Source organism: Symsagittifera roscoffensis, chromosome 6 (assembly GCF_963678635.1).
Source record: "Symsagittifera roscoffensis chromosome 6, txSymRosc1.1, whole genome shotgun sequence".
In the NCBI taxonomy this organism is placed as follows: Eukaryota; Metazoa; Xenacoelomorpha; order Acoela; family Convolutidae; genus Symsagittifera; species Symsagittifera roscoffensis.
In genome coordinates, this window is record NC_087067.1 from 34,519,792 (window position 1) to 34,663,970 (window position 144,179).

The window sequence follows — 144,179 nt, forward strand, 5'->3', positions numbered from 1 at the left end:
ATCTTAACTTTGTTCGTTTGTTGTTTGTTTGTAATTCTATGAAAACATCACCTAAAATGTGATAAAGTTTTCACTTAAGATTAGTGGTCTAACGATTTAACTCATGCTGGTCTAATCAAATTGCCAATGAATAATCTAATAAAATCATAGTGTTGATTTACAAAGAAAACTTGTGTTAAACGGCATGATTGTTCTTTGTTCATCTAGTCGCGTTGGGTTATATGCACTGTTCATGTCTGCTGTTGTATAGTTTTGTCCATTTTTTGTTAGGTTTACTTGTATTGGTTTTATTGGCCAATTGCTTTTTGATTCGTCAATTAGTGAGCATACATCTAATAATACCTTATGAGATTCTCCTTTTGCGAAAATAATGACTGGGTTTATGAATGTGTTTCAATTGAGTTGTGGTTCTTTATTGACTGGCGAAACAAATTCGTATTGCTCCAGGATATCTAAAAGTATGTTTAACTTTTCGTGTAAATGTATTGGAACTTTGCTTGCACGTTTTTTTTTTGAAAAAATAAGTATTTCCAAGTGGATGAAGTAAAGGTTCTTGGGCTGAAGTGGATGATGTAAAGTAGGATGTAGCTTACCGATATCAAATTTCGATGATTCATTTACCATGGGGTGCTTTAATATTAAACCTGTTAGCTGTTCAAATTTATATTGATTTCATATAGAAAACTGAAAGTTAAACTTTATTAAAACTAACATGGTCGTTCCATTGGATTGCTGGTATCATTTTTGATTTAAAATGTAAATAGGTTTTGCGAAACTGTTACCATTTGTATAGTTTGGTTTAATAAACGGACGCTTTTCAGCTATTGGTCGATGTGTTTGATCACCTTTTTGAATAATTCGGGACGACAGGTGGTTTAACTGTTGATTTTGTTTTTGTTGATGGTAACTGAGTGTTGTTTTTGTTATGTTATGTTGTTATCGTTAGATGTATAGATGAAATACTCTGTTGTGTTGTTTTAGTTATTGCTTCAACAAAATCTTCGTTTGAAAATTATGATGCTGTTTGAACGTTTTGTTGTGTCAGGTTTATAGTTCCGTTAACATTTTCTTCTGTATTTTTGAATGTTGAGTTTAGACTGGTATTGAATAGCATATCATTAAACATTGTGTTGTAAATTAAAGGTGGGGTATTGGTTTTAACTAGGGTATTTTTTGAATAGTCTTTGTCTACTGAGAATGTTGCAGATGCTGCCCTTGAGAAATTATTTGGTATGATGAAATACAAAAAGTAGTACCATTCTGGGTACCATGCATAATCTGTTTTGTCTGCTTGCATTGTTATTTTGTCACTTTGCGGTCGAAACTTTTTTCTTGCTTGTGCAATTAGATCTAGATTATGTTGAAAAGAATGTGTATTGAACCATGCTAGGGTTCTTTGTAGGTCGAAATTAAGTTTTTGTGATATTTGAATGTCAGTGAGTGTTTCACGAATTGAGTCTAAAAATCGTGAAAAAAGATTAACTTCTCGTCTTACTATTTTCATTTTTTTTCGTTAAAATTTCTGTAAAATCTAATTCTATATCACCTGCTCGTATTCGGTGTGACAATTAGTTGGATGAATTGGTAGTTAAACTTCGACCGCGAACATGCCATATTACTGATACCTGGTAGATAGTTATCTAGTACTTACCTTTTTTTTTACTTCTGGAAATTCTTGGTTACATGGAGTGCTTCCTTTTCGGAACAAAAATGTAGTTGTCCTATTGATAGTGTCATTGTTAAAATTTTTGTCGTATTGAATCAATTTTTGTGCGGTATTACGGTTATTAGGTAATTTTCATTAGGTCTTATCAGTTGATTCCAATTGTACAATCTCACTGGTTTTCGAAGGTAAGAAGTTTTTTATTCTTTGTTTGCATTTTAAGGATGATGCTGTTGTGGCTTCTGATCCGAAAACATTTCTTTGATAGTCAACTTGTTTTTTTTTCGTCTATTAGAGCTCGGAGATTATTAAATTTTTATGTTCCTTGTTGAGTCAGATTCCGAAACAGCGTTTCGTGTTCTTGAAATAATCATTTTTTGATTTGCTTTGGTTTGATTTCATTTTTTTTTGCTTTTTTGACTTAATATATTCTATTTTGTCTATGTGGTGTAATTTTGAGATCGTATTCTCCGTCTTTAGTTAAGCAATTGTGAAGAATTTTTGTTTGTTTTCCCAAATTATCTCTTGACATAAGTGTTGGAATTATTGATGCAAAATATGGGTGTCAGTTTTTTTCCTAAACTAATGGTTCTTTTACTTATTGTGAGGTTATCCTAATCCTGAGGGTAGATTTTTGTGAAGTGACGCGTTAGAAAGAGAGTATAATAATTAGTTCGACAGAATTTTAACTGCTCTAGAGTGTAATGTTATTTGCATCTAAGTAAGACTTATTCTTGATAGACTTGATAATCAAATTTTGATATAATACAAAATTACAGTTATTGAAAAAAAAAATTCAGAAATTTTGAAATGAAAAGAAAACTTTAAGATCCAAGGATAGCCATGATTATCTGATTTGAGTTTAAAAAAATTTGATTTCAGTTGAACGGGGATAGGCCTTGATAAAGTTTTAATTAAAAGATTCAATGACTTAAAAAAGGGTTAGAGTCAAATTTAATAGAGGCTAGTCATTTCAAAGTAGTTTTGTTTCATTTAGTTGAAGAAAAAAACTAACAAGGTAAGTCCTTGAGAAGCAAGGAATTTCTTATAATTTCATAAAACTAATCAGAATTTCTTAACTAAAAATTGTTTGTATGTAAAAAAAATTTCAAGTTTTTACAAAAAAAACTGCAGAAATGAAACTTTGAGGTATATGGATGGTTTGCAATCGACTGGGTAGATATGTAGTTTTTAACCATACTTCATAGTGAGATATGTAGCTTCGAAATAATTTTACTGCTATTTTCATTGCAATTCGTATCAATGAAGGAAAAAGTTTTGCATGAATAGTTTTGTAGAGGAAAAAAAGATAAAGACTGCTTTTTTGTTTCAGGATGTAGAGGCTCGGTCTGTCGTTCTGGTTGTAACCTGATGTCAACCTTATTATTCGTTTGATTTGATTAGACTTATTGAGATGTGAAAATGAGCTAATTTTATCATCAATTCAGTTTATCATTTTGTTTAGCGTTTTTTGATCTAATTGTCTATTCTATTTTGTTTTTGATAAATCTACATCAACAGAGGTCTGTTTGGGATTCTTTTGGTTGCACCAGTTGAGTTTGAGTCCGGGATGGCTTTCTCATTCAGCAATTTTGAATTAGGTATACCGTCTGTTCCTCTCGCTACTTTATTTTCGGTCAAATAGATTCGTGCTGCTTCTTAGTCTAATACCGATCCTAATTTTACTCTGATATTACCCAGTCTCCACAGTCTTCATGGTCTAGTTTATACTGACATTGTTGCGAAGTAAGAATCAATAAAGGGCAATTGCTTGCTAGGTTAAATTTATTCATCTCTGGCTGAAACTATAAACAGTTTCAACCTTACAATTTATTGTAAGTTTTAGTCATGGATCATGTGTTGGTTAGTTATTATTATTTGTCAGAGATAATTATTCAAAATATGATTGAATATAGGAAATACTTGTTTCGAAATGGTTCCAATTGATAGAGCATTTTTAATTCGTTTGGAAATCTTTATCTGCAATTCATTTTAAATTTGTTATTTTTGGGCCCTGAATTTGATCCTCCGCCCATAAATAAATGCTGGTTTTAAGTGCGCAGGTCTTTTAAACGCAATATTAATGCTTTGCGACTAACATAATTGGCACTATACATTCAAAAGTAAACAGTTCAAATCACCAAAAAGTCGAAAGTTTGAAAGTCACAGTATCAAACCGTTTTTCCTGACACTCGAAAAAATTTTTGGAATGTTTTTGCAACATCTCAAATCACGATTGATCATAGAGCTCGATTATAAATCACTTTACACTGTTGGTAGACTTTTTCTGGTAGCTGTTTTTGTGTGAAAACGGACTGTCTGCATAAAAGTGTAAAAAATAAAATGAATAATGTCATTGGCTGAAGTGATATAAGCTGGTAAGTGAATATGGTTGCGGCTGGCTGCCATGTAGCTTCCTGTGCTCGTCTTTTCCCATGGGCTGGGGGGTACGAAGCAGTGCTACTCGACTGTGTGTTGTGAGTTAGCCTCCCAGGGCTTCATTGTGGCTGCAGTGGAGCACAGAGACGGCTCTGCCTCCTTCACTTACTCCATCGACAGTCTCGCCAACAGGTACGTACCTTTGTCCTCTCTCGCCGCCCCCATCCAAAGTCATTTCAGCGTCATCGATGCCAGTATCCAAGTCTCGCTGCTATTTAACTCGTGTTTCTCAATTTGGCAATTTTCAAATCTGATTTACAAAACAAAATCGTCGTTTTTGATATTACTAATTTTTCATTGAAAAAAAAAATGATTGGTTGAAACTAATCAAAGTTAGACTAAAATGGATAATTCAATTGAGTTTCAGAAGCTCTTTTAATGTTTTTTTTTCTTCATTTTTGGGCCTGATATTAGAAAAAAAACACCTTAACTCCAAAGAAAAAAATTCAGAGTCGATATTAGTTATAATCAAAGCAACAGATTTTTCACCTAATTTGAAGCAAGACTTGAGCGGTTTGAGCGGTTTTTTTAGACGATTGCGCTCAAAATCTTGCTTCAAAATGAGCGCTGAACGGTTTTGAACGGTTTATCTGATGAAACCGCTCAAAAACCGCGCAAGATTTGAACGGTTTTTGAGCCTTTTTTTAAGACAAACCGTTCAAAAACCGCTCGAACCGCTCATTTTGAAGCAATATTTTGAGCGCAATCGTCTAAAAGACCGCTCAAACCGCTCAAATCTTGCTTCAAATTAGGTGAAAAATCTCGACTGGGGAGACTTATGGAACCTGATCTAAACTACATTTTATGATTGGATAAATTAGATATTTTACCACTGTAAAGTATTTAATATTAACCAATCATGATCCATCTAACTAACAACCCACTTATTTGTAAGTGCTGAAATTACTTGTAATTTCAGCACCAGAGAGATTTGAATTTAACTTAGAAATTAGTTGTCTCTCCAAGAGAACTTCAGCAGCCGCAACAAACCAGTATACCCTAGATCTATTGAGCCTAGCAGAGACTAGTTAAACACCCTGAGACTAGAAAGTATAAGAGTAAGATTAGGATCGGTATTAGACTAAGAAGTTGCACGAATCTATCCGGCCGAAAATAAGATAGCGTGACGAGCAGACGGTGTACCCTATCCGAAATTACTCTATGAGTTAACCACATCAGACATAACTCACTTAGCTGGAGTTTTTTGTTGCTTTGAACATAACTAAAATCGACTCTGAAATTTTTTCTTGGGAGTGCCCCAGAAATGTTTTCAAGTTTGTGAAAACAGCGATTAAAAACATTCAGAATTCAGGATCTTTAAGGTGTGAAAGATCAGTAGTTCGGTTCTGTGAGTCTGACGTAGACAATGGCTTCACTTTTGTCTTCAATGTAAACCTCAATGACCGAGATCATAACCCTCATTCTACAACACCAACTGATTCGATTGATGATGACAACCACGTGTCGGTCACGTTCAGAGAGGTTAGAATTAAACCTTCGAGAGTAACTACCCGAGTCGAGATTTTTCACCTAATTTGAAGCAAGATTTGAGCGGTTTGAGCGGTTTTTTTAGACAATTACGCTCAAAATCTTGCTTCAAAATGAGCGGTTTGAGCGGTTTTTGAACGGTTTATCTAAAAAAACCGCTCAAAAACCGCGCAAGATTTGAACGGTTTTGAGCGGTTTATCTAAAAAAACCGCTCAAAAACTGCGCAAGATTTAATAATAAAAAGTCGACCACAGAGGGATTCGAACCCGCAATCTTCTGATTCAAAGTCAGACGCCTTATCATTTAGTCTATGCGTACTTGCTGGAAGCTTAATATTCGCTGTATTTGTTCTACTGAATATGTTCAATGTTTTAGACATGCACAAAAAATATACTGTCAGGATTTTTATTGTCAGTCTCTACAAAATAACAAAAATAATCGATCATAAGATCGCACACCAACTCCCCCACCTCTTACTAGAGTTGATGTCCCCCCTCACCTCTTACTAGAGTTGATGTCCCTTACTAGAGTTAGATGTCCCCTAACTAGAGAGAGAGGGGGCACGTCGTGGTTGGGGGTTTCGTGGGGGGGATGGTTAAACGTGAGGGGGTTAAGTCGTGGGTTGGGGGGTACGTTGGGGGGGGGGGGGGGGGGGTTTACGTTGGTGGGGGAGTTTGTTGGATGTTGGATACGTTGAGGGGGTACGTTGGGGAGAGGGAGTACGTTGGGGGGAGGGAGTACGTTGGGGGGTGGAGGGGCTCTCCAAAAAAACCGCCCAAACCGCTAAAACCGCTTAAATCTTGCTGGAAAACCGCTCAAACCGCTCAAATCTTGAGCGGTTTTTGAGCGGAATCTCGACCCGGGTAGTTAAACCATTCTGACAAATTTGGGCATCTTATTTCAGCAATTTGCTACACGTAGTGATAAAAATCATAATTACACATGCGAAGCGTAGTGTGTTACTACGATACTACGATGGATATTTTTTAAACGCTAAGTTGCAGATGAAAGAGCTGATTTGGTGGCACTTTTGGTATAGTTCATTTTAATCATATTAAAGTTTTTTTAAGCATAAATAATTTAATGGCCTAAATTGCTGCTTTATGTTTGGCTAGTGGTAGGTCCTAATTGAAAAAAAAACATGTATCATGAAAATGTATGGGAATAGTTTCTTTTTCCTTTTTTTCGCAACGCCTTGGAACAATTTGGCAGAAATTTCAATTTGTCTACAAGTATAAAATCGATTCTCAAAAAAAACGTACCTTTGGAAAAAGCGGCTATTCCCTAAGCTCGGAAGAAAAAAGTAATTGCCTCAAAATTGGAACCAGATATAAACTACATTTTATTATTGGTCATAAATTAGATATTTTATCACTATAAAATATTTAATATTAACCAATCATGATCCATCTAACTAACAACCCACTTATTTGTAAGTGCTGAAATTACTTGTAATTTCAGCACCAGAGAGATTTGAATTTAACTTAGAAATTAGTTACCTCTCCAAGAGAACTTTAGCAATCGCGATAAGCCAGTATACTCTAGATCTATTGAGCCTAGCAGAGACTAGTTAAACACCCTGAGACTAGTAGATATAAGAGTAAGATTAGGATCGGTATTAGACTAAGAAGTTGCACGAATCTATCCAGCCGAAAATAGGATAGCGTGACGAGCAGACGGTGTACCCTATCCGAAATTACTCTTTGAGCTACACCTCAAACATAACTCATCTGGTGCGACCATAAGTCTCGAACAAGACCTTAGAAAACAAATTAATTTATATCTAACAGACAAATTAGAAATAGACAAAAACATTTTCAAAATGTTATATGACAATAACTTAGTTGAAATGTCTCTACGACTCAATAGATCAGAGCCGCTTTTCCGTTTAATACGAGAACTATCCGGTATTGGAAGAAGATTTCGGACAGGAGACGATCTATGACTACGAAGAAATTTACCTTTAAGTTTCATGGTCGTACGGCAAAAGCCAACACAAACCTTTATATTTAAAATTTTACTAACAATGAATTTAGATTTTCATCTGCAAACATAAAAACCTTGAAGAAAAATCTTCAATGATTAATTCAGGCGCTAAACCAAATTTACTATTGTACAATAACGACTTATAAAAACACCTCATATCGTTTCCTCCAAAACTGCTGTAAAATTCAAAAAGATATCTGAAAAATAAATTTATTGAAAATAAAAAATAAAAATTAGTTAACATGATCATAAATTTTTAGTATATATAATTCATCCTGGCATCCCCAGCTTCACCACCTAAACATAACAGCAATCATTAAACCACTAATATCATAGAACACTCAACCTTTTTATCAAAATAAACTTCAAATTATTTTAAAAAGGCTTATCCTAAATTTTATCCTCAATTAACTTAACTTTATTTCAACTTAAAATTATATCATCAAGGCTTTCCTTGGATCTCAATTACATCTCTAAATTAATAAATTTTGTATTAAAATTTTTTATTCTGATCATCAAGGCTTATCCTTGGATCAAATAAAACAATTTTGGTCTCCCCCACCCACTTAACAAGTGTCTAACGACCTCAAACGTCGATTCACTATCCAAAACTTTCAAAAGACCCAGGACTAATAGAAATTTTTCAATCACACTAATCATTCTAATTAGGATAAACAGTTAAGAACTTCGGTTATTCATCCACCAAAAAAATAAGGACTAACAGTCTAGGATATAAAAATCACTAAAAAGAATCTTGCACCCTTCATCCTAAACCTTATGTCACTGAACAATTTAGGAAATAAACAAACAATCGTACTACACAATTGTGAAATAAATAACGAAGCATACGATCTTGTAATTACACCGCACAAACAAACAATCGGATATATTCGCAAAACGTCAAACATTAAAAAGAAAAATTTTAAGTAAACAAAGACAAATTACACGAAAAAGATTTTCAAAGCGTAGAAACGCAGTCTCCGAATCAGAAGTCAGCAATTTAGCTGCACTTTGCAAACTCAAAGACATTGTAAATAAAAAATTACCCAGTTCACGATCAATTATACTTTTCCGATTCAGAAGCTACATCACTTTCATCAAAACAAGGGAAAAGAAGAATAAAAAAGACATACTAAAATAAACCAGTACGTTTATACAGTTGGAACCAACCAATCAGACACAATGAACATTACGCACTAACAGTCATAAAACGAAAAAATGAGGCAAAACCCAAGTGACGAAAGTCCAGACGAAGACTCTGTTTTCCCATTTATCATCAATTCACTCACTGAAGACAGAGGACAAATACAATTTTGCCATAATCTAATCGCAAATATATTTGAACAAGGAATTAGCCCATGTAAAGCCAAATTCCCAGAAATAAAAATCAAAAGACAAAATATCGACCATTATATAAAAGGAATATGTACCTTAACACAACAATATGGAATTTACATCATAAACTCAGTACAGCAAGTAAATTTCATGGCAAATATGTTATCCAAACAGAGGATGTCGATATAGAATTTTCAAAAGCATTCGCAGAATACATTAAAAACATACAACATCAAAATTCACAGAGAGCAAATTCAATATTCACTAACGATGTTTTTGCAAAAATATATAATTATTTATCTATACTAGAAAATACAGAAACTGAAAGCCCATCACCGGTTGACACATCAAGACAGACGAATGTAAGAAATGAAATTGCCGCATTCTCAGCATTTTAAACACAATCCGTGAAAATTTTTCAAACAATGAAATTTCGCCAAATAATAAACACGGTTTACAAAAAATCTTGGCATGGTTCATAATTGATTATTTTACACATAATATAGATTTAATTGCAAAAGCAAGAGAAAATTTTAGACCTCAAAGTACAAATGATGACACTGTCATTGCCGATCAATCAGATTACATTTGGGACCCTGATTGGTTTCATCCATTATTCCCGAACATTCCAATAGCCATCTCAAGTCAAGCAATCAGTACAATCGCAAAACAAAGATTATGTAAAAGTAAGTCCACTTACAACAGATGCAACACCTTTAAACTACAACTCATTTTTACCCGATAGAAAACAAAATAATGGTTTAAAGTCAACTCTTGTACAACAAGAAAATTAATATGGAACTAGGAATCTTACACAACAGGATATTCAAACACCATCACATTTTATAAATGAAGAAATAGTTGAAACAATTGTAAAATCTACACAGCAAAGTATTTCACCAATACATCCAAAACTTACAACGCCATAAAAAAACTTCAATTTTACCACAAGTTATATTGCAATCTACGGTTAAACACTCGGTTGCTCCAAAATATTCACATATGGATTACCAAACATTTAGACCAATGACGAAACCACCACAAAAACAAAGTAATTTTGCAGAACACAAATATAACTACGTAAATAGATCACAAATATCTAAACCTCCTCGTACAAACCCGCAAAATCATTCATTTTCGCAACGACAAAATTTCCAACAACAAACATCAAATTTCGTAAATTTTAATGATAACCCACGAAATCCAACAGACCCAAGGGAAAATTACCCATTTTATCAACAGAATAAAAACAGTAAACAGCCATACCAAAATCAACAAAAAGCACTTTACTATACACCAATTCATCTATCATCAGATGATGATGATCCTTATCAACCAGATAATTTTGCACCATATACACAAGAATATTGTGCAAAACCACTTCGACCAAATCAAGCATCCCAAAATACAATTTTTTATCCTCAAAACTTAGCTAATACACAAAATCAACAACCGTTGCAAACGCAAAATCCAACCGATACATCATCATATCAACCAATAGAAAGGCAAAACCCAGTAAACACTTATTATTGTCAACCAACACAAATGTAAAATGAAATACCACTACCATATTATTTACAACAACATGAAATAACAAAAAATCAACTGACAAATTTTTCACAAATGCCAAATGCCGTAGAATCACTACAGATGAATTTGAATCCATACCTCATGGGTGGATCATCGATAACATTGATGGCATTCACAGGCACAGACCCTGAATATTCTGTAGAAGACAATTTAAATGCAGTCACAGCAAATTTATTTTTAAATATAGAACCTGAACCAATCAATACACCACACCATCAAAGTTGGATACATAGACGCACAGCGTTAATCCAAAAAACAGTTGATGGCGCAGCTCAGAAATGGTTTTCAGTTTTACCAAATGACATAAAAACAGATTGGAAAAGATTTACACAAGAATTTTCAAAAATGTTTGATTCTGAAAGAAACAAACAACACCAAAGAGTTTTATCTATTGAAATTTGCAGACTACCAAACGAAACAATTAAACAATTGGCAGTTAGAGTCGAAACACTAGTTCGAAAAACATATTCACTTAACACTCATGATTATAAAAACACGAAAATGACAGAAATTTTAATGATGACCTTAACATCTCAATTAGGAAAAATAGCTATTAAAAAGAGAGCATCACATCTCTCATCAATTCGAGAACCAGATTTAGATTTTAGAAAACTAGTCGATAAATTAGAACAAGCAGAAATCACAATGAAACTTGAAGAAACAGAAAATCTCAAACTACAATGTAATAATATTTAAACCACTACAATACAAATCAATAATACACACAACTCAGATATAGATTTATCCGAAAAAATCACTGAAATTTTGATTATATACGAGAAAGATCCAAAATTTAAAGGTAAACTACAATACGTTTATAGAATCGAAACAAATACTACACACATAAAGAAAGTACAAAATTCAGATGTAGATCTAACTGAAAAAATTACTGAAATTTTAAACTTAAATGAGAAAAATCCCAATTTCAAAGGTAAACCATCTTTCAAAAAATGGTGTATTTACTGCTAAATATACGGACACAGCATTTCCGAATGTAGACAAAAACAACAATATAACCAGAACAAACCTCAAAAGCACAAAGAACTAAATAAATCATTCTATCAATACAAAAAAAGGATCAAAATTTACCAAACAAAAATATACATAGTAATAATAGCTGTGGTAAACCACTCCCAAATAATTCAAATTATTCAAGAAATCAATCACCTTATAACTCTAAATATAGAGGTAGATCACCAGAACAAAGAAATTCACAAAATTTCTCACAAAGTAGATATAGTCGATCAAATAGTCAAAATAATCAGTATAGAAACAACTATTCACGTTCAAATTCAAACCGAAGAGAATACTTATCTAATACCAATTCCCATTCAAATTCTAGGAATAGGCACTACTCAAACGATAGATCACGAAATTCATCATACAATAGAAATAGAAACTATTCAGATAATAAATAGGAATAGAAGTTATTCAAACAATAGAAATCAACGTTACCAAAACAATAGATCAAGAAACCATTCATACAACAGATCTGACTATCAATGAAACAATAACAATTACTATAATAGATCACGAAACAACTCACAAAACAGAAACCCCAATTATAACAAACAAAGAAATTATTCTCAATCTCCTTATAAAAACAATTATCGCTACCACGATTCCCAACATCAATAAAGAAGTAACACACCGAAACATCAGCGACAAATTATTCCGGTACAAGCAGCTGAACAAACAACTTCAGATCCCCTGGTATTGACAGTACAGAAAGTACCGAATTACAATTAAACCACATTAATTGTGAATCAACAGACAGCGAAAGTGATACAATTAATATTATCTCAATTAATATGATCACAGTCGAAAACGACTACGAACCCATTGTATACCTTTCATCACACATTTACGAAAATCAATCGGAACTTCTTCAAGACTACTATACTAGACCCATAAGTAACAATGTACCAGTTGAACAGAATGTAAATGAAATTAACACAGTAGTCACTAACGAAAAACAACGCTCGATTACAAACCATATTTACCAAAATATACAAAATGAACAGCCAAGAGAAAAAATTTGGACAATTCCATTTCTCTTACAAAGCCCAAAAAGTAAAGAATTTCAACCACCAGATCTCGAAATAGATTTTTTAATTGACTCAGGAGCAGAATCAAATGTTATTAACATCCCTACTTGGAATGAAATCAAAGTGTTACACCCAATCTCAACACCTATAAAAACAACCAGCAAATTAGCAACGGCACAAGGCTCAACATTAGTAAATTTTAGAAAAATCCAACTTTTCCTTGTTCCCACTAGAACAAAGGAACAAAACAAATTACTAAGCAAACCATTTAAACAAACAATCCACATAACAGACATAAAGCACAATACCATTGGCGTACCATTTATAACTAAGTATATTCCCACAATAAACATTTTAAATATCAAACTCCATATAAAAGATAAGTACACAAGAATAAAAAATACATCCTTAACATTCTTTCAAAGATTAAACAAACAACCACCATTTTTCTCCAAATTTTACCCCATATACAACCAAGAACGAAAATACCTGAAACCACTATCAGGGAATGTATATAAATTTTCAATCAAATAATTCCACCAGTACGTTAGAGACCAAAACAAACAACATCTCTTTATGTCAGAACTAGAATTTAAACCCATCCATAAATTTTTTCGAATCACAATTCCATCCATAAAATATATGAAACATTCAAACTCAGATATTATTTCATTACACGTGTATAACAATTCACCATACCAGATAACAATACCCTTAGGACTCTTAGGATACTGTGAAACAAATGCCACAATATTACCCACAAATGAAGTAGCATATCGAGTCAATAATATATTACAATTATTAGATACATGCCAATCCACAATTCTTGATGAAGTATTATCGATAAACAATATAATAAGCAACAAAAAAAGAAACACTAAGTATTTCACAAAAACACCATATTTTAAACCAACGTTTAAAATATCATATTATACGGAAGAACAACAAAAGTTTCTAACAATGTTCAGTTTTCAACATTCCCAAATAATACAAAAAGAATTCAATAAATTAGCCGAACTGTTATTAAAAATTCCAACAGTTTATGCAACATCAAAATTCGATGTTGGAAAAACTAGTTCACCACTACATTTACCTTTGAAACCTGACGCAGTTTTCAAAAAACAAAGAGCAAGTAAAGTACCGATACATTTACAAGATAAAGTAAACAGACTACTTGACATTTCAGAACAATATGAAATTATATCACCAGTAAACAAAGAAGAACAAACAAAACGCAACACCGTTATTAACCCAGTTATCATCTTAGCTAGAGGAGAATCACTAAAAAACCTTCTAGATGCTGGATACCTCAATTCACTAATTGACGAACCTAAATGTAATTGGCCCATTGAACCTATTCAGGTAATTCTAACAAAAATAAATGTTTCACAGCCGCAGGTATGAGTAGTGCATACAATCAAATGCCACTTGATGAACAGTCACGACGATTAACACATTTCGTTAATGGAAATCAACAATACAATTTCAATAGGTTATTCTGTGGTTTTTCCATAGGACCAGCAGCATTTTCAGCTTTTATGAGTAAAATTTTTAGACCACTTATACTCAAAAAACATGCAATCACATACTTAGATGATGTTTTCATGCAGTTCCAAACGAAAGACGAAATGTTTATAATTTTAAAACAATATCATCAAATACTAAAAACGAAAACATGAAAGCAGCCCCAGACAAATCACATTTTTTCCCTACACGCGTAAAATTTCTTGGCCACATTATCGAAAGTAACACTACAACTCCATTGAAATCACGAATACACGCAATTCAGAAACTTCAACCACCCACAATTAAAAAGAAAATCCAAGAATTCCTTGGAATGTTAAATTTCTTAAGTAAATATGTATACAAATTGCAATTATACTTAAGACTTTTCTATAACATTCTTAGACATCAAAATAACTTCGAATGGACTACCGAACATCAAACAAGATTCGAAGAAAATGAAAAATTGTTAACAGAACAAATATAAAATACAATCCCAGATCCAAATCAACCATTTTACGCAATGTGCGAAGCCTCAATTTTTGGCATCGGCGCAGCATTACTACAATCACACAGTGGAACAAATAAAATGAACCTTATATCAGTAAACTCTCGTTTTTTTACACAAGCTGAACTGTGACTCTCTACTCCTATAAGAGAATACACAGCTATAATATACACACTTACAGAATATGATTTTCTGATACTTGGACCAAAACAACTAACAGTCCTATTTACAGATCACAAACCAATCATATTTCTTTTCACACAGAAACCAAATCCAAACCATAGAGTTTACAGATTTCAATTAATTTTAATGAAAATCCCAAACTTACATATAGTTTGGACAGCAGTTAAAAATCTTGCACTACTAGATACATTAAGTAGAAATACACCACCTGAACTATTTACACGAAAAACTACAGTTGAAATACCACAGAATAATAAAATCTATCTCGCAAAAAAAGAAACATCACCAAGATTAGAATGCAAATATGCAGTAAAAACTGATATAGATCAGTCACAAAAAATAACTTACAACATTCCCATTTTATTTAGATTGTCAAAATAATCACTATGAAGTAGATCTATTAGGAACATCCATATTCAAACCAATTCCTTATTCACATTGGATAAAAAAATACCCAGTAAAAGACAATCAATCAACAACCCCACAAAAAAGACACCTTTCCATTGATAGAGAAAGAAAATTTAACAGACAAAATAAAAATATCAGGACCACCAATAAATGATTTAAAATACACAATAAATCAAGTTTTTGATCTTCATGACCCACTCGACACAATCACCTTATCAAAATTAGAAGTCGAAAATACTTTTCTACCACCAACAGAAAAAATTACACTACAGTTTTTACAAAAATATCAAAACTTTGATCCCGTAACTCGACAACTCAAATCATGGCACAAGTATAAAACTAAGCCAACAAAAGCTGATGCAACAATATTAGGAAATAAAACACTCCTCCGATACTTTAGAAAATATAAGAATACAACTATTAATGAAACTACAGACCTTTTAGAATATCAGACACCTGATTTTAAAGTACCCTGTCTCCCCCTCAGCATGATGCTGATAGCATTTGATATATCCCACACACAACATACAAAAGGACACACAGGATCAGAAAAGACATATTCAAATTTTACACAAAACTTTTCCTACCCGAATGCACCAATTTGGATTAAAGTATTATGCAACGATTGCATAGTATGTCAATTAAATCAATTTTATCCAGTTCAAAAACAAAAAGCGCCAAAACAAGAATTTAAAGGACAAAGTCTATATTTCAATCATAGAATTTCATTTGACACAAAAGGACCAATTTCACCATCCTCCGAAGGAAATTCTAATATTATGGTAATTGTTGAAGCAATTACGCACTACGTAGCACTCAACCCAGTACCACATTGTAATATTTATTACGCATATACAACACTTTACGAACATTGGATAGCGAAATTCGGACTACCCGAAATACTAGCTACAGATAATTGAACAGAATTCATCAATAACGAAATCATCACATTATGCCACCTGTAAAATATTAAACATAAACCACGTACATCTCATGCACCTTGCACAAATGGATTAGTCGAAGGTATGAACCGTTCACTACAAGAATATCTTCGATGCATCATTAATGGAAATGATACACGATACACTGTATGGTCAATAGATGTTAAATTATTCCCATTATCATAAAATTCACAAATCAAAACAACTCTAGGAATGTCACCATATGAAATGGTTTTCAATCAAAAGCCACGAAAACCAATTATGTTTACAGCAAAAGCCCATAAAAATCAACAAGGATATTGCCAACCAAGCAAAGATACCATTTGCTATAATCTACCCTTACATACACATGATGAAGACCACTTTCAGCATCCACAAATTTTAAAGTTAGCTTCCGGTACACATACCGAATGGATTTCAAATTGAGATGAAAAACACAATGAAATCTACCAAAAGTAACAAAGAAAATGTTACAAAGGGAAAATATAAATAACGAAATTAATTCACGCTTCATGCCAGCCACAGACTTAAAAATTGGCACGTTTGTCTTATTATCTAATTTTAATACACAAAAAGGAATCTCCAAAAGGTTATAACCACTTCGAAAAAGACCCTACCAAATAGTTGATAAACCTACTGAAGTAACATACAAACTTACTGATTCAAATAAAAAAGAAATCGTTCGACACCGCAACAACTTATTACCTTATTACCCAAAGGAATACGCACTCCGCGATCTAACTCAATTACAAGTTTACATATCGTTCGAAATAACCCACAAACGGAACAAAATCAAAACGTTAATATCCAAAACAATCAAAAAACAGTCCAACAACAAAAGGCAAACCCTCAAATATCAAACAAACCACAACCAAAAACATCTTATAAAGAACGAAAAAATAGAAAAATGAAAGAAAAAATCCTACCACAGGATCACAAACAACCGAACGTAGTGTATTATCACGACTTAGAAGTCATCCACGAAAAAATTATAGGACATTCATCCCACAATCTAAAATATTGAAGAAATAATTTCAAAATTAACTTCAATTTTCATTAACGTCAATATTCGTTTTAATCACCTTCAATTTTCACATTTCCTTATTAACATGCTGAAAATAAACTCAATACATTCTAGTTCAAATTCAGCCAATAAAAATCATTCAAATTTGTTACCATATTATTTCTAACACAAACTCATTAGCCGACAGATATCAGTCTCCAGGCATATCTATAAGTATAACTTTAAGACCTCCAGGTCAAAATAAGCAACTCACTAAAACTTGACAACTAAAATAAATACCAGTTCAATATTACAACCCTCCCCTATCATACTATACAAAAATCAATAATATTTTCCCAATCCAGACCTCAAAAACTCTCTAACCAAAACTGGCAAATTAGCATAAAGTAAAAAAAAGATCCATGATCATTTGGCCTAAAGTACATATATTCCAAAGATACCCCCATTTATCCAACAAATGAAAACAATACTAAGAAGACCTCCTGAACACGAAAAAATAGCCCTCAACAATTTTTGACAAAACTCAACCCACTTGTCAAACAATCAACAAATATTCCGACAACACTTGAACTTCGCCTCAAAACTTTTTAAAAAATTTGACGAACGAATCATTTTTAAAATGCTTCTTTCCATAACAGTTGATCACATTAAACAAAATCTTCTAAACCTCTCCACAAAATTTTTCAATCTTTTTAAATTTTTGATATTCTTCTTCATTCAAATTTTCGAATCTCCAATAATCATTTTTATAATTTTTTGCAATCTTTTTTAATTTTCTACTCCCTTTTTGAAATATACCTCCAACTCTCCCAAATCCTTGACCACATCTACACATCATAAGAATACATAAAAACTTTTTGAATGATACGAACTATCTTCAGTCGAACAGATATTTTTCTTTTATTCATAATTTTCCTCACATTTTTGATCTCCCTCATCATGACAATGTGCAAACGTATAAAAAAGGCGATAGTCGCCTTTGCCCTAGAAACCATTCTCTTGATATTTTTTATTGAAGAATATTATGAAAAAAAAACATCAATTTTCCCAATAAGAATTAAAAACTCAGATACCTTTTCAAAATTACTAATCATTCACCACCAAACCGGCACCACCAACTACATCCCAAGACAGTCCAATAACACCTACAACTACCAACAATCCCCAACCATCAACACGCATTTCTTTTCAAAACAACCCATACACTTTTGAAGAAAGACACGCACAATTATCTGAACCATTAGAACCAGTCAATCGTCAAGCATCTTTAAGCGAACCAACATATAGTTTACATCCCACCTTGCAACAAGATCCCAATCGAGTCAGACACATTAGCCAAAATCAAAATATGTCTGAAATACATTGACAAATTATACATCCGCGACGAAATATAAATTTTCAAACCCCCAGATATCATTTTAATATACCCCAATCACCAACACCAACTACCTCAGAACTTTCAAGCAGTACATTACCAGAAACTCCCACACTTTTTTCATAACATAGCACCTCAAATATTCCCTCAGACTATCTAGGTTCAACCCCAACATCCCAACAAATCCGAGAAAACCCTTTTAACCCCCAGACACAACCGAACGACCACCATATTGGACAACACACTCATATACTCAAGGCGAACCGAATATAGTAAATGAACCAATAGATATTTCTTCTGATACAACGCTATCATCATTGCCAGAAACACTTTCACTCCCATCAACACCATCTTTAAGTCAAATATCACCAACACTCTTCCCTTTTAATTTCTCCACCAACCTTGACGCTAGATACCAAGAACAATCATCGACAAACACTCCCTTACGATTGGATTGGAATACCGTCGTAGCACCTCCCCCACTATTTGGACAATATAGTACTAAGTAGATTACAAAATAGACAAGATATTCACAAAGATATTCTAGAACACAACATTCAAATACTTCAACAAAATAGTCTCCAATTAAAATACGAAACCACAGTCAGACTAATAATATTGTTCAACACCCTTTTCCCCTAAGCCCACCAAATTTAACAGCTCAATCACTACCTCCCCCATTTATAACAACTGAAGTTATATATAATTACGATAGATATACCAAAAACACAATTGGATAAATTACCTTTTATAACCCATACTCAGGATTATCATACACATGTATATTTTAAAAGTATTCACATTTCAACACCTACTTCTTCTAATTTTTCCAAACAAAATACAAAGCCATAACCTCGCACAGGACCTCAGGATTTGTTAGTAACACACTATGATTGTGAAGAAAACGAACAAAAAACGCTACACAAATATGATATAAATCAAGTCACACAATGTGAATTCGAACCACAAGCTATTGAAACAACAAATATAGTAGCCACACTAAACTCAAAAGCCCGATCAATAACCTTAACAGGATACAAATTTACAGCAACTATTTCCGAAAATAAAGTACATTGCTCACAAGTCTCAAACGGAAATGAAAACCGACTAGACCACGAATCTTTCTATCAGAGTAATATAAAAAGATTGCTACATCTTAGCCCTCAAGACTGTAAGAACGAACTTAGACGGTTAAACTTAACAAAAAACATAGAAACAAATAGAAAACTTGTCAATTTTCAAGTTTTCACAGAATTAGCACATCAGGCAGACCGACATACGATCTACATGATAAACACTGGATACCGCATATAGGTATAAAAGATCCCTCAAATTGCAAAGCAGACACGAAAAGTAAAGGATATCAAGAAATAATGTCTTTTGACTGGAAAATACAACTTGAAAAAGTTCAAATTACACGAGATTTAAAAGACGACACATCTTTTTACCAAGGCATTCGACTCCCTTGCAAAAATGACTAAGGATATTGCGATCCTACAACAAGAACGCAAGCAACTATTGTATGGTTTCCTGAAGAAACCTGCACAGTTTTTCAAGTAGCAAGGATACACGCTAGAATGATTAAATTTCATGAAACTTTTTTTATTGAATCAATCCCATTTGAAGAAGTGAACCCCAATCAAATTAGAAACAATAACAACAAAATTAGGAATCTCCACAATATAGAAAGTAAGCTAACACGATTTGAAAAATACCCAGAAACAGAACTAGCAAGTAAATATAAAAAACTAATTTACAAAACACAGTACTCAGAAATCCTTGTCGAATACGAACATGGTTTCGACATGAATACAGGAGATCTAATTGTAGACCCCATGGCCACATCTCATTCACTTACCGACGGAAACCCTTATGTTTCAGAAAACATGGGACGAATAGGTGGAAAACTAAAACCACAAGACGCAGATAGTACACGGTTACAAGAACTATCACTTATGAACCGCGCATATTTTGGCGCAATTCATTATGATATACCTTTAGATATGAAACTCGATTACACAATCAGCAAAATTTTTCAAGAAATGTCACTCTCAGAATTAGAAACACTACATCAATTTTGTGAACTTGAAAGAACAGAAATCCTACAGTCACTATCACTAGCAGTACTCAAAATATCATACGCAGGATATTTTTTATCCGGCAATAGATCAAATTTCATTGATTATAATGGAAACATTTTATGGTTTTACACTTCTACCAAAAAAGTATCACCTTTATTCGTTTTTGAAGATAAAAGATGTTACGAAAGAATCCCCATATTCTACGAAAATAAAGTATATTTTGTTGATACACTCTCAGGACGAAAATATTTTTGGGACACATCAGTACCATGTGGATCAGAAAACAGCCACAACGTTGTACAATTAAATCCCGACGAAGATAAATACTATCTACTAACACCATACCCAGCAGCAATGCCACAATTAAAAAAGTTTTCACCTGAAAGCATTCGAGCTATAGCCCGCAATCCAAATATTGATTTACAATCGATAGTTATCTATTCTAAATCAGATATACAACAACACATACGTACACATGAATTGCAGGAGATACTTACGAAAATGGAAACAATACAACGACAATCAATAGATCAAAACTTACGAAAACCTGCAGAAGCAGCAGGATTTTCGGACATTTACCCACAAGATTACAGCGGATATTTTAAAGACATAAAAGATTAAATTTACCTAAATGGTGAAAAATATGGACCACAGGATATATCACCTATCAATATTTTTAGTTTTGTCAATCTCAAGAACGAAGTTTTAGTCTTTCTAGGATGGCCATATTACATCTTAGAAAGATTGACTATCTTATACGCCATGTGTAACTTTATTGGATTTCTTTTCTCATTACTAAAAGGAACCTATAACACATGCGCAATACATAAACAAGTAAACCGACATGCCAGCGTAGCACGCATATTATTTGCAGGATTTTTTGGAGTCTTTTCATCATCAATAAATAAAATCCTCTTAGATGCACAAATTAAGGAATATAATACAAAACTATCAACAAATTCCATCACATACGACGATTCAAACAATAATACAAATGCTTTACCTACAGCACCCCATTTGCCAAATCTACATCATATTCATTCATTATCATTAGTCTCACGAAATTTTCGGAGCTTAGCAATCACAAACCCTCCAAACTTAAGACCCAGCCACATACAAAGCCCCATTCAACATATAGTGACACAACATTCTCCAATTGACAATTCATACGAACAGATTATTGAACAGCCCCATACAACCACTTTTCAGTCTCAAAATAATCATTTTTTAGCCCACGATGAGCAGACAAATTGGATCACTCCATCGATCAGACTCCCACCCTGCCAACATCCAAAATCCACCACCTTTTATCCCACTTTTTGCTTTTCTGCCACCTGATTCACCAAAACTAATACATCATCAGGCATGAATTCTGATACTAACTCAAACATCACAGTTTTTCAGACAATATCACAATTTATACAACAATATCACAATTCAATAACTATGATATAGAAACTCCCGATGAGTTCGCAGATTCCGAACCATCCCCTTCTACTCATACCCAAACCAGCTCAACAACCTTCTCAAAACCTCCCTTCCCACCTATCCAACCCCAAAGTCAACAGACATCTCCCTACACTCCTTCTCAAGTAACCCCAACCTACTCCTCATTCAATAATGAACGCTCCACCAACAACTCCCCAGATAATATTCAAATTTCCGAAGAACTAGATAAATTTATAACACTCCAAAAACAATTGCTATCTCCCCACACTCTCACTAATCACCAACTATCATCAACAATAACATCATCAAATCCACCAACACCTACACCGATTTCAGATTATACTCCATCATTAGCTCATTCTTCAACACCAACAGAAACATGCACTAGTACTAATCGTGATTATAGAACTTTTAAACGGAAACTCCCAAATCACCCGTTCCCATCCAAAATCCGAACTGCCCGAGAATACGTTAACCATCCAGACCAGACCAATACTCCGAATTATCTTCAAATAACACTACCTTTCTCTTTCCCCAATACACCTTAAACCAATCCGACCCTAACCCTGAACCACATCATAAATACCCACACTTCATTGGACAGCTTATTATAATTTCACTAACCCCCTTACGCAACCACTGCTTAATACCACAGTAGATATTGAAAAAAATAGGAACGAATTATTTAGTGTAACCACATCACCACTATTCAGATAATTTAGATACGTCGGATATAAAAAATTACTAAAAACATTCACTGCACCCCGCGCTAAAGACTACTCAATTGAATATTATGATCATAACATCATCAGATCTAATCAAGATCAGTTTCCTGACGACGATCAATTCGCAAATCCACAAAAAACAGAAAAATTTTTCATAAAAACACCATACTTATTCAAACTTAACATACTCGATAAAAAGCATGATCACATTATTTCAGAAGCACTATCAGTCATTCAAGCATAGGAATCATTTCACGAAAAATTTTACAATTTTTCACAAACCTTTCACTTCCTCACACCAAAAGAACGTGATTTGCACTGCTCACACGACATCTTGTGAGAACTAAGCAAACACACACCTACACTTATTATCGCTTCATTCAAAGTCATTTTCATAGTCACACACCATCACGACAACCTCACCACAGATTTCAATTCAAAAATTCAAAATACATCTCACCAACACTCTTCCCTCTTAATTTCTTCACCAACCTTGACGCTAGATACCAAGAACAATCATCGACAAGCACTCCCTTACGATTGGATTGGAATACCTTCGTAGCACCTCCCCCACTATTTGGACAACATCAAGAAAGTAGCCGACTCCACAATTGGGCACTAAGTAGATTACAAAATAGACAAGATATTCACAAAGATATTCAAGAACACAACATTCAAATACTTCAACAAAATAGTCTCCAATTAAAATACGAAACCACAGTCAGACTGAATAATATTGTTCAACACCCTTTTCCCCTAAGCCCACCAAATATAACAGCTCAATCACTACCTCCCCCATTTATAACAACTGAAGTTATATATAATTACGACAGATATACCAAAAACACAATTGGATAAATTACCTTTTATAACCCATACTCAGGATTATCATACACATGTATATTTTAAAAGTATTCACATTTCAACACCTACTTCTTCTAATTTTTCCAAACAAAATACAAAGCCATAACCTCGCACAGGACCTCAGGATTTGTTAGTAACACACTATGATTGTGAAGAAAACGAACAAAAAACGCTACACAAATATGATATAAATCAAGTCACACAATGTGAATTCGAACCACAAGCTATTGAAACAACAAATATAGTAGCCACACTAAACTCAAAAGCCCGATCAACAACCTTAACAGGATACAAATTTACAGCAACATTTTCCGAAAATAAAGTACATTGCTCACAAGTCTCAAACGGAAATGAAAACCGACTAGACCACGAATCTTTCTATCAGAGTAATATAAAAAGATTGCTACATCTTAGCCCTCAAGACTGTAAGAACGAACTTAGACGGTTGAACTTAACAAACGTAGAAACAAATAGAAAACTTGTCTTTTTTCAAGTTTTCACAGACTTAGCACATCAAGCAGACCGACATACGATCTACACTGGATACCGCATATAGGTATAAAAGATCCCTCAAATTGCAAAGCAGACACAAAAAGTAAAGGATATCAAGAAATAATGTCTTTTGACTGGAAAATACAACTTGAAAAAGTTCAAATTACACGAGATTTAAAAGACGACACAATTTTTTACCAAGGCATTCGACTCCCTTGCAAAAATGACTAAGGATATTGCGATCCTACAACAAGAACGCAAGCAACTAATGTATGGTTTCCTGAAGAAACCTGCACAGTTTTTCAAGTAGCAAGGATACACGCTAGAATGATTAAATTTCATCAAAATTTTTTATTGAATCAATCCCATTTGAAGAAGTGAACCCCAGTCGAATTAGAAATAATAACAAAAATTAGGAATCTCCACAATATAGAAAGTAAGCTAACACGATTTGAAAAATACCCAGAAACAGAACTAGCATGTAAATATAAAAAACTAATTTACAAAACACAGTACTCAGAAATCCTTGTCGAATACGAACATGGTTTCGACATGAATACAGGACATCTAATTGTAGACCCCATGGCCACATCTCATTCACTTACCGACGGAAACCCTTATGTTTAAGTAAAATTTCAGAAAACATGGGACGAATAGGTGGAAAACTAAAACCACAAGACGCAGATAGTACACGGTTACAAGACTTATCACTTATGAACCGCGCATATTTTGGCGCAATTCATTATGATATACATTTAGATATGAAACTCGATTACACAATCAGCAAAATTTTTCAAGAAATGTCACTCTCAGAATTAGAAACACTACATCAGTTTTGTGAACTTGATAGAACAGAAATCCTACAGTCACTATCACTAGCAGTACTCAAAATACCATCATTGATTATAAAGGAAACATTTTATGGTTTTACACTTCTACCAAAAAAGTATCACCTTTATTCGTTTTTGAAGATAAAAGATGTTACGAAAGAATCCCCATATTCTACGAAAATAAAGTATTTTTTGTTGATACACTCTCAAGACGAAAATATTTTTGGGACACATCAGTACCATGTGGATCAGAAAACAGCCACAACGTTGTACAATTAAATCCCGACGAAGATAAATACTATCTACTAACACCATACCCAACAGCAATGCCACAATTAAAAAAGTTTTCACCTGAAAGCATTCGAGCTATAGCCCGCAATCCAAATATTGATTTACAATCGATAGTTATCTATTCTAAATCAGATATACAACACCACATACGTACACATGAATTGCAGGAGATACTTACGAAAATGGACACAATACAACGACAATCAATAGATCAAAACTTACGAAAACCTTTCACTTCCTCACACCAAAAGAACGTGATTTGCACTGCTCACACGACATCATGTCGAGAACTAAGCAAACACACACCTACACTTATTATCGCTTCATTCAAAGTCATTTTCATAGTCACACACCATCACGACAACCTCACCACAGATTTCAATTCAAAAATTCAAAATACATCTCACCGTTTTTCCTAAATTTCACGTATTGCATTAAAATACTAACTTTCAAGGCATCCTCCGGAATTATGACCCAATAACTCAAAAGTATATATTTTGTCCCCTCACGAAGAACTTCAACGGCGAAGAATCCCGACCCCTGATCATTCCGCATGAATATTTTCAACCTATAGATGTACCCATTTTAGAACTCATCCATAACACTAAATACAATCTAATCCAAAACACACCTCACGAGTTTGCAACTAAAAACAATCAAAGCACTTCAACTGCTCTGGCCACTGCTACAAACTAAAAACATCATACGCATACTAGCAAAATTACTAACCACATCAGATGCTATTCACGATGTTTTCCCTCATGGCTTCTTTCCTGACGACTAAGGTAAGTAAGAATTTAATAATTTCCCAACTAATTAATTCAAAATGAAACTAACCGTTTTACTCAGTAATTTGCATTTTCTTTAGTCTTCACACCACGATCACCTACAAAACAAGAAAAAACAATAAAAATACAAACTCTTTTTTTTTCATATTAAATTCTATTAAACCAACAGCAAAAAACAGCACTAAACAGCACATGCAGTAAAAGTCAATTCAAAGTAGTAATTTCATCTTAAATTGTTTTCTTAAATGAAGTAAATTTAAGTACGATGAAAATCTATTTATAATTTTTATTCCCAAAAGCAGTAAAATTTAGTCTTAAAAGCAGTAAATTCATACAAATGAAATGCAGTACTGACCTTTTATATATCTTCTGTTCAAACGCACAAGAATTCTATCCACAATCGCACAGCTCGTACACGGAGAATTGTTTAAAATAATGAATTCAAGTTTTAAGTTTTCACTAAAACAACTCAAACCAACAATAACAAGTTTCCACTTTTCCTTTAACCCGGTTGGAATAGAATTATATAATAACCAAACTAACTAACGCAGCTAACTAAACACCATAAACCATAAACTAACAGCATGACTAAGAAAAGAAAACCCACGGTACCCAAACCGGGTTAACCCAGCTTAAAACTGGATATTTTATTCTTTTGAAGACTATTACCAAGTCTAAGAAAGAAATAATAAATCACCAAAAAGTCGCAAGACAAACCCAAACCAAAAACATTTTGATTTTTGAGAAAAGGACACAACCAACGAAACAAAAGAAAAACCAGAAAAAATATAACATAAAAAGTTAACACAAAACAGGACCCCGTAAAAAAACAGTACAAAATCATACTCCCACACCTGGCCTAACCCACCAGAGAAGACGCCCTGAGCATGCTCTATAGCCGGCCTAACCCACCGTGCTATATCCACGCTTTGTGACCACATCCTATTTTTGACAGGAAGTACTCAAGTGTGAGTAACTCTTAAAAATAACTGAACTAAAACTTAAACGCTTTCGCGAAAACAATTAACCAAACTCATAAATAAAAAAATTAAGTTAACCAAAAAATTTATAAAATGTAAATCATAACATGCAGTAAATAGATTACACGCAACCACAAAGACGAGCATCCAAAGACTAGATGACCCCATCACACTCAACTTACAGAATGGCTAAACACAACCGATATGCCGCCCACAAACACGACTCAAAAAGGATTTAGAGTACGACTTGACTTCTCAGAAAATGACTTCATTGAATCAGACCAATGACCACCTCGATGTTCAAGTATACGTACAAATCTGAGCTACCAGGCATTCCCTCCAAACTCGAGTTTCGCGCCATTCCCAAACCAGATCGAAACATAGTTCTCCACAACCCATCAAGAACAGATGATCATAGCAAACCGTCTTGAAATCAGATTTATTTTGTTGGCGGTCATAGTCTTTGTCAAACGATAACTAACAACTTCAAATCGACGACTCCAACTTCTTGGAGCTTTCTTCTCCAAGAACAGAACAAGAAATGATGCTTGCTAAATGTCAACGGTCATCATCCATCCTCCCTTACAGACAGAAGATACAAGATTAAAAAACTCTGTAAGCCCCGGATGGGTGGAACCAGATATGAACTATATTTATCATTGGTTATAAATTGGATATTTTATCTCTATTAAATATTTAATAATAACCTTTCACGATCCATCCAACTAACAACCCACTTATTTGTAAGTGCTGAAAAAACTTATAATTTCAGCACCAGAGAGATTTGATTTTAACTTAGTTGCTTTGATTTTAACTTTGATTTTAACGAAATTAATTGCCTCTCCAAGAGACCTTTAGCAATCGCAATAAGCCAGTATACTCTAGATCTATTGAGCCTAGCAGAGACTAGTTAAACACCCTGAGACTAGTAGATATAAGAGTAAGATTAGGATCGGTGTATTAGACTAAGAAGTTGCACGAATCTATCCGGCCGAAAATAAGATAGCGTGACGAGCAGACGGTGTACCCTATCCGAAATTACTCTATGAGTTACACCTCAAACACAATTCAAAATGTCCAGTTTTTGACATTTTGCTTGGTTTTGTGAAACTTCTGACTTTTATCAAAATTTACCCTGCCAAATTGGATATTAAGGGTTTAACCAAAAAAAACGAGGCAGTCAACTGAGTTTAACCTGTGCAAACGGCTATGCTCTGCGTTTTTGAAAAAAGTATGACGTTAACAGAAGTCCAATTTCTGGAATTTAGTTTTAGGAAATTTATTTTTTTCATCAAAAACTAATCTGCTGATTCTCAGGTTAATATATCCTTAAAACTTTACTTTTACCCTGTAAAACTTGATAAGGAATTCGGAAAAGTGTTTTTAAAACTTTAAGTGGTTTCTTAAGAGTTGTGTTACTATTCAGGAAAAAAAATTTGCTAAACCTGATAGTAAGGTTTCAACCTAAAAGATAAAGGTGGGAAAAACTTCAATGTAAATTTCAGGGTCGGGAAAGTAGAGTCTCTTTCTATGCTTTGTTTGAGAAAACTTTTAGATTGAGAAGTAGTCAAATTCTCGACAGATTTTGGGAAATTTTTTCATTTTTTTTCGGAAAATGCCCAGCTAAATCTGCGATACAAAAGCTCAACCGAAAGATTAAGTAGTAGTTTACTTTTTAAAAATAGTATCCGGTCATCACTCTATGTATTAACACAGGGAATAGATTTCCCATGTACTAAGGTTATAGGTTTCAGAGTTTGAGAAAGTAAGATGGTAATTTTCGCGAAAAAAGTTTGAGCGCCGAATTTTCTGGAGCTCGAGTTTGCCGATACATGCGTTTTCTTGAGATTTGTAAGGGTAGACTTGCATTAGAATAATAGATTTGCCTTGTATTAAGGTTAAAGTTTTCATAGTTCTAGATAGTAAGATTGTAAGCTTCGAGAAAAATTTTGGCCCTCCAATTTTTCCAATATTTAAGATTCTAAACGTTTCCTTAATTAAAAGACATTAAATTATTAGCCGAAACGCAGCATTTCAAAAAGATTCATAAAAAAATGGGTAATTACAGAAAAATTGCATTAATTTACAGCATGGTATACAACTTTAATACATAATCTTCTACAATTTTAGAGGTTTAGAATGTATTTCATCACATACCACTTCCCGTTTAGGGTAAAAATATCTCAGTCCTTACGATTGTTCAAATGTTGAGACAGCATGGTTGATCGTTTAAAGTCCTCTATTCGTTGCCTCATCCTGTAATTATTCAGACTTTGGCCTAGGACCATCTCCACAGTCTTCTAATGACTGTTTGTTCAATCCTATCGTAACAGCAATAAGTTTTTCTACATAGGCACAGCATTTCGGTGCATCTGAACTCCTCCTTGAACAATCCTGGTTCTCTCTTGTCATGTTTCTTACGTTTAGAGCAGCAAGTACATTGGAAAAAATTGTTTTTCGCATCTGCTCTAAAATTGTCTCGATAGTCCGTGTTTCACTTTTAATTCCATTCTGCTCGCGTGCCGGGAAGGATACATTCATCTAAATTTTCTTCTAAAAAAATCCAAATAGAGAGAATCTGTATCCATTTCAAATTATTCAAATTTGTTGACATCGCAACTTTTATCGAAAAAATTAAAATACAGCTCCAACTTTCGCAACATGGCATACTGCTGTATAAAGAAACCTACTATAATTGGTTCACTATGTTCTATAGTAGAATTAACAAGCTACAAATTATACAAATCATTTGCTACGATACTCAATCTCTGGAAGACCCGGTTATTTATAGCTTTTTGGCTTTTTTCATCTCCAAGATATGTTTTTATTGTTTGCTTTGATCTGTCCGTAGGAACTAATGCCTAGCAGTTTCTTGGTTTCGGCTACCACACCAGATAGTATATTTTCATAATCGGCTCGCCTCTATCAAAAATAATCTGAACGAAACTGTTGAATACTTTGCGCGGTGTATATTGTACAAATAAACGAATGTTTGTAAACTGTAGGCAAGATCCCAATAAAAGGTGAAAAGTGATGTGATAAGTGCTCCGTTGATCAAATTGAAGCTTCATATCAACACTCGTTGCCGTTGCCGTTGCCGTTGCCGTTGCCGTTGCCGTTGCCGTTGCCGTTGCCGTTGCCATTACAAATCGTTTTCTTCCGCAAATGTTCTTCATATATTCCGGAATATCGTTTCTGGTATCATCAATACTTTTGAAAATAAGTGGGAAACTGGAAAATCTCGCTTTTAGTTCATCTGGAAAATTCAGATCGCACTGCACGTAGTTTCATTGTTTCATTTCTAAAGTTTTGCAGCAGTGATTTGGCAGAAAGAGGTATTTTGAAAATAAAGTGAGTTCTAACGTGATTTTTTACGTCTATGTGGTTTTTAAACTGATCCCACCGACCAAACTCCCATATGTCTTCTATAAAGTATCTTTTTACTCGAATGTTATCTTTTCGATGCTCATCCATTTATCTTTTCTTGGTTCCTCGTTTGCTATCGTTTTCAGTTAGACTTGGTCTAGTTTCTTGACAAGGGCAAAAATAAAAATAACAACCTATTGCCCTTGAATTTTTGTGTTTCTTGATTAAGGTCGCATCTCATACACAAGCCTGTGGGCATATCCTGACACATAGAAAAATGATAGAGTTTACATCCATTAATACCAATGGTTGATTCACACAATTTTTCTGATTTTCGAAAAAACGTCTTGTTTGCTACTTTTTTCCTTATAAAGACAATTGAGGGACCACCGTTCATATCTTCCCGTATTTTTTCAAGCAAATCACTATCACTCGAAAAGAGTGCGTAAAACTTAAAGTCGGTGTACTTGTGTAGACAGCGTTTGCTAGATTCAGTAGTGTGCAGCCGAGCTTTACCATACCTATCCCTTTTTCATGATGAAATTCACTGATTTTTTGCATGGCTTCAAGAGTAGGAACATCATCCTTGTTGTTAAACTAACGTAGAAAACTGCGAATTGTTGTCATTTTTTCCTATTCCCAGATAGATTCAAGGAAGTTGTAGTTTTCCAATCCCGTTGGTGGTTTGGTTCTAATGCCGAATTTTTTCAAGGCTTGCTCTTCATTTATCTCAGTGATAAGAAATTTTTGATATTCATCAAACTCTTTATCGAGAGGGTTGCTATTCTTCAGTAGGCTGTAGAAGTCATCATTCGAGGGTAGTTGCTGTTTGTCAAATTTGTTGCGAGTATAAAACCATTCGTATGGAAAGTATCCTTTGAACTCACTGGCTTTGTAAGCTTTTAGAAAAAAGTCTAGGTAGTAGCTCCACCCAAAAACTTCATAATGTCACGGAGCTGAACATCTCTAAATTTGAAGGACGCAAAATCGTTTGCTTTTTTGATAACTGAAGGTTCAAATTTTTTTTCGTTGACAGAGTAGGGAAGGAGGTATAGTTCAGTGAGGTTTATACCATACCGAACACTGTTGAATCCTGAATTTTTTCTCTGGATGTGCATCAAATCAATCAATTGATTTTTTTGAATCCTGACAAATTGAGTGGATGCGTCTGTTTCATCCTCATCCTCGATACATTCGTCTTCGTACTCTCTTGCTGCACTCTTATTGAACTGCCTCGTTCGATAAGGATGCTGAAAATCGTGTGTAGCCGCTTTTTGATGTTATTTTAACTTTCCACAAACTTTGATTGCAATTCGGCTTTATTTTTTTCCGCCAACAATTCCAAGTTCAAGTTAAAGCGATGAAATTGACAGTGCTATGGGTTCATGCTTACCAATCCAATTTATTTTTTCTGTCGTTTTTAGTTCTTCGGATGGCACGCAAATTGATTCAAAAACAAAATAGCGACTTTTTTGAAAAAGATTTATTCTTTCATCAGATTTTAATCTTTTTTTAACATCTTTTGACCCTTTAAAAAAACTTTGAATTTTGACGTTTTTCATGCTTTGCTATTGAAATGCAGCTTATTTTCTGTTTCTTTTAATATACAAAATTATGCAATAAAAAATATTAAAATTCAAAGGTCATATTCATACAAGTTGTGTTGATTTTTTTCAGCAAATTTTTTAATTTTTTCTTCACGCTCAGATGGATTTTTCGCAGTTTGAAGATGCCGTTGATGATTCTATCAAGGGTCCTCGATAAAATCTTATCAGTCTGTGATTCATGGTTTTGGTTGTCAACTCATTGATTTAAATTTTTTTTGTACTTCAAATAGTTCCTTGAAAGGTAGCTCCTATGGTTTTTTTTTTCCTTTATTGGAGCAGAGTTGAGCTCAAATCCTGAATTAGAGAGTTGTCCCTCTATCAGTTGGTATTTAATACCAACCACATATTAATTTTTTTGCTAAGTGAACGTTTATTTTGATGTCCGGAGCGGCTAAGTTACCTTTCTCGTTAGCTTTTTCCGAAGTAAACTATAGATTAGGATGCAATCTATTCGCAATTTTTAACATTTTTTTGCGGATCTCTTTTCGCAGTTCTCATGGTATCATCCACAGATCTCTCAAATATTGTTAGTTTAAATTCCTCATGGGGTGGTCTTTTTTTTAGTGCTCACATCATGACGGGGACAGCAAAAAATATTAGTTTCACTCCTAAATTCTTAAAACTCCTTAAAACTATTACAAAATGTTTCGAACCTTTTTTTTATTCAACATTTTTTCGTTTTTATACTTAGTGTTTTCCTACATTCTGGACAGATGCCATAATATTTTCAGTGGGCTTGCAAATTTTGGGAATTTCTTTCCTCAAAACTGGGTTTGACTATTTATGCGAACATTTTCCAGAATAATGACTGCAAGAGAGGCTACCACAGGCAAAACTTTCTTCTGTGTGTACACTATTACATAGCAATTCAAGTGAACTTGGCCCACAGCTAGGTTTAGAATTTTCTTCGTGGTGTTTCGTACAATGTCCAGAGGATTCTCTTGCTCATTGAGTTTTCTGAGACCTAAAACGATAATTTTTTAAATGGAGTACAAACTCGCAACGCCTTTGAGTTTATGTTCTCATCGGAGTCCAATCCAAAATTCTCGAAACTCTTTGTGTCAGCAAAAAACTTAGCCAATGGTTTGTTCAAATTGTCAAATAAACTTCAATGTAGAGAGAGGACGGGGGCAGTGCTGCGTTTTTCTTGTGAACTGTTGCTAAACAGTACAAACGAACTGTTTGACTACAAACTGACCTTATTGTATAGTAAAGATATTCACTTATGTCTTAGCTCTTTTTCAGACTCAACGGCTCTTTGTTAGTTTCTTGCTCATTTTTAACACCACAGAATCATCATAGTGATTTTTTACTTTGAATTGATGTGTTTTTAGCAATTCTAGTAGTTTGGTCTCGTATTGGTTGTTTTTCAGGATAAAAAACCGAACTCTCTTATCGAATAATACTGCATAAAAAGTGTTGTTTTTTGTATGAAATATTGCCTTTTCTATTCCTATCAAAAAGTGTTTGGTTCATGTGCTTTGCATAGAGTTATTCTGCCATTTTGATCTCAGACAACAGCTCTCCACTTACAGTCTGATTTTCCAGCTGGGACAAAAAATATCCACATCTGCCGAAAAATGAATTCCAATAATTTATCTCGAAACGGGGCTGGGATCTCAGTGGTAAAATTTATTGCATCCATTTTGGCAAATCAAAACCCTCTAAGGCTATCACTGATCTATCGCATTCTTTCCCAACGGTCAAAATTGTCGTTCTGAGAGTTTGTTGATTTTTCGGGGGTTCTATTCCTCAACTTGAGTTCTTTCTGTTCACCAGTAGTTAAAACTGCAAAGGTAACGACCAAAATTTTTCATCTACTAAACCTTTACTACCATTTTTAATTTCCATAACCTGTCGCTTATGATTTTTTCTGTAATTATAGACTTTTCCCTTTCAATTTTTGTAAACTAGACTGAAAAAAACTGCATGGTCGGAAGTTACCCTTTTTTTACTTTACGCACGCAGAATCACGAAAATTTTTGTTTTATATTGTTTCCTACTCATTTTCTCAAAAACTTAAATCCAGGAAAGTAAGTATTTAAATTATGATATCATTTCAGATAGGCCAGCAAGTTTAGGCTAGTTTCCGTGCAAGTTACTTCTCAAGCTGCCATAGTAAAAAGAGCTTGGGAAGAATTGTTGAGTTCAATACTTTGCAGGCTCCAAGGTACGAACCTCGCGAAGCACAGAGCAAAAAATCAACGAAACAACGCATTTATTTTGATGAAGTACCATTCACTTGCTTTCTCTCCTCTCGTTTCGCTAATACCTTCCCTCTCCTTCCGTTTTGTTAGTACCTTGTCTGTGTTGGTCTCTTTTTTGACGCTCGTGGATTTAGATCAGTCCTGATAGATGGAACTGGTAACTCAACAACCAGCCTGAGAGTAGTATGCATATAGTGCGTTAGGATCGGGGGGGGGGGGGGTTTGTCATACATGGATGACCATTAGGTATAAATCATAATGGTCACCATGTATTAAATGATCAGCAATGGTCACCATGTAATAATCCTAATTGTCACCATGCATAATTTATACCTAATGGTCACTATGTAATAATCCTAATTGTCAGCATGTATAATTTACAGCTTATAGTCCTAATGTAAAACTTCGGTATATAATTGAGTATTCCCACTGAACGTAGTGGAAACGGGAATGGAATTAAGTTTTGGTCGGTGCATGTTTTCCCTTCTAAAGTTTTGGGTATATTGGCTTGTTTACATGTAAAATGACGTTATATACCTATTATATGCGACCAACTTATATGGTATATAGGAAAGCACAAGATTTTGGCAGCGTAGCTTAACTGTTGGCTGCGGTGAACGATTTCCTTCAAAAATGCATGTTTTATTGCTGAATCTCGAAGAAAGCAAAATTCGTCAGTGCGGCGGCCGCCACCTCTATTTAGGCAAAAATTAATAATCAATTTGACCGAAATAAGAATGAAAAATTTCGTTCAGCCAAATGAAGGTAAAAACAAAGAAAAATTACGAATCACTGAAAACTTTAAAATAATAAAATTGGCTTGAAAATTTCGACATTTCCATTTTTCGTGTCTACAGGAGAGTTAGAAAAACGTCTAAAATCTATGACAAAAGCTTTGGTTTTATAGAAAGGTTGAAAGAGCTAATAAGTTGAAGTGGGTAAAGATCTTGAAAAAAGAGAACACTGATGAAAGCCAAAAGTGCCCATTAATTTTGCTGCAGCCATTTCTAAGACTTGCATATACCACTTTTTATAATAAAAAGGAAACAATTTTCGGGGCTTCTAGAAAACGTTTAGTATTTCCTATTAATTTTTTTGTGCTAACAGAAATTTTGAAAATGTTCATCAAAGCGGACCTAGAAACTGAGGGAAGACTGTTATTTGTGTGCCAATATATACGACAGAACAGAGTGACCATCGAATAAAGCAGGTGAAAACTTATTTGCGACTTTTTAGGAAAGCAGTTATTCAAATTAGAGCAATTCAATGGGGAAAGACTGAACACAAACTAAGACAAGTTATGGATAACAACTCAAAACTTGATATGAATTCGGAGTTATAATTTGAGCATCAAAAATTTTTGATTTTTCCATTAAAAGAATATGCAATTAAATAATTTTTAATTTGATACTACAACCCAGTCAACTGTTCTCAGTATCTTCTAATTAACCACAATTTGGCTTAAGCAAGAGCTTTCTATTCAAAAGTTTGAAGCGCTATCAGTTATTATCATTGATTAACCCTCTGCTCAACAAATTAAATTTTGAGTTTTTAAAAAAATATATGATCTTTTGAATGTTTCCATGATTACGCTATTGTCTCTCAAAATACGGTGGCTTTTTGACCAAAATATTCGATCATTCATCTGCAACTAATTGTGTTATCACGAGTTCAACCGTTTTTTCAATATATGTTTGAGGTGATCCAAGCTTTCACATTCACGTTCTCATCACTAGCAGTATCAAAACAGTTCGCATCATGATATTTCTTCTCATTTTTGCATCGATATTTGTCTTCTCTATTAACAAAACATGTCTTCGAAAAACGGTTAGTTGTTTAAAGTTTTAAGATAAAAAATCAAGCCTTATCATCAAACACTCTTCCTGAATCTTCGGATTCCGTCAGGATGGTAGCTATTTCACGCTAAACAACGCTTTCACACCAATTTGGCTACAGTAGTTTCCGAAAACTTGTATGTGCCATTTTGTAGTTTCAACGCATTTCGATAAACGTCAATTATGTTGTGTTATCTTAAGCTAGAACGACTAACAAAGACATGTTTAATTTGACAATAAAAAGTTTGTTAGACAGTTTTACTTTAAGGAATTAAAATTTTGAGCCTCAATGCAGAAAGACTTGCTATTCATTTCAAAGAAAAAAGATGTAAGCATTTTGAGCTATTTCATAGAAAGCTCTATCGACTAAATAAATCTTAAATTTAAAAAAAGTGGTACTGACTGTTTATCTGATTACACAATTGCTTCACTTCTGTGGGTTTATAACTTTGATTCAAAATTATGATTTTTCAAATGAAAACCATTGACAATTTGTGGTTTTTAGAGATTGATCAATCATCCTTCAAATATACAGTACCTGTCACTTACTTTGCTCGCTTACCGTCTTCAGCTCTACCAGCCGCATGTCTGCACGATCAATGATTTTCCTCAATAAACCATAAATTTTTTCTAATAATTTTCTTATCGTAATTTTTACCTCTATGAGCAACAGTTCATCAAACACTTTGGACTCCATGCTGTCTCCAGTTGGACTTGTTATTTGATGCTTCGATCGACAAAATTTTGTGAAAACTTGAAAACTGATCTTTCTTGTTACAATTTTGAAACATTTTTCATAATCATTGACTGCAGACAAATTGAAATTATCAATGCAACATATGCCACTTTTTCAAAGAGAAATGTTCATAATGAAGATACCTGGAAGATCAAATATTTCGAGGAAAATTTTTTTTAAAAATTATCAAATTGTTTTGCAAATCAAGAAAATGAAAAAAACTGTCATTATAGTGTCTGGTTGATTATTCTAGAATATTCGAGAAATTTAGGAAGAAAGATAAGAAAGATTTGGATTGAGTTACATAAATACTTTTATATGAAATAAAATAAACGATTACAACTAAACTCAAACATATATACCCCACCAAACATATAAAGCTGCATACTTGTAAACATAAAAACATAAACACATTTTCATAAGTTGCAAACTGAAATTCATACTCACAAAAAACAGTCATGCGTATTTTATTACAAGCATACGTTTATTCATACAAATTTAAATAGTTACATAAAGTTAATCATGCAACTTTACATACAAAAACAATTACGTACACACTTACTGAATACAAACATACATACATGTATACATAAGTACAAACTTACATAAACACATACATACATGCATACATAGATAATAACATACATACAAACTTACATATATACATACAAATATAAAGTTACTTCCAAAATTACATACATATATGCAAAAATACTTCTATACATACAATCATTCAAAAATGAAGTCTTACATAAAGGTATGAATACAAACGTACATAGTCCTATACATAGGAAGAATGCAAATAAACTACCATACAAACATAAATTTTAGATACTTGCTTACATGCTTTTAAACCTGCAACCACTTATACGAAAATTTTGCTTTTACACATGCAAAGATTTTGACTTAATGTTTCTGCTGACCTTTACAATAGAACCACATTTCAACACACAAACCAGCTTAATTTCCCTTCACACTTTCAAGACCAATATATACACACATTCAGACAAAAAGAGTCAGGCATTAGAGACTGGCATTCATACGTCTTTACATATAATCATATAAACGAGCCTTTCATACTCATATACGAAAATGCATAAGTACTTACCTACAAACAGACATGGTTTGTACTAAACAAGCATGCTACGACTCATGTGTACACACTTTCCTTTTAAACAGACATAAAACTTCAATCATAAGTTTGTACAGTTTGCAAACAAGCAAAATTTAAAATAATTTTAAACTGAAAATTATACATTGATACAAAATAATTGCTGGTCTTCATTCACTCAATCAAGCGGACATGCATTCAATAATTCTTAATTACATAAAAACATACAAATATACATTTGAAAACATACAATTTTCTAAATACTCAAATCAATACACACAAATAGTATGTGCATACATGATTAATTACATTTATACATGCAAAAAGTTGTACACTTTTACATAGATGCATACAGTTTACATAAATAGACACACACGCAAATTTTGCCTACATACATGCAAAGTTTTCACTTATTAGTTCTGCTGACCTTTAAAATACAAGCAAATGTAAACACACAAACCAAATTGCATTCAATTCACACTTTCAAGACAAATTTATACACACATTCAGACAAAATGAATCACGCATTATAGACTGGCATTCATATGTCTTTACATAAAATCATATAAACGTGCCTTTCATACTCATATACGAATATGTATAAGTAAAGGCCTACAAAAAGACATGGAATGTACTTTACAAGCATGCAACTACTCATGTGTACATACTTTCCGTTTAAACATACTTAAAACTTCAATCATAAGTTTGTACAATTTGCAAATCAGCTAACTTTAAAATACTTTTAAACTGAAATACATACAATGATACAAAATAATTGCTGGTCTTCATTCACTCAATCAAGCGGACATGCATTCGAGATTTCTTATTTACATAAAAACATACAAATATACATAACTTCTAAATACTCAAATGAATACACACAAATAGTATGTGCATACATGATTAATTACTTTTATACATGCAAAAAATTGTACACTTTTACATAGATACATACAGTTTACATAAATACACACATACGCAAAGCATATGTGCGTACAGATATACTATGCTTATAGTATCTTGTCTAACTTTCAAGAAAAACTAGAAACATTAATAAAATTCAAGTTGGGTTATAGTTTTTATTCTAGTTACAATTGTTTTGGTTTACACGCGTATAAGGAAAAAAATGTACTCATACTTACAAACACATCAACTTGCAGACATACACGCATACACAAAAAGTATTTTTTTTCTTGCATTTGCTTATAGATTACTAGAAATATTCACACAAAAATATATTCATTACGTTTTACGTATGAAAATATTCAAATACAGTCAAACCTACATACACACTTTGATTTTTACAATGCAAACGTCGCAAGCAGAGATTTGCAAAGAAATGCCAGCTTTCAGCCAAATCATCTACACCATTTAGCAATGTTGTTCATCTTTGAAAAAAAATTTTAAAAAAGGCGATAAACAATTTTTTAATTGGTCTGTTGATCTCTCAAACGAATTTTCCAACGGTATCAAACTTCAACTCAAAAATGACCTGTGAGTCATGAGAAGCGCTTTTAGTGGTCAGAAGAAAAACTAGAGGCTTACTAACTTGCATAACACGGGAAAATTCCAAAACAAATTGTTGAAAGTTTTTTGTTGGACGGTCCGAATAGAGTTTTTTGACATATCAAAAATTGATTTCAAATAATTATTCAGTTTTGTACAGAAATTTTAAGACAGTGGAAATTTTGGTTTGAAAAAAAATTTAGCCATTGTTCTAAGAATTGTAATCTTCTTTAAAAAACTTTGTTTTTTGATTCATTTGTTAATTCTGTAGTTTGATATATCTTCAGTTGACGATTAGGCTGCAGGTTGAACCGTACACAAAGTTACATTGACTAGAGTTGCACATTATGTTGTTTTCTCGCTAAACTATCAACACTTTTATTCTTTGAAAAAATATATTTGGTTCTGAAAAAGCTATTGAATACAGGTTCAACTGTTCTTTTTTTTCATCTTTTTCCCCCGTATTCATGCAATATCAATAGTTTGAGCTATAGTATCTTAGAAAATAATATTTTAACTATGATAAAATTAACGGCAAAGGATATAATTTAGAGAAAACAAAAGTTGTTCTAAGCTGATGTTCAACTCATTTTTTCAGTAATAAAGAAAATTTTCAGTAAATTTTTATATTTGTGCAAAGTAAACAACCCAATCTTCTTTTGCGATTTTGAATTTTCTAGAACGACTGTTTTTCAGACATGATTCTAAATGAAACACAAATTTTTCATAATTTTAAAGAATTAGGAACAAAAAAAAAACTTTTCTCTTTTTGTTTTATTTAATTTCAATTACAAAACAAACAGCTAAACATTAATAAAATCACTTTAATTATTTGAAAAAAAGCAGCTTAAAACGCAAAACAGACTGAAAACTTTTCAATTGACGCCACGTATAACAGAGATTGATGCGTTCCGAACCTTTATCTTGTTTTTTGCGAGCAACTGGCGTTTACATTTGGCTAATATTTAATGTCTGCCTACTGCACCAAGGGCTCACTGTTAGACTGATTTCTGCAACGAGAGTAACAAGGTGAAGCTGGTGGCTCCATTTCTAGGCCGACTTGAGCCTTTTGCTATTTGCGCTGAATCGATGATATAAACTCCGATAATCAAAAAGTTATCTTTTCTGATGGCCTTTTAAACCATATTTAACCATATTTTTAAAAGATATAAATGCAATAAGATAACCTAAATGGAAAATATGTGATTTAGAGTGATCCAATTATCATTTTTTGAATTTAATTGTTGTCTAATAAGGAAAGAAAATTTCCATGAGCAGTCTTGTCAAAAATAGTACGTTCTTGAGCGGAATCAGTCAAAACTTACACATACAGTTTTTTAAAGTTTTGCGGTAACGGAGAGCAAACTTTGAATTGAAATGGGTAAAATTATGAATCAAATGATAGAAGCAGGCGCCTGCAGAGGCGTTGTTATTGCGCTAAAACAGAACAAGTCTTATCATGAATTGGAAATGAAATAGCTGATAACTGCTCTGTTTTGTATAATCAAGACCACATCTTTTCTAAGTTTTGATAGTAATTTCATCGATTCTTCTTCAAATTGAACAGTTTCGGACAAGTAATAAAACACAGCATAGTTTTGGGCTCACATTCACATCTTGTATTCAGCGGCTAATCTAAACTGAACACATAAATTTCCTGATGTTTGATTGAGATTTATGATTGGGTATAGATGTCAGTCCACAACCAGAAAAATTTTCAAAAAGAAACCCTTTACATTTTAACCTGATTTAGTCTTACCAGAATTCGTTTATCTGCTGGGAAACTTATCCAATTTGGCTAGTGGAACCTGATCTAAACTATATTTTATGATTGGATAAATTAGATATTTTACCACTGTAAAGTATTTAATATTAACCAATCATGATCCATCTAACTAACAACCCACTTATTTGTAAGTGCTGAAATTACTTGTAATTTCAGCACCAGAGAGATTTGAATTTAACTTAGAAATTAGTTGTCTCTCCAAGAGAATTTCAGCAGCCGCAACAAACCAGTATACCCTAGATCTATTTAGCCTAGCAGAGACTAGTTAAACACCCTGAGACTAGAAAGTATAAGAGTAAGATTAGGATCGGTATTAGACTAAGAACTTGCACGAATCTATCCGGCCGAAAATAAGATAGCGTGACGAGCAGACGGTGTACCCTATCCTAAATTACTCTATGAGTTAACCACATCGGTTTTAACTCATCTGGTGCGACCATAAGTCTCGAATAAGACCTTAATAGCTTAGATTCAACCAAAAATAGATTAGAATTTAGACAAAACATTTTAAAAATTTTATACGATGATAATTTATTCGAAATGTCTCGACGACTCAATAGATCAGAGCCGATATTCCGAACGATAACAGAACTACCCGGAATCGTAAGAAGACCTCGAACAAGAGACGACATACGACAAAGTAGAAACTTACCATATAGTTATATGATTGTACGGCAAAAGCCAACACAAACTTTTATATTTAGAATCTTATTAGCCATGAATTTAGATTTTCATTGCAAACATAAAATTTTGAAGTCAATCTTCATAATCATTTCAGGCGCTAAACAAAATTATTAATATACAATAACAATTGATAAAAAGATCTCAGATCGTTTTCTTAAATTCTGCAGTCTTATATAAAACATGTTTGAAAAATATTTATTGAAAATCAAAACAAAAATTAGTAGCATGATTATAAATTGTTAGTACCCATAAAATCATCTGTTGTCCCAGCTTCATCACCTAAACATAACAGCAATCATAAGCTCACTAATACCATTAAAAAACTAAATCTTTTTCTTAAATAAATTTAAACCATTTTAAACTTAAATTCATTTAATTTTAAAAATCAGATCATCAAGGCTTATCCTTGGATCTTAATTAATTTCCTATTCCACTAAATTCAAAAACCTGATCATCAAGGCCTATCCTTGGATCAAAAAGAACAATTTTGTTCTCCCCCACCCACTTAGCAAGTGTCTAACGACCTCAAACGTCGATTCACTATCCAACCCTTCCAAAAAACCCAAGACTAATATAAATTTTTCAACAAAAATAACCATTCAAATTAGGATAAACAGTGAAGAACTTCGGTTATTCATCCTTCACTTGAACCCTCCTCTTACCAGACCCAGGATAAATCTTAGACTTATTAAATTTAAAAGAGAATCTAACGAACTACTCGCGTTCTAATTATACCTGAACCTTGTGGATCGATTTACTAATCTCCAACTCTTGAACACAATCACTACCCCTAAGTAAGATTAAGTAAGTTAACACCTTAGCTTATACTAGCCACGAGAAAGTAAAAAATCATTCTTCGGAATCGATATACTTTTCTCTCCAACCCTGAACAAATAGACCCAGGTTAAGCTAACCAAAAAACCGTGAGGACTAACAGTTTAAGAACGTAGACATCATCTAACAACTTTTTGCATCCTTCATCCTAAACCTTACGTCAATCAAAAATCTAGGAAATAAACAAACAATCGTTTTACACAACTGTGAAATAGATAACAAAAAATACGATCTTGTAATCACACCTCATACACAAACAGTTGGATATATTAGAACAAAACGACTAACAATAAAAAGAAAAATAATAAACAAACAAAGACAAATCACACGAAAAAGATTTTCAAAAAATAGAAACGCATTTTCAGAATCAGAAGCCAGCAATTTAGATGAACTCTATAAATTAAAAGAATCGATTGATAAAAATTGTCCCATTCACGATCAATTATATTTTTCCGACTCAGAAACAACTTCAAATTCATCAAAAAGAGGAAAAAGAAGACTAAAAAAGCAATATAAACACAAACCAGTACACTTGTATAATTGGAATCAACCAATTAGACACATTGATAGTTATATATTAACAGTCATTAAACGAAACAATGAGCCACAGCCATACTCAAAGTGACGATATTCCAGATGACGAAGAGGTTTACCCCTTCCTCATAGATGCACCCGATAATGGAGGGCAGCATGACTTTTGCAAGAATTTACTCCTAAATTTGTTTGAACCCGGAATCAGCCCATGCAAAGCAGAATTCTCAGATGTAAAAATCAAAAGACAAATTATTGAACATTATCTGAAAGATATATGTAATTTAACACAACAATACGGAATCTACACCATAGAATTCAGCAGACCAAATCCGAATCACCGCAAATATGTAATTCAAACAGACGATCTTGAATTAGAATTTTCAAAAGTGTTCTTAGAATATATTAAAAGCAAACAATATCATAACTCACAAAGAGCAAACTCCATATTTACTAACGAAGTTTTTGCAATAATATATAGCTATATTTCAATATTAGAAAAAACAGAATTTCAAAGTATCTCACCAACTGAGACATGAAAACATACAAAAGAACGGCATGAAATCATATTATTTTCAACTTTTCTACATATAATCAAAGAAAATTTCACTAAAGACGAGGTTTCACAACACACAAAACATGACTTACAAAAAATTTTGGCATGGTTTATAATAGATTATTTCACACAAAATATAGACTTAATTTCACAAGCAAGAAAAAATTTCAGACCTCAAAATCCAAACGATGATACTGCCATCACAGAACAGTCAGACTACGTTTGGGACCCTGAATGGTCTCATCGTGCATTTATAAATATCCCACAATCAATCTCAAGTCAAGCAATAAGTACAATATCTTATCAAAGAGATTGTGTGAGAGTAGTACCACTAACCATTGATCCAACACCATTAAACAACAAAACATTTTTACCTGATACTCGAAATAACAGTTTAAATTCGACCGTCATACACAATGAAAACCTTAATGGAACTAGGAATCTTACACAACAAGATATCCAAACACCATCACACTTCATAAATGAAGAAATCGTCCAAACAACAACAACTACACAACAAAGTATTTCACCGATACGCCCAAATTTAACATCACCAAAAAATACAAACTCTTCACTGGCACAAGTAACCTTACAATCAACCGTTAAACCTTCGGTTGCTCAAAAATATTCACATATGGATTATCAAACATATAGACCTATGACAGTACCGTCAAAAACACGAAGATTTTTCACAAGAAACAATTTTGCAGAACTCAATTATAATTACGCACATTCGTCAAAAACAAACTATCCCCCACGAAAAACTAATAATAATCATGTATGTTCTCTCTATTGGGATAACCCAATGACAACAACCAACTCAGTAAATTTTCGAACTAACTCACATCCTCCACAGGATCGTAGTGAAAATTACCCATACTTTCAACAAAATAAAAATAAAAAGCAAGCACCTCATCATACGGATTACTTATCATCTGATGATGATTATTTACAACCAGATATTTTTGCACCGTATACCCAAGAATATCGCGGACAAGGAGCGCAAAAACCTTATACATATAATAGAAATTTTTCTCCAAATCCAACAGATACACGAAATCAACAACCAATACGAATGCAAAATCCATCTAATATCTAATACACAATCTTTTCAAACAATTCAACCACAAAACCCAATGATTACACACTCGTATCAACCAACTCAAATGCAAAATGAAATACCACTCCCATATTACCTTCAACAACACGAAATAACAAAAAATCAATTTTCAAATTTTTCACAAATGCCAAATGCCGCAGAATCACTACAAATGACAATGAATCCATACCTTATACCACTAATGGTATTCACAGGAACAGACCCTGAATCCCCCACAGGAACAGATTATTTAAATGCAGTAACTGCAAATTTAATTTTAAATATAGGACCTGAACCAATTAAAACACCACTACATCAAAGTTGGATACATCGGCGCACAGCATTGATACAAACAACCTTGGATGGCGCAGCCCAAAAATGGTTTTCAGTATTACCTATAGAAATAAAATCAAATTGGAAAAGATTTACACAAGAATTTTCAAAAATGTTTGACTCCGAAAGAAATAAACAACACCAAAGAGTTTTATGTAATGAAATTCGAAGATTACCAAATGAAACCATCAAACAATTAGCAGTACGTATCGAAACACTAGTTCGAAAAGCATATTCATTAAATAGACATGACTATAGAAACACAAAAATGACAGAAATTTTAATGATGACCTTAACACCTCAATTAAGGAAAATAGCAATAAAAAAGAGAGCATCTCAACCTTCCTCAATTCGAGAGCCCGATTTAGATTTTCGAAAACTAGTAGACAAACTAGAGCAAGCGGAAATCACAATGAAACTTGAAGAAACAGAAAATCTAAAACTACAATATGTTAATTGAATCGGAACGAACACTACACATATCAATAACATACAGGAATCAGATACAGACCTAGTTGAAAAAATCACTGAAATACTAAATATTTATGAAAAACACCCAGATTTTAAAGGCAAACCATCTTTCAAAAAATGGTGTAATTATTGCCGACGATACGGATATAGTATTTCTGAATGTAGACAAAAACAACAAGATAACCAGAACAAACCTAGAAGTATAAAGAACCAAGTAAATCATTCTATCAATATATGAAGAAAGATCAAAAGCTACCAAACAAAAATGTATGCAGCAACAACAGTTCAGGAAAACCACTTCCGAACAATACTAATTACCCAAGGAATCAATCACCATATAACTCAAGTTATAGAGGAAGATCACCAGAACGAAGAAATACACAGAATTCTTCACAAAATCATTGTAATCGACCAAATAATCGAAATAAATACTCGAGATCAAATTCAAATACAACACAATTAGTTTCTAGATCCAATTCCCAATCAAACCCAAGAAATAAAAATTATTCCAATAATCAATCATATAACAGAAATAGAAACTATTCAAATAATCGAAACAGAAGTTATTGGAACAATCGAAATCAAAATTACCCGAACAATCACTCAAGAAATAACTCATATAACAGATCAAACTATCACAGATCAAACGACAATTATCAAAACAGATCACGAAATAATTCACAAAATTGAAATTCAAGTTATAATAATCGATATAGAAATTATTCTCAATCACCACATAGAAATAAAAACCAATATAGTAATTCTAAACATCGCTACAGAAGTAGTACACCCAAACATCAAAGACATATTAATCAAGTACAGTCAAATGAAGAAACAACATCAGACCCCCCAGGTATTGATGACACAGGAAATAACGAACTACAACTAAATCAAATAAACTGTGGATCATCAGACACAGAAAGTGATACAGAAAACACTATCTCCATAAATATGAGAGCAGTCGAAAACGACTACGAACCTATTATATATGAACAACCTTTTACATCACATATATATGGAAATCAATTGGAACTTCTTCACAATTATTATATTGAACCCATCAATACTACACAAACTGCACAAGAAGAAAACAAAATCAACACCGTAAATGAACCCAATGAAAATGACAAAACAAAATGCTTAAATACAAATCACATTTACCAAAATATACAAAAAGAACAACCCAAAGAAAAAATTTGGACAATACCGTTTCTTTTAGAAAGTCCAAAAAACAAAGAATTTCAACCACCAGACCTTGAAATTGATTTTTTAATTGATTCAGGAGCAGAATCAAACATAATTAACATTCCCACATGGAATGAAATCAAAACCTTACACCCAAAATTAACGCCTCTTGCAACCTCTAGTAAACTAGCAACAGCACAAGGATCAACATTAGTAAATTATGGAAAAGTCCAATTTTTCCTTCTCCCCACAAGAACAATGGAGCAAAATAAAATTTTAAACAAGCCATTTAAACAAATATTTCATTTCACAGATATTAAACACAATATCATTGGCATACCATTTATCTCGAAATATATACCAACAATCAACATCTTGAATAGTAAAATACTAATCAAATATAAGTATACAAAAACAAAAAATACAGCTCTAACATTTTTTCAAAGATTAAATAAACAACCACCATTTTTTTCAAAATTTTATCCAATTTATAATCAACAACGGAAACACCTGAAACCACTATCAGGAAATATATATAACTTTTCAATAAAACAAGTTCACCAATATGATAAAAATCAAAATAAACAACAAATTTTTATGTCAGATTTTGATTTCAAACCTATCCATAAGTTTTTCAAAATCACAATTTCATCTATAAAATATTTGAAAAATACGAATTCAGACATCATTTCGTTTCATGTATATAACAATACACCGTACCAGTAACATTACCCTTAGGACTTTTAGGATATTGCAAAACAAACGCTACAATATCACCCATACATGAAAAAGCATACCGCGTAAATAATATACTCCAATTATTAGATAATTGTCAATCCACAATTCTTAACGAAGAACTATCCATAATTAATATAATAAGTAATGAAAAAAGAAATACAGATTATTTCACAAAAGCCCCATATTTCAAACCTACATTCAACGTAACCAACTATACAGAAGATCAACAGAATTTTTTAACAATGTTTAACTTCCAACATTCACAAATAAAACAAGACGAATTTGATAAGTTAGCTAAACAGCTAATAAAATACTCATCAGTCTATGCAACATCAAAATTTGATGTTGGAAAAATTAGTTCATCACTACATCTCCCATTAAAACCTGACGCAGTTTTCAAAAAACAAAGAGCTAGTAAAGTACCAATTCATTTACACGACAAAGTAAATAGATTACTCGATATTTTAGAGCAATACAAAAATTATCTCACCGGTAAACAAAGAAGAACAACCAAAGGGTAACACATTTATTAACCCTGTTATCATCCTAGCAAAAGGAGAATCATTAAAAATAGTTTTAGACGCTAGATATCTCAATTCACTAATAGACGAATCAAAATGCAATTGGCCTATTGAACCAATACAAGTTATTTTAACAAAAATAAACGGAAAATACTTTACAACCGCAGATATGAATAGTGCATACAATCAAATGCCACTAGATGAACAATCACGACGTTTAACACAATTTGTTATTGGAAATAAACAATATGAATTCAACCGCCTATTCTATGGAATATCCATAGGACCAGCAGCATTTTCAGCTTTTATCAGCAAAATTTTTAGACAACTAATACTTAAGAAAAACGCAATCACCTATTTAGACGATGTTTTTATGCAATCACAGACAAAAGAAGAATTGTTTACAGTTTTAGAACACTATCATAAAATACTTCAGAATGAAAATCTGAAGGCCGCCCCCAATAAATCACACTTCTTTTTAACACGAGTTAAATTTTAAGGACATAATTTGGAAAGAAAGACAATCACTCCATTGAAATCACGCATTGATTTTATTCAAAAACTTCAACTACCAACAAACTAAAAGAAAATCCAAGAATTCCTTGGAATGTTAAATTTCTTAAGCAAATACGTTTATAAAATGCAATTATTTTTAAGACCATTCTATAATATCCTCAGACAACAAAATAATTTTGAATGGAATACTGAACATCAAACACGATTTGAAGAAATTAAAAAACTTTTAACTGAACAAATTTCAAACACAATTCCAGATCCAAATCAACCATTCTATGCAATGTGCGATGCTTCAAATTTTGGCATCGGCGCAGCATTATTACAATCACACAACGGTACAAATAAAATGAACCTTATATCAGCAAATTCTCGATTATTCACTCAAGCAGAGCTACGACTCTCAACTTTAATGAGAGAATGTACAGCTATACTTTATACACTTACAGAATATGAATTTCTGATACTTGGATCAAAACATCCAACAGTTCTATTCACAGATCATAAACCAATCATTTTTCTCTTTACACAGAAGTCAAATCCAAATCACCGAGTTTATAGATTTCAATTAATTCTAATGAAATTTCCAAACTTACATATAGTCTGGACAGCAGGAAAGAATCTTGCATTACCAGATACATTAAGTCGAAATACACCACCTGAATTACTTACACGAAAAACTACAGTTGAAATACCCAAAAATATAAAATTTTACTTGGCAGAAAACAAAACATCACCCCGCCTAGAATGCAAATATGCAGTAAAAAGTGACATTGAACAATCACAGATAAATAACCTACAACACTTCCCACTTTACTTAGATTGCCAAGATAACCACTACGAAGTTGATCTACTTGGAACATCAACTTTCAAACCAATTCCATACTCACAATGGATAAAAAATAACACCCAACAAAAACGAGTAAAACAACACTCGCTAAAAAAGACCTTTTTCCGTTAATTGAAAAAGAAAACTTAACTGATAAAATAAATTTATCAGGACCACAAACAAATGATTCAAAATACAAAATAAATCAAGTTTTTGACCTCCATGACCCACTTGACACAATTCCTTTATCTAAATTAGAAATTGAAAACATTTTTCTCCCTCCAACAGATAAAATTACAATAAATACCTTGAAACAATATCAAAATCTTGACCCAGTAATTAGAAAACTAAAATCATGGCACAAATACAAAACTAAGCCCGTAAAAGCAGATACCACAATTTTAGGAAATAAAACACTCCTCCGATATTTTCGAAAATTTAATAATACAACAATTAATGAAAACACAGACCTTCTAGAATATCAATTAAATGAATCTACAGTTCCCTGTCTCCCTTTAAGTATGATCCTCATAGCTTTTAACATTTCACATACACAAAACATTGAAGGACACTCTGGATCAGAGAAAACATATTCAAATTTCATACAAAATTTTTATTTCCCAAATGCACCAATTTGGATAAAAGTACTATGCAATGACTGTATAGTATGTCAGCTAAATAAACCTTATCCAAATCAAAAACAAATAGCACAAAAACAAGATTTTAAAGGACAAAGTTTATATTTCATCCATCGTATTTCATTCGATACAAAAGGACCAATCTCACCATCATCTGAAGGAAACTCCTACATTTTGGTAATTGTTGACGCATTTACACATTATGTAGCACTTAACCCAGTACCACATTGTAACGCTTATTACGCTTACACAACACTTTATGAACACTGGATAGCCAAGTTCGGATTGCCCGAAATTTTAGTTACAGACAACGGTACAGAATTCATAAATAATGAAATCATCACACCATGTCATTTATATAACATTAAGCACAAACCGCGTACATCTCATGCACCTTGGACAAACGGTTTAGTCGAAGGTATGAACCGTTCACTACAAGAATATCTTAGATGTATCATAAATGGAAATGATACAAGATACACCGAATGGTCAGCAGATGTAAAATTATTTCCCTTAGCATATAATTCACAAATCACGACAACTCTAAGAATGTCACCATATGAAATGGTTTTTAATCAAAAGCCACGTAAACCAATTATGTTTACAGCAAACTCTCATAAAAATGCACAAGGTCATTGTCAACCGAATAAAGACTCAATTTGTTATAACCTACCTTTACACACACATGATGAAGATCATTTTCATCACCCACAAATCCTTAATTTAGCCTCCGGTACACACACCGAATGGGTTTTAAATAGAGATAAAAAACACAACGAAATTTACCAAAAAGTAACAAAAAAATTGTTACAAAGATAAAACATTAACGAACAAATAAATTCACGCTTTACACAAGCCTCCGAATTAAAACTTGGAACATTTGTCTTAATACCAAATTTTAATACACAAAAAGGAATTTCTAAAAAATTACAACCCCTTCGTAAAGGACCATACCAAATAACTGCCAAACCCACTGACGTAACAGTCAAAATCACCGATTCAGACCAAAAAGAAATTGTTCAACATAGAAACAATCTCTTACCTTATTACCCAAAAGAATACGCACTACGTGAACTAACTCAATTATATTCTTTCACAGGTTTAAAAGTTATTCAAAATCACCCACATACGGAAAATGAAATAAATGAACAAAATGACATTCACCTTAAAAAACAAAATAAAAAATCAACTACAACCAAAAACAATACAAAAAAGCTAGATCAAAATATACCTCAAAAAGAAAGAAAAAATAGAAAAATGACAGAAAAAATTATACCCCAAGAACAAGTCGAGAAATCAGAACATAGAGAGTCATCACGACTTAGAAATCAACCACGCAAAAACTACAAAACATTCATTCCACAATCTAAAATATTAAAGAAAGTTGAATTTTAAAAACAGCTTTAATTTTAAAATTAATAGTCTTTGCACCTCTGAAACATTTTGAACTTTCATTTTTCAAAATAACATGCTGATAAACACGCAGCGATTCTAGTTCAAAATTAGCCAATAGGATTCATTCAATCCGTCACCTTCTATAACTCTAACACAAACCAATTAGACGAAAATATTAACCTCCAGGCATATCTATAACTATAACTTTACAACCTCCAGGTCAAAAATAAGCAAACCACTCAAACTTGACAACTAAAATAAATACCACCATAATATCATAACCCTCCCTTATCTAATAACGCAAAGATCAACAACATTTTCCCAACTCAGACCTCCAAAACCCACCAAACAAAAATGTTAAATTAGCCTAAAGTAAAAGAACGACCATATTAAATTAGCCTAAAGTACAAAAATCTCAAAAATACCCCAGATAACCTGACAAATAAAAATAAAGTAAAAGAAGACCTCCCGAACACCATAAAAAATGCCCCCAACAATTTTTCACAAAACTCAACCCACTTGTCAAAAAACCAATAAATAATTCGACCACACTTGAAAATTGCCCCAAACAACAAAAAATATTCGATCAAGAAGCCATTTCTTAAATGCCCTTCTCTCGATCAGTCAACATAATTTTCAACATTTTCATAAACTTTTTAACAAAATTTAAACTTTTATTCATATTTTTTTTTGTTACCTTTGAAGCTTTTGTAATAATCTTAATCATTTTTTGCAGTTTTTTTTTAATTTTCTATTCCATATTTGAAATATATCTCCAACTATCCCAAGCCATTGACCATAATCACAGGTACGAAAACCCAAAATTTATTTAAATGATACGAACCATTTTTAGTAGAACAGATATTTTTTTACTATTTGTAATTTTTATAATTTTTTTATCATCCCTCATATTGACAATATGCAAATGTATAAAGAAGGCAGTCATAACATTCGCCTTAGCAACAATCCTTTTAATTCTTTTTCTAGAAGAATACTACAATAAACATAAGTTTTTTCACTAAAAAGAAATCAATTAAAAAACCCTCAAAAATTGCTAACCAACAATCACACAGTCAGTCTTCACCGACAACATCCCAAGAAAACCCGACACCACCTACAACTACCCAAAATCCCCAAACATCTAGACGAATTTCTTTCCAAGATAACCCATATACTTTTGAAGAACGACACGCTCGCTTATCTGAACCACTAGAACCAGTTCAGCGACAGGCACCTCTAAGTGAACCAACATATAACTTGTACCCAACACTACCACAAGAATTAAGTAGAATACGAAATATTAGTCAAAACCAAAATACAGTTGAAATAAATAGACAAATTATACATCCACGACGAAATAGAAATTTTCAAACCCCCCGAGTTCATTTTGATATACCCGAATCCCCATCACCAAGTACTCCGGAAAACCAAATTAGCATTCTACCGGAAACCCCTACACTTCTTTCACAACGTAGCACCTCAAGTCTACCCTCAGATTACTTAGGTTCAACACCAACATCTGAACAAATACGTGAAAATCCCTTTAACCCCCCAAACCAAACATCACGACTACCATATTGGACAACACAATCATTCACAAAAGGTGAACCAAATTTAATAAATGACCCAATAGATATTTCTACAGATACAACAACATCATCATCACTACCAATAACATTATCACTACCATCAACACTATCAATAAGCCAGATTTCACCGACGCCTTTTTCTTTAAATTTCCCAAATAACCTCGACGCTAGATATCGAGAACAATCATCAACAAATATCCCTTTAAGATTAGACTGGAATACATTCACAGCACCCCCACCATTATTTGGACAACACCCAGAAAGTAACCGACTCCACAACTGGGCACTTAATAGATTACAATATAGACAAGATATCCACGAAGACATTCGTGACCATAACATCCAAATACTCCAACAAAATAGTCTACAATTAAAATTTGAAATCATGGTTAAACTAAACAACATTGCTCAACATCCTTACCCATTAAACCCACCAAATATAACAGCTCAATCGCTACCACCACCATTAATAACAACTGAAGTAATATATAAATACGACAGATACACCAAAAAGACAATTGGCCACATAACATTTTATAACCCGTACTCAGGATTATCATACACATGTATATTCTAAAAATATTGATTTTTCTCCAACTCCTTTTTCTAATAATCTCCGAACAGAACATAAATCCTTCTCCCCGCACAGGACCCCAAGACTTATTAGTAACACATTACGATTGTGAAGAAAATGAACAAAAAACACTACACAAATATGCAATAAATCAAGTATCACAATGCGAAACAGAACCACAAGCTATAGAAACTACAAATGTAATAGCGACACTCTATTCAAAAGCCCGAGCAACAACAGTCATAGGATATAAATTTACAGCAACATTTTCCGAAAAGAAAGTACATTGTTCACAAGTTTCAAACGGAAATAAAAACCGACTTGACCATGAATCATTCTACCAAAGTAATATATAACGACTTCTACATCTCAATCCCGATGATTGTAAAAACGAGCTACTCAGACTAAACATCACAAGAAATAAAAACAATGACAGAAAAATAGTATATTTTCAAGTCTTTGCCGATTCTGTACATCAAGCAGAACTTGAAAGATATCAAGGACACATTAAACTAGATGAAAAATACCCATAAAACGGCGCACACGGAAGATTAACTTATGACATACATGATGAGCACTGGATACCATACATTTTTATAAATAATCCATCAAACTGCAGAGCAGACACAAAAAATAAAGGATATCAAGAAATAATGTTTTTCGATTGGAAAATACAACCCGAAAAAATACAACTCACACGAGATTTATCTGACAACACAATGATCTATCAAGGAATTAGACTACCTTGTAAAAACGATCAAGGTTATTGTGACCCTACAACACGAACACAAGATTTCCCGAAGATACATGTACAACATTTCAAGTAGCAAAAATGCACGCTCGAATGATAAAATTTCACGAAAAATATTTTATACAATCAATTCCATAAGAACAAGTAAATCCATCACGAAAACAAAGTACTGATTTTCGAAACATCCATAATATAGAAAATAAATTAACACGTTTTCAAATATATCAAGAAACAGTACTCGCATGCAAATACAGAAATCCACTTCACAAAACACATTATTCTGAAATATTAGTTGAATACGAAAAAGGTTTCGACATGACCACTGGAAAAATAAAAATTGACCCTTATGCCACAGGTCATCCTCTAAACGAAGGAACATCATATATACCAGTTAACTTTCAAAAAAGTAATGGTCAACCTGGTGGATATCTAAAGCCACATGACACTGGAAGCACACGTTTACAAGAACTATCACTAATGAATAATTCCTATTTTTGTAATATCCACTACGATATCCACTTAGATATGAAATTAGACTACACAATTGGCCGAATTTTTCAGGAAATGTCACTCTCTGAATTAGAAATACTTCACCAACTATGCGAATTAGAACGAACATAAATCCTACAATCACTTGCACTAGCAGTATTAAAAATACCCTACGCAGGATTTTTACTATCAGGAAATAGATCAAATTTTTTAGACTACGAAGGAAACATTTTATGGTTTTGTACTTGTACCAAAAAAATATCACCACTATATGTTTTTGAAGATAAAAGATGCTATAAAAGAATCCCTATCTTTTATAAAAATAAAGTACATTTTGTTGACACACTTTCAAGACGAACATATTTCTGGGATACCGCAGTCCCATGTGGATCAGAAAATAGCCACAAGGTAGTACAATTGAACCCAGATGAAGATAAATATTATCTTCTTACCCCATACCCCACATTAATGCAATCACTCAAAAAATTTTCACCCGAAAGCATTAGAGCTATTGCTCGAAACCCAAATATCGATTTACAATCAATTGGAATATATTCAAAATCCGATATCCAACATCACATTAGAACACAACAATTCCAGGAATTATTAACACAAATGGACACTATACAACGACAATCAATTGACCAAAACTTACGCAAACTTGCCGAAACAGCAGGATTTTCAGATATCTATACACAAGATTATAGCGGATAATTTAAAGACATTAAAGACTATATAAATCTAAACGGTGAAAAATACAGACCACAAGATATTTCACCTATAAATATTTTCAGCTTTGTTACATTAAAAAATGAAATTCTCGATTTTCTAGGATGGCCCTATTACATCTTAGAAAAATTAACTATCTTATACGCAATGTTTAACTTTATAGGATTTCTTTTTTCACTTTTAAAAGGAATCTATAAAACATGCGCTATACACACACAAGTAAATAGACAAGCAAGTGTAGCACGCATACTATTTGCAGGATTTTTTGGAATTTTTTCATCATCAATAAACAAAATTCTTCTAGACGCACAAATAAAAGAATATAACACAAAAATAGCGACAAGACAGAACACGTACGACGAAGAACATAATAATATAGAAGTAACGCCTACAGCACCACAGTTGCCACCCCTACCACATAACCATCCATTATCCTTAGTCCCACGAAATTTCCGAAACTTAGCAATAACACATAATCCAAATTTTAGACCAAACAAATCGCAAAGTCCCATACAACATATAATGACACATCATTCACAAGATGAAAATACATATGAACAAATTATCGAACAACCCCATACCACCGCTTTTCAGTCTCAAAATAATAAATTTTTTAGCCCACGATGAGCCGACAACTTGGATCCCTACACCGCTCAAATTCCCATCCAACCAACCTCAACACTCCAATTACAATAATTCCACTTTTTGCTTTCCCGCCACCCAATTTCCCAACTAGTAATATAACATCAAGCATGAATTCAGACACTAATTCAGATATTTCAGTTTTATACTCGATTTCACAACTCAATAACCCTAATATAGAAACACCTGATGAATTTGCAGACTCCGAACCATCTCCATCCAATAATTTTCAAACCAACTCCTCAGTTTTTTCAGAACCCCATTTTCAACCAATCCCACCAAATAACCCACTCCCGTCCATTTCTACCCCCTCTTATGCTTCACAAGTAACCCCAACCTACTCTTCATTTCATTCAGACCGATCATCTAATTCTCCATATATTCCCCAAATCTCCCAAGAACTCGATAATTTTATCACCCTACAACAACAACTATTACACCCTAACACCCTCACTATAAATCAGATTTCTTCAACAATAGAATCCTCAAACCCACCTACCCCTACACCCTCTTCAGCTTATACTGCATCGTTAGCACAATCATCCACATCCACTGAATCATCAAATATCACTAATAGAGCTTATCGCACTTTTAAAAGAAAATTCCCATACCATCCATTCCCGACCAAACCAGGAACAGCCCGTGAATATATTAATCATCCAGATCACACCAACACGAAAGATTTCCTAGCAATCACCCTGCCTTCATTTCCACAGTATACTTTAAACACCCCTCACGACACTAACGACACACGTAGTTTTGTAGATGAACATGTTTTAATGCCTACACTTCATTGGACATCATATTATCATTTTACTAATCCCCTTTGCCTACCGTTATCTAATACTCATAACGATATAGAAAGGAATAAAGATATGCTATATCGACTCACCACACCACTAACACATAGACAATTTACTTATATAGGATATAAAAAATCACTAAAAACATTCACTGCACCCCGAGCTAACGAATTTACACTAGAATATTACGACCATAATATCATCCGAACTAATCAAGACCAACTTTTAGATGACGACCGCTTCGTTAACCCACAACTAACAGAAAAATTTTTTCATCAAAACACCATATGTATTCACACTCAATATAATTGATCGAAAATATGATCACATCATCTCTGAAGCACTAACTGACATGCAAGCTTACGAAAGTTTTAAAGAAAAATTTCAATTATTTTCACTAACCTTCCACTTCCTTGCACCACATGAACGCGATTTGCACTGCTCACACGACATTATGTTACGCACTAAACAAACCCACACATATACATATTATCGCTTCATACAAAATCATTTTGATCTACACACTCCATCAAGACAACCACACCACCGTTTTCAGTTTCTTAATTCAAAGTACACTTCGCCATTTTTTCTAAATTTCACATATTGCATCAAAGATACTAACCTCCACGGCATCCTCCGCAATTATGACCCAATAACTCAAATGTATATATTTTGTCCCATCACGAAAACCTTTAATGCTGAAGAATCCAGACCCTTCCTTATCCCACAAGAATTTATCCAACCTATAGAAATCCCTATATTAGAGATCATCCATAATACTAAATACAATCACAAAATATATAATCTCATTCAAAACACACCTTATGAGTTTGCAGTTGGCACCGAAGAATTAAAAACTATTAAAGCACTTCAATTGCTTTGGCCACTGCTTCAAACTAAAAACATCATTCGCATACTAGCAAAATTACTAACAAATTCAGATATGATGCACGACATCTTCCCCCACGGTTTTTCCCCAACGACTAACAGCTAAGTATAATTTATACATATTCTTCACTAATAAATTTAAATTAATACTAACCATTCTTTACTCATGTCTCATTTAGATTTTTAGTCTTCATCCCACGATCATCTGCAAAAAACAGAAAAGAAAAATAAAAAATAAAAACTTGTTAAAATTCTTCTAAACTCTATTAATATTTTGCACTAGATAACTATAATAAAATTCATACGAATGTAGTAAATTAAATTATAAATTGTTTCCCCAAAAGCAGTAAATTTCATAATGATGAAAATTTGTAACTTAACTTTCGCCCAAAACTAGCAGTAAAATTAAAATTCTATGTAGTAAATTGATAAAATAAAAATGCAGTACTAACCTTTTGATATTTTCATTCACTCGCACAGGAATTCTATCCAAACTCGTACAGCTCGCCCACGAAGAATTGTTTAAATATTGAATTTCAGTTTCAAGTTTTCACACTCAACAACTCTAACACTCTAACACAAGATAACAAGTTTCAAATTTCCCTTTAACCCGGTTCGAAAGGAATTATATACTAAACCAAACTAACCAACGCAGCTTACTAAACACCACAAATCATAAAATAAAAGCATGACTAAGAAAAGAAAACCAACGGTACCCAAACCGGATTAACCCAGTTTAAAACTGGATAATTTATTCTTTTGAAGACTATTATAAAGTCTAAGAAAGAAATAATAAAACACAAAAAAGTCGAAAGACAAAACCATTACAAAAACAATTTGATTTTCGAAAAAAGGACACAACCAACGGAACATAAGAAAGACCACCATAAACCCAACATAAAACGTTATCACATAACAGGACCTCCCACAGAAACCGCACGAAATCATACTCCCACTCCTGGCCTAACCCACCAGAGAGGACGTCCTGAGCATGCTCTATAGCCGGCCTAACCCACCTCGCTACATCCAAGCTTTGTGACCACACTTCTATTTTTAATAAGAGGTATTCAAGGGTGAGTAACTCTTCAAAATAACCGAATTAAAACAAAAAGCTCTTGTGAAAACGACTAACCAAAATCATAATTAAAACACTGAACTAATAAGAATTTTATAAAATGTAAATCATACTTTGCAGTATATAGATCAGCATACAACAACAAAGACGAACATCCAAAGACAAAATGACCCCACTACACTCGAAAAAGAATGGCCAACCACAACCAATATGCCGTCCACAATCAGAACTCAAAGGATTTAGAGTACGACTTGACTTCGCAGAAAAGGACTTCATTGAATTAGACCAATGACAACCTCGATGTTCAAGTATACGTACAGATCCGAGTTACAAGGCATCCCCTCCACGCACAATCTCCACGCCATTCCCAGACGAGGTCGAGCACAAAACAAGTTCTCTACACAATACAGAAAAACCCGTCATAGCAAACCATTCTGAAATCGGTATGGCTTAACTATCATCCCAACAATAAAAACACTGATTTACCGAATGAGGCTAGGTCAAGATTGGAACAGAAAAATTTATGGATTATCGAGCAAACTTAAAAAATATTAATTTGACAGATAGATAATTGAGCACAATTTTTTGAAAGTCTATGTGGCAAAATTTCACGAACATTGATTGCATTTAAGTTAACAACTGCAGCTTATGTGTGCATTTTGGGCAAAACGTGCAATCATTTGATTTATCAAAGATAAAAAAAACTGAAAAAAAAATTAAAACCTGCTAATGAAGGGCATGTATATAAATTCTAGCCTTGCTTAACAGATTAAATTTTAAGCAAAATTGATATTGACAACAACAGTAAGACCAACGTGTTGCCAGATTATCAACATAGAGTAGGACTAAGTTACAGGTTAAGAAATTAATGATAAGTTTCGTAAAACTATATCACACACTGTATATCTTTGTAGCCATAGAAATAAGTTTTTATGTTGTACCTGGTAATTTTTAGTTTTAGGTGAACTATTCAGAAATCAAGAGCAGTAAAAAAATTTGAAATGAATTGTTTTTCTATTTAAATTGGCACTTCTAATGGCATACTTTTGATCGCATAAAAAACTTTATACATATGAATCATTATAAACAAATGTATATAACCAAAAACATAAAAAGTAGACAATAATCGTGCTTACATTTACAAACAAAAATTGATTAAAATGCCTATCTACACGGACTAATTTTACGTATCCAAATCTGATTGATAATCTGTACCCACTTAGCATCTGGTCAACAATCTAGAATAATGAAGAGAAGTAAAAAGAAGAATTTGGATTGATTTTGACATCGAATTTTATTTCCAATTACAATTATTGATCCTAAATTGATTCGAAAACGTTTTGGAACAACATGCTTTCTGATATAACATTTCCAATACAAGCAAACCGTAAAGCATGTAAATATCGAACATGAAAAGCACACAATTTACATATAAGTATATTACTTTGTAGTATCTGGTTGAACATAGTACAGATACAGCACCTAGTTAAATGTTCTACGAAATCTCTACTAATCTGGAACTAAAGCTACATTGAGTTTGATTTGTGGCTTAACTCTTAGCTATTCTTACACTTCTGAACATATATAAATAAAAATTAACAATTACACATACCGATTAACACGCGTAAAAAAAAAGAAACACTGACTTATGTACATAAATTCTAGTTTATTCGAAGCATTCGCTTATCAGACAGTGATAGATCATACACAGCGTAGCCAAATTGGATAAGTTTCCCAGCAGATAAACGAATTTTGTAAGACTAAATCAGGTTAAAAAGTAAAGGGTTTCTTTTTGAAAATTTTTCTGGTTGTGGACTGACATCTATACCTAATCATAAATCTCAATCAAACATAAGGAAATTTATGTGTTCAGCTTAGATTAGCCGCTGAATACAAGATATGAATGTGAGCCCAAAACTATGCTGTGTTTTATTACTTGTCCGAAACTGTTCAATTTGAAGAAGAGTCGATGAAATTACTATCAAAACTTAGAAAAGATGTGGTCTTGATTATACAAAACAAAGCTTTTATCAGCTATTTCATTTCCAATTCATGATAAGACTTGTTCTGTTTTAGCGCAATAACAACGCCTCTGCAGACGCCTGCTTCCATCATTTGATTCATAATTTTACCCGTTTCAATTCAAAGTTTGCTCTCCGTTACCGCAAAACTTTAAATAACTATATGTGTAAGTTTTGACTGATTCCGCTCAAGAACGTACTATTTTTGACAAGACTGCTCATGGAAATTTTCTTTCCTTATCAGACAACAATTAAATTCAAAAAATGATAATTGGATCACTCTAAATCACATATTTTCCATTTAGGTATCTTATTGCATTTATATCTTTTAAAAATATGGTTAAATATGGTTTAAAAGGCCATCAGAAAAGATAATTTTTTGATTATCGGAGTTTATATCATCGATTCAGCGCAAATAGCAAAAGTTATGCTAATCAAGGATCTAGATTTACTCATCTCCTTATGAGCGCATTCATCTTTTGTAGAGACAATTTGGATCTTCCCAGGAAGTCAATAGGCTCAAGTCGGCCTGGAAATGGAGCCACCAGCTTCACCTTGTTACTCTCGTTGCAGAAATCAGTCTAACAGTGAGCCCCTGGTGCAGTAGGCAGACAACCAATATTAGCCAAATGTAAACGCCAGTTGCTCGCAAAAAACAAGATAAAGGATCGGAACGCATCAATCTCTGTTATCCGTGGCGTCAATTGAAAAATTTTCAGTCTGTTTTGTGTTTTAAGCAGCTTTTTTTCAAATAGTTAGGTTGATTTAATTAATGTTTAGCTGTTTGTTTTGTAATCCAAATTAAATAAAACAAAAAGAAAAAAAGTTTTTTTTGGTTCCTTATTCTTTAAAATTATAAAAAATTTGTGTTTCATTTAAAATCATGTCTAAAAAACAGTCGTTCTAGAAAATTCAAAATCGCAAAAGAAGGTTGGGTTGTTTATTTTGTACAAATTTAAAAATTTACTGAAAATTTTCTTTACTACTGAAAAAATCAGTTGAACATCAGCTTAGAACAACTTTTGTTTTCTCTAAATCATACGCTTTGCCGTTAATTTTATCATAGTTAAACGATTATTTTCTAAGATACTATAGCTCAAACTATTGATATTTCATGAACACGGGGGAAAAAGATGAAAAAAAAGAACAGTTGAACCTGTATTGAATAGCTTTTCAGAACCAAATATATTTTTTCAAAGAAAAAAAGTGTTGATAGTTTAGCGAGAAAACAACATAATGTGCAACTCTAGTCAATGTAACTTGGTGTACGGTTAAACCTGCAGCCTAATCGTCAACTGAAAATATAGCAAACTACAGAACTAACAAATGAATCAAAAAACAAAGTTTTTTTAAAAAAATTACAATTCTTAGAACAATGGCTGAATTTTTTTTCGAACCAAAATTTCCTTTGTCTTAAAATTTTTGTAAAAAAACTGAATAATTACTTGAAATCAATTTTCGATTTCGGACCGTCCAACAAAAAACTTTCAACAATTTGTTTTGGAAATTTCCCGTGTTATGCAAGTTAGTAAGCCTCTAGTTTTTCTTCTGACCACTAAAAGCGCTTCTCATGACTCACAGGTCAGTTTTGAGTTGAAGTTTGATACCGTTGGAAAATTCGTTTGAGAGATCAACAAACATTTTAAAAAATTGTTTAACGCCTTTTTTTATTTTTTCAAAGATGAACAACATTGCTAAATGGTGTAGATGAGTTGGCTGAAAGCTGGCATTTCTTTGCAAATCTCTGCTTGCGACGTTTGCATTGTAAAAATCAAAGTGTGTATGTAGGTTTGACTGTATTTGAATATATTCATACGTAAAACGTAATGAATATATTTTTGTGTGAATATTTTTAGTAATCTATAAGCAAATGCAAGAGAAAAATACTTTTTGTGTATGTGTATGTATGCAAGTTGATGTGTTTGTAAGTATGAGTACATTTTTTTTTCCTTATACGCGTGTAAACCAAAACAATTGTAACTAGAATAATAACTATAACCCAACTTGAATTTTACTAATGTTTCTAGTTTTTCTTGAAAGTTAGACAAGATACTATAAGCATTGTATATCTGTACGCACATATGCTTTGCGTATGTGTGAAATTATGTAAACTGTGTGTGTCTATGTAAAAGTGTACAATTTTTTGCATGTATAAAAGTAATTAATCATGTATGCACATACTATTTGTGTGTATTCACTTGAGTATTTAGAAGTTATGTATATTTGTATGTTTTTATGTAAATAATAAATCTCGAATGCATTTCCGCTTGATTGAGTGAATGAAGACCAGCAATTATTTTGTATCAATGTATGTATTTCAGTTTAAAAGTATTTTAAAGTTAGCTGGTTTGCAAATTGTACAAACTTATGATCGAAGTTTTAAGTCTGTTTAAACGGAAAGTATGTACACATGAGTAGTTGCATGCTTGTAAAGTACATTCCATGTCTTTTTGTAGGCCAGTACTTATACATATTCGTATATGAGTATGAAAGGCACGTTCATATGATTTTATGTAAAGACATATGAGTGCCAGTCTGTAATGCGTGATTCATTTTGTCTGAATGTGTGTATAAATTTGTCTTGAAAGTGTGAAGTGTTTGCAAGTTGGTTTGTGTGTTTACATTTGCTTGTATTTTAAAGGTCAGCAGAACTAATAAGTGAAATCTTTGCGTGTATGTAAGCAAAATTTGTGTGTGTGTGTCTATTTATGTAAAATGTATGTATCTATGTGAAAGTGTACAATTTTTTGCATGTATAAATGTAATTAATCATGTATGCACATACTATTTGTGTGTATTGATTTGAGTATTTAGAAAATTGTATTTTTTCAAATGTATATTTGTATGTTTTTATCTAATTAAGAATTCTTGAATGCATGTCCGCTTGATTGAGTGAATGAAGACCAGCAATTATTTTGTATCAATGTATATTTTTCAGTTTAAAATTATTTTAAATTTTGCTTGTTTGCAAACTGTACAAACTTATGATTGAAGTTTTATGTCTGTTTAAAAGGAAAGTGTGTACACATGAGTCGTAGCATGCTTGTATAGTACGAACCATGTCTGTTTGTAGGTAAATACTTATGCATTTTCGTATATGAGTATGAAAGGCACGTTTATATGATTGTAAGTAAAGACGTATGAATGCCAGTCTCTAATGCCTGATTTTTTTTGTCTGAATGTGTGTATATATTCGTCTTGAAAGTGTGAAGTGAAAATAAGCTGGTTTGTGTGTTTAAATGTGGTTCTATTGTAAAGGTCAGCAGAAACATTAAGTCAAAATGTGTAAAAGCAAAATTTTCGTATAAGTGGTTGCAGGTTTAAAAGCATGTAAGCAAGCATGTAAAATTTATGTTTGTATGGTAGTTTATTTGCATTCTTCCTATGTATAAGACTATGTACAATTGTATTCATACCTTTATGTAAGACTTCATTTTTGAATGTTTGTATGTATAGAAGTATTTTTGCATATATGTATCTAATTTTGGACGTATGGTTGTATGAATGTCTCTAAGTAACTTTATATTTGTATGTATATATGTAAGTTTGTATGTATGTTATTATCTATGTATGCATGTATGTATGTGTTTATGTAAGTTTGTACTTTTGTATACATGTATGTATGTTTGTATTCAGTAAGTGTGTACGTAATTGTTTTTGTATGTAAGTTTGCATGATTCACCTTATGTAACTATTTAAATTTGTATGAATAAACGTATGCTTGTAATAAAATACGCATGACTGTTTTTTGTGAGTATGAATTTAAGTTTGCAACTTATGAAAATGTGTTTATGTTTTTTATGTTTACAAGTATGCAGCTTTATATGTTTGGTGGGGTATATATGTTTGAGTTTAGTTGTAATCGTTTATTTTATTTCATATAAATGTATCTATGTAACTCAATCCAAATCTTTCTTATCTTTCTTCTTAAGTTTCTCGAATATTCTAGAATAATCAACCAGACACTATAATGACAGTTTTTTTTCATTTTCTTGATTTGCAAAACAATTTGACAATTTTTCAAAAAAAAATTTCCTCGAAATATTTGATCTTCCAGGTATCCTCATTATGAACATTTCACTTTGAAAAAGTGGCATATGTTGCATTGATAATTTCATTTTGTCTGCAGTCAATGATTATGAAAAATGTTTCAAAATTGTAACAAGAAAGATCAGTTTTCAAGTTTTCACAAAATTTTGTCGTTCGAAGCATCAAATAAAAAGTCCAATTGGAGACAGCATGGAGTCCAAAGTGTTTGAAGAACTGTTGCTCATAGAGGTAAAAATTACGATAAGAAAATTATTAGAAAAATTTATAGTTTATTGAGGAAAATCATTGATCGTGCAGACATGCGGCTGGTAGAGCTGAAGACGGTAAGCGAGCAAGGTCTCAGTGACAGGTACTGTATATTTGAAGGATGATTGATCAATCTCTAAAAACCACAAATTGTCAATGGTTTTCATTTGAAAAATCATAATTTTGAATCAAAGTTATAAACCCACAGAAGTGAAGCAATTGTGTAATCAGATAAACAGTCAGTACCACTTTTTTTTAATTCAAGATTTATTTAGTCGATAGAGCTTTCTATGAAATAGCTCAAAATGCTTACGCCTTTTTTCTTTGAAATGAATAGCAAGTCTTTCTGCATTGAGGCTCAAAATTTTAATTCCTTAAAGTAAAACTGTCTAACAAACTTTTTATTGTCAAATTAAACATGTCTTTGTTAGTCGTTCTAGCTTAAGATAACACAACATAATTGACGTTTATCGAAATGCGTTGAAACTACAAAATGGCACATACAAGTTTTCGGAAACTACTGTAGCCAAATTGGTGTGAAAGCGTTGTTTAGCGTGAAATAGCTATCATCCTGACGGAATCCGAAGATTCAGGTAGAGTGTTGATGATAAGGCTTGATTTTTTATCTTAAAACTTTAAACAACTAACCGTTTTTCGAAGACATGTTTTGTTAATAGAGAAGACAAATATCGATGCAAAAATGAGAAGAAATATCATGATGCGAACTGTTTTGATACTGCTAGTGATGAGAACGTGAATGTGAAAGCTTGGATCACCTCAAACATATATTGAAAGAAAGGTTGAACTCGTGATAACACAATTAGTTGCAGATGAATGATCGAATATTTTAGTCAAAAAGCTACCGTATTTTGAGAGACAATAGCGTAATCATGGAAACATTCAAAAGATCATATATTTTTTTAAAAACTCAAAATTTAATTTGTTGAGCAGAGGGTTAATCAATGATAATAACTGATAGCGCTTCAAACTTTTGAATAGAAAGCTCTTGCTTAAGCCAAATTGTGTTAATTAGAAGATACTGAGAACAGTTGACTAGGTTGTAGTATCAAATTAAAAATTTTTTAATTGCATATTCTTTTAATGGAAAAATCAAAAATTTTGGTTGCTCAAATTATAACTCCGAAGTCATATCAAGTTTTGAGTTGTTATCCATAACTTGTCTTTGTTTGTGTTCAGTCTTTCCCCATTGAATTGCTCTAATTTGAATAACTGCTTTCCTAAAAAGTCGCAAATAAGTTTTCACCTGCTTTATTCGATGGTCACTCTGTTCTGTCGTATATATTGGCACACAAATAACAGTCTTCCCTCAGTTTCTAGGTCCGCTTTGATGAACATTTTCAAAATTTCTGTTAGCACAAAAAAATTAATAGGAAATACTAAACGTTTTCTAGAAGCCCCGAAAATTGTTTCCTTTTTATTATAAAAAGTGGTATATGCAAGTCTTAGAAATGGCGGCGGCAAAATTAATGGGCACTTTTGGCTTTCATCAGTGTTCTCTTTTTTCAAGATCTTTACCCACTTCAACTTATTAGCTCTTTCAACCTTTCTGTAAAATCAAAGCTTTTGTCATAGATTTTAGACGTTTTTCTCACTCTCCTGTAGACACGGAAAATGGAAATGTCGAAATTTTCAAGCGAATTTTATTATTTTAAAGTTTTCAGTGATTCGTAATTTATCTTTGTTTTTACCTTCATTTGGCTGAACGAAATTTTTCATTCTTATTTCGGTCAAATTGATTATTAATTTTTGCCTAAATAGAGGTGGCGGCCGCCGCACTTGACGAATTTTGCTTTCTTCGAGATTCAGCAATAAAACATGCATTTTTGAATGAAATCGTTCACCGCAGCCAACAGTTAAGCTACGCTGCCAAAATCTTGTGCTTTCCTATATACCATATAGTTTGGTCGCATATAATAGGTATATAACGTCATTTTACATGTAAACAAGCCAATACCCCCAAAACTTTAGAAGGGAAAACATGCACCGACCAAAACTTAATTCCATTCCCGTTTCCACCAAGTTCAGTGGGAATACTCAATTATATACCGAAGTTTTACATGAGGACTATTAGCTATAAATTATACATGCTGACAATTAGGATTATTACATGGTGACCATTGCTGATCATTTAATTTATGGTGACCATTATGATTTATACCTAATGGTCATCCATGTATGACAACCCCCCCCCCCCCCCCGATCCTAACGCACTATATGCATACTACTATATGCATATCAGGATTTAGATCAGTCCTGATAGATGGAACTGGTAACTCAACAACCAGCCTGAGCGTCCTTTAAGTTTCCTTTAGCTTCCTAAACTTGAAGATGCGCAAACATGTGCAGAAAAAAATTGTTTAAAAAATAGTTTTAACGTTTTGGATTTGTATAATTGTAATTTTTCTGAAATCCAAAGGCGACAAGCCAAAAAACAAGACTAGGTTTCTTACATGGAGTGATAACTTTTTTGCTTCTAGAACTTTCCTTCATTGTGTTTCCCCTTTATTTCTGTTAAAAGTAAAAGAAATTTGGCAGCTCTCTTCCTTATTAGTCTCTAACACTTAACCGACGGGGAGAGAAAAAAAATCCGAGTCGATCGCTAAACCCAAAAAAGGCTCGCAGAGAAATGGTGCACACCTAATCGTCAGGGCTGTTTAGCTCGGAAAAAAAGTGTGGCTTGAGGTGATAAGTAATACGTTAAGTAATAACAAAAAAGCCGGCTCTTTTAGGGCCAACTTCGAATGTCAGAGAAGCTAAACATCAGCGCAGAGTAGTATTGTATCGTGTCCCGGATCCTAAGGGGGGGGGGGTCCTTCCTAAGGGGGGGGGGGGGGTCCTCACGTAAAGCAAAATCCTAGGAAAGGGGTCCTTAACTTTTTGGAGGACTCCTATCCTAGGATTTTGTAAATGATCGCATGTTCCCACCCCTAAAGTAAAAGACCCCCTCCTTAGGATCTTGTTAAGCTGAGCTCAACAACCGGGACGCGATACAATAATTCCTTCTAATTCCTTTGAAAGCGGTCCCTTTTCCCGCGATAATTAAAATTAATCGTCCTAATTCCTGAACTTTTCTTTTTTCGTCCTAGTTTCATGTGGATATCATTTCCTGGCTTTCTTTCTTTCTTTTCGTCCAAGATTTGTCATGCTATTAAAGTTTGTTATTCAAAACAAGCCTAAGGATTTCACACATTTGTTTGAATTAACACTTGGTTTGCGTCTACTAGTTTATTTGCCTGAAGCTATTTATGTTAAAACAGTGATTGAGCTCAATACGAGTATTTTATTAGTTGTAAATTGGTAAAAACCAAAACATATACAAGTCGAAGTATAAAAAGGACGAACAGTAAAAATCATCTGAAAATATATGTTTCAGACTTTAATGTTTATTGTTTTGGTTTTCTTTGCGCTGTTTTTTAGATGGTCGTTCTTCTGAAGCTTCAGATAAAATAAATGGGTTTTTATAGGGGGACGTTCACGGACTCGGCTACTAGAAGCTTCTTCTTCTTCTTGCAGCTCTGCTTCTGAGTAGGGCCGCTGTAAAAATCCCCAATCCGGAAGTGTAAAATCGGGAGAACTGTTATCAGTTTCATTGTATGAGTTGGCCCACTCGGTGTCCATGTAAATGTCTTCTAGAAAAGCATTTTCTTCAGCGGCTTTATGGCCAAAGGGCACTGTCGAAATTCCGTCGAAAAGTAGAAAACGTTTTGAGTCGAATGGTGATAATGCAAGTTTGTTTTGTTTCACTGTCATATTGGTGTGACCTTTCGAAACTATATTATAATTGTACACTCTCATTGTTTTTCCAGTGAATAATGTGTCCCTGAAGGTTTGGTGGACCAGTTCTCTCTGTGCACTCCGTTTAATTCCTTTGGCACTCAATTTTTGAGTGCCTTCTAAACAGAAGCAAAATTATTATTCTTTTCTACAACGTTGGGGATAGCTTCATTTCACTTCAGCAACTCAATTTATACCGAACAAAATTTGATTCATTTTACCAAAAAAGAGCAGATTCCTGATTAAAAAAGAGGAAAAAAGAGGGAATATGTTGTCAGATAAATCAACGTTTAGGTAACATTGTATAATGTTGCCTAAATCAGCTAAATGCCCATAGTTTAATGCAACAAATTAAGGGGTGTAGGTAGGTTGGTGGTGGTATTTTTGTTCTGTAAAAGGTAGGAATGGGGGGTGGAAGGGTGGCTTAAATTTTGTTTACCATTAAGGACGACCGAATATAGTTTCGGTTTTAGGGCGATGAATTCTCTGATCGGCTTCCCACCAGTCTCGTCTTTGAACTTCAGCACAACTTTCTTGTTGGTATCCTCGAACAAGAAATGGTCCTTATCGTAATTTGAAAAGTCGAAATCAGCTTTTATTTTCTCCAAGTCTCGGTAAACGTCATCAGTTTTTATAGCGTAATAAAACTATCCGTGTCGGAGTAAAGGAGTTCCAAGTTTAGATTTGGTTTCATTTTTTGATAATGAAACTGAAACATGAAACGCTTGGCGGGTCTAGGATGGTCGCACCAACTATCATAGGTTTATCCCACAATATTTTTGTTACTGAAAAGCTAATTGTGGCTAATTGATCGTCAATGATTTGAAAGCTTTTCATTGTGCTCAGAGCTGTTTTTTGTAAAAGTTCTCTCTCATTCCTTACAATCTCCAGCTTCTTTCTTCCTAACTTAGACTCCATTGTCTTACCGAAAGCTGAATTAACAATTAGCTTGTAGAAGTTGTAGAAGTTCTCCTGGAATTTATTTACCGCGGCTTTTCGTAGGCGGGTGTTGAGGTCGACAAAGGGTGCCATCCAGTGACTTTGGCGGAACTGAAGAACTTTTCCGAGGTGAGTTATTTTCATTCCCAGCTCATGGTACAATTTTAGGGTAAGGTAGTGCAAAACATAACCTTCTTTAGGATGCAAGGTCTGTAGAAGCTTTGGCACTTTTGGCAGTGTGGTGATTCCCAATTTTCCCAACATGTCGACTTGCTCGTTGCTCATTGCACCGATGTCCACTACTTCACGAGAGGGGGCAAGGGGGTAATCAGCAAAGAAGTCGTGAAGCTCTTCGGGTATGGTTAAATTGACTTCAACTATATAACCCCACTCTGAGGTTTCGCTGGTGAGCAGTATGTCTGCCAGACTTTTTTCAACTATTGAAAAAGCGTTTAAGGGCAAAGGGCAGTGTTTCATTATCCCCCCGTACAAATTGTTTGCATCAATATTGAGGATGTAGCTTGATGGTTCTGAGGGCGAAAAATTGTCGAGGTATTTATTGTTTGCTTTGTAAAATCGGCGCGCGTAAACCGACGACATGCCTCCTCGTATCATTCGCTGCACAAGGTCTAGATGTTCACGGTCCGTTAAGAGTTTCAGTTCGGGCTTACAATCTTTTAGAAAGGCGTCCCCGGAAAGGTTACTTGCCGTGAAGTAACAGGCGCAATCCAGCCCGTATGTTTGATAGCAAACTTCACGAAAAGCTTCGAAAACGGAAGCAAGCAATAGCACATCTGTAGTCAAGTACAAGTCGTGGTAATCACCAAGTGAGCCACACTTCAGTTCGGTGAAAACTTTAAGGGCATGATTGTACTCGCTTCTTGAAACACTCACATCCCCTCCTGTTAGACTATTTTTCCACATTGCTCGTGGGGGAAGGCGAGTTTCTCGGAATTTTTCGAATGAGTTGAAGTATGAGTAGGGGTAATGCCCTTTCTGTTTCAACAGACTGACTTTTTCACGTGAGTGGCCGAGCTTTTCAAAATAGATCTCCAGCAGAAAAAACTTTTCGTTGGGCAAATTATCGACAAGTTTTGCCAACGATGCTAGCATGAACCTATACGAATCGATGAATCTCAGATTTTCGTAGAGTTTTTTGATTTTTCCGTTTTTGTCCGTGTACGTTTTTATGTAGACTGAGATTGTCAAGGATATATATTTTTCTTCAGATGCGGATTTTACGGAAAAAGTGTTTTCCGAATCGCTTTTTGCCAGCGCTTTGATTATAAAGTGTAAATCATAATTTGACAAATTATGAGCTACCACTGGAATGTAATTTGTTGTTTTTCTATTAACGTTACACTCATTGTGTGCCCAACCCAGAAACTTGTTGGTGTAATGGCAATGATCAAGTACCACTTGATCATTGTCGGAAAAATCATTCTCGCATATCCAACAAATTGTAGCATCTTCCCGTTCCTGGTCTGTTATACCAGTGAAAGTGTAATATTTCCTTTTTTCTACGTAAATTTGTCTCGCTAACGATTCAAGGGAGCTAATTAGCTCTTCCATCACATTCGGTCCTCTTTTAAGCTCAAACTTTAACAGGTCTTTTTTCCCAAATTCGATTACTGCTAACGCGTAGCCGCACGGTTGATGGATTTCAATTGTTTGCGTGCTAGATTTTCGCGGATCAGGTTGCGGTCCGTATACTGGTAAGAGCAGTGACTCCAAATCAAAGTAGATTACTCTGGGTACGTAACAACGAGCTGTTAAGTTTTTGAACTTGTGGTCATCTTTTCCCGGCTTGGGCATTGTTATGACGACATCTTCGTCTTGGTAGCACAGTTCTTGATGTCTTCTCAGAGTTTCGAATGAAGCGCATGTGTGGAAACATTTGCGACAAATCTCAGATTGAAATCGGTGCACTTTGTGCCGCACGTACACGACCAGTTTCTGGAGATCACTCATCAACACATAGTGATATTTTGATCCATCTGTCAGCAGCAACAAGTCCACAATCAGGCTAGTAGTGAATCTGCTCGATACTCTTATGGGCAACAATTCGCCATCGTTGTACCTGAACAGAAAAATAATTTTTATACCTAGGTTTGGAATGAAATAAAAAGGGTGTTTGAGTAGGTGAAGAACATTATTGAAGGAATTTTAAAATTTTTAGAAGGCAATTAGAATTTGCTTACCGGAAGACGTTGATTTGACAATTGTTCAACTTTTCAAATCTGTCCATATCCATTAGACCCATTGGCATTTCGTATTCCCCATTGATTTTCACAATTCCTTCTTTGTCGAGATTGTAGGTTGAGACTTTGTTTTTCTCCAGCCACCGTCTAGATGTGGGGTAGAGGGCCGGCTCATTCTCATTGTGATATGCGGCAACAAAGCAGTAGAGAAAGCAACGGTCATCATCTTTAGTGTTGATATTTGTGAGCAGAGTAGATGCTGCGCTGAGTGCATCAGGTAGCTCGAGGTAGGATCCTGCTCTTATTGGTGAGAAGGCCGCGAAACTGATTTGCAATTTTTCAATTCTGTCAATAATCCATCCGCTACCATGAGAAGAGAACGAATTGACTTGGTTGACCATTTGTTCAATCAGTTCCAAGAATTGAACCCCAGCTATTCCCTCGAAGTACACTGTCAATGTCTTAGTGTTCAGAAACAGCATGGTCCTTTCGAAGTTTCCACTGTCCCCGTCTTGCACAGTGGGAATTTTGATCATTCCCACTTCCACGTGGAATTGCACCTTGTTCGGACCCTCTTTGACCCTTTCCAGTATAAGAGCATCTATTTCCTCCTTGTTTTGCATCATGACTTGAAGCAAATCCATTTCTTTTTCACCAACTTTGAGATCGTATCGACGCAATTTGCCTCTGAACGCGCTTTCCGTTGGGGCAGAGGAAGACGTCGTCTCAATGCCGTCCCAAACTGGCAATGCGTGCTTCTTCAGCAAGTGTTGTCCTTAGCTTTCCGCGGTGAGAAATATTGTATGACAATAGATACAATGACTATTCGAAGTCATGTCATGTACCAGCTCGACGTGCTCTCGGGCTTCCGACAAACTCTCGAATGACTCGAGACACTCATCGCAAACAGTTTGAGGAGGAGGGGGAGGAAGGATCTTGTGAACTTTTTGCTCATGTCTTCTCAAGTTCCTTTTAGAGCTCAGTATTTTTCCGCACTGCTGGCAAGGAACAGGTGTCGCGATAGAAGTAGAGTTCGGCATTGTTTGTTGAAGTTACTGAAGTAATTCAGGAAAATTTCAAGAAGTAGAACTGGTTATGAAAAAGCAAAAGCGAGAAGTGACTAGCACCAAAAAACTTTGCGGGTAAGGGCAAGTAGAAGCCATTAACGAGAGTTATACTTCACCGTCTCGGTAATAAGTACTTTCCTTTCCAAAAAAATGGTTTATTCTAGCTTTAAGCTCTAAATGTCTCATCACTCTGCTCAAGTGCAGGGGTTTTGTATACTAAAAATTGATTCATTTACAGCCTCAAACTTTTGCTGTTAATTATAAGGGTTAGCGATAAAGTTTTGGCATTTTTTAGGGGACTGGTTTAGACTTTCAATTAACATTTCAGCACTAAATTACAAAATTTAAAGCTTAGAATGATTCAGATAGAGCCTAAAACTTTTTCTGACTAATTTTAACCGTGAAACAGTAATTTCCTAACGATTTCAAGCCCACTTCTTGGTTTGCGTAAATAGGTATAATAAAAAGTAGAAACATGAGATAAAAGTATTCAGAAAGTAAAGCCCTCAACTAACAAATTAAGTTGAAATAAAATAGTAAACTTAAAAAATGAAAATTTTGCAAATTTGACACCTTGATAGTTACCGATGCATGATAAGCATAGATTGTCATTCGAATTTGTAAAAGATATCGGAATCAAATTTTCCTTCATGTCATTCAGTGTCCCGTGAAACATTTCATATCATGTCCTTCGAAATATTAAGGCATGGCCGTTTGGTTTAAGGGGCAATAGCTAACCCGGCGTTGCTCGTCGCTACGCTCCTCGGGAACGCCTCCCGTTCTGTAATTACAAGTGAAATTTTTTTTTTTCAAAATAAAGGAAAACCTCAAACTTTTTATGTTGTGAAAAAAGGAAAAGTAATGTTTAAAAAAGTGTCTTTTAAATCTATCAACAAAAAAACCAGTAAGTTTTGTGGGACCTCGAGCACAGTTCTACTGGTCAAGTTCGAAATTTAAAAAACATAATTTTTTAACTTCTTTTTTCCTTCATTTTTAGCTTGAATTATTCGTTCTCGTTTTAAATTCAAGTGATTGTGTTTTGAAATTTTTAGGAGCTATCTGATACGTAATTAGGACAAGCGTAGAAATTAAAAAAAAAAAACAATTATACCCCAATCAATGAGAGTAGACGCTTTGAGAAAATCTGATTTTTGTGAAAATACTGAAAAAAAAAATTGGGAAAAAATTTTTTTCTCTCCAAATCCATTGAAACTACCCTCAATCAATTTGCCATGAATTTCTGAGCAGGGTTAAGGGTCATGTTCATTTTTCGAAAAAAAAACATAAATTTTTTTTTTCTTATTTTTACCAAAAAATTGTCCGTTTTACACCCAAAACATGTATATGAATGTAATATAATGCAGATTTATGGCTTAAAACACTCTCTGTTACTTTGCGTAAGACCTGGCTAACCCCACCGGGCACAAAGTATGATGAGAGAGAGGACAGAGAGTGTTTGATAAAAAAGCCAAATAAATATGGTTGGACTACCAACAAGAAAATGTTGGACCCTTCCATATTTATCTTTCTTTTGAAAAGAAAGCAATATCCCGAAAAGGATATTCCAAATGGGGTTCACTACTGAGCAAGTGTATTTATCTCTCTCTCTCTCTCTCTCATTCTTTCTCAAACAACAATTTTAGCGTAAAATTATTCTCGATTTGTGATTTTTTTCTAGTTTTTCTCTAACATTTTGCTGAAAACTTTACGGGGCAAACTTTAATTGATCTATTAAGCAAAATAAAAACTGAGACAAAAAATATACACACAGTAATGTTAAAACAGCTTAGAAGTCAAATCAAACAAAAATGAAAATATAAAACCTTGGAATAATATTTGAAACAAAGGAAAGTTTTTTGTTTAAGTTATTCGAAACCTCGAAACTGTAGTTTTCTCTTTTTTGGCGCATAGCAAGCTGCATTTGGAGTAGTGCCTTGAATGAGATCTGGGGTGACTAGATCAATTGTCTCCGCACTAGATGAAACCCGAGCATCCGAATAGGAAGTTGATTGTTCTGGAGTTGAAACTGCTCCCCTAACAAACGACTCGGGAGACATTGCTGTCGGAATATCCCGGTACGCTTCGCGCTCTGCATAATCACGAAAACATCCCTCCTAATTTTCATACAACGACATTGACTCGCAGTCATACGCGAAGAGAATTTTTCTTGGAGACTGCTCGAGCGAGGTTGTGTCGTTTATCTCCGTCTTTTCTAATGCCGGATAGCTCTCGTGAATAGTGCAACTCTCGTACATTCGTTTTCGATTCTGTCTAAGTAGATCGATGTGATCAAGGAGGTAGTTCGGTAGCATGATATGACTTTTTGTAGTCCATTCCTCGTTTTGATTCTCGTCGTTTTTTCGGGGAGCCAAGTCAGTGAACGGACTTGCTGTAGACGGAGAGACTCTCTCTTTCTGTTGATGGATGACTGCAATCGACTCTCTCGTGTATGTTTGGTAGATAATTGTTCTTTCTCGATCAGACACTGAGATTATTTGTAAAGGACTAGTCATGACTTGAAGATTTTTAAAGTTTTGTTAAAATGAATTGACTGAACTACCGAAATGAAATTGAGAGAATGAAAAGTATGAAAAGTTTATTAATGAGAATGAGATAAGGAAAGGGGTGGCATAGTTCAATTAGGTCAAAGCTAAAAACTTTTTAGGCGAGGCTATCAAATTTTACTCATTCTTTTAAGCATGACGCCTGAGGTCATGTTAGGAATGAATGTGAAAACCCGATTTTTTAGATTTATGTGATAGCTTTATTATAGTGGCTACGGGCGAAAGCACTCAAAATCAAGTTTTCATGATAGTTTGCCAGACATTCTTTGTTATGCTGTTAGAAATTCATTACCATGATTCATAACAGTCATTAAAATAACCGTCACAATAAATAACACTAGAAGATTTTTAGAGTATAGCCGGGGGAAAAAGTAACTAAATACCCATATAAAAAGAGGTTTATCGTTAAAGAAATTATATCCTTGGTGATTAAGTCTTATCAATATGGCTTAGGGCGCTCGTAAACGTTATCACTTAAGTTTTTACTTTGTGAGCGCATGATCTGTCTCGTATACTGTGATCAGTCATTCTTCAACGTTCCACACTAAAAACCAGTTGGTTGTTATTCATTTATAATGTACGCTTCTCTTGACACGGATGTAGACTATTTCGATGATTTTAGGGATATATCTTCGAATGATAAACGTTTAGTTAGAGTCGGTGCAAAAACATTCGCACAGACCGGTACTTACATAACTATCAAATTGTACAAAAAAGACGAAGAGGGAACTTTCAAGTATCGACAAGGAATAACTTTGTCAACTGGTGAATTCGAGTCCTTGGCGGACAATTATACAAAAATCAAAAGGTTGACGAAAGCAAAAAACTGCGACGTGACTGAAAAATTTAGAAAAAAGTGAAACAAATCTAAAAAATCTCTATGCTCTGAAAAGGAATGCGAAAGTGAAAACGATGATAACTGTCGGGTTGTGTAACATTATCAACTCGTTATTCGATTGAAACTTCAAAGCAATGGTTGAAGAAATGTATGAGCAATCCCCTGATTATTTCAAACAGTTCCGTAAAAATTACAAATTTTTCATCCTGAATCATGAACCCAACTTTTCAGGCTTCGCTTCAAAAGCAAATTTTGCAGTATCCTCCCATTCGAATAAATTAGATTTTTGCAACCATTCGATTGACAACGAAAAACATTATCATGTACTGGTCGAATTTACGAAAGAGTCTACCGATTTACTTAACAAGATGACTTCAAAAGCCTTCGTTGTTCCTTGTCTTCTCTCTACATTCAAATATTTAATTTTGGGTTGCTCCAACTATGAATTGTCTGGCCCTCTGATGGAAAAACTGAAATTAGCTGTGAATTATAACTCCATCAACAACTTAGATGTTAGTGGTGTTCCACTTCGCAGACGATTGCCTCAAGTTTGCTTCGGCTCGCAGACTAAATCTGTTCAAACTCAAACTGACCTGATTACTAACGTAACAATTGAACGCTTTACTAATATTTTGAATGGTGAAAACGCTGCTGAGTTTCCTAAAATAATTGACATAATTTTAAGTGGGTATGGTTGTATGGAAATTGATTCAAACACTTTGTTTGTGAAATTTATCATGGAGAAGAAATTCAAGTTTTAAATATTGGTTTTCTTTCGCTCTTGTATATCAAAAAAAATGTTACTACACAAGCGAGAGGCGTTCCCGAGGAGCGTAGCGACGAGCAACGCCGGGTTAGCTATTGCCCCTTAAACCAAACGGCCGTGCCTTAATATTTCGAAGTACTTGATATGAAACTTTTCGCGGTTCACATAAACTTGCAGAAAAAAAACTTTGTTGTTAATAAGAATGAATTGAAAAAAAAAAACGAATTTATAAACTTTACAAAAACATCAATAAATTAATTTAGAATAACATATGTTTGGCAAATCTTATCAAATCATGATCATTAAGTTTGAAACCTATTGGAAAACTGTTTTTAATTATAACATGAGCAACATAAATACAATAAAGTCCGCATAACACTGAATCAGCTGATTGTATTGGTTTTTTCAACAGTAGTTGATTTCCCTCGTGAATTGTACGTCGCATATTCTTGTACACGAGGGGATAATCACATAATCGTTTACCTAGATGATCTGCGAAGAATATCTCTCCTCCAGCTTGAGCAAAAAGCAACCAGTGGGTTCCAGGTTGATCCGATGGTGAGGCATTCATAATCATGAACGTATTATCGTTTTTCAGTAGTGAAGAGCATGGCAAATCTGCCGGAAAAACACCTCTAAAGCGATGTTTCAAATGTTTACAACGGTTAATAATTTCTACTAGTTGAAGATTATCCATGTCTATCTTAGGTCATAAGAGTGTTTTTGGTAATTTTTCTATCTGAACGCACATAAACTGTTGATGCACGCTCTCCCATAAACAATAACTCGACGTTATCACCGAGACCTGCGTCAAACTTGAGTTCGAGCGAAATAGTGCAATTGGTCAATTCAGGATGAATAAAATCGTGTGAAGCCTCCTGAGTAGACGTGAGATCAAAAGCCATAATATAATGATTATCATAATTAGCGAGACTGATTCCATGACTAGTGTTTAAAACAAAATCAAGAGCCTCAAGCGTATTGTAATAAATTCTTTTATTTTCTGATGTTGAGATGGGAGTTCCGGCAATGGGTAGACCGTTTCTGTACACAATGATCTCATTCAACCCAAATTTCTGGTAATGAAAAGGGTTTGTTCTATTAGTACCCAAATATGCTTCGTTTATGCGCATTGCTACTATCATTCTTCGAACAGGTTCTTTTGCAAAAACATCCTCTTGTCGCCAGCTTTGTACTCCTGCAGTTGCGAGAAACGTTTTTGGTACTACTTCGATGTAATTGTAAATTGCCGGGTTCTTCAACAATGTTTTTTCTATTGATGAGAGAACATAGTCAGTCACAGTCATCTTTCTGACATAGAGTTTAGCTTCGATTATTTGGACCTTGTAGTGTTTAGCTGCATCTTCAGATATGACAACAAAATCATTAGGAGAACGTCTAAGAGACAATCTTATTGTCACACAAGTAGATGCTTGTCACACGACAAAAAGTCGCAAGCAATTTTACCAAATAGCTTCAGCTCGCTCGAGGCCGCAACGAGACCTTTACGCTCCGTAACATCATCAGCTCTCCTTCCAGCACCGTCAATGGCTGATGGATTTTCTTCATAATAATAACCTTGACAAGCCAACCATGTTTTCTTGGCATCATTACCGTATGAAAACTCGGTCTCAATAAAGCTTTTATGGGCAAAATTAGCATTGGTAGTTGATATTTTTTCACCATTCAGAGACAGTGTACACTCAGAAAATAATGAAAATAAAGGATTGTTAACAAAATACGGCGTATCTCTGTTTGCCGCCTCTGTAGCATGCGTTCGAAGCACGTTTCCATTGCTTCGAACAATTCGTGCAACTATTTCCAAACGAGTACGTTGAAGATCGATGAAATTATTTCTGTCGCCGAGTACTTCAAACTCGAGCATAGGACCATCAGGAGAGTAGGAAGGTCCACTTTTTTGGGTGAATGCATTTTCAAAAGTGACAAGTAAAGGCGGTTTCTCAAATAAGTCCAAGGAGCTGTGAGTTGCTTCACTCGGGATTAAATTAGAAATCATTTTTAACCCTTGTAAAGAAATCGGAGCGACTTCTCTGTGCAGTTCGTTTTCTGGGAATGACGCGTCTCGTTTTTCGTTTAAACGCCGTCGTTCTTTTCGGATGACTTTTCCGAGATCTACTTCCTCCTCCTACTTGCTTTTTGATTGTTTTTCTAACGGTGCTTTTGAGTGCCTGCTTAAGACTTTTTCTTTTTGTTGCAACTTCTATCAGTTCTGGAGCTGCCTGAAGAAGTAGTTCTTTTCCGATTTTTTTAGCCGCGGGTATCACAAATTTTCGAGCCAGTGGAAGTGCGACTCTTCCTATTCCCAAGGCTAATGCACCGAAGCCACTGCCTCGTTGTCTATAATGCCCCGAGAAATGTGGTAGGTTTGCTTGGTTGTGGTAATATGAATCCATTTTGATCAATTGCTAAACTTTTGAAATTTCAAAGTCAGAACAACTTTTCCCCCTCCAGCGAAAGGAACAAGTCCTCCAGTTTCTGTGCGCAAGTTCACAGAAATATTGGAAATATTATTGACCAAAATCCAAATTACTAAACACTTTACGATGATTCGGTTCAATTGTACATGCGTAACCGTTTTTCACTCGACGATTTGTATCAATGACTCGTAAAAGGGGTGCTTTTGTGTCTCCGACTATTTGATAATGAATTATGTCCAGATAAATAAACATAAGCTGAGTACCAGCGCATACATCAACGGGATAGTCAGCAATAAGATCTTGGGTAGAGAATGTGCTATGTTTCGTGCTTCCTTGTTTGTAACCTATATGATAACCAGTTCCATCTCTGACGCCTTTGAATCCAAGTAGGCTAGGAATTTGCGGGCTTGAAAAAGTTATACCTTCCCAATAATGCAGCCATAAGGAAAGATGTTTGGTTATTGGATCTATTACGTAATCCAATTTCTCTAATTCTGTCTTACGACGAATCTCGTCCAGTATTTGATCAATGCTCGTATATTCTCCTTTTGTTATTTTTGCTGTTTCTCCAAGGTAAGGTCTGGAGATCTTGTCTTTCTCAACTTTCATGCTTGCTATAACCCGATCTTTTTTGTAGTACACAATGTTGTTGTCAGTTATGTTGTTTATCTGAGTAGTGGAACCTGATCTAAACTACATTTTATGATTGGATAAATTAGATATTTTACCAATGTAAAGTATTTAATATTAACCAATCATGATCCATCTAACTAACAACCCACTTATTTGTAAGTGCTGAAGTTACTTGTAATTTCAGCACCAGAGAGATTTGAATTTAACTTAGAAATTAGTTGGACTCTCCCGAGCACTTCAGCAGCCGCAATAAACCAGTATACCCTAGATCTATTGAGCCTAGCAGAGACTAGTTAAACAACCTGAGACTAGATAGTATAAGAGTAAGATTAGGATCGGTATTAGACTAAGAAGTTGCACGAATCTATCCGGCCGAAAATAAGATAGCGTGACGAGCAGACGGTGTACCCTATCCAAAATTACTCTATGAGTTATACAATCCAGTCCTAACTCATCTGGTGCGACCATAAGTCTCGAACAAGACCTTAATAGCTTAGAATTAACCAAAATAGATTAGAAATTAGACAAAAACATTTACAAAATGTTATACGACAATAATTTAATCGAAATGTCTCTACGACTCAATAGATCAGAGCCAATATTCCGAACCATAACAGAACTACCCGGAATTGGAAGAAGACCTCGAACCAGAGACGACATACGACAAAGAAGAAACTTGCCATATAGCTATATGATAGTTAGGCAAAAACCAGAACAAACTTTTATATTTAGAATACTACTGGCAATGAATTTAGATTTTCATTTGCAAACATAAAACCTTGAAGCTAATCTTCAAAATCATTTCAGGCGCTAAACAAAATTATTAATATACAATAACAATTGATAAAAAGATCTAAGATCGTTTTCCTAAAACTCTGCAGTAATATACAAAACATGTTTGAAAAATATTTATTGAAAAATAAAAAATAAAAATTAGTAGCATGACAATAAATGGTTAGTAATCATAAATCATCCTGTTGTTCCAGCTCCATCACCTAAAACATAACAGCAATCATAAACCCACTAATATCATCAAAACACTAAATCTTTCCTTTACACACATTTAAAATTTTATTAAAACTTAAAATCACTTAATTTTAAAACCAGATCATCAAGGCTTATCCTTGGATCTTAAATCATTTTCTACTTAATTAAATTTCAAATTTGATCATCAAGGCTTATCCTTGGATCAAACAGAACAACTTTGTTCTCCCCCACCCACTTAATTAGTGTCTAACGACCTCAAACGTCGATTCACTACCCAACCCTTTCTAAAGACCTAAGACTAATAGAAATTTTTAAACAAAACTAATCATTCAAATTAGGATAAACAGTGAAGAACTTCGGTTATTCATCCTTCACTTGACCCCCCCTCTTAACAGACCCAGGATAAATCTTAGACTTAGTAAGTTTAAAATAGTATCTAACGAACTACTCGCGTTCTAATTATACCTGAACCTTGTGGATCGATTTACTATTCTCCAACCCTTGAACACAATCACTACCCCTAAGTAAGATTAAGTAAGTTAACACCTTAACTTATACTAGCCACGAGAAAGTAAAAAAAATCATTCTTCGGAATCGATATACTTTTCTCTCCAACCCTGAACAAAAAGACCCAGGTTAAGCTAACCAAAAAATCGTAAGAACTAACAGTTTAGGAAAATAGAAATCATTTAACAACCTTTTGCATCCGTCATCCTAAACCTTATGTCATTTAAAAACCTAGGAAATAAACAAACAATCGTTTTACACAATTGTGAAATAGATAACAAAAAATACGACCTTGTAATCACACCTCATACACAAACAGTTGGATACATTCGAACAAAACGACAAACACTAAAAAGAAAAATAATAACGAAACAAAGACAAATAACACGCAAAAGATTTTCAAAAAATCGAAACGCATTTTCAGAATCAGAAACCAACAGTTTAGACGAACTTTACAAACTAAAAGAATCAATAGATAAAAATTGCCCACTTCACGATCAATTATATTTTTCTGACTCAGAAACAACTTCAAATTCATCAAAAAGAGGAAAAAGAAGAATAAAAAAGCAGTATAAACACAAACCAGTACATTTATACAATTGGAATCAACCAATTCGACACATTAATAATTACATATCAACAGTCATCGAACGAAAAAATGAGCTCAACGCACACCCCAGGTGACGAAACCCCAGATGATGATGAAATCTTTCCTTTTATAATAGATGCAACCACTGATAGAGGACAGCATATATTTTGCAAAAATTTACTATTAAATTTATTTGAACCCGGAATCAGTCCATGTAAAACAGAGTTCCCAGATGTAAAAATCAAAAGACAAATCATAGACCACTACTTAAAAGATATATGCAACATAACACAACAGTATGGAATCTACTCCATAGAATTCACCTCACCAAACCATAATAATAGAAAATATACAATTCAAACAGACGATCTTGATTTAGAATTTTCAAAAGTTTTTTCAGAATATATAAAAAGCATCCAATATCATAACTCACAAAGAGCAAACTCCATATTCACCAATGAAGTTTTCGCAATAATATATAGTTATATTTCGATATTAGAAAACGAAATCCCAATAACAAATGTCTCACCGACAGAAACATCTAAACATTTAAGAGTACGACATGAAATCACACTACTCTCTAGTTATTTAAACATCATTAAAGAAAATTTCACGAAAGACGACGTTTCACAACATACAAAACACGATCTACAAAAAATTTTGGCATGGTTCATAATAGATTATTTCACACACAATATTGATTTAATTGCACAAGCAAGAAAAAATTTTAGACCCCAAAACTCGAACGATGATACCGCTATCACAGAACAATCAGATTATGTTTGGGACCCCGAATGGTCTCATCCCGCATTTATAAGCTTCCCACAATCAATCTCAAGTCAAGCAAAAAGTACGATATCTTACATAAGAGATTATGTAAAAATAATACCATTCACCATTGATGCAACACCATTAAACTATAATACATTTTTGCCCGATACACAAAATAATAGTTTAAACTCTACAGTCATACACAATGAAAACCTCAATGGAACTAGGAATCTTACTCAACAAGATATCCAGACACCATCACACTTCATAAATGAAGAAATTGTACACACAACAACTACACAACAAAGTATTTCACCAATACGCCCAAATTTAACAACACCAAGAAATACAAATCCTTCACAAACACAGGTAACCTTACAATCAACCGTTAAACCTTCGGTTGCCCCTAAATATTCACATATGGATTACCAAACATACAGACCCATGACAATACCATCAAAAACACGCAAAACATTCACTAGAAACAACTTTACAGACCATAATTATAATTATACACATCCATCAAAAACATATAATCAACCACAAAGAAATTTTAACCAATATACAAGATCTCGAAATTGGGATAACCCAATGACCCAACCTAATTCAATAAATTTCCAAACAAATCCTCCACAGGATCACAGTGAAAATTACCCATTTTTTCAACAAAATAAAAATAAAAAACAGACATCTTATCAAATGGATTATTTATCCTCAGATGATGATTTCTTACAACCAGATATATTTGCACCAAATACTCAAGAATATCGTAGACAAGGAATACAGAGAACACGTACAAATCATAGAAATTTTTCTCCACAATCAATAGATGCACAACATCAACAACCAATTCAACAACAAAATCTAATTAATACACAATCTTTTCAACCAATTCAACAACAAAATCCAATGACTGCACACTCGTATCAACCATCACAAATGCAAAATGAAATACCACTCCCATATTATATCCAACAACATGAAATAACAAGAAACCAACTTTCAAATTTTTCTCAAATGCCAAATGCAGCAGAATCATTACAAATGACAATGAATCCATACCTTATGGGTGGATCATCAATAACATCAAACAAACCTTTAATGGTTTTCACAGGAACAGACCCTGAATACTCTGTAGAAGATTATTTAAATGCAGTAACAGCAAACCTGATTTTAAATATTGGACCTGAACCAATTAATACGCCACTACATCAAAACTGGATACATCGACGCACAGCGTTAATACAAACAACCTTAGATGGCGCAGCCCAAAAATGGTTTTCAGTACTACCTCTAGAAATAAAATCAAACTGGAAAAGGTTTACACAGGAATTTTCAAAAATGTTTGACTCCGAAAGAAACAAACAACAACAAAGAGTTTTATGTAATGAAATTCGCAGATTACCAAACGAAACCATCAAGCAATTAGCAGTACGAATCGAAACACTAGTTCGAAAAGCATATTCACTAAATACACACGACTATAAAAACACAAAGATGACAGAAATCTTAATGATGACCTTAACACCACAATTAAGGAAAATAGCAATAAAAAAGAGAGCATCCCATCCTTCTTCAATTCGAGAACCCGATTTAGATTTTCGAAAACTAGTAGACAAATTAGAACAAGCAGAAATCACGATGAAACTAGAAGAAACGGAAAATCTGAAATTACAATACGTTAACAGAATTGAAACGACTCCCACTAATATTAATAATATACAGGAATCAGAGACAGACCTCGTTGAAAAAATCACTGAAATACTCAATATTTACGAAAAGAACCCAAACTTTAAAGGCAAACCATCTTTCAAAAAATGGTGTAATTATTGCCGACGATACGGACATAGTATTTCCGAATGTAGACAAAAACAGCAAGACAATCAAAATAAACCTCAAAAATATAAAGAACCAAATAAATCATTCCATCAATACATGAAAAAAGATCAAAACCTACCGAACAAAACAGTCTACAGCAACAACAGTTCAGGAAAACCACTCCCGAACAATACAAATTATACAAGAAATCAATCACCATATAACTCAAGTTATAGAGGAAGATCACCAGAACGAAGAAACACGCATAATTCATCACAAAATCACTACAATAGACCAAATAGTCGAAATAACTACTCCAGATCACATTCAAATACACAACGATTTGTTTCTAGATCTAATTCCCAATCAAGAAATAACTACTATCCAAACAACCAATCACGAAATTCATCATACAATAGGAATAGAAACTACTCCTATAATCGAAATAGAAGTTATTCAAACAACCGAAACCAGAATTACCCGAACAATCAATCAAGGAATAACTCATATAATAGATCGAACTATAACAGACCAAACAATAATTACCAAAACAGATCGCGAAATAATTCACAGAATCGACACTCAAGTTATAATAATCGTTATAGAAATTATTCCCAATCACCACACCGGAATAATAATAACTATAATAATTCTAATAATCGCCACAGAAGTAGTACACCTAAACATCAAAGACATATTAATCAAGTACAATCTAATCCAGAAACAACATCAGACCCTCCAGGTATTGATGACACAGTAACTGATACGTTACAACTCAATCAAATAAACTGTACATCATCAGATTCAGAAAGTGATACTGAAAACACTCTTTCTATCAATATGATAAAAGTCGAAAATGACTATGAATCTGTCATATATGAACAACCCTTTTCATCACACATATATGAAAATCAATCAGAATTTCTTCAAAATTATTACACTACACCCATAAATTCCACACCAACGACGCAAGAAACAAATGAGATTAACACTACAAATCAAACCAATAAAAATATCAAAACAAAATGCTTGAATACAAACCACATTTATCAAAATATACAAAAAGAACAACCCAAAGAAAAAATTTGGACAATACCATTTCTCTTAGAAAGCCCAAGAAATAAAGAATTTCAACCACCAGACCTTGAAATAGATTTTTTAATTGATTCAGGAGCAGAATCAAACATAATAAACATCCCCACATGGAATGAAATAAAAACTTTACACCCAAAGCTAACACCTCTTGAAACCTCCAGTAAGTTAGCAACAGCACAAGGATCAACATTGATAAACTACGGAAAAATCCAATTATTTCTCCTCCCCACAAGAACAATGGAGCAAAACAAAATTTTAACCAAACCATTTAAACAAATATTCCATATCACTGATATTAAACACAATATCATTGGAATACCATTTATCTCTAAATATATACCAACAATCAACATCTTGAATAGTAAAATATTAATCAAAGATAAATATACAAAAACAAAAGACACATCCCTAACATTTTTTCAAAGATTAAATAAACAACCACCATTCTTTTCAAAATTCTATCCAATATATAACCAACAAAGAAAACACTTGAAACGACTATCAGGAAACATATACAATTTTTCAATAAAGCAAGTTCACCAATATGATAAAAAACAAAACAAACAAAAATTTTATATGTCAGATTTTGAATTCAAACCTATTCATAAATTTTTCAAAATCACAATCTCATCAATAAAATATTTGAAAAACTCGAACATTACCTTTAGGACTTTAGGACATGTTTGGGAAAGTAACATTACCTTTAGGACTTTTAGGCTATTGCGAAACCAACGCTACAATATCACCAATACACGAAAAAGCATATCGTGTAAATAATATACTCCAGTTACTAGATATTTGCCAATCCACAATTCTTAATGAAGAATTATCTATAAATAGTATAATAAGTAACGAAAACAGAAATACGGATTATTTCACAAAAACCCCATATTTCAAACCTACATTCAACATAAGTAACTACACAGAGAGTCAACAGAAATTTTTAACAATGTTTAATTTCCAACATTCACAAATAACACAAGACGAATTTGAAAAACTAGCAAAACAGCTAATTAAATATTCATCAGTCTATGCAACATCCAAATTTGATGTTGGAAAAATCAGTTCATCACTACATCTCCCGTTAAAACCAGACGCAGTTTTCAAAAAACAGAGAGCAAGTAAAGTACCAATTCACTTACATGATAAAGTGAACAGATTACTCGATATTTTAGAACAATACAACATTATATCACCAGTTAATAAAGAAGAACAACCAGAAGGGAACACATTTATCAACCCCGTTATCATTCTAGCTAAAGGAGAATCATTAAAAATCGTTCTCGATGCTAGATACCTCAATTCACTTATAGATGAATCAAAATGTAATTGGCCCATTGAACCAATACAAGTTATTTTAACAAAAATAAACGGCAAATACTTTACAACCGCCGATATGAATAGTGCATACAATCAAATGCCACTAGATGAACAATCACGACGTTTAACACAATTTGTTATCGGAAACCAACAATATGAATTCAACCGCTTATTCTATGGAATATCCATAGGACCAGCAGCATTTTCAGCTTTTATGAGCAAAATTTTTAGACCACTAATACTCAAGAAAAACGCAATCACCTATTTAGACGATGTTTTTATGCAATCACAAACAAAAGACGAAATGTTCAATGTTTTAGAACAATATCACCAAATACTTCAGAACGAAAATCTGAAGGCCGCCCCCGATAAATCACACTTCTTTTTGACAAGAGTTAAATTCTTAGGACATAATATAGAAAGAAAAACAATCACTCCATTGAAATCACGCATTGACGCTATTCAAAAACTTCAACCACCAACAAATAAAAAGAAAATCCAAGAATTTCTTGGAATGTTAAACTTTTTAAGTAAATATGTCTATAAAATGCAATTATATCTACGACCATTTTATAACATCCTTAGACAACAAAATAATTTTGAATGGAACACAGAACATCAAACACGATTTGAAGAAATAAAGAAACTTTTAACTGAACAAATTTCAAACACAATTCCAGATTCAAATCAACCATTTTATGCAATGTGCGATGCTTCGAACTTTGGCATCGGTGCAGCACTATTACAATCACATAATGGTACAAATAAAATGAACCTCATATCAGCAAATTCTCGATTATTCACTCAAGCAGAGCTACGACTCTCAACTCTAATGAGAGAATGTACAGCCATAATATATACACTGACAGAATATGAATTTCTGATATTTGGATCAAAACACCCCACAGTTTTATTCACAGACCATAAACCAATCATCTTTCTCTTTACACAAAAATCTAACCCAAACCACCGAGTTTACAGATTTCAACTAATTCTAATGAAATTTCCAAACTTACATATAGTTTGGACTGCAGGAAAAAATCTTGCATTACCAGACACCTTAAGTCGAAATACACCACCTGAATTACTTACACGAAAAACAACAGTTGAAATACCCAAAAACATAAAATTCTACCTTGCAGAAAACGAAACATCACCCCGATTGGAATGCAAATATGCAGTAAAAACTGATATTGAACAATCACAAATAAATAGTTTACAACATTTCCCACTTTATTTAGATTGTCAAAATAATCATTATGAAGTTGATCTACTTGGAACATCAACTTTCAAACCAATCCCATATTCTCAATGGATAAAAAATAACACCCAACAAAAACGAACAAAACAACACCCACCTAAAAAAGACCATTTTCCACTAATTGAAAAAGAAAATCTGACTGATAAAATAAACTTATCAGGACCACAAACAAATGATTCAAAATACACAATAAATCAAGTTTTTGACCTCCACGACCCACTTGATACAATACCCTTATCTAAATTCGAAATTGAAAACATTTTTCTCCCTCCAACAGAAACAATTACAATTTCAACTCTGAAACAATATCAAAATCTTGACCCGATAATTAGACAACTAAAATCATGGCACAAATATAAAACTAAACCTGTCAAGGCAGATTCAACCATTCTAGGAAACAAAACACTCCTCCGATACTTTCGCAAATTTAACAACACAACAATTAACGAAAATACAGACCTTTTAGAGTATAACCTGAATGAATCTACAGTTCCCTGTCTCCCTTTAAGTATGATTCTTATAGCTTTTAATATTTCACATACACAAAATATTAAAGAACACTCTGGATCAGAAAAAACATATTCAAATTTTATACAAAATTTTTACTTCCCAAATGCACCAATTTGGATAAAAGTACTATGCAATGATTGTATAGTATGTCAACTAAATAAACCTTACCCAAATCAAAAACAAATAGCACAAAAACAAGATTTTAAAGGACAAAGTTTGTACTTTAATCATCGTATCTCATTTGATACCAAAGGACGAATTTCACCCTCATCCGAAGGAAACTCCTACATTATGGTAATTGTTGACGCATTTACACATTATGTAGCACTTAACCCAGTACCACATTGTAACGCTTATTACGCTTACACAACACTCTATGAACACTGGATAGCAAAATTCGGACTACCAGAAATTTTAGTTACAGACAACGGTACAGAATTCATAAATAATGAAATTATCACACTATGTCATTTATATAACATTAAACACAAACCACGTACATCTCATGCACCTTGGACAAACGGCTTAGTCGAAGGTATGAACCGTTCATTACAAGAATATCTTAGATGTATCATCAACGGAAATGATACAAAATATACCGAATGGTCAGCAGATGTAAAATTATTTCCCTTAGCATATAATTCACAAATTACGACAACTTTAGGAATGTCACCATACGAAATGGTTTTTAACCAAAAGCCACGCAAACCAATAATGTTTACAGCAAATTCTCATAAAAACGCACAAGGTTATTGTCAACCAAATAAAGACTCAATTTGTTATAACCTACCTTTACATACACACGATGAAGATCATTTTCATCACCCACAAATTCTTAAACTAGCCTCCGGTACACACACCGAATGGATTCTAAATAGAGATAAAAAAACACAATGAAATTTATCAAAAAATAACAAAAAAGTTATTACAAAGACAAAACATTAATGAACAAATCAATTCACGTTTTACACCAGCCTCCGAATTAAAAATTGGAACATTTGTTTTAATACCCAATTTTAATACTCAAAAAGGAATTTCTAAAAAATTACAACCCCTTCGAAAAGGACCATACCAAATAATTGCAAGACCCACTGAGGTCACATATAAAATTACCGACTCAAACAAAAAAGAAATCGTTCAACATCGAAACAACCTATTACCTTATTACCCAAAAGAATACGCACTCCGCGAATTAACTCAATTATATTCTTTCACAGGATTAAAAATCATTCAAAATGAACCACATCTGAAAAACACAGAACAAAATGATAACTCCACCGAAAATCAAAACACAAAACCAACCGCCACCAAAAACAATACACAAAACCATAAAGAATCCCCAAAACAAAGAAAAAATAGAAAAATGACCGAACAAATAATACCCCAAGAACAAATCGACAAATCAGAAAATCGAAAAACAACAAGACTCCGAAATCAACCACGTAAAAACTATAAAATATTCATCCCCCAATCTAAAATTTTAAAGAAAGTGGAATTTCAAAAGTAATTTTAACATTATACTTCACAACCTTGAAACCTCCGAAACATTTTTCATTTACATTTTTCAAAATAACATGCTGACAAGTACGCAATAATTCTAGTTCAAAATAGACCAATAGGATTCATCCAATCCGTCACTTTCTCTAACTCAAACTAAGACCAATTAGACGAATAATATAGAACTCCAGGCACATCTATAACTATAACTTTACGACCTCCAGGTCAAAAATAAGCAAACCACTCCAACTTGACAACTAAAATAAATATCACCATAATACCATACCCCTCCCTTATCTAATAACCCAAAGATCAACAATATTTCCCCAACTCAGACCACGAATACCCCCAAAACAAATTTGTTAACTTAGCCTAAAGTAACAAAATGAACATTTTAATTAGCCTAAAGTATAAAAATCTCACCATACCCCGGATCATTTGACAAACAAAAATAAAGAAAAAGACGACCTCCCGATCACCATGAAAATTGCCCCCAACAATTTTTTCCAAAACTCAACCCACTTGTTAAAAAACTAATAAATAATCCGACCACACTTGAAAATCGCCTCAAACAGCAAAAAATATTCGACCAAGAGATCATTTCTTAAATGCTCTTCTCTCAATCAGTTACTCAAATACTCATAAATCTTAAACATTTTTTTACAATACTTGAAACCTTTATAATATTTCTTTTTGATATACTTGAATCTTTTCTAATAATCCTAATCATTTTTTGTAACATTTTTTTAATTTTCTACACTATACTCGAACTATTCCTCCAACTTTCCAAAACCCTTGATTATATCCACAGGTACGATTTATACAACTTGTCTAAATGATACGAACAATTTTCAGTAGAACTGATATTTTTTTATTGTTTGTAATTTTCATAACATTTTTATCATCCCTCATTTTGACAATATGCAAATGTATAAAGAAAGCAATCATCACATTTGCCCTAGCAACAATTTTTCTAATTATTTTTTTGGAAGAATATTATAATAAACATAAACCTTCCCACTAAAGTAACAATTCAAAAATCCATCAAAAATTGCTACCCAACAGTCACAGAATCAGTCTTCACCGACATCATCCCAAGATAACCCAACACCACCTTCAACTACTCAAAATCCTCAAACATCTACACGAATTTCTTTTCAAGACAATCCATACACTTTTGAAGAACGACATGCTCGTTTATCAGAACCACTAGAACCAGTTCAACGACAAGCACCTCTAAGCGAACCAACATATAACCTATACCCAACACTACCACAAGAACTAAGTAGAATAAGAAATCCTAGTCAAAACCAAAATACAGTCGAAATAAATAGACAAATTATACATCCTCGACGAAACAGAAATTTTCAAACTCCCCGAGTTCATTTTGATATGCCTCAATCCCCATCACAAAACACTCCAGAAAACCCCATTGGTATATTACCAGAAACCCCTACGCTTCTTTCACAACGTAGCACCTCAAGCCTACCATCAGATTACTTAGGTTCAACACCAACATCTGAACAAATACGTGAAAATCCCTTTAACCCCCCAAACCAGGCATCACGACTACCATATTGGACAACACATTCATTTACACAAGGTGAATTAAATTTAGTCAATAATCCAATAGATATTTCTACGGATACAACAACATCCTCATCACTACCAGAAACATTATCACTACCATCAACACCATCAATAAGCCAGATTTCACCACCACCTTTTAACTTAAATTTTCCAAATAATCTCGACGCCAGATATCGAGAACAATCATCAATAAATATTCCTTTAAGACTAGATTGGAATACATTTACAGCACCTCCACCATTATTTGGGCAACATCAAGAAAGTAACCGCCTTCATAACTGGGCACTTAATAGATTACAATATCGCCAAGATATTCACAACGATATCCGTGATCACAATATTCAAATACTCCAACAAAACAGTTTACAATTAAAGTTTGAAATCACAGTTAAGTTAAACAATATTACCCAACATCCCTACCCATTAAACCCACCAAACATAACAGCTCAATCACTACCACCACCGTTTATAACTACTGAAGTAATATACAAATACGACAGATATACCAAAAACACAATTGGCTACATTACATTTTATAATCCATACTCAGGATTATCATACACATGTATATTCTAAAATTATTAATTTTTCTCCAACTCCTTTTTCTAGTAATCTCAAATCAAAACATAAACCCTTCCCCTCGTACAGGACCACAAGATTTATTAGTAACACATTACGATTGTGAAGAAAATGAACAAAAAACACTACACAAATATGCAATAAATCAAGTATCACAATGTGAAACAGAACCACAAACTATAGAAACCACAAATGTAATAGCAACACTCTATTCAAAAGCCCGAGCAACAACAGTTACAGGTTATAAATTCACAGCAACATTTTCCGAAAAGAAAGTACATTGTTCACAAGTCTCGAACGGAAACAAAAACCGACTTGACCATGAATCATTCTATCAGAGTAATATAGAACGTCTTTTACATCTCAATCCCGACGATTGTAAAAATGAATTACTTAGACTAAACATCACACAAAATAAAAACTCCGAAAGAAAGTTAGTTAACTTTCAAGTTTTTTCAGACTCTGTACATCAATCACAACTTGAAAGACACCAAGGACATATAAAACTAGACGAAAAATACCCGTATAACGGCGCACACGGACGATTAACCTATGACCTACACGATAAACATTGGATACCACACATTGGTATAAATAACCCATCAAACTGCAAAGCAGACACAAAAAATAAAGGATACCAAGAAATAATGTTTTTCGATTGGAAAATACAACTCGAAAAAATACAACTAACACGAGATTTATCAGATAATACAATGATCTATCAAGGAATCCGATTACCTTGTAAAAGTTATCAAGGTTATTGCGACCCTACAACGAGAACACAAGCAACAATTGTTTGGTTCCCCGAAGATACATGTACAACATTTCAAGTAGCAAGAATACACGCTCGTATGATAAAATTTCACGAAAAATACTTTATACAATCAATTCCATATGAACAAGTACATCCATCACGAAAACAAAGTACTAATTTTAGAAACATACACAATATAGAAAATAAATTGACACGTTTTCAAATATATCAAGAAACAGAACTTGCATGTAAATACAGGAATCCACTTCACAGAACACAATACTCTGAAATATTAGTTGAATACGAAAAAGGATTCGACATGACCACTGGAAAAATAAAACTTGACCCATATGCCACAGGTCATCCTCCAAACGAAGGAACATCCTATATACCAGTTAATTTTGAAAAAAGCAACGGACAACCTGGTGGACATCTAAAACCCCATGACACCAGAAGCACACGCTTACAAGAATTATCACTAATGAATACTACATATTTCGGTAATATCCACTATGATATTCATTTAGATATGAAACTAGATTATACAATTAGCCGAATTTTTCAAGAAATGTCACTCTCCGAATTAGAAACACTACACCAACTATGCGAATTAGAACGAACACAAATATTACAATCACTTGCACTAGCAGTATTAAAAATACCCTATGCAGGATACTTATTATCTGGAAATAGATCAAATTTTTTAGACTATGAAGGAAACATCTTATGGTTTTATACTTGTACTAAAAAAGTATCACCACTATACGTTTTTGAAGATAAACGATGTTATAAAAGAATCCCTATCTTTTATAAGAATAAAGTACATTTCGTGGATACACTTTCACGAAGAACCTATTTCTGGGATACCGCAGTCCCATGTGGATCAGAAAACAGCCACAATGTAGTACAACTAAACCCTGATGAAAATAAATATTATCTTCTCACTCCATATCCCACATTAATGCAATCACTCAAAAAATTTTCACCAGAAAGCATTCGCGCTATTGCTCGAAACCCAAATATAGACTTACAATCAATAGGAATCTATTCAAAATCAGATATTCAACATCACATTAGAACACAACAATTCCAAGAATTATTAACACAAATGGACACTATACAAAGACAATCAATAGACCAAAATTTACGCAAACTTGCGGAAACCGCAGGATTTGCCGATATCTACACGCAAGACTATAGCGGATATTTTAAAGACATTAAAGATTATATATATCTAAACGGTGAAAAATACCGTCCCCAAGATATATCACCAATTAACATTTTAGCTTTGTTACACTCAAAAATGAGATCCTCGATTTTCTAGGATGGCCCTACTACATCTTAGAAAAATTGACTATTTTATACGCAATGTTTAACTTTATTGGATTTCTTTTCTCACTTTTAAAAGGAATCTACAACACATGTGCTATACACACACAAGTAAACAGACAAGCAAGCGTAGCACGCATACTCTTTGCAGGATTTTTTGGAATCTTTTCTACATCTATAAACAAAATTCTTTTAGACGCACAAATAAAAGAATATAACACAAAAATAGCAACACGACAAAATACATACGACGAAGAACATAACAATGTAGACATAACGCCAACGGCACCACAATTACCACCCCTACCAAATAACCATCCACTATCCCTAGTCCCACGAAAATTTCGAAATTTAGCCATCACACATAATCCAAATTTTCGACTCACCACATCACAAAGTCCCATCCAACATATAATGACACACCAGTCACAAGACCATAATACTTATGAACAAATTATTGAACAACCCCATACCACCGCTTTTCAGTCTCAAAATAATCATTTTTTTAGCCCACGATGAGCCGCCAACTTGGATCACTACACCGATCAAATTCCCACCCAACCAATCTTACCTCTCCAATCCCAATAATACCACTTTTTGCTTTTCCGCCACCCGATTTTCCATCTAGTAATGTAACATCAGGCATGAATTCCGACACTAATTCACACATCTCAGTTTTATATTCCATCTCACAACTCAATAACCCGAATATTGAAACCCCCGATGAATTTGCCGACTCAGAACCATCCCCATCCAATAATTTTCATAACTCTTCTAATTTTTCTCAACCCCCTTTTCAACCCATATTATCCAATAACCCTGACCCAATCACTTCCACACCCTCTTATGCTTCCCAAGTTACCCCAACCTACTCCTCATTTCATTCTGACCAATCATCTCATTCTCCAGACACCCCCCGAATCTCCCCAGAGCTAGATAATTTTATTACCCTTCAACAACAACCCTACCACCTCCATACCCCAACAATAAACCAAATCTCCTCCACAATAAATTCATCCAACCCCCCTACCCCTACACCCTCTTCAAATTATACTGAATCATTAGCACCATCATCCACATCAACTGAATCTTCACTCAACACTAATAGAGCTTACCGCACTTTTAAAAGAAAGTTCCCCAACCATCCTTTCCCAGCAAAACCAGGAACAGCCCGTGAATACATCAACCACCCCAAGCATACTAACACAAAAGAATTTTTAGCTATCACCTTACCCTCATTCCCACAATACACCTTAAACACCCCCCACGACACTAACGAAACACGCAACTTTGTAGATGAATACGTTTTAATGCCCACTCTCTCTTGGACCTCATATTATCATTTTACTAACCCTCTTTGCTTACCTTTATCTAACACTCACATCGATATAGAGCGAAATACGGACATGCTATATCGACTCACTACACCACTAACCGCTAGACAATTTACTTACGTTGGATATAAAAAATCACTAAAAACACACACTGCACCTAGAGCTAACGAATATACACTCGAATACTATGATCACAACATCATCAGAGCTAACCAAGATCAATTCTTAGACGACGATCGCTTCGCTAATCCACAAATTACCGAGAAATTTTTCATCAAGACACCATATATATTTACACTAAACATCTTCGACCGAAAGTTTGATCACATTATTTCAGAAGCACTAACAGACACACAAGCATACGAAAGTTTTAAAGAACGCTTCCAAATATTTTCACTAACCTTTCATTTCCTTGCACCACACGAAAGAGATTTACACTGCTCACACGATATTATGTTGCGCACTAAACAAACCCACACATATAGTTAATATCGCTTCATCCAAAATCACTTTGACCTACACACACCCTCTAGACAACCACACCATCGTTTTCAATTCATTAATTCCAAATACACTTCACTATTTTTCCTAAATTTCACATATTGCATTAAAGATACTAACCTTCATGGTATTCTTCGCAATTATGATCCCATAACCCAAATGTACATCTTCTGTCCCATCACCAAGACCTTCAACGCCGAAGAATCCCGACCCTTCCTTATCCCGCACGAGTTTGTACAACCTATAGAAATCCCAATTTTAGAATTCATCCACAATACTAAATTCAATCACAAATTATATAATCTAATCCAAAACACACCTTATGAGTTTGCAGTTGGCACTGAAGAACTAACCACTATTAAGGCACTTCAATTGCTTTGGCCACTGCTTCAGACTAAAAATATCATCCGCATCTTAGCTAAACTACTAACAAATTCCGATCTCATCCACGACATCTTCCCCCACGGTTTTTTCCCCGACGACTAACAGGTAAGTATGAATTAAATGAATATTACTAACTAATTAAAATATTAAAAAACTCACCATACTTTATCCATGTTTTCTTTAGATTTTTAGCCTTCATCCGACAATCACCTACAAAAACCACAAAAGACAAATAAAAATCGCAAATTTCATCAAACAGATTTCAAAAATTCTATTAATCTCTTACACTTATAAATTTATAAATTTAATACCAATGCAGTAAATTCATTTCTAAAATTTTCCCCACAAGCAGTAAATCTAATTATGATGAAAATTTGTAACTTAAAATTCCCCCATAACTAGCAGTAAATTTCCAAATTCTATGCAGTAAATTAATAAGAAGCAAAAGCAGTACTAACCTTTTGATATTTTCATTCACTCGCATAAGAATTCTATCCACACTCGCACAGCTCGCCCACGAAGAATTGTTTAAAATAATGAATTTCAGTTTCAAGCTTTCACACTCGATAACTCTAACACAAGATAACACGTTTCAAACTTTCCTTTAACCCGGTTGGAAAGGAATTATATACTAAACAAAACTAACCAATGCAGCTTACTAAACACCACAACACAAAGCATAACAGCATGACTAAGAAAAGGAAACCAACGGTACCCAAACCGGATTAACCCAGTTTAAAACTGGATAATTTATTCTTTTGAAGACTATTATAAAGTCTAAGAAAGAAATAATAAAACACAAAAAAGTCGAAAGACAAACCCATACCACAAACAATTTGATTTTTGAAAAAAGGACACAACCAACAAAACATAAGAAAAACCACAACAAACCCAACATAAAACGTTGTCACATAACAGGACCTCTCACAAAAACCGCATGCAATCATACTCCCACTCCTGGCCTAACCCACCAGGAAGGACGTCCTGAGCATGCTCTATAGCCGGCCTAACCCACCGCGCTACATCCACGCTTTGTGACCACACCTCTATTTTTAATAAGAGCTACTCAAGGGTGAGTAACTCTTCAAAATAACCGAACTAAAACAAAAAGCTTTTGTGAAAACAACTAACTAAAATCATAATTAAAAAATATTAAACTAATAAATGTTTTATAAAATGTAAATTACATTATGCAATACATAGATCAGAATATAACACCAAGGACGAACATCTAAAGACAAAACGACCCCACTACACTCGAGAGAGAATGGCCAACCACAATCAATATGCCACTCACAATCACAACTCAAAGGATTTAGAGTACGACTTGACTTCGCAGAAAAGGACTTCATTGAACTAGACCAATGACCACCTCGATGTTCAAGTATATGTACAGATCCGAGTAACCAGGCATCCCCTCCACGCACAATCTCCACGCCATTCCCAAACTAGATCAGACACAAAAGAAGTTCTCCACGCAGAACAGAAAAACCTGACATAGCCAACCATTCTGAAATCAGATTTGAGTTTGTTGCAAAGACTTAGTCGTTGTCACTAGAAGACACAACGTCTTATGTCTCTAACTCCAGCTTCCTGGAACTTCTTTAACAAAGAGGAAACGGAAGAAAATGATGTTCGCCAAAAACCAACGTCCATCATCCATCCTTCGAATCGCAGAAGAACTATTCAAAAAAACTCTGTAAAACCCGGATGGGTGGAACCTGATCTAAACTACATTTTATGATTGGATAAATTAGATATTTTACCAATGTAAAGTATTTAATATTAACCAATCATGATCCATCTAACTAACAACCCACTTATTTGTAAGTGCTGAAGTTACTTGTAATTTCAGCACCAGAGAGATTTGAATTTAACTTAGAAATTAGTTGGACTCTCCCGAGCACTTCAGCAGCCGCAATAAACCAGTATACCCTAGATCTATTGAGCCTAGCAGAGACTAGTTAAACAACCTGAGACTAGATAGTATAAGAGTAAGATTAGGATCGGTATTAGACTAAGAAGTTGCACGAATCTATCCGGCCGAAAATAAGATAGCGTGACGAGCAGACGGTGTACCCTATCCGAAATTACTCTATGAGTTATACAATCCAGTCCTAACTCAGTAGGGAAGGTAATTTCTGTAACTGCTACTCTCCATTCACCTTGCAAATTTATTTCTTCACTCAGGAGATTTTTGAAGTTGGCCAGAGTGTTATCTTTAAAAACGTTCATTGATGCAGATGAAACTAGGGTAATTGTGAAGGAAGGGGGAACATTATGGGTGAAAAGGCTGTTGGAAGTGCCCTCAGTCATGATTGTCCTTCTCCAGAACGCGAATTAGTTCCCACTCGTAAAATTTTCCCTCAATCGGTTCTCTGTTAGAATCAATCAAATTGTATGTTGGAGGATTTCGTGTTGGTATGTCAAAAACTTCAAACACTTCATCGGTGAACGATTGTTTGTAACCCTTGCGAAAACGTATGTCTACTTTGGCAAGTCTAACATAATCACCAACATAAAGCTTTGGACGTCGAACTAACTTCAAAGACTGTTCTGCTCTTAATGAAATCAGGCGAGGAACATCTTTTTTAGTTACTTTATTTGGTGCAAGATTTGTGACACGATTTGTTCTCGAATTAATTGCATTGACAAAATCTTGTAATTTGTCAATGTATGAGTAAGTCCATTTATCCTCCAAGTACTTATAAATAAGATTTTTCAAGGAACGGATATTTCTCTCAGCGAATGCGGACTTTTTCTCGCTCTCTGTGCTATATGTGTCTATGCCTTTCTTTTTACATAATGCTTCGAAGGACCCTTTAAACTCTGTGCCCTTGTCCACCCATACTTTTTCCGGTTGTTTTGTCGTTATCATTAGTTTGAACGCTTCTGCTGTTGTAGTAGCATACTTTGATTTCAAGGGTTGCACTCTGAGATAGCGGGACATGCAGTCAACTGCAACAAGCAGATACTTAACATCATGGTTGTACTGGGCAAGTTTATCAACAAAGGCCAGATCTAATGACCAGATTTCGTCGATATCGTAAACTATGACCTTGAGTCGCGGCGTTTTTCGGATCACAGTTCGATATTTTGTGTAAGCAGGTTCAGTATGAAGGAAATTTTTAACTTTCTTTCGCGACAAATTGCTTGCTTTTATCAAGTTGTTCACACTACCAAATAACGCGGGACCTTTGTCACTGTATTTAGTTTTCAACAATTTTTCTTCAATCTTAGTAATTTTCCCATTGTTTTGTTTGCGCCTTCGTCTTTTCTGACGTTGGAGAATCTGAATCGTTATGGGGCGTTCCGTATGAGTCAGAGCCTTCTTCTGACTCTTTTTCACGTTTTTGGTTTTGGGTTTTTCTATTACCGCTGAGACTTTTTCGTTTGTGTTTTTTTACTTCTCTTAAGGTTTGCACTACTTTTTTCCTGCCAAGTGGGCGACGTTGAGCGGGTTCTTGAGAGTCCGGGTTCTCGTTTCTCTTGAGCGTTAATAGGCGCTGACTGAACCGCGTGTTTGGCATTTCGATTTATTACCAGGTTTTCATTCAAGTTGAGAGCAGTTAAAATGTTAATGAACGCCGGATTGTGTAATTTTTTCGTTGGTTGTTGTATGTCGTATAAAAATATTGTAGCTTTAAGTCCTGTTGGTACTTTATCTACATATATCACCTCATTGTCACGGTTTATGGTTACTCTTTCTGAATTTTCTATGATTTCAAGTACGGTTTTTGCTCTAACAATTTTTTTGTCTTCTAAAACTTGTAACTGTCCTAAAATGCTTTCGGTCTGTCTATTGTGTTTCTCTTCTAGTATTTCGTCTTTAACACGTTCGACCGGTACTTCTTCATCGTCCGTTAACAGTTTAAGCTGTTCTTGTTGGGATCAACATTATCCGTAAATGTTTCCTTCGTTGCAGTAGTCTTACTAGTTTGTGGAGGTAATTGGGGTCTAAGCCGGTTAAGATAGGACAGTTGAGCATTTTTATGTTTAATATTATTATCATGAAGAACACGTGCAGCATGTGGCTGCTCTTTAACATATAAGTGTTTCGGAATTAGAATGAATTCTTCAGCAGTCATCATTAAGTTGTGAGGTACTTGTAACAAAAATAAAGTATTTGTCGAATTAAATGGAAGCCTTCTTTACTCAAAATAATCGCACGTTTTTTGACAACACTGGCTTTTGGAGTTATTAAGTATTTGTATGCTGTCTCGAATCGTTCGATGTTTGCGATTTTAACGGGTACGTTTCCATTGACTACATTGAGCAAACATTCACAAATAAGTGTTATGATCTCACGATTTGAAGTTTTTCTAATTAATCTTCTTAGCTGGTCAGGTTTCAGTTGTACCATATGCCGCAGAATAGATAAGTTTTTCTTTTTCATTTGTGATTGGAGTAGTTTCTGCTTCAGATAAGGGTAAATAAAAAACTGTTGGCCCAGGTGGTGTGATATTTGAACAATATCTCAAACAATCTGATGTACGGGGGTCCAAGTCGATTAGAAGATGTCCAAAAGAGTCTCTGGTAGCTAATTCGTAACAGTTTCTCAAACATTTTGATACATTCATTTGTCTTCCTAAAAGATCTACTTGCTGAACGTCGCGAGGCGATTTGAACAGAATGATGTGTGAAGTGTTCAAATCAATCGTACGCGACCATCGACTTTGTTGAAACAAATTATGCTTAACATATATTACATCTATCCCTCTATGTCTACCCGCTGTCGCTAACCTAACAAATTCCTTGTCATTATAGATGTCTTCACATGAATCATCGCGAAAACTAGAAGAACATTTTCTAATTTTCTCACAGATTCGAATCCGTCGAATTTCTTGAACTCCACATTCACTTCGCGAGAAGACACTTTTTCTGAGAATGCATTTTGCATCTCTTTGTAAAGATATAGAACGGTTCCAAATTTAGGGTAAAAAGTATTTCCCATCAGAAGTTTCAAAATTAACTCAGTTTTCCCGGATCCTGAAGGTCCCACTATCGCCATAAAAATTCTTGTCGAAGTATCAATCACTTTATTCATATTCTTGGGTTTGGTAGTACGTAACCAACCAAGCCTGATAAAATCGAGAACCAAACTGACGTTTCTTCGCAACTTAATTTAGTGAAAGAAAGTTTGAGAATGCAGAAAGTTAGTAAAATTAGAATTACTACCATTTGCGCAACAAAAACTACTTCAGACCTTGGCAAAGTTACATTGTTACAAAACGTCCATGATTTTTTTTCACTGTTTGTCTCGTTATAATCAAACTCTGTTACTAATGTTGCGTCAGGTTCATCTACTGCTGTTGTTGCTTCTGACATTTGAGAAACTATTTATTCTACAGACTGTGTTAGACTTTTTCTCTCTGTGAATGAAGCTTGTAAAAAATTAAATTACTTTTGAGAACAGTAAAAAATTTCATAACGTGTGAATTCTCTATCATTTATGTCATGCATTTCTAAAACAAAGTTTGCTGGGATATTTGCAGTTTTTTTGTAGTACATTATTTTCTTCACAGTATCCTCTTTCACAATCGTCTTAATCTCATCTGTCAATTCACTGCTGTTTAGATCCATCTGAACTCCTGGCTGACGTTTGGGTACTAAGACTAGTTCGGGAAGATATACTCCTCGCTTGCTGGCTAACATTTCTGATAAACTTGAATCTCTGGAAGTATACAAATTGATCAATAACTGGAAAAAACCTCTTCAACGTAGACAACTCTTCTTCGGAAATTATTATTTGCTCCTTCCTCTGAACAATTTGGCCACTACAATCAATACGCTCTATTCTCGTTAATGAAATTTTAATATCACCCTCTGGAGTCATCCACGCACAAAGCATTGAATTTGGTGATAGGTATGTCTCCACTTTCGCTGATCTCTCGCTGTTGTTCATTTTTCAACCAATCATAAAAAACCTTGGTTTTCTTCAGGGCACAATGATTCCTGGAGTTGTAATGTGGAATATGTTTATTGCAACTTGGATAATTTTTAAAATATAAGTTTTCAACCCGAGGACAGCCCAAATCATCTAGGTTTTCAATCTTTCGGTCCAAGTACTTGGCCAAAAATTCTGTCTTTTCTTTTCCTTTAACGTAAAAAACGGCACCGGGATTTCTCAGCACAAAACTCTGAAGTATTTGATTCAAGTTTATGTAAAGATCATCACCGTTTTCCCAATGGAGACCGTGTAAATAATTTGTTAACCAGTTGTAAGCTTTTTGTTCAAGCTTTGGTAGTATATTGAAATTCACTGGAGGTAGGAAAATGAGTCGATCGCTGTAGTCTGAAGTTGTTATTGCTAATTCTTTAACCACAAAGGCGTTTTTCTTGTAACGAAAGCCTTCCACGTCAAGCACAACTGATCTCTCGCCTAGCATTCTAGTAAATGATAAACTTCTGGTTTTTTCAACTTAATGAAAAGGCAGAACGCTATTCCACTCAAATGCCCAATAAGCTGTTGTTACAGTTCCAGGGCAACATGTAACAGTACGTGGGACCCTGTTGATAAAATTCGTGTATAAATCCGGCTGCATTGTGCAAAATAGCGTGCAATCGTAAAATTTTGGAATTTTTCAAGTATTTGTCCAAGGAAGAGTTATCAATACCAATCAAGCCACCATAAGGTCTCAACTTAATTAAAATTTCGTAGTTAAGGTTATCAGAACTAACAAAAAACAGAGAACATGCAGCTAGAAAATAGTTGCGTTGGTTAGAATTATCAGGATAAGTTTGTTTCAAAGACGTATAAATTTCGTGAATTATTTTCAAATCAATAGGAGTTACTCTGCTTTTTTGCAATTTCATTATTTATTTTTTCCAACACCTCTCCAACCTGCTGAATTTCAAGCCAGTGGAAATAAAAGTGACCTTGCAAATACCATTTAGTCTCATTAAGATAACGGTGGTAAATAATTAAATAAACCACCGGAAGTTTTTTGTATTTTGATAGCTTGTTGAAACATAGACGGATTTTTCTCTCCAAGTCTTTATCAACCTTTTTTGAGGTAAAATCAAACGAATAGTCGAATACGTTTTCATAATCAGCAAAATTCAAATCGCTCACAGTACCATACTGTTGTTTTGTAGAAATGCACCAAGAGATTTGTTGAAGCTCACTCAAATAAAATTGTTCCTTGAAAATTAACTCGTATTCTTTCTTTGAAATTTCCTTTGCCCTTTCGAGGAAGACGACGTAGCGTTCATTACTAAATTTGAAAAATGAGTTTTTTTCTGCGGTTGAAAACACTCTTTATTGTAAATGTTCATTATCAATATCTTCAGTACACCAAGTTCCCTCTAACTTCATTTTTCTTATTTCAAAATTTGTCAAATTTATCATTTGGTATATTTTGCCCAGAAACGGCCGCCGCCTTTTGAGAGTAATTTCAATTTACTGCCTTTTCACCATAAAATTTAGTTCAAGTTAAGGAATTAGTTTACTGCTGCCAACAGTTAAGCTACGCTGCCAAATTGGCCGGCGCATTTTTATTATATACCATAAAAGTCAATTCCCCGTTCACTAACAAATTTCAACTAGGTCGAAAGTTCATTTACCCTAAACAAACATAACAATTAATATGATTCATATAATTAATCAGGACCAATAATTAGGACCCAAAAAATTGGAATTAGAAAGATTTTTGTATCGTGTCCCTTGTTGTTAAGCTAAACTTAGCAAGATCCTAACTAGGGGGTCTTCTGCTTTTTGGGTGGAAAATCTCTTTCGTTTACAAAATCCTAGGATGAGGGTCCTCCAAAAAATTAAGGACCCCTTTCCTAGGATTTTGCTTTACGTGAGGACCCCCCCCCCCTTAGGAAGGACCCCCCCCCCCCCTTAGGATCCGGGACACGATACAATACTACTGCGCAGAGAAGCTAAGAAGACTTGTGAACAATGTCGAAGAAACTGAAATGGCAGAGATGAGGAAGCTCTAATGAAAAGAATGATTTAGTTGTGTTTTTGTTTTGTTTTGTGTCGCGCTACGTTTATTCCTTGTGCCCTACATAACAATGAGTACAGTTTTGGTCCCACCTCAAATGTTCTCTGCATTTCTGACGTTGGAAACCGAAGAGCGCGAACCAAATGCGCCTGCAGAAATAAGACTAGGAAAACTGCTTCCAAGCCCTTCGTCTGGCTTATCTCCTCAAAGAACACTTCAAATGCGACAAACCATTTGAGATCGATTGCAAAAAAGTCCATTGGAATTTAATTGATTTCAAATTCGGTTCATTGAATCAAATCCGTGCATTTTTTGGCTGCACTTACTGTAGATAATGAAATAAACTCATTTTAAAAAAATCATTAAAAAGAATTTCGAACCATCCTATCGCTGGTCTTTATAGGAATTCTTGATTTATGTTCCTCAAACCTTAGTTACTTTTATGATTCAACAGTTGGTCACTCAAACCATTTATAAGGTTGAAAAAAAAGACCCCATAACCATTGGCTCAAGGGTCAGGGACACTATCTCTTGCGATTTTGTACCTCAACTGGTCAAAGTCATTTCACGGTTCTCTTATGACATGGGACTTTAGGATCGTTACCGCTTAAAGGCCACTAACAAAAAATACCACCACTCTTTGGACAAAAAAAGTACGCCCCCAAAGCCAGGTCTCTAAATAGCTAAAACTTGCGAATGCATTTCAAAAAAAGAGCTTTGACCTCAAGTAATTACCATTAGTTTTTGTTGGAGTGTGCATATTTGACCCATTTTAGATGGATCGGACTAAAACTCGCCTCAGCTCAAAATAACTAGAGAAAATGCAATCAGGTATTTTAATTCAGCTGTTCACACCTAATCAACTTTGATGAGGTTTGCGACCGAGTGCCGTCTCAAACGCATTGTGTCTAAATGCACAAAAAGTAACGTTCTCGCAGAGCGACAATTTTTTTGAAATTTTTCAGGTAAGAAGTGGTACTAAATGAGGAGCTGAAGTGCTGCATACAACCCTTAAGAATTTGATAGAGCATGATAACAAACCGAAGTGTTCATTTATACTTAAAATAGATTTCATTAATGCGTTTCATTTGATTTATAGAGAAGTTTTGCTGATTTAGGTTTTTCGAACCGTCTGGAGTTTTACAAAATTACCATTACGCCTACACTAAACCGAATTACCTTTTCAATATGTCGGAGGAGGGAACACAACAAGGTGATTCCGAGGCTTTACCGCTTTCTGCTGACACAATGCACACACTAGTGGAAATAAAACTTGAATCCAAATAAAACGTTGGTTGTTTCGATGATGGCAAACTATTCGACGACTACCAGATAGTGCTCCAAGACCTAACAAATTATACTGAAATTGGAAAAAGCTAATGCTTATGCATAGAGACAGAAAAATGTGAAATATGTTTTCTAAGACAGACCAGAAGTACACAGTACGATACAGTAATAGGAGAATTTCAAAAATTATGTCCGAAAATAAAAATAAAAACAAAGTATGAAATTGTATACTTGAGCTCCTAAACAGGCGAATCTTGTCAAAAAAAACTGCTGAAATAAAAAAATAGCTGCGCTGGAAAAGATAATCAGAGATTATTGATAAACTTGATGATTTTTTGGTTTGTAAACCTAAAAAATTGCTTTAGCATGCCGAAGCTCCTTTTATTTCTGCGTACATGCCCTGGATCTTGCAACAACAATTTGGGAAAAATACGATAGAATATTATGAAATTAAATACAAAAGATCAAAAAATTAAAATGAAGTATAGCCAATTTTGCAAGCAGTTCTCTTATCAGACAAAGATGGCTAAGATGCTTCGACCGCTCGTCTATTAGCTTACCCGCTTTTTCAGTCTCAGCAGTGGGAGCGAAAGCTACCATAAGTAATGTTTTTGGTTTGGAGCAAAAACTTCCAAAAGACTATCCTTAAAACGAGTATGGAAAAAACCTGAACGAAGCCAACTTTTGATAACGAAATTTTTCAAATGATTTCGAAACTAGAATCTAAAGTAGTGAAGCGTTTCAAGGCTTGCCAGGGTAAGTTCGGGTCGCATCGGTTAAACGTCACGCCGTGTAAACACCTAAGATCAGAGTTGTCAAATTATCAGCTTAGAATCGCAATTGGACTCCGCCTAGTTTCAAAAGATTGTGAAAAGCAAAAACGGCGTGGCTCGTGTTGCCTCAAAAAAGCACGGAAATTCTCTTTAATTTCAATATTGAATGCCCTTAAAGAGCAAAATTTCGCCCCCACTCACTTTCCTTCTATTTTGGAGTCACGACTCCTGCACAGGACAGATCAGAAGCGACCAGACGGTTTCTCTTGTGTCCCAGGGGCTGTTGGTAGACTCGCACGCTCGGTTTGTAACTCCGGAACAGCGGCGTCCGAGTTGGAAGATCGCAAAACTGACAAATATAGAGATTTAAGTATTGATTGATTTATTTTTTTTCCAATCGCTTTAGAATATCAAAAGGGCGCCGCTCCTAGCACTGAGGTTTTTCTGAATGAGCATTGCAAGAACTTGAGCTGGTGTACCGAGGAACTCAGGGCAGGTAGTTTTCGTAAGCAGAGAATCTCCCTCGCATTACAAGTTGCGATCGCTGTCTGTGTACTCACCACTATAAATGATAAAAACTATTTTCGAAGATTTTTTTTATTTATAAAGCCAAGGGAACAAAAACGCAGTTTCCTATAAGTATATGATAGTCCCGTAGCCTCATACCAGGTAAATCTTTTTGATTCTCTTCCACCTCCGGTTTATTGTATTCAGGTGTTAGTTTTCTCGATCTGTTTGGCTTGGTTCCCATACCTGACTCTCCATATACGTTATATTTTACTCTTCCATATAAAGAAAAGTTATAGGATTTTGACTGGAACATGCGATAAAGATACTCCTGAGTGTAACCTCGGGTACTATGATACCGTCGACCTTCTGATTACTACTGGATGAAAAAAAAACATGAATTAAACAAGTGTTTCAGTCCCAACCAAAAAAGTCATTTGCATATTGTTATAGATCGGAACTTGCGTGGACGATGGGAAAACTTTGATTGGATGTTACAAAGGAGCTACCGAACTACAGATCGGATCGAATGGAGATGTCGCCTTAGCCAATCACAGAGCCGAAAAATTCCACCAATCAAAAAACAATCACCGGTCAAGTTCAATTCCAGTACCTTCCTGCAAAGTAATGAACGAAGCAGATTTTAGTTTTTACAAGAAAGAAGTTTTGATTCCATTCAAAATTGCGAAAAAAGGTGAAGACGAGTTCATTTTGAGGAACAAGCAGATTCATCAAAGAGGTGACCAATGTGTGAAAATGCTGAACTTACTTTTGTCAATTCATATTGGGGAGAAAGTGTACGATGCGTATAATTTGGATGCTCATTTTGATTTGGAGCAGCTGCAAGGTCGAATGGACATGACGAGGGTGGCAGTTGTGGGACACTCATTCGGGGGAGGAACGAGCGTGTGTGCGCTGGCAAAAGACACCCGATTTAAATGCGCTGTCGCTCTAGACGCTTGGATGCACCCTTTAGAGCGGGAGTTGATCACTAAAGTGCAGCAGCCTGTTTTGTTTGTAAACAGCGACAAGTTCCAATGGCCCATGAATTTAGTCAAAATGAAAAAAATGGAAAGCCGATTCATGGACCGAATTATGCTGTTCCTTCGTGGAACTGTGCATCAAAGTCAGGGCGATTTCCCCTTCTTACTACCCCCACTTTTCTCCCGAATTTTGGAAGTAAGGGGTAAAACGGAACCAAAAATTGCGATGCAACTTAGCAACCGTGCATCGCTGGCCTTCCTCAGGAAACATCTGGACATTCCAGATCGCACCGACTGGTGGGGACTTCTAGAAGGGAAGGATGACCGGGTGATCATTGGGACCAATGCGCCACTTAGACGATGCTCTGTAGGCATCATCTAATAGGGATTTGGGGTCATAAAGTTAAACTAATGGTTAAGACTCAGTCAGACTTAGTCAAACATTTTTTAGTGAATAACTCTCGTTTCATTTTCAAAATTACGTGAATATGTGTTTGGCACTTAAGTATTGTTCGTGCCAAAAGTTTCAAACATTTATTAGAAGCACAAAAAGATCTTACTTTTCTGAGGCGACTCTATTGGCTGCTGCTCTGGTGCAGACTGTGTTCTTGCTCTTCTCCTCGTCCCTAATCGGTTGTTTCAGCTGGTCGTACTTCAAAAAGCAACCATCGCAGCTCATCTCGTTTATTGTTAGAAACTTGAAAGAAGTATTGCATGTGAATTTGTTTTCAGAAATGCAGCAGTTTTTTTAACTCCTAGACATCAGGCCAATTAGTTGCGATGACTTCCAGTAGTGCCTTGATGTTATGACTTCTGCAGGTCAAGAAAAGGTCGCCTCTCCAACTTTCACCATGCACTATTATGATACCATAGTTTGCAATATATGTAATTCAAGTTTTATGTTAAATCTAAATGAGCGATGCAGATGTAAGCAGGAATATGCTCTAGTTTTTCGGCGAAGAGCTTTCTTGGGCCATAACCAGAACCTAAAACACACGTTCAATATCTTTCTGTTTATTTGAAAATCAAAACGCTAGATTGCAAAATGTTTTCGTGCATTTTTTTATCAATCAAACAAACGAAATAGAGTAAAAACTCTTGATTGGCGCGGTTTTTTTTTCAAATGTGCATGCTTTTTTTCGTGTTTTTCACATGAGTTTTATACCAGATAACCAACTGCGTTTTTTGCATCTCGAAAATTGTGCACATCTCGACATTGCGTGTCTCGATTTGTGTCATAAAACACACGTGTTCAGTATGTTTCGGTGTCATATGTATGTTTCCGTGTCGTATTTCAAAAGTTAATGCAATATTTGAACAATTAGTGCACTATTTGAAGTACTGGTGCAATATCTGGTAAGCAATAACTACTGTATCTGTTGCTTACCTACTAAACAATTGTTTTCGATGCAATATTTAGCTGTACTTTATCTTCTACATACTTTGAAACATTCGTTTTATTTCGAAAGTCTTGATTATTAAGTCAAGCTATGTCGTGGAAACTTTTTTGTAGACGTTATAACATTTCAAAGTCAACTAATGCGTGTATGTACCGCTACCGCGATCGAAACTGCACTAGTAACTCGAAGCAATTGCATTGCGCTCTAGATAGAACCAAACACCCGGGTTGACCAAAAATGCTTATCATACACTTCTCATGAATGGGAATTTTTTTTCATACAATTCCATACAATTCCATATAGGTGTTTTTTCCATAAATCAAAAAAGTTGTTTTTGTTTCTAATTTTGTTTTCTGAAAAAGTTTGGCTTCTGTTTGCTACCGAACACTAGTGACAAAGACCTTAGTTACTCAAAGCACCAAAGGTTGGACTGTCCTGCATATACAATGCATTGAAAACGACCTGAATTGTCTTCGAGCTGTCTTTCACAAATGATATAAATAACAAAAGTAAAAAAAACTTTCATTTTTTGGCAAAATTTTTCAATTAGGATTATTTTAGTTTTTTGAGTTTTCAAATTGTCAGACATTTATCAAGGCATGCATAAACACCGCCATACAAAAGAAATAGGAATTTTATGTGAAAAATAAAACAGTCAATATTATCGTATCCAGGACTACGTTATGCAGTTAAGAAATTAAAATTTGCATGTCAAAAAAATTTCGGAAAATGTTTTTTTGCGTACAAAATTCGATTCGCGGTTGACAAAAAAAATAAAACAAATTTTAGGGCAAGTTTTGAAAATCACTTGGAAAATGCTTGTGTCGCCATCAAAAAAAAACGCCAATCATACAATTTCCGTATATGGAAAATGTATGGTAAGCATTTTCTCCATGACTTGATGCATGGAATTGTATGATAAGGTTTTTTTTTTGTATGGAATTGTATGATAAGCATTTTCGGTGTATGGAGGTCAACCCGGGACGCTGTTTCTAATCGCTGCAAGCGCAAAGTAGAACTAGTTTAAAAGTAGTATTTATGACCAACTAAATTCTTATCATTTTCTCAGGTTGACCAAAAAACGCCAATCATACAATTTCCGTATATGGAAAATGTATGGTAAGCATTTTCTCCATGACTTGATGCATGGAATTGTATGATAAGGGTATGATAAACAGGTTGACCAAAAATGCTTATCATACACTTCTCATGAATGGGATTTTTTTTTCATACAATTCCATACAATTCCATATAGGTGTTTTTTCCATAAATCAAAAAAGTTGTTTTTGTTTCTAATTTTGTTTTCTGAAAAAGTTTGGCTTCTGTTTGCTACCGAACACTAGTGACAAAGACCTTAGTTACTCAAAGCACCAAAGGTTGGACTGTCCTGCATATACAATGCATTGAAAACGACCTGAATTGTCTTCGAGCTGTCTTTCACAAATGATATAAATAACAAAAGTAAAAAAACTTTCATTTTTTGGCAAAATTTTTCAATTAGGATTATTTTAGTTTTTTGAGTTTTCAAATTGTCAGACATTTATCAAGGCATGCATAAACACCGCCATACAAAAGAAATAGGAATTTTATGTGAAAAATAAAACAGTCAATATTATCGTATCCAGGACTACGTTATGCAGTTAAGAAATTAAAATTTGCATGTCAAAAAAATTTCGGAAAATGTTTTTTGCGTACAAAATTCGATTCGCGGTTGACAAAAAAAATAAAACAAATTTTAGGGCAAGTTTTGAAAATCATTTGGAAAATGCTTGTGTCGCCATCAAAAAAAAACGCCAATCATACAATTTCCGTATATGGAAAATGTATGGTAAGCATTTTCTCCATGACTTGATGCATGGAATTGTATGATAAGCATTTTCGGTGTATGGAGGTCAACCCGGGACGCTGTTTCTAATCGCTGCAAGCGCAAAGTAGAACTAGTTTAAAAGTAGTATTTATGACCAACTAAATTCTTGATAAAACTACCTCTATCAAATAGTTCTTACTAACCAATCATGATCCGTAACTAGCACTGACATTTTTTTCTAATGCTGTAACCACTTGCAGTTTCAGCACCAGAACAATTTAAATATAACTTTGAAGTCAGATGTTCTCCTTTGGATCAAGTTCCAGATATCTAACCCGAGAAAACCAGTATACTCTAGATCTATTGAGACTAGGAGATATAAGAGTAAGATTAGGATCGGTATTAGACAAAGAAGTCGCACGAACTTATCCGGCTGAAAATAAGATAGCGTGACGAAATTACTCTGAAGCGTGACGATATCTAAAATAACTATGAGCAAGTTACTCCAAGCATATACTCATCTGATGTAACCAAAGGTATTGAACAAGACCTACTAACAAACCTAGACGTAGCAAAGTAGAATTAGAAAAAAGATCAAAATATAGATAGCAAAATTGCAACAAGATAGATAGCATAGACAATCTAATAGATACGTCTACGTCTCAAAATGTCTAATTCAATATTTCATACAATACGGCAAAGACCAGGTCGAAAAATGAACGGCAGACCAAGCTTCTACATCGTGAAATAACGCAAACTGCAACGAGTATATCTCCACAGAATTGTCCATGCAGTAAGTTTTCATTCTCTAACATGAAAACTAAATTACTTGGAGCAGCAAAGTTCCTTTCCAAGCAATATATTTCCTGATGTTAATTTACCATAATATATAAGCATAATACCGCCTGATGAAAAATTAAACAAGTTGTTCTTTTCATCAAAGTCTGCAGTAATTTTGAAAGCTTTTGTTAAACTAAAATTTATTGACAAAAAATAAAAAATTAGTTAAAAACAAAATTGAGTTTGGTTTCATTGAAATCATCAAAGTGCCATGCTTCTCAAGAAACCTAATCCTTTCTTCCTTTTCAATTTTTCCCAATCCTTTTCATCCTTCTTTCTTCAACTCAAAACCTTAACCATAATTATTCAAAACCTAATATCAAGTTAATTTTTGACCTTCAAATCAATTCTTTTAAACTCTTAATGTTTTCATTAGCTTAAACTTATAACTTGAATATTATCAAGGCCTATCCTTGTTTTCTAACAATCTAATCTCCACAAGAGTAGATCAGCAAGTCTATCCTTGAATCTTTTTTATTTTTATAAATGTTTTAAATTTTTATTTATTTCAACTAAAATTTTTTTTTAAATCAATTCTTCCCCTGGATTAATTAAAACAATTTTGTTCCCCCAACCTCCCAGTAAAGAGTTTCTCTCGACCTCAAACTCTTATCAACGACCCATGACTAATAGAAATTTTTGGAAAACTAACCATTTTAAATTGGATAAACAGTGAAGAACTTTGGTTACTCATGCTTCACTTGAGCCCCTCCTCTTAGTTGACCCTAAAACAATTTTAAACTTAGCAAGATTTAAAATAGTATCTAACGGTCTACTCGTGTTCTTATTATACCTGAACCTTGTGGATTGATTCCTAATCTCCAACCCTCAGTCACAAAATGACAACCCTAAGTAAGATGAGTAATCTTTTCTAAAATAAATCTTAGCCACCGAGAAGGTAAAACATCATTCTGACGAATTGATATACTTTCTCTCCCAGCAATCTCGAAAACCCATGCCCCAAGTTAGGATAGCCTCACAACAAACGTAAATATCAACAAATTAGGAAATAATTATTCTAACACCTGGATTTTGAAACCATCATCCTAAATCTGATTTGAAGAGATAATTTAGTTAACAAAAAACAATAACACCCCACAATTATTTAATCAAAAGACACGACCTTGTAATTACGCCATTTACGCCACTTAGAGAAAAAATAGGACATATCAGATTTAAAAAAAAAACAAACAAGAAAATAGGCAATTAAAACAAAACAAAACAAATTTTAGAACGAAAACTTTCCAAGACACGAAACGCAATTTCGGGATCCGACGCAACTACAATACAAGAACTTCAGGACCTAAAAGATTTAATCGACGAAAATAACCCTATAAACTACCAAACAAATTCTGAATCAGAATCCACAATACCATCATCAAAATAGGTAAAAGCAGAATAAATAACTCATATTTTCTTAAGCCGGTACGAATATAGAATTGTAATCCACAACTAAGACACATTGAAAATTACACGTTAACCGTAATACAACACATAAAGAAAATGATTCAATACGACGAAAGTTTTGACAATGATTCTACTCTTCCCTTTGTCAGTCGCCCGCAAAGCGACTAAGCTAAAGGGCAAGCACAATTTCGCCAAAGAGTTAATTGCAAATTTTTTCGAAAAAAGAAGAAGCACATGTAATCCAGAACTTTCTGAAATAAAAATCAAAAGTCAAATACGTTAGCACTATCTACCAATCATTAGTAATATCACCTCATATTACGGAACGTTTACTTTCGAAATTTTACTTCACAAACAAATTAAACACCACACCGAATACAAACAAATTACATAAACCTAGATTTCTCAAAAACTTTCACAGAATATTTTGATAAAAATCAACATCAAAATTCATAAAGAGTAAGCCCAATATTCACATTTGTTTTTTCCTCCATCACTTATAGTTACATTTTTGTTTTAGACTAGTACATCACGACAAGCAATAGTAAGGCAAAAAATCATAAAATATCACAAATAGTAAAAGAGCATGGTTAACGATAGGTTTTTTAACACACTTTATTTTTAATCTCCGCAGCAAGAAAAAACTTCCGACTACAAACATCAGACGATGAAACTATTTTAGCAGACCAAACAGATTATAAATGGGAACCTGAAAAGTCTCATCTTTTATATATCAATATACCTAAAGATAATTAACGTGCAGCAATCGCCACTGTCTCCGTACACAAAGATTGTTTAAGAGTAACTCAACTCATCATTGATTTAACACCCTCAATTATAACACAAAATACAATGATAGAACAATTACAAATAGTTTAAATTAAACATTTATAATTACCCAGCAAACCTTTAATGATACTAGAACTCTGACACAACAAGTTATTCAATCCCCAATGCCCTTTATAATCGAAGAAATAGTCTAAACAAAACCTACAACATCACAAAAAATTATCTTTCCTATTCTTCCAACACTCACAACACCACATAAAAAAAATACCCCCTTCCCACAAACAACAATACAATCAACAGTCAAACAATTCTTTGTTCCAAATTATTCTCACGTGGATTATCAAACATAAAGGCCAATAACTAAAACGCGACAATCCAACGAACAAAAACACGCAAAGAGATAAAAATTCGCCAAACATAACTATAATTTTCGCAAACAACAATATTTAACACACCAATAGCAAAACCCTTTTGCCCAACCCGACATCAATCACAGGAACATAACTAGACTTAACAGATGCCACAACCAGTTTACCAGTCAGTATCCAACAAATTCCTAGTCGGTATCCAAAAAATCCAACAAACAAACAATGCACAAGAAGTCAACAACAGTATTCCGAGGACGAAGATTGCTTCAATCAAAATCGAAAGCAATACAAAAAAATCCCAAGAAAAAATTATTGAAATAATATTGGCCAACCGCATAACATCAGACATTATTGAACCCTACCTGAACTCAGAGCAAACACGACAAACACAACAAACTCCTCCTCAACGACGAAAAAAGGCGGGATCAAAAACCACAAGCAATCAGAAAACAATTACACAAAGTTACCCAATCAATCTAATGGAAAATCAAATTTCGTTACCATTTAAAATACAAAAACACGAATTTACAAAACACAACATACAACTTTTACACAAATTCCAAATGCAGCAGTATCACTTCAAAGACAATGAATCCATACCTTATGGGTGGATCATCTATTACATCTAAAAAACCACTTATGGTTTTCTCAGGAACAGACCCTGATTATTCAGTAAAAGACTAACTAAATGCAGTTACAGCAAATTTACTTTTAAATATAGGTCCAGAACTAGTCAATACACCACTTCATCAGAATTTGATACATGGGCCCACAGCATTAATTCAAACTACTCTTGATGGCGCAGCTCTAAAATGGTTTTCAGTCCTACCTATAGGAATTGGCTCTGATTTGAAACGATTCACATATGTGTTTTCAAAAATGTTCGAATCTGAAAAAAATGAACAACACAAAAGAATTGTCAAAACTAAACAATAAAACAACTCGCAGTAAGAATTGAAACCATAGTACAAAACGCTTATTCTCTAAAAAAACATGATAACAAAAACAAGAAAATGACCAAATTTTCAAGGATGACCCCAAACACAACAATTAAACAAGCAGTAAATAAACTAGAAAAAGCTGAATTCACAATTAAATTATATAAAACAGAAAACTCAAAACTACAAAAAAATAAACAACATCCAAACAACAACTTCACAAATTAATAATATCCAAGACTCTGTTAACGAATTAGCAGAAAAAATCACTCAAATACTAAACATCTATGAAAAGAAACCGAATTTCAAAGGCAAACCATAAATCAAAAAATTATGCAATTATTGTCGCAGATATAGACATAGCATTGCTGATAGCAGACAAAAACAAAAAGACAACTGAAATACACCACAAAAACACAGAAAACCAAGGAATTCTTTTCATCCATACATGAAAAAAGATCAAAGTTTACCAAACAAATGGGTTCAAAGTAACAACAGCTCAGTAAAACAACTTCCAGATAGCTATAATAATAACAGATCACAGGAACCGTTCCTACTCAAACTCTAGGAATAGATACTATTCCAATGACCGTTCAACAATTCCGTCATAGTAGATCACAAAACTACTCCAGCAATAGATCAAATTATAAAAACTATAATAAAAAAAATCCCGTGATAATTCTAGAAATAGAAACAACAATTACCAAAACAGATCAAGAAACTATTCTCAATCATCCCATCGAAAAAATTTCCAATTTTCAAACAGACAATTCAAAACGATAAAAGCAGTACAACAAAACATCAAAGACAAATTGATCAAGTACAATCTACAGATAAAACAAGTTCAGACCCTCCAGGTGTCGACAATACAGAAACTTCAGATCTACAGATAAATCACATTCACTATGAAACCACAGATGACAAAAGTGATACAGAAAACACACTTATTGTTAACATGCCCAAAGAAGAAAATGAATATGAAACACCAACTGACTCGAATAGTTACCAAACGAGGATCAAAAACGCTTTGACTTAATAAAAACCCTCCTCACAAAACAAGTCTCAAACACACTTCCAGACACAGATTAACCATTCTACGCTATGTGCGATGCCTCCAACTTTGAAATTGGCGCAGCATTTTCACAATCACCTAAAGTTTCAACCAAAATGAACCTTATATCATCGAGTTCAAGACTTTTTACACAAACAGAACTTGAACTCTTTACCCTTATGAGAGAATGTACCGCTATAAAGTATACAATGACAGATTATGAAATCTTAATTCTTGTATCGAAACAGTTCTGTTCACAGATCATAGGCCAATAATTTTCCTATTCACTCAAAAACCAAATGAAAACCACAGAATTCATAGATTTCAATTTATCCAAAGGAAATTTCCAAATCTACATTTAGTTTCAGAAACAAATTTTGGGTTGCTCAAAATTTTTACAATCCATATGCAACAATTTGAACAAAAGTTTTATACAGCGATTGCTTAATCACTCTTCTAAGAAAAAAATTCGTAGATAATGGTATCAATGCAATTAGGCGTTATGTGGCACTCAATCATATACTTTTTCCAATGCTTATTATGCTTACACAACTTTTTACGAACGCTGGTTAGCAAAATTTGAACTACCAGAAACTCTTGTGACAGACAAGGTAATAGAATTTATTAATAATGAAACATAAATTTATGCCGCTTCTATATTATAAAACACAAACCTAGAAAAAGTGGACTCGTTGAAGGCATGAACCGTTCATTACAAGGCTACATCCGATGTAATATAAACAGAGTTTATAAAAACTACACCGAATGGTTCACAGACGTAACGTTATTACCATTAGCATATAATTCCCAAATCGCAACAGTTCTTGGACGATCACCATATGATTAGTTTTTAACCAAAAACACGTAAGCCCATCAAATCCTCAAAACACGCACAAGTTTATTGTCAACTTAATAAAGATTCAATTTGTTATATTCCATCAATTCAGACTCAAAACGAAGATCATTTTTATCATCCACAAATTTTAATTAGCATCTGAAACCCACACAAAATGGATACTTAACAGGGATGAAAGAACACAATAGAATCTCTCGCAAAATCGCAACGAATTTATTACAAAGACAAAAAATGCAATCTCAAATGAATTCACAATTAACGCCAGCATCAGATCTAAAAATGGGAACAGTTTTTTTAATCCCAAATTTTATTACGCCAAATTAAATTTGGAAAAAATTACAACCTATCCAACAAGGATTCTTTCAAATAATCGAAAAACCTACAGATGTCACATATAAACTTATAGATCATAATAAAAAAGAAATAATAATACAGCATAGAACCCATCTTTTAGCATATTACCCGAAGGATTACACTCCCCGTTAATAAACACAATTATACTGCTTCAGAGGACTACATATCGTTGAAAACACCAGACAAAATAACGTAAAACAAAAAACAACAAACTCTAATTATATATCCCAATCGTCAGATGTATCTCGACACGATTTATAAGACAAAACCCAAAAGAAATATATCAGAAACAAAGACTAAACCGTAAGCTACAAGAACAAATTCTTATACCCGAAATTAAAGAAATCAACGAAGAAAAAATCATAAAACCTTTATTCCAAAATCTAAAATTCTGACGAAAGTAGAATTTCAGAAATCCCGATGAGTAATTAAACAACATAAAAAAACATTTTTAATAAAACCTCAAAGTAAAAGTCAATGCTCAAAGTAGAGGTTATTGCATCTGGACATGGCTAGTTTATTACAACTATTCAATCTCCTCGTAAAAATTTGTTCTGTAGGCATCATCTAATAGTGATTTGGGGTCATGAGTTTAAAAAAAAACGGTTAAGACTCAGTCAAACTCAACATTTTTAAGAGAATAACTCTCGTTTTGTTTTCAAAATTGCGTGAATATGTGTTTGGCACTTAAGTATTGTTCGTGCCAAAAGTTTCAAACATTTATTAGAAGCACAAAAAGATCTTACTTTTCTGAGGCGACTCTGTTGGCTGCTGCTCTGGTGCAGACTGTGTTCTTGCTCTTCTCCTCGTCCCTAATCGGTTCTTTCAGCTGGTCGTACTTCAAACAGCAACCATCGCAGCTCATCTCAATTATTGTTAGAAACTTGAAAGAAGTGTTGCATGTGAATTTGTTTTCAGAAATGCAGCAGTTTATTTAACTCCTATACATCAGGCCAATTAGTTGCGATGACTTCCAGTAGTGCCTTGATGTTTTGACTTCTGCAGGTCAAGAAAAGGTCGCCTCTCCAACTTTCACCATGCACTATTATGATACCATAGTTTGCGATATATGTAATTCAAGTTTTATGTTAAATCTAAATGAGCGATGCAGATGCAAGCAGCAATATGCTCTAGTTTTTCGGCGAAGAGCTTTCTTGGGCCATAAACAGAACCTAAAACACACGTTCAACATCTTTCTGTTTATTTGAAAAGCAAAACGCTAGAATGCAAAATGTTTCCGTGCATTTTTTCATCAATCAAAAAAACGAAATAGAGTAAAAGCTCTTGATTGGCGCGGTTTTTTTTCAAATCTGCAAACTTTTTTTCGCCTTTTTCATATGCGTTTTTTACCAGATAATCAACTGAGTTTTTTGCATCTCAAAAAATGTCACATCTCGACATTGCGTGTATCGATTTGTGTCATAAAACACACGTGTTCAGCATGTTTCGGTGTCATATTTAATGTTTCAGTGTCGTATTTCAAAAATTAATGAAATATTTGAACAATTAGTGCACTATTTGAAGTACTGGTTTAATATCTGGTAAGCAATAACTACTGTAGCTGTTGCTTACCTACTAAACAATTGATTTCGATGCAATATTTAGCTGTTCTTTATCTTCTAAATACTTCGAAACATTCGTTTTATTTCAAAAGTCTTGATTATTAAGTCAAGCTATGTCGTGGAAAATTTTCTGTAAACATTATAACATTTCAAAGTTAACTAATGCGTGTATGTACCGCTACCGCGATTGAAACTGCACTAGTAACACTAGTAACCCCGGGTTGACTAAAAAGGCTTATCATACAATTTTCATTAATGGGAAATATTTTCATACAATTACGTACAGGAATTTGTATGAAATCTCTTTTATAAAAAGTTTTCCATATATGGAAATTTTATGATAGGTGTTTTTTTCATACACCAAAAAAGTTGTTTTTTGTTTCTAATTTTGTTTTCTGAAAAACTTTCGGTTCTGTTTGCTACCAATTAATAGTGACAAAGACCTTCTACAATGTCTAGAAACTACCTGAATTGTCTTCGAGCTGTCTTTCACAAATGACATAACAAAAGTAACAAACTTTTATTTTTTGGCAAAAGTTTTCAATAATGATTATTTCAATTTTTGAATTTTCAAACTATCAGACATTCCTCAAGGCATGTATTAACACGCCATGCAAAAAAAAGAAAAAACCATTTTTATCGTATCCAGGACTACGTTATGCACACAAAAAAAATAAATTTTGCATGAAAAAAAATTTTTCGGAAACTGTTTGCTTGCATACAAAATTCGATTCGAGGTTGAAAAAAGACAAAAAAAATTTTGGGGCAAATTTTCAAAATCACTTGGAAAATGTTTTGTCGCCATCAAAAAATGCCAATCATACAATTTCCATATCTGGAAATTGTATGGCAAGCATTTTCTCCAGACACTTGATGCATGAACTTGTATGATAATGATTTTTGTTGTATTGATTTGTATGATAAGCATTTTCGACTCACTTTCCAACTCTTATCAACGACCCAGGACTAATAGAAAATTTTGGTAAAACTAACCATTTCAAATTTGATAAACAGTGAAAAACTTCGGTTTCACATCCTTCACTTGATCCACTCCTTTTAGTTGACCCAGGCTAAAACAATTTTAAATGTAGCAATATCCAATATAGTATCTAACGGTCTACTTGTGTTCTTATTATACCTGAACCTTGCGGATTGATTCCTAATCTCCAAACCTCAATCACAAAAAAACCATCCTAAGTAAGATGAGTAAAATTTTTCTAAAATAAATCTTAGCCACCGAGAAGGTAAAACATCATTCTAACGAATTGATATAATTTCTCTCCCAGCAACCTCGACAACCTATGCACCAAGTTAAGATAACCTTCCAACAAATGAAAAGACCAACAGTTTAGGAATTAAATATTCCAACACCTGTATTTTGCAACTTTCACATCCTTCACTTGAGCCACTCCTTTTAGTTGACCCAGGCTAAAACAATTTTAAATGTAGCAATATCCAATATAGTATCTAACGGTCTACTTGTGTTCTTATTATACCTGAACCTTGCGGATTGATTCCTAATCTCCAAACCTCAATCACAAAAAAACCATCCTAAGTAAGATGAGTAAAATTTTTCTAAAATAAATCTTAGCCACCGAGAAGGTAAAACATCATTCTAACGAATTGATATAATTTCTCTCCCAGCAACCTCGACAACCTATGCACCAAGTTAAGATAACCTTCCAACAAATGAAAAGACCAACAGTTTAGGAATTAAATATTCCAACACCTGTATTTTGCAACTTATTTGAAGAGATAATTTAGGCAACAAAGAAACAATTATACTCCACAATTTTTTAATCGAAAGATTTGACCTGGTAATTAAACCACATTTAGAAAAAATAGGATATATCAGATTAAAAAAAAAACAAACAAGAAAAAAGGCAATTAAAACAAAACAAAACAAAACAAATTATAGAACGAAAACTTTCCCAGACACGAAATGCAGTTTGGGGATCCGACGCAACTACAATACAAAAACTTCAGGACCTAAAAGACTCAATCGACGAAAATAACCCTATAAACTACCAAACAAATTCTGAATCAGAATCCACAATACCATCATCAAAATAGGTAAAAGCAGAATAAATAACTCATACTTTCGTAAACCGGTACGAATATAGAATTGTAATCCACAACTAAGACACATTGAAAATTACACGTTAACCGTATTACAACACAGAAAGAAAATGATACAATACGACGAAAGTTTTGACGATGATTCTACTCTTCCCTCCGTCAGTCAATCGCAAAGCGACCACGCTAAAGGACAAGTACAGTTTTGCCATAATCTAATTGCAAATTTGTTCGAAAAACGAAAAAGCCCATGTAACCATGAAATTCCTGAATTAATAATCAGAAGTCAAATACTTGAGCACTATCTACCAGGCATTATTAATATCACCTCATATTACGGAATGTTTACTTTTGAAATTTTACTACACAAACAAATCAAACACCACATCGAATACAAACAAATTACATGGACCTATATTTCTCAAAATTTTTCACAGAATTTTTGAAAAAAATTCAAAATCAAAGTTCACAACAAGCAAGCTCAATTTTCACATACGACTCTTTCTCCATCATTTATGGTTACATTTCGATTTTGGACTTGTACATCTCGACATGCAATAGTGGGGCAAAAAACAAACTCTACATGTAATCTGCACAGCAAGAAAAAGCTTCCGACCACAAACATCAGATGATGAAACTATTTTAGCAGACCAAACAGATTATAACTGGGAACCTGAAAAGTCTCATCTTTTATATATCAAAATACGTAACGATAATTAAATGCAGCAATCGCCACTGTCTCCGTACACAAAGATTGTTTAAGAGTAACTCAACTCACCAATGATACAACACCCTTAAAATATAACACAAAATTTAATGATAGAACAAGTAAAAAAAGTTTAAATTCAACATTTATATATTTACCCAGAAAACCCTTAATGGTACTAGAAATCTGACACAACAAGTAATTCAATCCCCATTGCCCTTTATAATCGAAGACATAGTCTAAATAAAACCTACAACATCATAACTAAGTATCTTTCCTATTCTTCTAACACTCACAACACCACATAATAAAAAAACCCTTCCCACAAATAACAATACAATCAACTGTCAAACAATTCGTTGTTCCAAATTATTCTCACATAGATTAATATCTAAAGGCCAATAACTAAAACGCGACAATCTAACGAACACAAACACGCAATTAGATGTAAGTTCGCAAAACATAACTATAAATTTCGCAAAAAAAAAGAAATATTGACACCCCAATAACAAAATCTTTTTGCCCAACGCGACAACAACCACAAGAACATTACTATACTCAACAGATGCCACAACCAGTTTCCCAGTCAGTATCCAACAAATTCCCAGTCGATATCCAAGAAATCCAACAAACAAACAATTCACAAGAAGTCAACCACACTATTCCGAGGACGAAGATTACTTCAATCAAAATCGAAAACAATACAAAAGTATCAAACGAAAAAATATTTGGAATAATATTGGCCAACCGCATAACATTTATCAGTCAGATGCTTTTGAACACTAAATGAACTCAGAGCAAATACGACAAACACAACAACCTCTTCCTGAGCGACAAAAATTGGCGGGATCAAAAAACCACATGCAATCAGAAAACCATTACTCAAAGTTATCAAAACATTCTAATGCAAATTGAAATTCCGTTACCATATATAATTAAAAAACACGAAATTACAAAAACCCAAATTACAAACTTTACACAATTACCAAATGCAGCAGTATCACTTCAAATGACAATGAAATCATACCTTATGGGTGGATCATCTATTACATCTAATAAACCACTTATAGGTGTTCTCAGGAACAGACCCTGATTATTTCAATAGAAGACTACCTAAATGCAGTCACAGCAAATTTAATTTTAAAGATAGGTCCAGAACTAGTCAATATACCGCTTCATTAGAATTTGATACATAGGCTCACAGCATTTATTCAAACTACTCTTGATTCAAGCTCAAAAAAGGTTTTCAGTCCTACCTACAGAAATTGTTTGTGATTTAACACAATTCACACATGTGTTTTTAAAAGTGTTCGACTCTGAAAAAAAATAACAACACAAAAGAATTGTCCAAACGAAACGATAAAACAACTCGCAGTAAGAATTGAAACCCTAGTACAAAACGCATTTTCTCCAAAAACACAAGATAACAAAAACACGAAAATGACCAAAATTTCAATGATGACCCTTACACAACAAATATACCAAATAGCAAAAAAGGGAGCATCACACCTATCATCAACCGGAGAACCCAATATAAGTTTTAGAAAATAGTAAATAAACTAGAACAAGCTGAAATCTCAATGAAAATAGATTAAACAGAAAATTCAAAACTACAATATAAAAACAACATCCAAATAACAACTTCACAAATAAATAATATCCAAGACTCTGTTAACGAATTAGCAGAAAAAATTACTCAAATATGAAACATTTTTGAAAAAAACCGAATTTCAGAGACAAACATCATTCAAAAAATGATGCAATTTTTTGTTCGCAGATTTGGACATAGCAATGCTGATAGCAGACAAAAACAACAGGACAACGCCAATAGACCACAAAAACACAGAGAACCAAGGGAATATTTTCATCCATACATAAAAAAAAGATCAAAGTTTACAAAACAAATGGGTTCAAAGTAACAACAGCTCAGAAAAACAACTTCCAGATAGTTATAATAATAACAGATCACAGGGAACTCTAGGAATAGATACTATTCCAATGACCGTTCAAGAAGTTCTCCAAACAATCGAAGTCGAAATTGTTCGAATAGTAGATCACAAAACTAATCCAACAATAGATCAAATTATAAAAATTACGATAAAGAAACCCGTGAAAATTGTAGAAATAGAGACAACAACTACCAAAACAGATAAAGAAACTATTCGCAATCATCACATCAAATAGTTTTTAATTTTCAATCAAAACGATAGAAGCAGTACAACAAAACATCAAAAAAAAAGATTAAATACAATTTACAGATTAAACAAGTTCAGACCCCCCAGGTGTCGACAATACAGAAACTTCAGAACTACAGCTGAATCACATTCACTATGAAACCACAGATGACAAAAAAGATACAGAAAACACACTTATTGTTAACATACTCAAAAAAGAAATTGAATATGAAACACCAACTGATTCGAATTGATACCAAATGAAATTATTAGTTCTAATCCCCAAGAATCAGATAATGATCAAGAAACAACAATTTATACCACACAAACAGTTGAAAACAAATCCAATATGAACAACATATACCAAAACACAACAACTAAAATATCACCCACAAAAAAACTAGCACAACCCCACTACTCCTAGAAAGCCCGAAAAGCAGAAACATCCATTCACCAGATCTTGAAATAGATCTTTTAATTGAATCTGGCGGAGAATCAAACGTTATTAAAATCACTATATTGAAGGAAATTCAAACTCTACATTCAAAACTTTTCCCTTCCAAAATCTCAACTAAACCAGCCACTGCACAAGGTCGCGACTCTAAAAAATTATGAAAGTTTTAACTATTTCTTATTCCAACTCGAACAATGAAACAAAACAAATTTTTACAAAAACTCTTTAAGCAAATATTGCACATAACAGACATAAAACACAATTTCGTTGGAATCCCAGTTATTACTAAATAGATCCCAAGTATCAACATCTTAAATAGTAAATTCAACAGCAAAGACAAAAATACAAAACTAAATAATACATCTTCAACATTCTTCCAAAGATTAAACAAGCAACCCCCATTTTCTCAAAATTTTGTCCTTAATATAACCAACAACGAAAGCATCTAAAACCATTATCAGGATATGTAATGATTTTTATACTAACCAAGTACATCAATATAAACCAGATCAAAACAAACAAAAGCTATATATGTCTGATCTTGAATTCAAACTAATTCACAAATTTTCTAGAGTAACGATTTCGCCTATCAAATACGGTAAAGATACAAACACAAGTGTAAACTCCCTAGATGTATACAACAAATCATCAAGTAGAATTACATTACCTTTAAAACTTCTAGGATAATTCAAAACAAATACAAATATAACGTTTCCACTTTATAGGAAAGTGTATTCAAATTAATAATAATCTGATTTTACTAGAAATTTGTGAATCAAAAATTCTTAATGAAGACTTTTCTATTGATAATATTACAAATGGCTCAAAAAAAACAGGAGTTGTTTCACGAAAACCCCTTCTTTTAAGCCGACATTTCAGATCTCAAAAAACACAAACAAGCAACAAAAAAACATTCAATGATGTTGAATTTTCAACATTCTCAAATCAATCAGCAAAGATTTGAACAATTAGCAGAATTTTTGTTGAAATATCCCATGGTTTATGTCCCATCTAAAAATGAGCCTGATGCAGTTTTCAAGAAACCACTAGCAAGTAGAGAACCAATTTACTTACAAGATAAAGTAAACAGACTCCTAGACATTCTCGAACAAAACAAAATTATCTCACCAGTAAACAAAGAACAACAACCGAAGGGAAATACTTTTATCAACCCCTTTATTATTCTCGCTAAAGGCGAAACATTAAAAATCGTTCTAGATGTATGATACCTCAAATCCCCAATTGATGAATCAAAAAGCAAATTGCCTGAAGAACCAATACACTTAATACTCACAAAGATAAATGGACAGTACTATACTACTGCTGAAAAGAAAAATCCCGTCGACTAACACATTTCGTTATTGGAACTCAACAATACGAAATCAATAGACTATTCTATGGTATATTCATAGGACCAGCAGCTTTTTCAGCAGTTATGAGTGAAAACTTACACTTTTGAAGATGTTTTCATACCATCACAAACAAAACAAGAAATTTTTAAACTATTAGATCTTTATCACCATATCTTAATGAAAGAAAACATGAAACAGCCCGAGATAAATGTATTTTTTTCTTACACGTGTAAATTTCCTTGAACACATCAGTGAAGGCGCCACAATTACACCTTTAGAATCACAAGTAAATTCAATATTAAAACTCCAACCACCATATAATAACAAAATCCAAGATTTTTGTATTGCTAAACTTTTTGAGTGAATACGTTCAAAATTGCAACTATATCTAAGACCAATTTATAATATTCTTCAACAACAAAAAAAAATTTTTTTGAATGGACTTTAGAGGATCAAAAACGCTTTGAGGTAATAAAAACCCTCCTCACAGAATAAGTGTCAAACACAAATCCAGATCCAGATCAACGATTCTACGCTATGTGCAATGCCTCCAACTTTGGAATTGGCGCCGCAATTTCAAAATCACATAAAGGTTCAAATAAAATGACTCTTATATCATCAAATTCAAGACTTTTTACACAAAAAGAACTTAAACTATTTACCCTTATGAGAGAATGTACAGCTATAAATTATACATTAACGGAATACGAATTCTTAATTTTTGTATCAAAACATCAAACAGTTCTCTTCACAGATCATAAGCCAATAATTTTCCTATTCACTCAAAAACCAAATCCAAACCACAGATTTCATAGATTTCAACTTATCCTAATAAAATTTCCAAATCTACATAAAGTTTTGACAGCAAGCAAAGCCTTTACTTTACCAGATGCAATTCGGAACACACCTCCAGAACTGGTAAAACGAAAAAAAAAACTGTAGAAATATCAGAAAATCTAAAAATTTTCTTTGGAAAAGACAAAACATCACCACGATTAGAATGTAAATACGCAGTAAAAACTGACTCTGACACTACGCAAATAGAAGACACTTTCCCCTACTCTGACACTACGCACTTCAGTACACTTTCTATTATATCCTGAATGTCAACACAACCACTATGAAGTAGTAATATTATGAAAAAGTACGTTTAAACCACTATCATACTCATCATGAATGAAAAACAATACACAACAAAAGACAACTAATTATAAAACACAAACGAAATTTTTTATTCCCGTTATTAGAAAAGGAAAACTTAACAGACGTCATTAATTTACCAGCCCCTCCCCAATTCCGATTCAAACCAAAAAAACACAATCAATAAGATATTCAATTTACAAGACCCCCTGGTAATATACCTCTCTCAAAAATTGAAATTCAAAACATTTTTCTTACAAAAGCCGAAAAATGACACCTAAATATTACAATAAAACAAAATCTTGACCTTGTCATCCAACAACATAAACCATGGCAACAAAAATTAAACAAAACCAATGAAACCTGACATCGTTTTGGGAATTAAAACCTTACTTCAATATTTCCGAAATTTTTATAGTACGACGATAGTAAAACACTGATCTCTAAGAATATCACACTTCTGAAAAAAAAGTACCCTGCCTCCCATTAAGCCTTTTTTTAATTGCATTTCACAATTGCATTTCAATAATTGCAACCCTCCTAAGAAGAAAATTATTATCACCCACAAAAGAAAAAGAAACTAGGACAATCCCACTACTCCTAGAAAGCCCGAAAAGCAGAAACATTCATTCACCAGATCTTGAAACAGATCTTTTAATTGAATCTGGCGGAGAATCAAATGTTATTAACATCACTATATGGAAAGAAATTCAAACTCTACATCCAAAACTTTTCCCTTCCAAAATCTCAAGTAAACCAGCCGCTGCACAAGGTGCGACTCTAAAAAATTATGGAAGTTTTTACTATTTCTTATTCCAACTCGAAGAATGGAACAAAACAAATTTTTAAACAAATATTGCACATAACAGACATAAAAGACAATATCGTTGGAATCCCAGTTATTACTAAGTAGATCCCAAGTATGAATATCTTATATAGTAAATTAAGCAGCAAAGACAAAAATACAAAACTAAATAATTCATCTTCAACATTCTTCCAAAGATTAAACAAGCAACCCCCATTTTCTCAAAGTTCTGTCCTTTATATAACCAACAACAGAAGCATCTAAAACCATTATCGGCATATGTAATGATTTTTCTATTAACCAAGTACATCAATATAAACCTGATCAAAACAAACAAAAGCTATTTATGTCCAATCTTGAGTTCAAACTAATTCATAATTTTTTTAGAGTAACGACTTCGCCTATCAAATAAACTAAAGATACACACACAAGTGTAATATCCTTACATGTATACAACAAATCATCATGTAAAATTACACTACCTTTAGGACTTTTCCTATTCACTCAAAAACCAAATCCAAACCACAGATTTCATAGAATTCAACTTATCCTAATAAAATTTCCAAATCTACATAAAGTTTTGACAGCAAGCAAAGCCCTTACTTTACCAGATACACTTCGGAACACACCACCAGAACTGGTAAAACGAAAAACAACTGTAGAAGTACCAGAAAATCTAAAAATTTTCTTTGGAAAAGACAAAACATCACCACGATTAGAATGTGAATACGCAGTAAAAACTGACTCTGACACTACGCAAATAAAAGACACTTTCCCCTAATGTGACACTACGCACTTTAGTACTTTTTCCATTATATCCTGATTGTCAACACAACCACTATGAAGTAGTAATATTATGAAAAAGTACGTTTAAACCACTATCATACTCATCATGAATGAAAAACAATACACAACAAAAGACATCTAATTATAAAACACACCGAAATATTTTATTCCCGTTATTAGAAAAGGAAAACTTAACAGACGTCATTAATTTACCAGCCCCTCCCCAATTCCGATTCAAACCAAAAAAAAACAATCAATTAGATATTCAATTTACAAGACCCCCTGGTAATATACCTCTCTCAAAAATTGAAATTCAAAACATTTTTCTTACAAAAGCCAAAAAAATGACACCTAAATATTACAATAAAACCTTGTCATCCAACAACATAAACCATGGCAACAAAAATGAAACAAAACCAATGAAACCTGACATCGTTTTGGGAATTAAAACCTTACTTCAATATTTCCGAAATTTTTATAGTACGACGATCAACGAAAACACTGATCTCTAAGAATATCACACTTCTGAAAAAAAAGTACCCTGCCTCCCATTAAGCCTTTTTTTAATTGCATTTCACAATTTACACTCTTTACCTACAAAAAGACATGCTGGTTCAGAAAAAAGTTTTGGGTTGCTCAAAATTTCTACAATCCACATGCAACAATTTGAACAAAAGTTTTATAGAGCGATTGCATAACATGACAAAAAAACAAACTTTTTCCACATCCAAAACAGTTAGCGGAAAAAAGGTCTATAGTTCAATCATAGAGTTTCATTCGACACCAAAGGCCCTTAATCACCCTCCTAAGAAGAAAATTCTTATCACCCACAAAAGAAAAAAAACTAGGACAATCCCACTACTCCTAGAAAGCCCGAAAAGCAGAAACATCCATTCACCAGCTCTTGAAACAGATCTTTTATTTGAATCTGGCGGAGAATCAAACGTTATTAACATCACTATATGGAAAGAAATTCAAACTCTACATCCAAAACTTTTCCCTTCCAAAATCTCAAGTAAACCAGCCGCTGCACAAGGTGCGACTCTAAAAAATTATGGAAGTTTTAACTATTTCTTATTCCAACTCGAAGAATGGAACAAAACAAATTTTTAAATAAATTCTTTAAGCAAATATTGCACATAACAGAAATAAAAGACAATATCGTTGGAATCCCAGTTTTTACTAAGTAGATCCCAAGTATGAACATCTTAAATAGTAAATTAAGCTATAAAGACAAAAATACAAAACTAAATAATTCATCTTCAACATTCTTCCAAAGCTTAAACAAGCAACCCCCATTTTCTCAAAATTTTGTCCTTTATATAACCAACAACGGAAGCATCTAAAACCATTATCGGGATCTGTAATGATTTTTCTATTAACCAAGTACGTCAATTTAAACCTGATCAAAACGAACAAAAGCTAAATATGTCTAATCTTGAGTTCAAACTAATTCAAAAATTTTTTAGAGAAACAATTTCGCCAATCAAATATGCTAAAGATACACAAGTGTAATATCCCTACATGTATACAACAAATCATCATGTAAAATTACACTACCTTTAGGACTTCTAGGATAATTCGAAACAAATATAACATTTCACCCTTTATAAGAAAGTGTATTAAAATCAATAATATTTTGAATTTACAAGAAATTTGTCAATCAAAAATTTTTAATAAAGATCTTTCTATTGATAATATTACAAATGACTCAAAAAAACAGGGGATATTACACAAAAAATCTTTCTTTTAAGCCAACATTTCAGATCTCAAAAAATACCCTGCCTCCCATTAAGCCTAATTTTAAATGCTTTTCACATTCTACACTCCTTGCCTACAAAAGGACATGCATGATCAGAAAAAAATTATGGGCTGCTCACAATTTTTACAATCCACATGCAACAATTTGAACAAAAGTTTTATACAGCGATTGCATAATATGACAAATAAACAAACTTTTTCCATATCAAAAACAATTAGCGGAAAAAAGGTCTATAGTTCGATCACAGAGTTTCATTTGACAACCGAAGCCCTTAATCACCCTCCTAAGAAGAAAATTCTTAGGTAATTGCAATGGTTGATGCATTTAAGCATTATGTGGCACCCAATCATATATCTCATTGCAATGCTTTTTATGCTTACACAACTTTTTACGAACGCTGATTAGCAAAATTTACCAAAAATTCTTGTCGCAGACAAGGAATTAGAACTTTAAGATAATGAAATCATAAAATTATGCTGCTTCTATAATATAAAACAAAAACCTAGAACATCCTATGCCACAAGGACAAATGGACTCGTTGAAGGCATAAACCGTTCATTACAAGGCTACATCCGATGTATTATAAACAGAGTTGATAAAAACTACACCGAATGGTTCACAGACGTAACGTTATGGCCATTAGCATATAATTTCCAAATCTCAACAATTCTTGGTCGACTATCACCATATGACTAGTTTTAAACCAAAAACACGTAAGCCCATCAAAAAATCCTGCTTCAAAAAAATCCTCAAAACACGCACAAGTTTATTGTCAACTTAACAAAGATCCAACTTGTTATATTCTATCAACTCAGACTTAAAATGAAGATCATTTTCATCATCCACAAATTTTAATAAGCATCTGAAATCCACACAAAATGGAATTTTATCAGAGATGAAAGAACACAATGGAATCTATCACAAAATCGCAAAGAATTTAGTACAAAGACAAATAATCCAATTTCGATTAAATTCACAATTATCGCCAGCATCAGATCTAAAAATAGGAACATTTGTTTTAATCCCAAATTTTATAACCCCGAAAAAAAATTTCGAAGAAATTACAACCTATCCATCGAGGACTCTTTCAAATAATCGAAAAACCTACAGATGTCACATATAAACTTATACATCATAATAAAAAAGAAATAATACAGCATAGAAACAATCTTTTAGCGTACTACTTGAAGGAATACGCTCTCCGTTATTAAACACAATTTACTCCTTCACAGGACTACATATCGTTGTCAACACCACACAAAATAACGTGGAACAAAAATCAACAAACTCCAATTAGTTCTCCCAATAGTCTCACATAATATATCACACAAAACCCAAAACAAATAAATCAGAAACAAAGACTAAACCGTAAGTTACATAAACAGATTCTTATACCCAAAATTCAAAAAATCAACCAAGAAAAGATCAGAAAACCTTTATTCCAAAATCTAAATTCCTAACAAAGTAGATTTTCAGAAATCCCGATGAGTAATTAAACAACATTAAAAAAACATTTTCAATTAAGCCTTACAGTAATTGTTTAATACAACTATTCATTATACTCGTGAAAATTAGTTCAAAATCAACCACTCAAATTGATTTGCAATCATCGTATTTCTCTCTAAACACAACCACTCTGATTAGCTGAAATTTCTGAACTTTTCTGACCTCCGGGTCAAAATAAGCACTACCGTTCTGTTTGACATTTTAAACCAATCTATCAATCAGCAGAGAAATCAACAAAATTGTCTCAATGTTTACCCCGTAATTCCTTCAGAGAAAAATATTTATTAGACTAAAAATAAAACTCGACATGATCACTTAGCCTCAACCCGATCTACATCCAAATATCAACTAATCATCCTACAAATAAAAACAAGACATATAATTGTAACTTTTAAAAATCTAGACTTTTTTCACCAAAAACTGCTCATATCCAACCCACTTGTAAACAATAAATAGAAAAACCGACCCTACATGCCTTCGATTTTCAAAAATGTAAAAACTTCGACAAAGTAACTTACTTTTCGAATGCTTCTTTCAAACTCAATTCAACAAATAAAACGATTCATTTCTACTCTTCTCCAAATTTTTGCAACACTTTTCCAACTTTGCATTTTTCTCATAACCGTTTTATTAGAACTAGCAATCCTTTTTTTCTAATTTTTGCAGCTAATTCATTCTTTTTAAATCCCTAATACAAATCTACCTTTCCCTCTCCAAACATTATTGACCCACCTAATCCGGTACGAAACTTAATGTTTAACAAATGGAAGTTAGCTAACTTTTCTCCTTTCTCTAATTTTAACAATTCTTAAATGCATAGAAAAGGCAAAAATTACCTTTGCAATAGCAACAAGTTTTTTTTTGCAGAATAATATAAAGAACATAGACCTAAACAAATAAGAATAAATAAAATGTATTTCGAAATTGCTAATCTATCAAAGAATCCCCACCAACCACTACATTCCAAGACCCTCCGACTACACCGACGTCTAGCTAAACAAACCAACCCCATTCAGGTATCTAATTCGTAAAAAACCCTTATAAATTTGAAGAAAAGGACGCATCACTATCCGATCCGTTAAAATCAGCTATTCGTCAAGCACCCCTATGTGAAAAACAATACGAGCCAACATATAACATCTACCCCTCACTTCAACAAGACCTTAATAGAACCAGACATCCAAACCAACTCCAAATTTTAACACCAACCTTAGATGTTGAGGGCACCAACCTAAGAAACATGTAATCATTTTGAGAGATATTCTAAAACAGCTAAGTACACCAGTGCACAAAATTGGCCTAAGTTTAGGTTTCTTCCGCGTAACTTGAAGCGGCACTTAAAACCATTTTGGACATTGTTTACTTGCTATTTCAACAAAATTTTTTACATCCATCGACAGCAAATGATCAAAATTACTCTCAAAGACAATCAAAGATAACGTGAGGAATTGATTGTCTTAGTGTTCCTGTTATTTTTATAATCAAAAAACTATTCTAGTTTTATTCAGAAAAAAAATCAATTTTCACTTTGAAGCACTTACCAGTTTTTTTTTGGGTTGAAAATGTCAGTTTTCATCATCCGCTGTAAAATTTTCAAAAAGCGTGAAAATGTAAGAAACAGCAGATTTAAGTAGAGTTGTCGCTGAGATTTTTTTCTGTCACAGGAACAATTTTTATCTCCTTTTAATCGGTAAAGAGTTAGCTATCCTTCTGCTTTTAACAAGTTTTCTCTAAGTGTGTTGACCAGGACGAAAAACGATAAACACAAATTTAGGGTTCCATTTAATGTTGCAAAAATCAGGCGCCATAACTTCCCCAGAAAATATTATTCAAACAAAAATTACCGCGAAAAACGGGGTTAATTCATGATTAATTCAATTTTGTTGACTGCTAAAAAAAGTCATGTTTACCGTATGAAAAAAGTGTTTTTTTTATTTAACAATTTGGGAGCATTTTGCGCAATTTTTTCTAGAATGTACACGAGCCAATTTTGTATTAAAAGGTTGGGTCCAAGTTTCACAAAACAGTTAACACCATATTTTTTGGAAGAAATTCTTTGCAACTATTATACTTGTTAACTTTGCCATTACTCAACCCAATTTCCGAAATGGGAATTTTAATTATTAATAAATTTTTGTTTTCTTATAGTTTAATCAGCACTGCATAACAGAAACCATGAAAACTAGCATCAGATACTTTGGAAATTTTCGTGAGTTTGAAAATCTGGATAGTTTTTTGGATAAGTGACAACAGATTTTGACATGATTTCATATTAGCTGATAAAAGTTTTTTTTAGTGTCAAAGATAACGTAAGGAAATGGTTGTCTTAGTGTTCTTGTTATTTATATCATCAAAAAATTTTATTCTGGTTTGAGCCACATCTAAGACATTTTGCGTTTATGAGCGAGAGCTCAAAAATAGTCCTATGACTATTTAATAATTGATTAAATTCTTTCTCTTGATCGAAAACTTCGTTTTCTGGTTAATTCTAGGCAGAATACTCAATTTAAAACTCCAAAAGCTAACAAATAACGGAATTGAGGTTAAATTAGTTCTAAATTGGGATCAAATATTGTTGGAAAGCGTTAGTATGTAAGATTTTCATCAAATCAAACAATTCTTTGTTGAGAGTACTAAAAGCTTAATTCGTCAAAATTCAATTTCAATGTCGCCCAGTATACTGTGCTGACTTGAATTATCTGACAGTTCAACAGAACTTGAAACTTGTTTTTCTCAAACATGGTTTACTTAAGATGCATTGATATGGTACAGTTTGTTTTGCGCTATTCAGGCACGAACTTTTACTCCGTAAACGGATCATTTTTGATTTTATTAGCCAATCAATACTTACGCCAAAACTACAGGTTCAATTGCTGACAAAACTATGTCTATTTGACCTCGTAAGCTGCACTTAAACAGACCTCGTAAGCAGCTTCTACATTCTGACAAAAAATTTCAAAAGCCAAAAAAAAAATATTTTCACAATTCATAACAACAAATTGATTTTTATTAGCTAATCTGAAACATCTTCCGCAGTTTCTTGCAGTTTATATCTTTCTTAAACTCTTTTGAGCAACATAAGAGGCGCTCATTTTGATATAGCTTTGTCAGCAATTGACTCTGAAGTTCTGGAAAATTTTTTGATTGACTAAAACATCCCGAAAAAGCTTCGTTTTTGGAGTAAATAGATGAGACGGAAACTTGCAAAAAAAAAACAAAATGCGTTATATTTTAATTGCTAAGAAACCAACGAAGTTTTGTATTCAACTATAAAATAAAACAAAATAATTTTGATAACGAAAAACCAAAATCCTAAATCGATGGTTGTTCTTGTTGAGCAAAAAAAATGTGATAACTAAAATAAAAAACATTATTTGGCTAATGTGTGCACTGGATAGGCGCGCAATTTTTTGCCTGTCTAACCCTGGATTCCAGCGACAAGTCTTTAAATATCTTCCAAAATGTAACTGGGTTCCATTAACAACATTTCCGAGGATTCCGCGTACAAATACCTGTGACTTAAATTTTGTCAGCACATTTGTTTTGTTGCGGATTCCACAACTGTAGGTGGATTCCGCAACTGTAAGTGGAATCCGCAAAAAGAAAGTGAAATCCGCAAACTTAAGTGGAATCCGCAAAATTCGTAAGCGGAATCCGCAAAATAAGCAGATTCCGCAATTTTTTTTTTTACCAAACTTGCCTATGAACATTTAAAAGCTAGAGGTGAAATTATAATCTATAGCAACGGACAATTTCAAAGCAAGGACTTAATCGTTGCCAGCGGAATCCACAAAAGAATCTCAAAACACTGGTGAACTAAATGGGTGCGGATGTCAAAACTTTATCGATCACCCGATGATCGGATGTGTTTTTGGAAGCGGAATGCCATTTAGGGTTTTAAATGGTTTGAAATGGGTTTGAAATGGCCGTTCAGGGTTTGATATGGAATTTTAGCTTGGAAATTGTTCACAAAATTATCATTACTGATCAGTATATGAGATGAGATGGTTCACTTGGTTCAGAAATCATCATCACTCATTAGTATTTGAAATGAGATGGTTGAGTTGGTTCACAAATCATCATCAATAATCAAAGATGAGACGTGTCCGAGGTTTATTGGGATAAATGACGGCTCGATTGTGTTTTTTGAAAACTGAATTGAAACATCCTCTGAAAACTGGATTAAATTAGCTCCTTCATGTTTCGTTGAGCAATTTGATCATTTCGATCAAAAAAAGTATAGTCAAAATTGAATCCGCAATTTAATCAAATTATGGTCAGAAATAAATTTTCATGGTTTTTAACTATTGTTGAGCAGTTTGATCATTTTTTCGGTTTTTTTCTCTTGTCTCCTCAGCTGTTTTGGCTGTTTCTGTATCCCATCCCTCAAAATATCCACCTGCGACAAACGAGCTATGAAAATCAGCTCAGAATCAGCCGCTCAAATTGTTTTGCAATCATTGTATTTCTCTCTGAATACCACCACTCTTATAAGCTGACATTTCTCCAATTTGAACTAGATCTGAAACTATAACTTGAAGATTTCCTGGTCAAAATAAGCACTACCGTTCTGTTTGACATTTTAAACCAATCTATCAATCAGCACATAGATCACCAAAATTGTCTCAACGTATACGCCGTAATTCCCTCAACGAAATATTTTGAAGAAGACTAAAGATAAAATTCGACATGATCACTTATCCTCATTTCGATACTCCTCCAAATATCCCCTAATTGTCCTACAAATGAAAACAAGACCTAGAAACATAACTCCTAATTACCCAGACTTTCTTTCACCAAAAACTCTTCATATCCAACCCACTTGTCAAAAATCAATAAGCAATTCGACCACACTTGGCTTCCATTTCAAAAAATACTTCGACAAAGCAAAATACTTTTAAAATGCTTTTTTCATCATCAGTTACACAAGTAAAATTAATCATTCAACTTTTCTACCTTTTTTCTAACTTTGGATTTTTCTCATAACCGATTTTTAGAACTAACAACCTTTTTTTCTTCTAATTTTTTTCAACTAATTCTTTCTTTTCTAATCCTTAAAACAGAAATACCTTTCACTCTCCAAAACCATTGACCACCTAACCAGGTACGAAACTTAATATTTCACAAATTATGCTAAGTTTTCTAAGTAAAAAGGATACTCCTATCCTTTTCGTAATTTTTCTAATTTTTCTCATTTCTATAATTTTAACAATACTTTGAAGAAAACTATAAAGAACATAGACTTAAATAAACACGAACATACAAGATATATTTCAAAATGGCTAATCCACACCCTATCAAAGAGCGCCACCAACCACTACATTCTATGACCCTCCAAGCACACCGACATCTAGCCAAACAAGCCACCCCCAATCTTCTTCACGTATCTCATTTGTAGAAAAACCTTATATAGTTGAAAAAAGCCAACCACAGAAATATGTGTTTGTTTTTAGCGAGATTCTAAAACAGCCAAGTACACCAGTGGACAAAAATTGGCGTAAATTTAGTTTTTTTCCTACAGCGCGTAACTTGAAGCCGCGCTTAAAACTATTTTAGACCTAGTTTAATTAAAATTTCAACAAAATTTTTGCACTAACCGACAGCAAGTGATCAAAATTACCCTCTGTGAAAATAGCAACTTTCACTTTGAAGTATTTACCTTTTTTTTCCGGTTCCGAACATACCAGTTTTCATCATCCGCTTCAAAACGCGTGAAATTGTAAGAAACAGCAGAGTTAAGTAGAGTTGTCACTGTGATTAATTCGCACTTCTCGCTGAGATTTTTTACTGCGTTTAATCGAGAAAGAGTTAGCTACTCTTCTGCTTTTAACATGTTTTCTCTAATTGTGTTGACCAGGACAAAAAATAATTAACACAAAACTAAAAGATTTTCACCAGAACTATTACGGTTCCATTTAATGTTGCAAAAATTAGGCTCCATGATCTCCCCAGGAAGGGTTTTTCAAACAAAAATTACGGCAAAAACGGGGTTAGATAATGATTAATTTAAATTTGTTGACTGCCAAAAAATATCATGTTTACCGTATGAGAAAAGTGTTTTTTTATTTAACAATTTGGGAGCATTTTGCGCAATTTTTGTAAAATGTACACGAGCCAATTTTGTATTAAAATGTTGGGCGCAAGTTTCGCAAAACAATTATTGCCATTTTTTTATGGAAGAAATTCTTTGTAACTATTATACTGGTTATTTTTCCAATACTCAGCCTACTTTCAGAAACTCGAGTTTTAATTGTTTTTGTTTTTCTGGTTTTCTTATAGTTTAATCAGCACTACATAGCAGAAACAATGAAAATCTAGCATCAGAAACTTGGAAAGTTTTCGTGAGTTTGAAAATCTGCATAGTTTTTTTTATAAGTGACAACAGATTTTGACATGATTTCATATAAGGTCATAAAAGATTTCTTGAGTGTCAAAGATAATGCAAGGAAGTGATTGTCTTAGTTTTCTCGTTACTTTTATTATCAAAAAGTATTCTTCGTTGAGCCACATCTAAGACATTTTGGTTTAAGGGTAGAAGGCCTAAAATAATCTTACGAATAATTAAAATTGAAATTCTTTTTTCTCCTGATCAAAAAGTGCGTTTTCTGATTAATTTTAGGCAGAAAACTCAATCAAAAATTCCAAAAGCTAACAAAGAACGGAATTGAGGTTATAAATTAATTTCAAATTGGGATCAAACTTTGTTTGAAAGCGTTAGTATGTAAAATTTTCATCAATTCAAACAACTCTTTGCAGAGCTTGCTAAAAGCTAAATTCGACAAAATTCAATTTCAGTGTCGCCCAGTATACGGTGCTGATTTAAATTATCTGACAATTCAACAAAACTTAAAACTTGTTCTTCTCAAATAGGATTTATTTGAAGCAAAAAGAAAAGATAAAAAACAGACTTCGACTTATAGATGCATTGACATGGTGCAGTTTGTTTTGTGCAAATCAGGCACGAATTTTTTGACTCCATAAACGGATCCTTTTTTATTTTATTAGTCAATCAATAATTACGCCAAAACTACCGGTTCAATTGCTGACAAAATTATTTTAGTTTGACCTCGGGAGCTGCACTTAAGCAGACCTCGAAAGCAGCTTCTGCATTCTGAAAAAAAAATATTCAAAAGCCAAAAAAAAATTATTTTAAACATTCATATTAACAGTTTAATTTTTTTTTTCCATTCTGAAACATTTTCAGCAGTTTCTTGCAGTTTATTTTTCTTAAACTCGTTTGAGCAACGTACGAGGCTCATTTTGATAAAATTTTGTCACTAATTGATTCTGTAGTTCTGGAATAATTTTTTGTTGACTAAAACATCCAAAAAAAGCTTCGTTTTTGGGGTAAAAATTGGGACGGAAACTCGCAAAAAAACCAAATACATTATACTATTACTGCTAAAAATTGAAGTAAGTTTTGTATTCAACTAAAATTTAAAGTGGAAAATTTTAGATGACGAAAAATCAAAAACGAAAATCAGCTACTTCCTTAGTAAATAGATGGTTATTTTTGAGCAAATAAAAATCTGATGAGTAAAATAAAAACATTACGAGTCTAAACTGTGCACTCAATAGGCGCACATTTTTGTGTATTACTAAACCTGGATTCCAGTGACAAGTCTTTAGGTATTTTCCAAAATGTAATTGGGTTCCATTAACAAAATTTCCGTGGATTCCGCGTACAAATACCTGTAACGTAAATTTTGTCGGCCTATTTGTTTTGTTACGGATTTTGCAGCTTTAAGTGGATTCCGCAATTGTAAGTGGATTCCGCAAAATGTAAGCGAAATCCGCAAATTTAAGTGGAATCTGCAAAAGTTTTGAGAGGAATCAGCAACTGTAGGCATATTCCAAAATTATTTGCTGGATTGAGCAATTTTGTTTATTACTGAACTTGCATATGAACAATTAAAAGCTAGAGGTAAAATTATTACCTATAGCAACGCTCAATTTTGAAGCAAGGCCTTATTCATTGCCAGCAGATTCCACAAACGAATCTGGTGAACTACACATTGGTTAACTAAATAGGTGGGGATGATAAATCTTTATCGACCACCCGATGAACAGATGACTTTTTGGGATCGGAAAGCCATTTAGGGTTTTAAACAGTTTAAAACAGCAGTTCAGGGGTTGACATGGCAGTTCAAGGTTTGAAATGGTTAACAAACTGTCAGTACTCATCAGTATATGAGATGAGATGGTTCACTTGGTTCAGAAATCATCATCACTCATCAGTATTTGAGATGAGATTGTTGATTTGGTTCAGAAATCATCATCAATAATCAGAGATGAGATGTTTCCGAGGTTTATTGGAACAGATGACGGCTCGATTGTTTTTTTGAACGCTGAACAGGAACATCCTATGAAAACAGGGTCAAATATCCTCTTTTACTATAACTGTAAAGACAAACTGGAGAAATCGGTTAAAAAAAAACAGAATGAACAACATGTAAAAAATGTTTTCAAATAGTGTTGAGCAATTTGATCAACTCGGCCAAAAAAAATATAGTCAGAATTGGATCCGCAGTTTGATCAAAAAATGGTTAAAAATGTATCATTATTTTTAACTATTGTTGAGCAATTTGATCAATTTTTCGGTTCTTTTTTCTCGTCTCCTCGGCTGTTTCGACTGTTTTTGAATTTTTTTCCTCGAAATTTTCACCCTCGACAAACAGACTCTGTTGTTTCATTGGTTTTATGTGTTCCTGTGCATACTGCTGGTATTCTTAATCTGGTTTGTTTTTTGAAATTTCTCCTGATAAAGTTTTTGAATTTGAATTGAATTTATATTTCTCTTTCACAAATCTGTACCCACTTTTTTGACGTGTTTGTTATCTGACGTTTAATCGTAATTAAAACAAAAGCTTTCACTGAGTCAAGCGAAGTTTTTTTACGGACAAACGAAGGGTGTAATATTTTCGAACTCCAAAAGAAATCAATTTTTTTGTCAGTTGAGTGCGAAGAATAACAGCATCAAAGTGTTCTCTCAGACGCTTCTTTAACAAATCTCTAAGATATTATCTCATTTTAAGTGAAGAACATTGCGTTTGGAAGGGTTGTAAGCACTTCTTGACTTGGGACGCCCGGCTTGCAAGGCAGTTTTAAGTTCGCAGACAGAGACGACGGCTTGCAGAAATGGATTATAGTACACTCCGCCTCTAAGGTGAGCCAATTTTTAATTGACGGAACAAATTTGTAAAGTTGATACTGACTTAATGAAACGTGAAATCTAAGTGCAAGCTCTTTCATTAAAAACCCATAGCCGTAGCGAGTTTTGATACAAAAATAGAACACATTTTTTTGAAATGAACAGAGGAATATGGACAGAGCTTAAGATGGCTGAAAGACAGCTCTCCCTACAAAGTAAAAAATTGGAATCTATTTTTCGTAACGTTGTGTCGATGTAAATTTTATCAAAGTTCTGAACAGCAGATTCTTTCATTTTCATCTCACTATCTGAATCCTGTGGGTTTAAAAATGTAGTTAACTGAACATAAAGCGGCAATGCACTCAACAGAGCAGCCGAAATTTCCGACAGTCATTTTTAAGTTAAAGTGTTTTAACATTTCGAAGAGCTCAGGCTCATTGAGGCCCACCTTGTGATCTGTATGACAGTGCGAAAGAAAATAGATCGTATATTTGAGGTTCTCAACATAGAAGCAATCAATTGAAACCCCGGAAACTCTGATGTAAGACCGGCAAACTCTGAAACAAATATAGAAAAAGCAGATGAACAGTGTGAGTTTATAAAGTAAGGGTTGAAGGTATATTTCTATAATTTTTGAGAAAGGAGAAGACCGCCATATTTTAATCCTCATGAGCACGTTTTGAGTGTAAGTAATTGTCCTAGGTTTAGTTTCAGCCAAAAACGTTAGACATTTAGAGAAAAAAAATACTTGCGACTTGAAATTCCACCTGGATACTAACTACATTATCAAATCCCTGCACAATTGGCACAAAATTGAAACATTTAAATGATATGGTAATGCTAACGCACTAATTAATTTTTGGCACGCGAAATGTCACAGCATATCAGTTAGAGATTGGGACAGATAGAGAATGAGGCGAATCAAAGATAGAAAATGAGACAGATTCTGAGGACTGCGGTAGAGAGACGAATGAGACAGATCCTGTACTGAGATAGAGAGGGAGCTGACTGACTGCATTTGCACTAAAAATCAGTTTTCAAGTCAAAATATTTTCAAATATTAATTTAGTAACACTAGTTGAAGATTCTGAAATTCTCAACCTTACATGACATGAATGGCTTTATGACTCTGATAAAGTACTGTACTATGAGGTAGAGGGGGAGTTGACTGACCGCGTTTGCACTAAAAAATCAGTTTTCTAATAAACACCTCGACAAAAAAAACCTAAAATTTGCTTGAGATTCTGAGTTTTTGAACCTTAGATGGATTATGACTGGCTTTATTACTATGATAAAAATAATGTACTACGAGGTAGAGAGGGAGCTCAATGACGCAATTGCACTAAAAACAATCCGTTTTTCCACGAAGAACCTAGTCATAATTTAATTCAGTAAAATGAGCTTGCGATACGAAATTTTGGAAGCTTAGACGACTCATGAATAGCTTTGTGACTTCGCTCAAATACGGTACTATGAGGTAGAGAGGGAAATGTGTGATGGCATTTGCACTAGAAAAAAAACAGTTTTTTGATGTACACCTAAATATTCGTAAATAAATTTTGTAACCCTATTTTGAGATTCTAAAACTCTGAACCTTAGATGACTGATGAGTGGATTTGTGCTTCGGAAAAAATATTGCAGTATGAAGTAGAGAGTGCTGCCCGACGAGGCATTTGCACTAAGAAAACAATTTTCTGATAAACACCTAATCAAAAAATAACCTAAAAAATAGTTTGAGATTCTGAAAATTTGAACCTTAGATGGCTGATCAATAGCTTCGTGATTCTGATAAAATACTGTAGTATGAGGTAGAGAGGGAGCTGACCGACCTTATTTGCGCTAAAAAAAATTCTAAGAAACACCTAGTCGAAAAACAAACTAAATTTAGCTTCAGATTCTGAAATACTTTACTTTGAGATAGAGAGGGAAATGAGAGACAGCACTTGCAATAAAGAAAAACAGTTTTCTAAAGAAACCTAGTCAAAAAATAATTGAA

At 33.7% G+C, this 144,179-nt stretch overlaps 1 protein-coding gene across 1 annotated transcript; it reads left to right on the forward strand.

Moving 5' to 3' along the window:
- Positions 1-5,546: 5,546 nt before the first annotated feature.
- LOC134848699 (platelet-activating factor acetylhydrolase-like) lies at positions 5,547-109,281 on the forward strand. Its single transcript, XM_063866213.1, has 2 exons — positions 5,547-5,584; positions 108,370-109,281. Exon 2 carries the CDS (start codon positions 108,544-108,546, stop codon positions 109,279-109,281), a length of 738 nt encoding a protein of 245 aa, XP_063722283.1. The 5' UTR covers positions 5,547-5,584; positions 108,370-108,543.
- Positions 109,282-144,179: the final 34,898 nt, after the last annotated feature.

Coding starts and splice junctions, on each gene's coding strand:
- LOC134848699 (XM_063866213.1), top strand. CDS start 108,544: ATGAACGAAGCAGATTTTAGTTTTTACAAGAAAGAAGTTTTGATTCCA.